The sequence below is a fragment of the Muscardinus avellanarius genome, assembly GCF_963383645.1.
Source record: "Muscardinus avellanarius genome assembly, chromosome: 2".
In the NCBI taxonomy this organism is placed as follows: Eukaryota; Metazoa; Chordata; class Mammalia; order Rodentia; family Gliridae; genus Muscardinus; species Muscardinus avellanarius.
In genome coordinates, this window is record NC_137787.1 from 61099917 (window position 1) to 61244095 (window position 144179).

Here is a 144179-nt window from a genome sequence, read left to right on the forward strand (position 1 = left end):
CTCTGAGATATACCCCCAGGTCTATTTTTTATTCTTATTTTGAAACAGGGTCTCACTAAGTTGCAGAAGGCCTCAATAAGCTGAGCTGGCCATGAACATGAAATCCTTCTGTCTAAGCCTCTCAAGTACTGGGATTATAAGCGTGCACTACCACACCTAGCTAAATGATAAAATTTTGTTCTTCTTTTTGGCTGAGTAAAATTTCATTGTGTACATATCCCATAGTTTTGTAATTTCATTCTTCTGTTAATGGACATCTTGGCTGGTTCCATAGTTTGGCAATGATGAATTGTGTGGCTGTCAACATAGCTATACATGCATTAGTTTGGTAGTTTGGTTTCCAGTCTTTTAGGTAGATACCCAGAAATTGTATTGCTGGATCATCTGGTAGATTCATTCCCATTCTTATGAGGATCTTCCATACTGTTTTCCAAAGTGGTTGCACTAATTTATAATCCCACCAACAATGTGTTATAGTCCCCACTTCTTCACATCTTTGCCAACATTTGTTGTTGTGTTTTGAATGATTGTCATTCTAGTTGGAGTTAGGTGAAATCTCAGTTTCACGAAGTAGATTGAGGAGAATTGAGATTAGCTCTTCTATAAAGGTTTTATACAATTCACTTGGGAAACCATCTGGTCCTGGGCTTTTGTTTGATGGTAGGCTCTTTATTACTGCTTCAATCTCTTTGATCAAGATTTCCCATTTTATTGGAGTATAGTTTTTCAAAGTAGCCTCTGGATTCCTACATTGTCAATGTTGATTTTATTTTGGTTAGGTTGGCTAGTGGTTTATCTATATTGTTATTTTTTTCAAGAAACCAGATTTTGGTTTTATTGATTTTCTGGTGTTTTTTTTTTTTAATTCTCTACTTCATTGACTTCTGCTCGCCCTCGCGCACACGCGCGTGCGCGTGCTCGCTCGCTCGCGCGCTCTCTCTCTCTCTCTCTCTCTTTTTTTTTTTTTTTGTCAGCACTGGGGATGGAACCCAGGGGCATTGTACCTCTGAGCTACACCCCAGCCCTATTTTTTCTTTTTTGTCTCACTGAGTTGTGAAGGGCTTTGCCAAGTACCTGAGGCTGTCCTCTGTGATCCTCCAGTTTCCCCTCCCGAATTCTGGGATTATAAATGTGCGCCACCATGCCTGGCCCTGCTCTGATTTTAATTTCTGTCTTCTATTGGCTTTGGGTTTAGAGTGTTACTGTTTTTCAAAGGTTTTGAGGTTTGTCATTAGGTTATTTATTTGGTGACTTTCTGTTCTTATGTGGGCACTGTTTTCAAAGTGTCCCAGAGTTTTGCAATGTTGTATCTCTATTTTTGTTTTTTTCTAGGAATTTATTTTCACCCATTACTTCTTTGATGACCCATTCCTCCTTCAGCAATGTGGTGGTCAGTCTCAACATGTTTATGTGGTTACTTTGGATCATCTTATAGTTGATTTCTAGTTTCATTCCATTGAGGTCTAAAAAGAAGCAAGGGAGTATGTCACATTTTTTGAATTTGCTAGTGCTCATTTTGTGGCCCAGGATGTGATCTATTTTGGAGAAGGTTTTGTGAGCAGCTGAGAAAAATGTGAATTCTACTATAGTTGGGTGGAATATTATGTAAATGTTGAATAGGTCCATTTGGTTTATGGTGTTCGTTAGGTCTAAGGCATCTTTACTGACATTTTGTCTAGAAAATAGGTCTAGTGGTATGAGAGGAATATTGAAGTATTATTGTATTGGTATCTATGTGTGACTTAATGTCACAAAGAGTTTATTTTATGAAAGTGGCTACACCTATGTTTGGAGCATAAATGTTGACTACTGTTATTTCCTCTTGCTGGATTGTTTACATTTTTTAGTAAAAAAATGACCTGCTTTGTCTCTTCTGATAAGCTTGTGCTTAAAATCTAATTTGTCTGATATCATAGTTGCTACTCCTGCTTGTCTTTGAGTTCTGTTGGCATAGATTATCTTACTCCAGTCCTTCACCTTTAGTTTGTGATTTTGTTTACTTGTAAGGTATGTTTCTTGCAGGCAGCATATAGATGGATTCTGGTTTTAATCCATTTTGCCACTTTATGTCTTATTTTTTTTCCCCCCAGTACTGGGGATAGAACCCAGGGGCATTCTACTTCCGAGGTACACCTTCAGCCCTATTTTTTATTCTTTATTTTGAAAAAGAGTCTCACTGAGTTGCAAAGGGCCTAAGTATCAGCTGAGTCTGTCTGCGAACCACAATCCTCCTGTTTCAACCTCCCAATGCAGGGATTATAAGCGTGGCCACCACACCCGGCTACCTTATGTCTTTTGAGTGGGGAGTTGAGGCCATTTATGTTCGGTATGATTATTGAGAGATGATTTTTAATTCCTAACATTAATTTTTTCAGCTTCTATTTGTCATGGATGATTTTTATTGCCCTGTCAAATTTGAAAGGTATTTTTGCTGGGTAGGAAATTTTTGGCTGCAAGTTGTTTTCTTTTAGAGTTTGGAATATGTCGCTCTAGGCCCTCCTGGTTTTCATGACTTAGTTTGGGAATTCTGGAGTGATTGTAATTGGTGTGCCTCTGATGGTCAGCTGGTCTTTTGCTTTTGTTACCTTTAAGATTATCTTGTTGGCTTCTACATTCATCAGTTTTACTATTATGTGTTGTGGTGAACCTTTCTCTAATCTTGTATAAAGGAGGTTCTATTAAATTTCCTGTACCTGCGTATCAACCTCTTTTTCAATGTTTGGAAATTTTTCTGATATTACTTCTTTGAAAAGATTATTGATCCCTTTGGTTTAACCTTCTATTTTATGCCTGTCATTTTTAGTTTAGCTCTTTTAAGATGGGCCCATATCTCTTTGATGTCCAATTCATGATGTCAAGGGTTTTTTCTAAATTATATTCTAGGCATTCATTTTTGGAGTGATCATCAGTGAGATTCTATTTTCTATGTGGTCTAATCTTTTGTTTATAGTTTGTATTGATGCCTTCACTTCAATGATTGTATCCTTCACTTCCGTCATAGCATCTTTCGGATTCCTGTTCAGGGTGTCAGATTCTATGTTTATTTTGTTTATTTATTTATTTCAGGCTCTCTCCAAATTCTTTTCAGAAATTCTGTATCATTTCTACTGTTAAATTTCTATCTTTGTTGTTTTTGGTAGCTTTCTTTTACTCTGTAGTTGTCAGATGGTATATACAAGAGCAGATTGTTTTGTATTCAGTGGTGAAGGTTGAGTGAGGAGGAAGGTGATGAAGTTATAAATGCAAAAATAGGGTAAAGTCATAGATAGGATCAAATAGAATGAGAGTATGAGTTTGGTAAGGTAATATATAGTAGAGATAGTGAATATATAGTAGGATTCTAGTAACCGGTGTAGGATATTTAGTATAGTGATATGAAATAGATTTAATACAAGACAAAGAAAAGGGATGAAGAGAAAAGAGTAGATATGCACAAAGGAAGAAGCTTGTGAAAGGGGTGGGAAAGAGAGCAAACAAGCAAGCACACATATACACAAAAAAAAAAATACTAACAATACAACCTAAGCCAGGCGTGGTGGCACACGCTTGTAATCCCTGCACTTGGGAGGCTGAAACAGGAGGATCCCAAGGGTTCAAAGCCAACCTCAGCTACTTATTGAGGCTCTTAGCAACTTAGTGAGACCCTGTTTCCAAATAAAGTATAAAGTAGGTCTGGAAGTGTAGCCCAGAGGTAGAAAGCCTCTGGGTTCCACCCCCAGTACCACAAAAAAACACAAAACAAAATAACAATACAACCCTACAAATATATGAATACCTAGCAGACTTGGCCTCTGCAGTCCTCCTGTGTCTTCGTGGATTCTTTCAGCTTTTTAAGGTTCACATTCTATAATTCTCAAGCATGTTCGAAGTACTCTCATAGTCTATGCAGGCAGCCAGTATCGTTGGGACTGGATCTAGGGTTAGGTTCAGGTCTCCAAACTTTCCACCAATGCTGAGCTCAAGTCTCTCCCTGCCTGAGTAGGCGGCAGATGTTCCTGGGAACCAGATCCAGTGTATACCTGGGAGTCCCCAGCATTTAGAATAGTGCCAAGCACAAAGGAGATACTCAAATTATTTTTTGATAGAAAAGGAGAAACTTTGATGCACTAGATGATGAGAGCAAGGAAGAAAAAAGATTGGTAGAAGGATAGTTAAGAGATAGATGAGAGAAACCAAAAAAGCTGACTTAAAAATGTTTTCTTAGAACCCTCCTGGGTATCTTCAGGACAGTGACATATTTTTTTTTAGAAGTGTAAGTCGTAGATGCTTGCCAGACTGGCAGTTTTCTATCTGCAGTCATGTACTTCTCAACAATTTATAGGATAATAAAGCCTCCTTTGCAGGCTTTTATTATTAGTGTATTCTTTTCTTTCTGTAAAAAGATAAGTCTGAATTTGGAGACTTGAGATTCAGTTATATTAACAAATGCCTCCTAGAGGAATTGTTACTATTTATTTCTCAAGGTACTTGAACAGGTAATATTTATAGTTACTTCAACTAATTATTAGAATTTGGTAGTAAGAAATTAGGAATTTCTATCAGTTGTCTAGAAAATGGCTGTGCAGGTAAGGAATTGGTTTTGTAAATGAGGGGAATAATTGTACTAGTGAGGGTAGAAAAGATTAGAAAGAAAGGTACTAAGGTTAACTAAGGAGCTTTTCTAGAACTACAAAATTGGCCCTTGCTCTACCTATACATTGTTGTAGTTGTTTTGACTTTGGTTTGTTTTGATTTGTCCCCTCCCTCCCACCCCTACCCCCACCCCCATTCTCTCTCTTTTTTTTTTTTTTTTTTAGGGATCTCACTGTGTTGCCCAGGTTGACCTTGAACTCTGGCTCTTGGGCTCGAGCCATCCTGCCTTGGCCTCCCAAATGCTGGGACTATGTGTATGCACCATTGCTTTATGCCGTCGTAATAGTTTTATTTTTCTAAATTCTTATTAGAGTAATTGAAATTGTACTTCTGTATTCCTCTTCCATCTGCTAGACTGAAAATTTCTCAAGTGCAGGGAAGTAACTTGGTTTTCATCTTTATGTCTTCATTTAGATGATGTTTAAAGATTCCTTGAACTTAATTCACTGAGACACTGATTTAGGTAGTTAACCCAAAGATAAGTTTCTTGCCCCCCCCCACCTCAGCACACATTATGCTGGTAATAAAAGAAGCATACTTACTATAGAGCTATAGATTTTCTTTGGTTTATTTTAGTGTTTTTTTCCTTCTCCTCACAGGCAGCATTGTTTAGCCAGATGTGAATGGAGAAATGGAACCCTACCAGATACAAGTTTTGCGTGGAGCAAAGGAAGAAACTTTCTTCTTCTTGTCTCCTGTACCAAGTTGACCTTTACTTCAGGCTCAAAATTATGGCTACTTGGACATTTCTGCACAGAAATTATTCAATTTTTCTGAGCAAGACTTTTTTATATTATTATACTAGAAATTAATTCCAAGAGTGCCCTAACATGAGTTTTCTCTCCAGCCCTTCTTAAAGAGTTTTTAGTTTGAGATAGGGTCTTGTGAAGTTGCCGAGGTTCAAAACAGGGTCTCACTAAGTAGCTGAGGCTGTCCATGAACGGCAATCCTCCAGTCTCTGCATGCTTGTAATCCCAGCATTTGGGAGGCAGAGATTGGAGGATTGTGGTTCATTGACAGCCTCAGCTACTTGGAGAGGCCCTTGCAACTCAGTGAGACCCTGTTTCAAAATAAAGAATAAAAAATAGGGCAGGGGGTGTAGCTCGGAGGTCAAATGCTCCTGGGTTCCATCCCAAGACCCGCAAATTTAAAATAAAAAAAAAAGGAAACTAAAAAAATAGGGCTGGGGGTGTAGATCTGAGGTACAATGTCCCTGAGTTCCATCCCCAGTGCTGAAAGAAAAAAAAAAAAAGAAAAGAAAAAGAAAGAAGTGTACGTCACCACGCCTGGCTCAAGCAAGGCATTCTTTAAACCATATTTATAAGCAAAATTGCAAAAAACATAATTTTCCTTTATTGCCCATTTGATAAGAATATGATATATGCTCTTTAATCCTTGATGGAGTTTCAGTACATATAAGATGAAATATTGGCAAAGTTTTAAAATGAGCTATTAGCTGGACATGGTAGCACATTCTTGTAATCCCTGTACTTGGGAGGCTGAGACAGGAGGAGCATAGGTTTGAGGACAGCCTTAGCAAGTAGTGAGACTATCATCAACCTAGCAAGACTCTGTTTCAAAATAAAAATAAAATAGGGCTGGGCGTGTAGCTTGGAGGTAGAATGCCTCTGGGCTCAATCCCCAGTAACAGGCACGTGTGTGCACACATAATCAGTCAATTTCTTGATGATAAATACCAGTTTATAGCCAGGCACAGTGTTGCACATAACCTCAGTGCTTCGGAATCTGAGACGGAAGGATTAAATGTTCAAAGCCAGACCCAGCACCTTAGTGAGGCTCTCAGCAACTTGATGAGACCCTGTTTCCAAATAAAAAATAAAATGAGCTAGGGATATAGCTAGAGGTGGAATGCATTGGGTCCAATCCCCAGCAACACACACACACACACACACACACACACACACACACACACACACACACAAATAGAAATAAATATCAGTTTATTTCAGTTCTATAGAGTCTATGGAATTCTTAATTCTAGCCCATTGATCTATTGTCTATTCTTATATCCTCATGGTAGCTTTGTAGTAAGTTTTAAAATTAGGAAATATGAGTTCTTCAAATTTTTTTCTTTTCTAAGATTGTTTTGGCAATTTTGAATCCCTTGAATTTTCATGTGAATATTATGATAAATTTTTCAAGTTCTGTAAAGAAGTGAGATGGGACTTACTTTGATAGCATCACATTAAATCTGTAGATGAAGTTTAAGAGTACTGCTATCTAGCCAGGTGTGGTGGCGCACGCTTGTAATCCCCGCGCTTGGGAGGCTGAGACAGGAGGATCGCACAGGTTCAAAGCCAGCCTCAGCTTCTTAGTGAGGCTCTCAGCAATTTAGTGAGACCCTGTTTCAAATAAAATATAAAATAGGTCTGGGAGTATAGCCCAGAGGAAGAAAAGCCCCTGGGTTCCCCTCCTCCTGGTACCACCAAAAAAAAAAAAAGGACTTTAATTTCAGATTATTCATTGCAAATGTATGGAAATGGAATCAATTTTTGTATATTGATCTGTCCTATAACCTTGCTAGACTTATTATATCTAGAGTTTTTTAAATCCTTCGAATTTTTTATTTAAAAAATTGTCATCTGCAGCCAGGCATGGTGGCGTATGCTTGTAATCCCAGCATTTGGGTGGATCGCAGTTTTCGGACAGCCTCAGCTACTTAGTGAGGCCCCCTGTAACTTAGTGAGACCCTGTTTCAAAAAATAAAGAATAAAAATAGGGCAGGGGCTGTAGCTCGGAGATTGAATGCTCCTGGGTTCCATCACCAAACCTGCAAAAAAATTGTCATCTGCAAAAGGGGTGGGGCTGTTGACCTTGTTGATTTCAATATGCTATACTTGCCTGTAAGCTAATATCAAATAAATTACAAAGTTATAAAAGAGGGTACTTACATAGATCAACTACATTCTGAAACAAATGCATTTTGATAAATTAGACAAGAACCTGACCACTATTAAGAACATTTTTAAAAAGTTAAAAGCTTTTTTTGAGTAGAAATTTTGAAATGCTATATCTTGTTTTTCTTGTCAGACTTGAAAAAGTAAAACCTTCTTATTCTTAATGGCAGCCTTCTAATCATAGCCCTCGGGGCTAAATTAAATGTTTCTTCTTTCTTTAACCCCTTTGGTAGAGATGGATATATTAATACCTATGGTTAAAACATTTATATGGCCGGGCATGGTGGCACACGCTTGGGAGGCAGAGACAGGAGGATCGCGCAGGTTCGAAGCCAGCCTTGTTGGCTTAAGAGACCCTGTTTCCAAAAAATATATATAAAATAGGTCTGGGAGTGTAGCCCAGAGGTAGAAGTGTTCCATCCCCATTACCACCAAAAAAAAAAAATAAATAAATTTATATGGGTGTTCATTTTTCAGGAATAGTACTCTATCACTATGAAGATTTTTAATAGTAATAGTGTTTTCAATAGTGTTACAGAGACTAATTTGAATGCTTTTATTTCCTACTGTATTTCAAAAAGTGTTTAATAGTGTAAAACACTTTGTTTTTTAGTATCCTTGCCATGAAAAAGAGGACGTGATAAGTTGTTCAACTTATGAAATTCAAGTTACATGTGAATTCTGCCAGGTATGTATGTACATACATAATATTTGGCATATTTAGCCACTTTTATATTTAAATTATCAAAATAAGAACATCAAAATAGTGCTGGGCGTGGTGGCACACACTTGTAATCCCAGCATTTGGGAGGCCGAAACAAGAGGATGTCAGTTCATGGACAGCCTCAGCTACTACTTAGGCCCTTGTAAGTCTGTGAGACCTTGTTTCAAAATAAAGAATTAAAAATAGGGCTGGTAGTGTAGCTCAGAGGTAGAATGCCCCTGAGTTCCATCCCAGTACTGAAAAAAAAAAAAACACATATATATTCATTATGACATAGACATGTTTTAGGATTTTGATTTCTTAAACAAATTTCAAATAATACTAGTTCCTTTTTATATTGTAAAGTTTTACACATAGATTTTTGTTTGGTTAGCAGAGAAACTTATAGTAGAAATAGCTCTTAGAACAGTATTTATTTTTAATACTACAGGATTTCTTTTTTTGTCTTTGAATATTTTTCTTTCTTTCTGGTACTGGGGATTGAACCCAGAGGCATTCTACCTCGAAGCTATACCCATAGCCCAATTTTTTATTTCTTATTTGTTTTTTATTTTTTAATTTACTTTTATTTTATTTATTTATTTTGATGGTACTGGGGGTAGAACCCAGGGGCTTTCTACCTCTGGGCTATACTCCCAGACCTATTTTATATTTTATTTGGAAACAGGGTCTCACTAAGTTACTGAGAGCCTCACATAGTAGCTGAGGCTGGCTTCGAACCCTTGGGATCCTCCTGTCTCAGCCTCCCAAGCGCAAGGATTACAAGCATGCGCCACCATGCCCGGCTATTTCTTATTTGGAACATGGTTGTGCTAGGTTGCCGAGAGGCTTGCTAAGTTGCCGAGGCTGGTTTTGAACCTTTCATTCTCCTGTCTCAGCTTCCCAAGTACTGGGATTTCAAGTCTGTACCACCACACCTGGCTTTTGTCTTTGATTTTCTTACACTCTGAATACGCTATACCTAGGTATTGATATTTTCATCAATTACCAATTTTTTGTTCTCATTGCTGTTACTTTTTCTCATTGTTCTCTTCATATTTCCATTATGCTTATTATACTTTTCACCATTGTCCCACAATTCTTGGATGCTCTGTTCTGAGCTCCCGCCCCCACTTTTTTCTTTGCATTTTGGTGTTTGAATGATTATGTTGACATACCTACAGACTCATTGATTTTTTTTCTCAGTTGCATCAAGTCTACAGATGCAACAACTAAGGGCATTTTTTGTTTTTGTTACTTTTTTGTTTCTAATATTTCACTTTGATTCTGAGATTCATTTCTTTACTTATATTATCCGTATGTTTTTGCATGCTGTCCACTTTTCCCAGTGGAGTCTTTAGTATATTATCCATACTTATTTTAAATTTCCAGTCCAATAACTTCAAAATCTCTGCTGTATCGGAGTCTAGTTTTGTAGTTTGCTTTGTCTCTTCAGTGTTGTGGTTTTTTTGTTTTTGTTTTTTTTCCTTTTTAGCATGCCTTGTAGTTTTTGTTGAAAGTTGGATAAAAAGAAAAAGGAATTGAGGTAAATATAAGCCTTTGTGTAAGGTTTGTGTTTATCTGGCTAGGAATTAAACTGGTTTTTTTATATAGATGTCCAAATCTAAAATATCCTCTGATATCCTTGCTTTTACTTCCCCTCTTGTCCTTTGGTTTTCTTAGAGACTCCTGCTAAAATAAGGTATGAGCTCTTGACTGTGTTACATCTTACAACACATAAGAGCCTGATTGATGTTGTGGTAAAGTGTGGGGAAAGGGGAAGCATTCTATAGTCCTATAATTGTCAGTTTGTTGTTGTTGTTTTTGCTTTCTTTGGTTTGATCTGGTACTAGGGATTGAACCCAGGGGTATTCTACCTCCAAGCTACATGCCCAGCCCTTCTTTGCTTGTTTGTTTTGAAACAAGGTTCTTTCTAAGTTTCTGAAACCTTGAAAAGGCAGTCTACTTCTTACAAGCATGTACTACAATGCTTGCCATAAGGCTTGCTCTCCAGGTGTGCACTGCTGTGCTTGCTACAGGCTTCCTTCCCCCACCCTCCTTTCTTTACATTCTGAAATCCTAGTGGGACTCCAGTAGGTAAAACTCAGAAAATTGTGGCCCTCACCTACTCTAGACTGGACTCCAGGAGTTTTACCAGTAGTCTACATTGAGCCTCTGGCAATTGGTCAATTACAGTTCATGTATTCTTATCAGTATGAGCTTCAGGAGCAGACTTCCACTCCTGGTAAACTGATTCTTTCTTTCTATCTGCTTCTGTCTCCACTTTAACTATTTAGCATCTCATTGTTGGGGGACAGAAGTAATGACTGCCAAGCTCTGCATGTTGAACCACAGATCTAAGCCATTGTTTCTTCATATGTCATTCTTGTACCTACCAGTGTACTATCAAGTTCTCTATATGCTATTTAATAGTTATAGTATATAAAGCAGTCAGGTTTTTTTTCACACATTTTACCAGTTTCATAGGAAATATTAATTATGACTACATGGAAACCCTAATAATTCTCAGTGATTATTGTATATATACTTAAAACACTAAACAGTGACTACTGGAAACTAAGATGAATATCCTAAAAGTAAAGAATATCAAATGTTTGGCAAAATTTTTGGTACATTAGGAAGAAACAACGTAAAGTACTAGCTAGAGCTTTGAATTTTGACTCATAATATTAGTTTTTTATCTCAGCCATACCACTAAACAAAGGGTTGGAAATTTAGTATTTAGAAAGAGATCATTTAGCAATAAATATTTTGTTAATGTTAATACAAGCAACCATCTATACCCTCTGATTCAGCCAACTAGGAACAAAAAATATTGAAGTAAATTATCTGTACATGGACAGACTTACTATTCTAATACTTTGTAACAACTATTCATATAGCATTTACATTGTATTGGATATAGTATATCCTCAAGGAGGATGTAGTTATATAGAGTATGTAAAGGACTTGAGCATTTGTGACTTAATATCTGCAAGTGGTTCAGCAGCAAATTCCTCATGGACTACACTAACTTATCTCCTTCACCTAGACAAAGATCTCCTGAGCCTGGGGGTTTTTGTTTGTCTCTTTGTGTCTATGTGTGTATGTGTTTCTTTCTGTGTGTCTGTGTCTGTGTGGTATTGGGGATTGAACTTAGAAGCATTCTATCACTGAGCTATACCCCACACTATTTTATTTTGAAACAGGGCCTGCCTCACTAAATTTCTGAGGCCCTCAGTGAGTTGCTGAGGCTAGCCTTGAACCTGTGATATTTCTTCTTGCAATTCCCAAGTACTGGGATTACAAGTATGTGCCACCATGTCTGGCTGTTTTTGTCTCCCTTTGAGCATCCTCCATACTGCTTTTCACAAATGAAAAAGAGTAACTTTAAGGGGGGATTTAAGAGTTTGTTTTTAGACAAATTGATGTTCTGGTGGGATGTCCAGATAGAAACATTTAACCAGTAGATAAAAATATTCTATGACAATTTAGGACAATAGAAATTCTTACCATATTATTTCCATAACTATGCAGTATGATTCTTGAAAGACTGTATAGTATTTGCTCATTTTTATTTTTGAATAGATAAAATTTGTTAATTTTACCCTAAGTACTTCTATACCATTGTGCAGGAAAGAGCCAAATAACAGTATTCTTAATCTTTTCTTTCTAGTGTAAATTCTGTATACTAATATATATTTGTATACTCTCATAATAAGAAAGTGAAAGTTAAGGTTAAAATGTCATAAAAATGTTTTATTTCACATTTAAATAGAAAAGTTAGCCTGGCGTGGTGGCATATGCTTGTAATCCCCGCGCTTGGGAGGGTGAGACCAGGAGGATCACACAGGTTCGAAGCCAGCTTTAGCTACTTAGTGAGGCTCTCAGCAACTTAGTGAGACCCTGTTTCCAAATAAAAATATAAAATAGGTTTGGGAGTATAGCCCAGAGGTAGAAAGCCCCTGGGTTCCACCCCCAGTACAACTAATAAATAAATAAATAAATAAATACGTTAATAAGCTTAGTAGAAGTCAGGTTCTGATATTTATATTTTTAATTATTCTTTATTAAATAATACATCAAATATTTAACCATTGTGCTTTATTATAGGCAATACAAGGACCTGTGGAATATGAGTGATGACAAACCCTTTCTATGCACTGCCCCTGGATGTGGCCAGGTAGTATATCAATTACTTTAAATCATTTTATATGTTCTCATTTATCAGAATAGTGATGAGAGAATGTGTTGCCATTAAAAGGATTTTCTTTTCTTTCTGCCTTCTTATGTCACAAGATTTTAGAGTTAGGGTGAAAACATCCCAGAACACTTATGGAAAGAAATTCTTCTTTTTTTTCAATAATATATCTGAGTTTTAGAATAATGGGGAGGGTATCTTGTAATAAAATGGTAGAAATCCTGGACAAAGTGTCAGGTCATTATTGATTAAAAATCATTGGTAAACTGCCTAATTGCAAATCAAATATACATTGTGTTATGTAAGAATTTTTTACTTATTGAACCTTATGAAATTGACTAATGTTTACCTCATATAGTATCACTAATATATTAATCATCTTCTTAAGTCTAACATCTTTAATTTCAAGCATATGGAAGGAGTTGAGATATTTCAGTTCTTAATAGGCCAACACATTATTAGTCTATTACTATTATAATTATACTAAACTTAAAATAATTATGGGTACCCAGAAAGAAAGAATATATTTAATATGTAGTGAAATTACAAGATACTTAAAATGGGCAAACTGTAAGTCATAACATTAAAGTACTTTATTGGTTCTTATTTTCTTTTATATCTTAAATTGACATAAAATTAATATATAATAAACTACTTACAGTGTATAATTTGATAAATTTAATGTATATACTCATAAAACCATTATCTCAAACAAGAAATTGAATATATGCATCTGTGAAAGATTTTTAATGTCCATTTATAATTCTTCTTACCCCTGTCAACCACAAATTTGCCTGTTGGCACCATAGATTTGTTTGCATTTTCCAGAATTTTATATAAATGGAATCATATAGTAACACATCTATTTGACTTTGTTTATACTATGTAATTTCCTTTTTTTTTTTTTGGTGGTACTGGGGTTCCTGGAAACCCTTCTACATCCGGGCTACACTCCCAGACCTACTTTTTATATATATATTTTTTTAATTTGGAAACAGGGTCTCTTAAGCCAGCATGGCTGGCTTCGAACCTGCGCTCGATCCTCCTGTCTCCGCCTCTCAAGCATGGGGATTACAAGCATGTGCCACCACGCCCGGCTAGTTGATGGGAATGTAAAGTGGTATATCTACCTTGTAAAGCAGTTTGTAGCTTTCTAAAAATTTAAACATTAGCCGGGCACGGTGGCGCACGCTTGCAATCCCTGTGCTTGGGAGGCGGAGACAGGAGGATTGCACAGGTTCAAAGCCAGCCTCACTGGCTTAAGAGACCCTGTTTCCAAATAAAAATATAAAAGTAGGTCTGGGAGTGTAGCCCAGAGGTAAAAGGGTTTCCAGGAACCCCAGTAGCACCTAAACAAACAAACAAACATTTATCTATCATATGATTTATCTATCATATGATCTAATTACATCATGAGAAGCCCAGCCTCATGATATCATCTAATCCTAATTACTTCCCAAAGGCCCCTTCTCTAAATACCATTAGCAAATGATTTGAGTATCCCCATGAATTCCTGGGGATACTCCCAAACCATATCATCATCATCATATGATGAATAATTAATTTCTTATCATTGAGGAATCATTTATTTGTGTTTTTGTTTGTTTGTTTGTTTTTGTTTTTTGTTTTTTTTGGCAGTACTGGGAATGGAACCCAGGAACATTTTACCTCCAAGCCACACCCCCAGCCCAATTTTTTATTCTATCTTAGCCTCCTGTATTGGGATTACATACTTGTGCCACCACACCTGTCTTTCTAATAATAATCTTTGATGAACAGATATTTCTAATTGTAATGAAGACTAATTTGTTTTTCTTTTATGTTTATTGTATTCTGGGACTTGCGGGAAAAACTTTTGCCTACCCTTACATCACAAAAATATTCTTTTTTGTTTTCCTCTAAAAGCTTTTTTAAATTTAGGCTTGTGTTTTTATCTTTCTTTTTTGTATATGTGGTTGAAGCTAACCTTATTTTTAACTAATAACAGTTTTTCATATACTCTAGCATCACTTGTTGAAACATTTTTCTTTCTCATTTAATTACTTTGGGTCCTACATTCTACCAGCCAGAGTTAATCTTTCTATTGAATTTATTTACCTTAAGATCTTAAATTTGGTGGCAAGTTAACTGGAGAAAGGGGTAGTATTATTCAAGTTGCCTGTTTTACTGCTTTGGACTGAACAAATACAACATGATTTTATAATCCCTAGATTACAACTGTGTTAATCATCTCTCTGTCACTGTAACAAACTACCTGAGATAATCAACTATAAGGAGAAAATGTTTATTTTGGATCACAGTTTTGGAGGTTGCAGTTCTTAATTGGTTAGTCTTGTTGCTCTGGGCCTGTGACAGGACAATATATCCTGGCAGGAATGTAAGGCAGAACCGAACTACTCACATTATTAGCTTAGAGTAAAGAGGAAGGGGTCTGAGTCCCACATTCCCCCTCAGGGCCACTCCCACAGTGACCCAATGACCTTCTACAAGGATCCAATGTTCTCAAAGTTTCTGCCAATGCCACCAGTCCCACCTGGGAACCAAGGTGGCTTTTGAGAGATAAGTAAGATCTAAACTACAGCAACAGCTAATATGTATGTTTAGAGCTATCTTTGAAGGGTGGCCAGTTTCCTCCTGTTAGAAATGCAGCCTCAAACAGCCTCAAACAAGCTGTTACCTTAATTTCTTGTCCTAATTCTCTTCTGATTAAAATAGAATGGTTTCTGTTGTGATTGACTTTTTACTAACACACATGCCATTTTTAATACAAAGCATTGTGTTTAAGTTTACTTAAACAGAAGACAAAGAAATATTAGAATATGTGTGTGTGTCTCAAAAGAAAATAAAGACTTCTCTAACATTAAAAATGTAGTATGTGAAAAACTTTAACAAATTAAAATTATTTTTTATTTCCTACTATGGAAGTAATTAACATTTATCCTTCCTACTTCCTCTTTTCCATCTGTTGATACTTATTAATTTTATATTTTTGAGGTTTATAAAACTTATATTTTTGTTTTATAATCTGTAATTTCTATATTTGCTTAGCTTTTACTTTTATATCAAAATAGTATAGCTAAAGAGAGAGAGTTGAACAAAGATTTTAGGAACTTCACTGTTTAAAAGTCAGAAAGAAGCTAGGTTGTGTTGGCACAAGCCTGTAATCTCAGACCTGGGATGCTAAAACAGGAGGATCATAGGTTCAGGGCTAGCTTTAGCAATTTAGTAAGACTCTGTTTCAGAATAAAAAATAAATAAATTATAAGGGCTAGGGATGTAGTTTGGAGGTAGAACACCCTGGGTTCAGTTCCTTGAACCAAAATAAATAAATAAATAGGTCAGAAAGAAGGGGAGGGAATCATCTAGTATAGGAGACTTAAGACTCAGTAGCCAATGAGAAAAATTGAGACCTGAAAGTCAAGTAGAAAGAAATGTTTCAAAGTTAGGGAGAAAATAATAGTCATTTTTGTTAAGATAAAATGAGAAATTAGTAGTGTCTATTGGATTTAGAAATTCGTGGGGCTGGAATGTAGCTCAGTGGCAAAATATTTGCCTAGCATGTACAAAGCCTTGAGTTTGGTTCCTAATATCACACAAAATCAAAGAGAGATAAGAATGTCTTAAAGACCTTGATAAATGGTCTTTGGGGGGGGGTAATTGGGGATTGAACCCAGGGGCATTCTACATCCAAGCTACACCCCCAGCCCTATTTTTTATTCTTTATTTTGAAACAGGGTCTCATGTTGTGGAGGGTCTCACTAAGTAGCTGAGGCTGGCCATGAACCTGAGATCCTCCTGTCTCAGCCTCCCAAGTACTAGGATTATTTTATTTTTAAATTTTTTCAGAGACAAAGACAAGTTTATTTAGGAAAGTGGGGATACATGTTAAGAGGGTAGGTAAGGGTTCATAGCAGGGGTAGAAGTGTGGACTTCCTCAGAATCCTCAGGTTCCCAACATTGACCAGTGGGTAGTGACTCCTGAGTTTGACCTTTCATATGAATCCTTTGTTTACTAAGCATCTCAGGAATCTCAGGTGGGGAAAAGGGCTTTTTTATGATTAAGGGTATAAGCCTAATGAGCATTTTTGCATAAGAAAGAGAAACAGCTTCTAGATTTTAAAACTATAAGTCTTCCTTTCCAGTTTGTCTCCTTTTTTACCTTATTATTTGTTATTTTTCCTATCCTTTGTCATTCTCCTCCCCTGCCAAGAGGTGGCTTCCTTAATCATAAGGGTTGATGAAGGGTGAAAGTCCATCTTCTGTAGGTTCTTCAATGCTGACAAAGGATGAAGGCTCTGCCTAGCCAGGGATCAAGTCTCATCCTAACTGACCTAAAGGTGACAGAGAGAAAGTGGTTTCAGTTATTGAATTGGGCTCTTTACAGTCAGGTCAGAAGCTAACATTGCTGTAGGACATAGCCCCAGGATGATAAGGATCAGTAGGTGCTTTTCACCTATGTGCCTGAGGTTTTGTTGTGCCCATTGTGCAAAGGCTGCCTCCACAGCTGCTGAGTCGACATTCATAAGCCTATTTATTTGATCAACAAAGCCATTCACCTGCTTTTCAATAGTATTGCAATTTTAGTGGGCACCTACATGAAAATTTGACATGTTAGTGCATTGTACAATAACCAAGATATATCTTTACCCTGGACTGATAGCATTTCAAACTGGAAGCCAGGTAGCCAACCTGTTTGGTTATATATGACTGTGAAAAGTCCTCCAGGCACACAGCCTAAAGCACAGTAGATAATAATGTGTTTCCTATAAAGATTATATGCTACTATCTATGTATCTTTTGTTTTTACATATTTGGCAGAGCCATCTATAAACCAAGCATCTTTTCCTTAGGTTTAAGGTTATTATATCCTTTTTCACAATTTATGGGAGATCCCATTAACTCTTAAGTATCTTTTTGTGTGTGTGTGTGGTACTGGGGATGGAACCCAGGAGCTTTCTGCCTCCGATCTACATCCCAGCCCAGTGTTTTTATTCTTTTTTTTTTTTTTAAACAGGGTCTCACTGAGTTGCAAAGAACCTCACTAAGTAGCTGAGGCTGGCCATGAACCATGACCCTTCCATCTCAGCCTCCCAAATGCTGGGATTACAAGCGTGTGCCACCATGCCCGGCTTCTACGTATCTTTAAAGTTCCTGATTTAACAAAGAAATTCTCATAATCAAAAGGAGAAAATTCCACAAGACTAGAAAGAACCAAGATTCTTGGTTTAAAGTACATGTGAGATCTTAAACAGGTTTTTAGTTTTTAATTTTTGTTTGTTTGTTTGTTTTATGTGTGGTACTGAGGATTGAACTCAGGGGCATTCTACCTTTAAGCTACACCCCCAGCCCTATTTTTTTATTTTTTATTTTGAAACAGGGTCTCACTAATTAGTGGAGGGCCTCACTAGCTGAGGCTATCTATGAACATTCGCTCCTCCTATCTCAGTGTCCCAAGTACTGGGATTACAAGTATGCACCACCACACCTGGCTTTAATTTTGTTTTTAATTTATACACAATTTATATTTTATTATTTTTTTAATTTTTTTGAGGGGTGGTACTGTGGTTCCTGGAAACCCTTCTACCTCCGGGCTACACTCCCAGACCTATTTTGTTACTTTTTTAAAATTTGGAAACAGGGTCTCTTCAGCCAGCACTGCTGGCTTAAAACCTGCGCCATCCTCCTGTCTCCATCTCCCAAGTGCGGGGATTACAAGTGTGCACCACCACGCCTGGCCTCACAGTTTAGATTTTTAAAGAATAAGAGATTTATAAAAGCTTACACCATTTGTATTTACCTAACTTAGCTATTTTAATAGCCATAGTTAGCACTCGTAAATATTTTATTTAAACAAAAGTTCTAAAAACAATGAATTTGGTTTTTTCCCCGTACTGGGTGTTGAACCTAGGAGCATTCTACCTTCTGAGCTACAATCCTGCCCTATTTTTTTATTCTTTATTTTGAAATGGGGTCTCACTAAGTTGCAGAGGGCTTCACTAGTAGCTGAGGCTGACCTCAAACCTGTGATTCTCCTGTCTCAACCTCCCAAGTGTTGGAATTACAAGCATGTACTATCATGACTAACTGAACATTGCATTTTAAACATCAAAGGAGCAGATGATACATTGCTAATTGAGTAACCTGGAAAAAATCTTTAATCAAAAAGTTTTTAATGACATCTTTTACTTTTATTTTACCAAACTTAAACTATTTGTTAAAGACTTAAATCACATGAACTAAAAGAAATTTGGATCCATGTTTCTTGTTATTTTCTTAATTATGAGCACTCTTTATAAAAGTCAATATTGGTACCATATAGACAGTATACTTATGGATTCAACATACATAAAATTAGCAAACACATAGCTTTGATTTACTAGTCATTCTATCTCCAAAGATAGGGGACAAAAGAGTTATAGACAATTACTAAACATAGAACCAGAAATAGAGCCCCCAAAATCCAAATATAATCTGTTACAGATGTCTACCATGTTACACAAACAGTAAATAGATTATGGAACATAGAATACCATACAGCAGGGAATTTCTGGGGCAGGATCTACCAATCATGGATGACAATGAAAAGAGTTTAGGTGACCACTTGTCACCATGAGACAGATCTGCATCAAACATCACCACATTATATTCCCTGGGGGGGAAATATTAGATCTCTGTTCATTTTTCTTTGTATTTACAGAACAGGCCTCCATTCTCTAATTTACACTAGGGGCCAAGCCAGGTGACAAAAACTAGCTTTCTCCTTCATTAACCCTATGTTTTTATTAGCCCCTATGTTTCACGGTGCTCTATTACTTCCAACTGGGTCCTACGAGGCATTTCGAGTCCTTAGACGAAAGAAAAGTTTCTTATGGGGGAAAAAAATCCCAAGTAATTTAGATGTACTGAAGAATTTACAATTTTTAATAACAATGATATAAAACTTCAGTGGAGAGTTTTAAGAAAGGATTCCTGGACATTCTTAGATAAAACAATGTTAGGTAGATAACAAAACACATCTTAAGTACAGTTGCTCCTCCAAAGCAAAACTTTAGTACAATTGCTGCTCTGCAAAAGTGGAACCATTTAAATAGTTTCATTAGGTATTTTATCTCAGTTAAGACAAAAGGCCAGTGAGGTTGTATATATCAAAAATAAGATTTGAACTCATTTTCCAAATATTAGGTACAAGTAGTAGAAAAATAATCATGTAAATCAACTTATTTTACTTAAGGCAAAATTCTAAGAATGCCCCCTAGTTGACATTAACTGCACGGACAGACTGGTCTTGCTAGAGCATAAAACATGAGACACTTCACATTTACCTTTACAAAATAGAGCAAAAAGATTAGCCTTTAAAATGTATCAGGTTGCTGGGCATGGTGGTGTTTGTAATCCCAGTATTTGTAATCCCATTATGTTTATAATCCCAGTATTTAGGAGGCTAAGATAGGAAGATCACAAGTTTGAAGCCAGCCTTGACAATTTAGCTAAGTCCTCTGCAGCTTAGTGAGATCCTGTATCCAAATAAAAACTAGGAAAAAAAAATGGGCTGGGGGTTTAGCTTAGAGGTAGAATGCCTTTGGTTCAATCCCCAGTGCCACCAAAAAAAAAAAAAAAAGGATATGTTCAGTTTAAATATATAGTGCTTAGTGAACATAGCTACCTTACCTATTACATTAAGGTCAGTTTCCTTCAACATGTGTTTTGGAAGAACCCCACAGTTGATGGACTGTGGGGGTGCTCAAAATGATGGATGACCAATATCTCATGTGCATTTTTCTGGACAAACAGTTTGGGGTATGTTAGCCTAAAAGTTGGGTCCTAACTTCAGGACTTTTAATAAACAAGCACTCATCTTCAAGGAGAAGTGGGCTTGGTAAAGAAAATGACAGTGAAAGAAAAATCTTCCCATAAGTCCCATAGCTAATGGTTGGTTTTACAAGCAACACTTTTTCCTCAGTCTTTAAAAGAGTCTGGGAAATGTTTCTTATTCTAAGCATAGTTTACACAATAAAATACCAACAGACAACGAAGAAGCAGCAGAGAAAGGAAGAAGAAAAGGGAAAAGGACCATTGAGCTACTGCCATATTTTTTTTTAATTTAATGACTCTCACCAAGTTTCTGAGAACAGCATGAGCTGCCACTCTTTTGCCATTTGAATCTGCAAAGCATGAGGAATTCCCCCTGCCACCTATGAATGGGGAGCCCCGGCAAATAGGGCAGACTGGGTTTATGCTCTTTTGGTCCATGAAAATGAAGAACAGGAGTTTTACACATGCACATAAATAAAACACTTAAAGACAGGGAAGAAAAAAACTTTTATTTATTTATTTATTTTTTTTTTTTGCAGTACTGAGGATTGAACAGGGACCTTCTACCTCTTATACCCCCATTCCTATATTATTCTTTATTTTGAAATAGGGTCTAAGTTGTGGAGGGCCTTACTAAGTAGCTGAGGCGAGCTGTGAACTTGAGATCCTCCTGTCTCAGCCTTCCAAGTACTTCCAAGACTATGCCTGTCTTCAGAACATTTTTGAAGACTTAAAGCCAATGTCTCTGAAAGCACCATGTTTGGGTGCCAGAAATATGTCAGGGCGAGAGGGTGATGAATTGATTCCTCATCTCAGGAACTCAGGATCAGTGAGGTCCTTGGTTTCTATGGCAGAAAAGAATTTCAGCATGTGCTACTCAGAGACAAAGATAGGTTTATTTAGGAAAGTGGGAAATGCATATTCAAGGGGAAATAGGGTCATTTCAGGAGGGAGAGCTTATTTTGCACTTTAAGGTGAAACTATCACAGCATATTATCCCTTTACTTCAGAGAGAAGGGATCATTGCAAAAATTAGGTCCTTAAGTAAGAGTTCATGGGATCCAGTTCTCATGTGGAGGGGCTACTGAAAGCGTAGAGGAGATGAAATGTGGAAGTTTGAATAGAGAAAATAATTCATTAAAACTTAGACACACACACATATATTTTCTTCAAGATAATCACCATAAAAACTACACTTCTGTTTATTCCATCAAACAGAAGATATTTCCTTTAGAGGCTATGACACATGGCAAACTTTTAAACCTTTTTATTGCTTAGGATATAGGTTAACACAAAGATTTAACCTAACTCCAGATATGTCCTTTATGTAATAGTCTAGAAGTAGGAATTCCAGGGTTGGCCAATTGACTCTGATCTTCTCAACATATGTGGCTTCCATTTTTATTTCCCAGACACTGTACCAGCTCCTGCCATCAATCCAAACTAAAAATAAGGCAAAGAGAAAGCAAGGCAGAGCATACAGTGCATTCCCACTTTAGGGTTGTTAGCTGGAAGTAATGAACATACATTTTCACTCAGACTTTTTGGCTAGAATTCAATCATATGGCCACCTAATTGCAAAGGAACCTAGAAAGTATAGTCTTTGTTTTGGGTGGCTAAATGCTCACCTAAAATTCAGAACTACTTTTATTGAAGTAAAAAGAGGAATAAATATTGGGGGACAGCTAATAGTCCTTGTTATAATTTTCAGAGATGATCTTAAACTTGGGGACATAGCAAAAAGTCATTTGGAGCCTGAGTCTAATTAAGCTAGTGTTTGGTTTTTTTTTTTTTTTTTTTTTTTTTTTTTTTTTTTTTTTTTTTTTTTTTTTTTTGTGTGTGTGTGTGTGTGTGGTACTGGGGGTAGAACCCAGGGGCTTTCTACCTCCAGGCTATGCTCCCAGACCTATTTTATACTTTGTTTGGAAACAGGGTCTCATTAAGTTGCTGAGAACCTCACTAAGTAGCTGGGGCTGGCTTCGAACCTGTGCAAGCCTCCTCAGCCTCCCAAATGCTGGGATTCCAAGCATGTGCCACCACTCCCAGCTAGCTAGTGGTATTTTTAAAGTTTAAAACAAAGTTACCTAAGTCTGGAATTTAGTTAATAGTAATTTATTAACATTGGATTCTTTGTTTTGACCAATGTACCACAGTAATGAATGAGGAAAACATTGGAGGAACCAAAACTACTTAGAGTGTGTAGGAATTCTATTATCTTTTCCACTATTCTGTGAATTTAATGGTTTATCAAAATGAAGTTTATTTAGAACAAAGTTAACAAACAGCAACTCCACCTGAGAAATACGCTCACATACATACACAAAAGTTGCCTATGAACCACAAAATGGGTTTTCAAATATTTATCAACTATTTATCATGTAAATTATTTACCCCAGCTTGTTTCAAAAAAGTTTTAAGGACTTAAAAGAGTCATATAATACGCATCGTAATAATGAAATATAATAATGGTATTTTAAATTTAGCCAGTTACTGATGCTAAGAACTTTATACAGATTATTGTCATGTAATATGTAATCCATGTAGTGGCCCTGGCCTCTCTTTTTTTTTTTTTTTTTGGCAGTACTGGAAATGAAACCCAGAAACATTCTACCTCTGAGCTACATCCCCAGACCCCTTTTTTTTTTTTTTTTTTTTTTTTTGGTGGTACTGGGGTTCCTAGAAACCCTCCTACCTCCGGGTTACCATCCCAGACACCAGACACCTATTTTTTACATTTTTATTTGGAAACAGAGTTTCTTAAGCCAACAAGGCTGGCTTCGAACCAGTACGATCCTCCTGTCTCTACCTCCCAAGTGCGGGGATTACAAGCATGTACCACCACACCCCGCTTATTATTTATTTTTAAACAAGGTCTCACTAAGTTCCAGAAGGCCTCACTAAGTAGCTGAGGCTGCTCACAAACCAGGATCCTCCTGTCTTATCTTCCCAAATATTGGAATTACAAGCTTGTGCCACCATGCCTGGCTGCTGGCCTCATTTTATAGGTGAGCAACCAAACTAGAGATAAATAGTTAAACTCAAAGTCACAGAATTAGTATTTGAGCTGGATTTGAACCTGGCCATATTTTTATGTTACATATGTAGTGAAGCATTCCTATTAGCATTCTCAGATGTCAGAAAATGCTTACTTGAATACAGTTCTTTGTGTATGTGTATTTTTTCATGACATTTAAACATTTTTATTTCTGCCTAATTAAAAAGTACCACAAAAAATGTTGACAAGTTAAAAAGAAACCAAAAATCAAAAGCAAAGCCAAGGGAACATGCCTATAATCCCAGATACACAGGAAGCTAAGGCAAGAAGATAAGAAATTGGAAGTCAGTCTGGGCAACAAAGTGAGGTGCTCTCAAAATAAAGCAAAGGCTGAGATTGCAGCTCAGTGGTAGAATACTTGCTTAGCATGTGTGAAGCCCTGGGTTCAGTGCCCAATGCCTAGTACTGCAGGAGAAGGAAAAAAAAGCATAAAGTAACATTTTAGATCACTTCCTCCCTAAATTCTCCTTGTTAGTTTTTAAAACAAAAGTAGGATTATACTTGTTTTTTATTTATGACATATTTGGATGATACTGTATGTATTAGGAGATTTTTATGTATTTGTCTCTAGAGCATGTCCCACAACACACACACACACACACACACACACACACACACACACACACACCCCTGTAAATCCAGTACTTTGGAGGCTAAGAGTCTCACGAAGTTGCTGAGGCTTGTTTTGAACTTGTCATCCTACTTGTCTCAGCCTCCCATGCACTGGGAGTATATACCACTGGGAGGTATATACCACCATGCCCAGCTGCCTACTTTCTTTTAATTGTTTATATGATTTGAAATATTTGTCTTCCTAGCCACTTCTTTTTAGATGGGATAGAGCTTGGTTCCATCATATGTTTGGTATAGAACACAGTGTTATATATTCTATAGATAGCTGCAAATTTGTGTATGCATTCCCTCGCATGCTTTCTCTCTCTCTCTCTTTAAAGTTTTGGGGCTGGGACTCAGGGCCTTGCACATGCTGGGCAAGTACCCTACCACTGAGCTACTTTCTGAGACTCTGAGCTACATCTCCAGCCCCATTTGCTCTTTAATTTAAATATTTGTGGTCAAACTAATCCAAGCAAAGGATACTTGGAGAATAAAATTCTTAGAATACTTTCCAAGTTCTTATTTGTTAATTTTGCCAACTTTGCAGTTTTAAAATCCGAGGTCTATACCAAAATGAATTCACTCACAAGTGTTTAATGATTGCCTTCAGTTGGGAAAGCCATATTTTGAGATTCTTTGGAACATAAAATGAATCTTGCTTTAATATACTTTTAATGTGGGATATAAAGCATACACATTTCAAATTTTAACACAAAGTATAAAAAGCCATAAAATAATGAGATATGTTCCTTTTCCAAGAGCTGTGATATTCAGGACTCTTTTGAAAAATCACCACTACTGGTGTATGAGTTAATCTGAAGTCTAATAATAAAATATAGCTGAAGTAAATTAAAACCCAATCCACTTTAATGAACAGTTTGTGATTTGTGGTGTTAGCTTTTATTTTTGTTTCTCTACCCCTTTTTCTGATCTTTAAGAGTCAACTTTTTATTATAAAAAGCTATTTTTTTCAATTAGCATTTATTAAATTCTTCCCAGTACATGATATATTTGGAAACCACAGAAGGAGCTTGGCCTGCCTAAAAAGACAGACCTGCAAATATCAGTACAGTATTGTGATAGGTAGTATACCTTAATGTTGCAGAGCTTCATGGATACAAACGAGAGGGAGCGTTTAAGTTCTACAGGCCAAGTGTTAATAGGCTGGACTAGTAACAGTACAGGTACTGTGTCATGCTTTAAAAAAATTTTAGAATAAGATCTCAGTGGGGTGGCACACTTGTAATCCCAGTAGTTAGAAGGCTGAAACAGGAGGATGGCAGGTTCAAAGTCAGCCTCAGCTTAGTGAGGCTCTTGACAATTTAGCAAGACCCTGTTTCCAAATATAAAAAATAAAATAGGGTTGGGAGTATAGCCTGGAGGTAGGAGGCCCCTGAGTTCCACTTCAGTACCACACACACATTAAAAAAAAAAAAAGTTTGAATAAAATGTATAATAATGCTGGGCATGGATTGCACACACTTGTAATCCTGGCATTAGGGAGACTGAGATGGGAGGATTACGCAGGCTTGAAGCCAGACTCAGCTGCTTAGTAAGGCCCTTTGCAACTCAGTGAGACCCTGTTTCAAAATAAAGAATTAAAAAAAAAAAATAGGCTGGCGGTGTCACTCAGAGGTAGAATGCCCCTTAGTTCCATCCCCAGTACCACAAAAAAAAGATGTATAATAAGAAAAAATATTTTATTCTTTTACATTGTTTTAGGGTTAGCATAAAGATACTATTACTAGTTGCATGAAAAGATCTAGTGGATTGGATAGGGAGAGATCAGAAGAGAAGGAATCTATTATGATGGTTTGGGAAAAGCAAGTTTAAATATAATTTTAACATCCTTATTTGTAAAGTTACAGATTCAAAATGAGGAAGTTTAAATCTGTCAATTTGACATTTTAAAATTCATATTCTGAATCAGGAAGTGAGCAAAAAAATATTGCTCTGAAATAACAAGAAGCAAATGCGTCTGGTTTTCAGTTATAAATGTTGCTCAATAAGGAGCATCTTCATAAAAGGTGATTTCCAACACAGGAACACAGAAGTTATTTAAACAGTGCATTTCTAATGTTGTACTCATAAATGCCGTGCTTAATTTGTAGAACTTATTCAACTTAAGTGTAGGAAAATGTGATAGGTAGCTCTAAAAATAATTTTAACATTTTTCTTCAATATCAGATGTGTGATTTTAAAAATGACTTTGACTACTTTAGGTTAAATGTTAATTTTATTTTATTTTTATTTTTTGTGGTACTGGAGCTGGGGGCATTCTACCTCTGAGCTACACCCCCCAGCCCTATTTTTTATTCTTTATTTTGAAACAAGGTCTCACTGAGTTGCAAATAACCTCACTAAGTTGCTGAGGCTAGCCACTAACCACCATCCTCCTGTCTAAGCCTCCTGAGTGCTGGGATTACAAGCATGTGCCACCACACCTGGCAAATACTTTATTTTAAAATGAACTGACTTCCGTTCATATATGTACATATATGACAATACCAGTGTCAGTCTCACTATCCTGCATGGGGAAGGGAGGGAATGAGGAAGGAGCCAGGGAAAGCCTTCAAAGTGCAATGTACGTGGATGTCACTATCACCTGAGCTATATTATGATGTGAGACTACAGTGTACTAATAAAAGTATTTAAAAAATGAGCTAATTTGTTTTATTTGTTGTTGTTTCTTTGTTGGATTATAACAAAGGCGTACTTTTTAAAAATATAACATTAAGCCTGATTTATTTCTTAAATTTGTCCAGGAGTAAATATTTTTAAAGAAAATTCTTTAAAGAAATTCTTTAAAAATTTTAGAAAGTGGTTAAGTAACCTTGATCTAGATATCTTACTTTCTTCAAAAGTCACTGTACCACTGAGTATATATTTCTACTCTGATATGACAAAAAAGTAACAATGATTCATTTTTAATATCCAAATGAAATTTATATAAAGTTCTTTGCTTCAGATTATATTTTCAAATGCTCTCAGGTGAGTTATGTAATTTAGTAATATGTTATTATTACTCATGATTGGGTAATGGATTTTTCTATGAATATTCAAATCTAGTATGCTTATCTATACTAACAGTAGATTCTTTTAGAGTTTACAAACTGCTGTTTCACTGTTAATGGTGGTTTTACATGTTGTGAAAATGAATTTCCTTATCCTTTTACTTATTTGATTAAATTTAAAATCTTAACTGTATTTTAAAACTTTTTGCCACAGCGTTTTACCAACGAAGATCATTTGGCTGTCCATAAACATAAACATGAGATGACACTGAAATTTGGTCCAGCACGTAATGACAGTGTCATTGTGGCTGGTTAGTATATGCTTTTATTAATAGCTTATATACATATTTCACCTGGAATGTGCACATTTTTGTGTATTCTCTGTAAATATTATAATCTGGTGATAGTCCAATGACTCCATTTACAGTAAATGTTGGCAACATGTATTTTACCCATTACATTTCTGTTTCCTTCTGACCATTCATTTCATTTTTTTTGTCTAGTTATCAAATATAGAGTTCAATGTCAATGTATGGAAGTAAATTAGAACTCTGAAAACATTCATACCATTTACAAATTTTACATATAATTTTGTAATCAAACTAATATGGTATATAATCAATGTTTCTTTTAGCTGTCCTACACCTGATCTAAAAAGCTGTGTGAAGATAGAAAATGATTAAGCTCTTTCAGAGAAAGAGCAATAGCAGACTTGTTCATTAGGATTGTATTAATATTTTTTTCAGACCTAACATTTATATTAGTGAAATACTCTCAGTAAAGGAGGCCTAAATATAGTTGATGCCATTTTGTATGTATTGAAACTACGACCAAACAGTATCACCTAAAAAAATAGTTAATTTTCATGTGAAAGGAGAAAACTAATTTATACCTTGATTTATTGTCATTCCATGCTGTATTCATTGCATTTCTTGGTATTTAAAAATGTATAAACACACATCTATGTATATATACACATATATACTGTGTATAATTTCAGAACATTTGTACAGTTTCTAAAGTATTTTGATAAGTTTTATAGCAAACTATAAATTGTAGGCATTTTTCTTTCATAATCACATATTTAAATATCATAAATATTCAAATTTAGATTCTTTTTTCTCTTCTGAAGCTTAGGCTATACTATTTGCAATTCTGGAATTATACTTGAATATTTAAATATATCAGTATTTTAAAATTTATTACTCAACATAGAGATCAAATTGTCATATGTAGTGCTTTGGAAAGATAATAAAACAATATTAGATGGTTCTTTCTGTATCTTTAGTATCAGGGAAGTTTACTGCCTAAGACATGAAAGTCTTTGTTTTCCTGAAACTTACTACCTTAGAGTGTTTCTCTTTCTCTCTCTCTCTCTCCCTCTCTCCCTCTCGCTCCCCCCCCCTCTCTCTCTCTCTCTCTCTCTCTCTCTCCCTCCCCTCCCCTCCCCTCCCCTCCCCTCCTCTTTTCTCTCTCTCTTTCTCTCTCCTCTCCTCTCTTCTCTCTCTCTTTCCCCCTCCTCTTCTCTCTTCCCTCCCCTCCCCTCTCCTCTTCTCTCTCTCTCTCTCTCTCTCTGTCTGTCTCATTTACTAAGTGTTTTTAGTAGTGGTGATTGAACCCAGGAACACTCTACCTTCAGCTACACTCCTTCCCCTTTTTACTTTCTACTCTTGAAACAGGGTCTTGCGAAGTTGCTGAGGATCTTACTCAGTTGCTGAGGCTGGTCTCTAACTGGTTATTCTTTCAGCTTCCCAAGTACTGGGATTATAGATGTGATTCACCACGCCCAGCTTTTAAAAAAATTCTTTTGAAGTTCCTTCTAGAAATTGTTTTTCTATCCAGTTACATTTAATACAGTATAGGACACATTAAAACATAGCACTTGAACATTTCTTATTAACATGTGTTGCAATGATTAGTTAATATTACTGTGTAAATAAAAATACACCATGTTTGTGGTATATATTTAACAATCAATAGCCACATGCAGTCTGTATGTTAAATGATTGTGCCTGTGGGACTGTTATCAATTTTGACAGCTCCATTAATGATCAACAAAAGTGACATATGCTTGTGCACCTTACTTTTTTAATTTTTGTGTGGTACTAAGGACTTAACTCAGGGGCATTCCAACTCTGAAATTACAACCCCAGCCCTATTTTTTTTTTTTTTATGCTTTATTTTGAAACAGGATCTCAGTAAGTTGCAGAGGACCTCACCAAGGCTGGTCATGAACCTGAGATTCTTCTGTCTCAGCCTCCCAAGTACTGGGATTACAAGTATGTGCCACCACACCCAACTATATATTTAGTTTTTAAGACTTTGCCTTCCCTTTAATGCCTTATAATGAGCTTAGATAAATCTTTTGGACATGAACAGAAGAGTCAAATTTATATTTGACTTGCTAATTCAGTCATGATGGACTTAAGCTGATACATATACTCAAGGCATTTACTATAATATGATTTTGTAGGACTTTGTGGGGAATGGAATACGGTATAGGTTAAAGATTAACTGTAGGTAAAATTATGACATAATAATACCTGCAGTAATTCTGTTATTACTAATAGTGTTTGAGACAGGTCCACATTATATCTAATATGTATAACAAGTGGATCATTTTAGTGTTAAATATATTATACACAGTCTATTATTAAGGCATACCATTGGGAGCAAAGATAAAATAGTAATGCCCATTTTGGAAACACAGTAGTTAATAAATATGTGAATTTAAAGTTTACAAAAGATTTTATAAATATTTTATCTTAAACTAGGAGTTGTCCTTAATAGAGCACTTTTATTTAGTTTAGACTAGATTTCTAATATAAACTATAAAATTGATACCCTAGCCAGTTGTGGTAGAGCATTCTTGTAATCCCAGTACTTGGGAAGCTGAGACAGGAGGATTGTGCAGGTTCGAAGCCAGCCTCAACTACTTAGTGAGGCTCTCAACAACTTGGTGAGTCCCTGTTTCCAAATAAAATATAAAATAGATCTGAGGTAAAAGGCCCCTGGTTCCATCCTCAGTACCACACACACCAAAAAACTACCCTAAAATATATAAAATGTGAATAAAATTAAAATGTGTTACCATCTCTTAATTAATGTTAATAAATAGCTTTGAAAATAATAAGACTACATGGAAAATTTTATAAATTTGCTATTTTTCATAGTATGGCCCTTAACTAGCATTTGTTCTGTATATGAACACTTACTACATATGTTAATGGATATGAGTACATATTCAAGTATAGCTGAAATAGTTCAAGTTGTAAGAAGTTAAATAGAACTTTTTTGGACATGTGACTGTTACATATCATCATACCTAACTTAGTTTCCCCCAGATTGCATGTATTTAAGCAATTATGATTTTAATGTAAATTTAAAATTCATATTAGAGCCATAGGGCTCTGTGGCTTAGTTGGCTAAAGCGCCTGTCTCATAAAATTCATATTTATTGTGGTGGTATACACAGTACTCTTAGTACTTAGGTGGCTAAGACAGAAGGATCACAGGTTCACAGCTAGCCTCAGCAACTTATGAGACCCTGTTTCAAAATAAAATAGAGCTGAGAATATAGCTCAGAAATGCTATTTCTGGTACCATAAAAATTAAAAGTTCTTATCATTGTGTTAGATTATGATAATAGTTTATCTCTGGAGTAGAATGTGGTTTTGCCACTCAGAATGAAAGGACTAAGGAGCAAAAAGGATTTCTTTCATACTTTTTATGTTTTATGAGATTGGAAGAAATGTCTTGAGGTACAAAAAAAAATCCTAACTAAATTTTGTTTGCTTTAAAGGGAGAGATTCCAAAAAGAGAATTAACAACAGACTGAACCAGTCCTGCTAATTTTTAATTACTAGTTATATTTTAGAATCTTCATGTTATTACTTCTTGACATTTATTTCAGATCAGACCCCAACACCAACAAGATTCTTGAAAAACTGTGAAGAAGTGGGTTTGTTTAATGAGTTGGCAAGTCCATTTGAGAATGAATTTAAGAAGGCTTCAGAAGATGACATCAAAAAAGTATGTTGTTACCTATGAAATTAAGAAAATGCTTTAGCAGGGCATGGGGGGTTCATGCCTATAATCCCAGTACTTGGGAGGCAGAGACAGGAGAATCACAGATTCGTGGCCAGCTTCAGAAACTTAACAAAGACCCTCTGCAACTTAACTCTGTTTCAAATAAAAGATAAAATGGAGTTGAGGGCACAGCTCAGAGGTAGAATGCCCCTGGGTTCAATTCTAAGTTGTCACACAAAAAAGAAAAAATGAAAAAAGAGTGAATGCATTTGTTAGAAAAATAATGATAATATGCGAATTTCTATACTATTTTAATTTAAACATACTGATTGACTGTTTTTGAACTTCTAACATTTTTTTTGTTGTTTACATTAGATGCCTCTAGATTTGTCTCCTCTTGCAACACCCATCATCAGAAGCAAAATTGAGGAACCTTCTGTTGTAGAAACAACTCACCAGGATAGTCCCTTACCTCACCCAGAGTCTACTACCAGTGATGAAAAGGTTAGAAATATATTTTGTGGTAGAAATACAAACCAAGGGTAAAAACTGCTACTCCTAGTAAAGTTGAATTATTTAGTCTCTACAAAATGACAGTGTATTAAATTTTATACAATTCAGTGTTATCTTAAAATAGTTGTATATGGAGCTGGGCATGATGGTACACACGTAATCCCAGTACTTGGGAGGCTAAGACAGGAGGATCACAAGTTTGGAGCCCGCCTCAGCAACTTTGTGAGGCTCTCTGCAACTGTGACCCTGTTTCAAAATAAAGAATAAAATAGGGCGAGTGGGCTCAGAGGTAGAATCCCCCTGAGTTGAATCCTTAGTACCAAAAAAAGAAAAAAAAGAAAATAAAGTGTTGCATATGTAAAAGCCTGTGAATACTCAAATATTTCAGGAAAAGACAACTTAGGTACCAGCAGCCAAGATGGTGATGATGCGATCTTGATTACCCTGTATCCTAGGACTGCCTGGTCTGTACTTACGTGTTAACTAGCATTTTTATTGATACTTTTTTTATCATGTTTTCATTCATAAGCACGTAGAATGAACACATTTATTTGGGAACATTGTGTGGGACATAATGAAGAGACAGTGGGACACTTAAAAGGTACTGACAGTGTTCTTTTACAGATTTTATTCTAAAACCGTAACAATTTAGTGGACTTCTGCTCTGGCAGAGGAGCTAAAAACAAGGAAATGTGGTTATGTATCACTTAATGACTGACAGACATATAATCTGAAAGATGCATCAGTAGACTTCATTATTGTGCAAACATTGTAGTGTACTTACACAAACCTAGGTGATATAGACGACTGCATGTAGGCTGTAAACCTGGACAGGTCACGGTATTAAATGCTTCTGGCAGCTGTAAGACAATGGTAAGTAGTTATGTGTCTAAGCATAGTAGAGGTACATCTAAAAATACAGTATAAATAATAAAAAATGTTAAAATATTATGCATGTATACGACCCTTACCATAATAGAACTTACAGAACTGAAAGTTGTTCGCAGTTGAGTTATTGAGTGCTAGTGGTAAGTAAATGTGAAAGTACAAGACATTACTGTACACTACTATAGACTTTATAACCACGCTACACTTAGGCTATACTGAATTTATTTTAAAAATTCTTTCTTCAGTAATAAATTAGCCTTACTGTAATTTTCTTACTTCATAAACTTGATTTTTTAACTTTTAATTCTTTTGTAGTAACATTAACTTAAAATACAAATATGTATAGCTGTACAAATTTTTATATCCTTATTCTGTCATCTTTTTTCTATTAAAATTTTATTCCTTTTAAAATTTTGTTAAAAACTAAAACACCATCTGGACATTATGGAGCACACTTGTAACCCCAGTACTTGATTCAGAGCCAGCCTCAGCAATTTGGTGAGACCTCTTCACAACTTCCTGAGACCCTGTTTCAAAATAAAATAATAAAATAGGACTGAGGGTATAGCTCAGAGGTAGAACGTCCCTGGGTTTCATCCCCAGTACCACACACACACACAAAAAAAAAAAAAAAAAAAAAAAAAAAAAACCAAGACATCAACACATTAGCCCAGGCCTACGCAGGATCAGAATCATCTATATCACTGTCCCCCTAGAGGATTTTCTTAGGTACTACACATGTGGAACTGTTATCTCCTATGCTACCAGTGCTTTCTGGAATCCCTTCTGAAGGACTTGCCAGAAGCTCTTCATGAAGAAGTGTCACTCTTCAGAAATATGTCCATGATAGTTTACTTGTTTTATTTTTTTATCATAGATTACTGGTAAGCAAACTATGTACCACTCTTAATGAAAATCTTGTGGTGTTGATGATTCTTTCAACCTTTTGAGGCATTTATTGATGTCTACAAAAGATTCTGCTGAATTATTCACTGTGAATTTTCTTGGGGTTTCTTTTTCTCTATTTCTTTTTCTCTTTTCTCTTTTTTTGGATTCTGGGGAGTGAGCCCTGGATCATTCTACCTTTGAGCTACACCCCAGCCCTATTTATTTTTTATTTTAAACAGGGTCTTACAAAGTTGCCAAGGGCCTCACTAAGTTGCTAAGGCTGGATTTGAACTGCAATCCTCCTGTCTCAGCCTCCCAAGTACTTGATTCCAGGGCTTCCACCATGTCCAACTTCTCTTTTCTTTATATGTATCTTTGCCTCTTCCTTAGCTGTCTCTTCAATAGGGTGTAGGAATTTTTCAGATTCACTTTAGTCTTATGAGACTATGATAATGTTACGCAGTCTATCAGTGTCCAAAATGTCATTATGTAATGACTTCAGAAAAAGTAACTTTTTCCTAGAATAAATGTTTTGATTTTAAGTGACTTTAAGATTTTTTTTTTTTTTTTTTTTTTTTTTTTTTTTTTTTTGCGGGTCTGGGGATGGAACCCAGGGGCATTTGACCTCCGAGCTATATCCCCTGCCCTATTTTTTATTCTTTATTTGAAACAGGGTCTCACTTAGTTGCAGAGAGCCTCACTAAGTAGCTGAGGCTGTCCGTGAACTGTGATCCTCCAGTCTCAGCCTCCTGAATGCTGGGATTACAAGCGTGCACCACCACGCCCGGCTTCTTTTTTTTTTTTTTTTTAATTCTTTATTTTGAAACCGGCTCTCACTAAGTTACAAAGGGCCTCACTAAGTAGCTGAAGCTGTCCACAAAATGTAATCCTTCTGTCTCAGCCTCCCAAACGCTGGGATTACAAGTGTGTGCCACCATGCCCAGCTAAATTTTTATTTCTTGATTTTAAAATTACATTCTCAAGCCAGGCATGGTGGCACACGCTTGTAATCCCAGTAGTTGGGAGGCCGAGACAGGAGGATCTCTGATTCGAGGCCAGCCTCCTATACTTAGTGAGGCCCTACGCAACTTAGTGAGATCCTGTTTCAAAATAAAGAATAAAAAATAGGGCCAGGGTTGTAGCTTGGAGGTAAAATGCCCCTGGGTTCAATCCCCAGTACCAAAAAAAAAGTACATTCTCTTTATGAAAATGTTAAGCACACAAAAAAATGCAAAAACAACTGAACTCAACTATTAGCCTGTAATTGAATAACAACTCATATTTTAAAGCATTTTTATAGATATATACAAATATTTATATAGAACAATATTTTTGAAAGATCCTATCGTTTCTGTCATGCTTTTTCTTTTTCTGACATTCTTTTCTCTTTTTCTTTTCTCCTTTCCTCCCTCTCTCCTCTCTTTCCTAAAATGAGGATTGAGCCCAGGGGTGCTCTTATCACTGAGCCACATCCCCAGGCCTGTTTTCCTTATTTCTTTGGGTTGTTTGTTTTTTTTTTGTTGTGTGTGTGTGTGTGTGTGTGTGTGTGTGTGTGTGTGTGTGTGTGCGTGGTACTGAGGGTTGAACCCAGGGACAGTCTACCTCTGAGCTACACCCCAGCCACATTTTATTTTTTACTTTGAAAAAGAGTCTCAATAAGTTGAGGAGAGCCTCACTAAGTTGCTGAGGCTGGCCACAAACCTGTGATCCTCCTGTTTTAGCCTCCCAAGAACTGGGATTATAAGCATGCACTACCACGCCTGCTTCCAGCCCCCCCCTTTTTTTTTTTTAATTTGAGAGAGGATCCTTGCTAAGTTGTGAAAGCTGGCTTCAAACTTGAAGTCTTCTTGCCTTAGCCTCCTGAGTAGCTGAGATTGATTATAGGTGTGCACCACTGTTTGTGGCTTTATATTGTGCTTTCTGTGCTCTGTACTAATAAATGCTTTCCCTTGTCATTAGAGAGGTCTCAGAATCATGATTTTTAATGGTTGTGCTTTGTTTTAGCGTTATCTTGGTGTATTTAAGTATCCTGTTCTTTTTGTTCAAAGGTCATTTCTATATCATCACAGTCATTAGAAATGCTAAGTCCTTGAGATACATTTTTTTTCCTACAGAGCTTCCTAGTCCTTTTATGCTTATTAGTTTTCATTGTTCCTGGTTTATCATGAACATGCTTTATCATATTTTAAGAGTATCCTTTTCTGCATTCTTATGCCATTAATTAGCTCCTCTTAGGTAGGGCATAGTTGTGTCAAGTTGTAAAGAAATAAAATCAATTGTAGAACTCCTCTAGCTTGAATTTTTTTTTAGGTGATTTCATCCAGATCCATAATTTTAAAAAAAACATAACTCTCAAATTTATATAAACTGAGGTATCTTTTCAGATTGCCATATTCATGTTGAGCTCCATTTTGACATTTTCTTAAACTTAGTATGTCTAAGCCAGGTGTGGTGGCGCACACTTGTGATCCCAGCATTTGGGAGGCTGAGACCTGAGGATCGTGGTTCATGGACAGCCTCAGCTACTTAGTGAGGCCCTCTGCAACTCAGTGAGACCCTGTTTCAAAATAAAGAATAAAAATAGGGCTGGGGATGTAGCTCAGAGGTAGAGTGCCCCTGGGTTCCATCCCTAGTACCACACACAAAAAAAAAACTTAGTATGTTTAAATATGAGTCTTTAATTCTTCCCACATTTTTCTCATCTCAATAAATTTTCATCTAATTTTTCAAACCAAGAACATAGGGAACATTTTTAATTTCTCTTTGTTTCACATAGAAACTAATAGCAAATCTTCTCATACGTATTTTCAGACTCTCCTCTCCTACCATTTCAGGACAAGACATCATTTTTTTACTTGAGTTGGTTGAGGTCCTGGGCTTTGAACCCAGAGGCACTCTACTACTGAGCTACAGCCCCAGCCCTTTTTTACTTTAATTTTGATGCAGGGTCTTGCTAACTTGCCCAGGCTGGGCCTTGAACTTTTAATCCTCCTATCTCAGCCTCCTCAGTCACTGTGATTACAGGCATGTTCCACCATGCCCTGCTATTACTTGAAGTATTAACAGTTTCTTGTATGTGTGTGTGGTGCTGAGGATCAAAACCAAAGCCTCAAGCATGCACCCTACCACTGGCACACCTCTAAACCCCTTATTTTTCTTACAGGAGAAAGGGCCTTGCTATGTTGCTTAGGCTGTCCTCAGACTTGAGGTCGTCTTGCCTCAGCCTCTCAAGTTGCCGAAATACAGGCACATGCCGCCACCACCACCATGCCTGACTGATAGTTCTTTCTTAATAGACTTCCTATTTCCGTCTCTAATCTATTTTCCATAGTTTGGGGTTTTTAAAATACATTAAATTGAGCTACTTCCCCACTTAAAATCCTTCAATGGTCTGCCATTGCATTTAAGATAATACACATTCTTTAGCATAAGCCCTCTTTGATCTGAACTTGTCTACCTACTCATCCTATGCCACTCTGTTGTTCATCAGATACTCCCAGGGTTTTTTCTGCCCCAAGACATTACATAGGATAGGATATCTCTTCCTTCTTCCTAGCATGCTGTCCTACTTTTTCTTTTAGTATCATTTCAGATGCCATTTTGCAAGGCAATTTGCCTTCCTTCACTATTCTATCTAATGTAACCAGCTCTACTTTATGCTCAGTTATCTCTTCCACCATTAATTACATTAAATTTATTATTTCATAATACTTAACATTTATTACAATCTTCATTTTTCTTGTTTTAGTTGTTTATTGTCTCTCTTTTCCCATTTGTCCCTGATAACATGTTACAATTTCTCAAACTTGTTGAGTCAGTGAAGTTACAATGGTACTAGTTTATCCTTTTCTGGGTAACTTAATACGATTTCAACACTTAAGTGGAAGTATAAAGGCCAGTTTGAAGAATATACTAAACCATATTTTTATGCCAGCAAGTTAAGGAGTTTTCAGAAAGGCCTTCTTTGTTTCTAATCTGTAAAACTGGGGGAAGTTTCTTTAAGGTCTTGGCTGACTCATAAATTCTATTTTCATTTAAGATGGAATGTTCTTACTCTAGTAATTATTTGCATTGAAGATATCATATTTGGCCTTTTGATATTGATAGATTACTTGCAAAAGAAGTATAGTTATATGAGATTAGCAAACATTTTACTGCTTTAAAATATTTTTAAAGCCAGGCATGGTGGTACATGCTTGTAATCCCGATACTTGGGAGTCTGAGACAGGAGGCTCACAAGATTCGAAGCCAGTCTCAGCCACTTAGTAAGACTGAGCTCAGAGGTAGAATGTCCCAAGGTCCGATCCCCAGCACCACAAAAAAAAGGAAAGAAAAATTCAATAACTTTTGAGAGGTAAAGTATTATCTTGTGGATGCTTTAGAAATGTGTTACATTCAGCTCACTAATGTTCAGGAATTTATTTGCATTTTTAAATGCCACCCTTTCTTTTTTATCTCATTATCAAATAGGAAGTATCATTGGCACAAACAGCACAGCCCACATCAGCTATTGTTCGTCCAGCATCATTACAAGTTCCCAATGTACTGCTCACAAGTTCTGACTCAAGTGTAATTATTCAGCAGGCAGTACCTTCACCAACCTCTAGTACTGTAATCACGCAGGCACCATCCTCCAACAGGCCAATTGTGTAAGTGATTTAAGCCATTCATTGACTCTTTGTGAATTGTCAGGTTATTCTTCACATGATTTTTTTCTAAGATATTTATTTATTCAAACTGTAACCTTAGTTATGCATAAGTATGTGTTATTTGCTCATCTGCATGTTTTGATTTGGGAAAAACTTGAATATCTTTTTATATAAACATCTAATAGATTGGAAAAATAATTATCTAAAACTTATCTAAAAACAGAAGAACATATAGAATATTAAAGTGAGCCCTTATTTTCATGCTGTTCATAAAGCATTAAAATTACTTTATCACCAGATGACTTTGTATGTGTATATGTGTGGTACTGGGAATTGAACCCAGTGGCATTCTACCTCTGAGCTAAACCCCCAGCCCAATTTTATTTTATTTTTTTTTTTGAAACAGAGTCTCACTGGTTGCTGAGGCTGTCCTCTAACCTGTCATCCTCCTATCTCAGCTCCCCAAGTACTGGGATTACAGGCATGCACCACCACACCTAGCAACATTTTTTTTAGTTCTTACAAATAACCCTCTAGAGTTTTCTAGTGAGAATTTTTCTCATTTTTTACACTGTTACATAGATTGTACACTTAAGATACAACTGAAAATAATTAACTGCAGTTTGTTTTGCAGTGGTTAGAAAAAAATTTTAATTATGTAATAGGAATAAAAATAGTTTATCTTCAAGAGATGATTAGTATGGATCTTTTAAAATTCCCTTGTTTTGTTTTTCTTAGCCCTGTACCAGGCCCATTTCCTCTTCTGTTACATCTTCCTAATGGACAAACCATGCCTGTTGCTATTCCTGCATCAATTACAAGTTCTAATGTGCATGTTCCAGCTGCAGTCCCAGTAAGTTGGAAATTTAGACTAATTGAATCTTTATAGCAAAACTAGTCTTGATAATCAGAAAATATAGTTGAAGCAGCTTGATTGGCTCATGAAACTGAATTTAACGAAACACTAGTGGTAGGTAATAGTTATTCATTGATATTCTGGGTAATAGAATATACTATTCTAGGAAAACATAATTGGATAGAAAATATTTTTTCTGCCTCAAATCTTTTTTGCTTATTGTTTTTTGTGGTACTGGGAATGGAACCCAGGGGCATTCTACCTCCTAGCCTATTTTTGATTCTTTATTTTGAAACAGGGTCTCACTAAGTTGCAAAGGGCCTCACTGAGACTGTCCATGAACCTGGATCCTCCTGTCTCAGCTTCTCAAATGCTGGGATTACAAGCATGTGCCACTATACCTAGCTCCTCTTATTGGTTTTATACTAAGAACTTCATCTATTGTTCAACTCAGTTTGACTAAATTTGTAGAATTCACATATTCCATATTTCTAATTTTAAAAACTATAAAATACCTTCAAGTATTATAAAAATTCTTTATTAAAAACATATTATATGATTCTTTGCTTTCAAATTAGGATTACAGAATTCCTTTGATGGCCCAGGCATGTTAATATTCTAAAGTAGTAGTCTCCCACTTTGTGATGAGATGATCCCAAAGAAAAGTTTTTCTGATAGGCATGTTAAATGCATGAATTTTGGAAGACATAGATGAAATAATTAACTACTTATGTTTAATAACTTAGTGACCATATGGGAGGGCTTATGGTGTTTTGTTTGCTTTTGGTACTGAGATTTGAAACCAAGGGCATTCTACCTCTGAGCTACATATACCCTCAACTCTATTTTGTTTTTTTATTTTGAAACGGGTTCTTGATAAGTTGTTGAGTGCCTCACATAGTTGCTAAGGTTGGCCTCCAACCTGAGATCCTCCTTTCTCAGCCTCTCAAGTACTGGGACTACAGGCATGCAGTTTGCTTTGAATTGTTAGAAAAAACATTTTTGGTGGGGTTTTTTTTGGGGGGGGGTGATACTGGGGGTGGAACCCAGGGGCTTTTCTACCTCTGGGATATATTCCCAGACCTATTTTATACTTTATTTGGAAACAGGGTCTCACTAAGTTGCTGAGAGCCTTACTAAGTAGCTGAGGCTGGCTTCGAAACCGTGCGATCCTCCTGTCACAGCCTCCCAAGTGCAGGTATTATAAGCATGCACCACCACACCCGGCTAGAAAAAACTTTTAAAATTATGTAATAGTAATAAAGATAGTTTGTCCAGCTTAGTGAACTTTAAAAAACACATTGTTTGAAATGGTGTTAAGTTAGAAATAATGCAGAAATAAGTTAATTTAGGACTCAGGGTATAGCTCTAAGGTAGAATGACCCTGGGATCAATTCCCCCAATTTTTTTTCCTACTCATATTTTATAAGACAGTTTTGATTGTTTCCAAGTGTGTCTTCAGCATATCATGCTTCATCCTGAGAACCACCATTTTAAATATCTAGCAAAGTTTTCCTGAATACCTTGTTTTCAATAATAAAGTTTTTTTCTTTGACTATGTACATATATATTACTGATCCATATAATGTAATCATTTACTATATAGCTTTTTTAAGTTATTTTTGAAAACCTACTTATTGAAACATTCTTTGGTATGATTATACCCCCAGGAATATTACTAAGATTAATATGAAGTATTTACTTTTTAAAAATACGTAGTTAATACTTTAATTCTTTCAAGTGATTTAAGTGTCCAAAGTTAGCACTGATTGAGGTAGTTTCCTGATAATGTGCCTTTATTTTTTATTGGTGCATTGTAGTCATACATCTTACTGGGGTACAAATGGTGGAGGCATACATGCATGCATCACTCATTTAGTCCTTACCCAATTCCCACCCCTTTCCCTTCCCCTCCCTCCTTCTCATGTTGGCTTAGTGACTGACTTTGCTGTATTTGTGAATATAGGTCATGTACACTGGGGGATTTCCCTCTTCTCCCATCCCCCTTAGTTAGATCACCTTGTTTACTCCTCTGTGGTTTCTCCTTCTTCCTCTAGAATTCCTTCTATGACCCTTTTTCTCTTTAGCTTCCGCATATTTGGGAGAGCATCTGATTTTTTACTTTTTGTAACTGACTAATCTCATTTAGCATAATGTCCTTCAGTTCCATCCACTTTCCCGCAAATGATGTAATTTTGTTCTTCTTTATGGCTGAGTAAAATTCCATCGTGTACAAATCCCATAGTTTTGTAATCTATTCATCTGTTGATGAACATCTTAGCTGCTTTCATAGTTTGGCAATTGTAAATTGTTCATCTTTGAACATAGATACACATGGAAACCAAAATACTGAACTAATATGCTTTTTAAAACAGACTTTTGCTCAAAATGCATTTATCTGAGAAATTTTGTGAAGACTCAGTTATAAGGTCTTCGTGTGTGTGTGTGTGTGTGTGTGTGTGTGTGTGTGTGTGTGTGTGTGTGGGAAAGTACTAGGGATTGGACCAAGGTGCATTTTTCCTTAGAACTCCAACCCCAAGCCCTATTTCTTTTTTACTTTGAAACAGGGTCTCACTAAGTTGCTGAGGCTGGCCTTGAACCTGCTATCTTCCTGTCTCAGCCTCCCAAGTACTGAAATTACAGGCATTGCTCCACCATAACCTGCTAGGGCTTTCCTTTTTCTAGGGATGTTTTTGAGGGGGAAACATTCTTGTCTTGTGTTTGAGATGATAGAGTTATTATGTAGTTAAATGTTCCTATGAGGAAAGCAACTTGAAAATGAAAGAAGTGATATACCTTATTTTTAAAATAACAGTTAAAGGCAAAAACCATAGTAGCAAAATCTATTCGGAGTTATTATTTGAGAAATTGTCAAAGGTTTTCAGTTTTGTCACTATGCACTATATTTACCACATCAAAAGATCCATTTTAGAAAATGTATAGACGTAGTTTGGAAAAGCAAAGTTCACTGTTAAAAGTATTTTCATGCCTATTGTCACAAGTTTTGATATTCGTCTCTTTCAAGTGCAAAACGAGAATGTGACAAATCTGTGAGTAGATTTATACTCATCACTCTACTATTAGTTTCTATAAGAAGGAACCATTAGAAAGATATTATGAATATTGAAGATTAGGGAAGCATATGTCTCAGAGAAATTGATAATTTTTGAAGGATAAATTAAGATGTAGGGCCAATAATGACTTGGCATAGAGATATAATCAGCTGAAAATAAATTTATAACTTTCTGACTTTAAAGCTTCAATTATTATGATAGCCACTGTATAAATAAAAATACAAATCTCATTTTGAAAATATTCTATAGAACTTATTTTTCAATATCGTTTGCATAGCTCGTTCGACCAGTCACCATGGTGCCTAGTGTTCCAGGAATCCCAGGTCCTTCCTCTCCTCAGCCAGTACAGTCAGAAGCAAAAATGGTAAGCAAGAGTTCATTTATTCTGTACATTTCTTGAATTTGCATTGAATTAGGTTTTATAGTTTGGATCACCACTTATTAAATTTCATACTGTATTACACTATAGAAGAATCAGAAAATTTGGAAAAGGAAAGCTTCCATTTTTATAGAGATTGATTGATGGTACTTGAAAGTACATGGATGAATTGGGAATAAAGTTCTAGTTCTTGTCACTTGTAATTTGTGTGGTTTGGCTTTTGTCTTAAACAAACTCCTCCTGGTGGAAGCTGGAAGTATTACAGCTGAAACTAGCAATCATCTGAAAGACCTGCTGAGTAAGTTGTTTAAACAGTATAAAAGGAATTCTAAATTAGTTCACAAGTTAGCAAGCATTGCACAAAATATATAAAAGAAATTTTATATTTTATATTGTGCTCTATATATTAATTAGTGTTGCTTAACGGGATGAGCTGTAGATAAGGTATTAGGAGATATATAATTTTTATCCTAATTCTATTCACATCTTTTAATCATGCTATTTTAACTCTTCCAAAATTCAATTTTCTTCTTATTTGTAAAATAAAATGGTTAAGTCTTGGTGTATATAGTTACTCGTAGCTCAAATTCTCCATATACTTTCTAATTTTCTTGGTAGAAACCATGAGGTTTCTCTTATTTTTTAAAATCATAATTCTCTGTCCTATAATCTAATACAAATTAGGGCTAATTCTTAATAATTAATTCTTATGAAGTCAGTAGATAAGTAGTTGATACACACCTTTTATTTGATTCAGTTCTTTGTGGGGCACTATACTAATGATATAAATTTATAGACTAAAACATTACATATTGCAAGACTTAAAATGTTTTGCTGATATTCTCCATTAATGCAAATAATCAACCTGAAGTTTACACTAGATAACCTTTTGAACAGTAAAACCTATATACCATCTAAATGGACAGTTGGTTGAAGAGTGTAAAATCTAGGTGGTTATCGATCATGGTCCAAAGAACAAAAACTTGAGGGGAAATTTTTCACATCATAGTGTGTTTGGGTCAGAGCTTTGGAAATACTAAGGTGAATCTTCACGAGCTTCAATGGGGATGTATTTTATACTTGCTATTTAAATATGCTGTATTAATGAAATCTTCCATTTAATTTCCCATTCTGAGAAGAGAGTGGAAATAGGAATCAGAAAGATCCTATTGTACACTGCATCTAAAAATGTTTTTACATATTCATTTGTCTTTTTTTCCTATAAATTGATTCAAAAGGAACAAACCCAATTTAAAGAAATTCTTTTGGCTATAAGAATAAACCATATTTCTAACAGCTATTAAATTTAACACTAGCTCAAATAACTTTTTCTTTTTAGATCACTAGGAAATTTAATTAAAAATAATAAAACTGTTTTGAACACTTGTATGTGTTAAAAATACTAAAGCTATAACTTTCATAGTTTTATATGAAAAACAATCATTGTTTAAAGACCCAAAATAGCATGAGGAGTTACAGATGGCTCCACTTAAATTTAATAATCCAATTAAATTTCTTATTAGAATTTTGCTAATGTAAAGTAGTCATATTTTCATGATTGCCTATTTTAATTGAGATAGTAAATAAGATTATCCTTTTTTATTAAATATAAAGACAGATTATTCTATTTTCTTTTTACTTTTTGTTATGAAAATTTTTCAAACATATATCAAGTAAACAGGATAATATAATGAACTTCAATGTACCCATCACCTAGCTTCAGTTATTACTAGTATACCATTCTTCTTTTATCTGTACCTCAGTCTACTCCCTACTTCCATTCAGTTATTTTTATGTACTTTTCAACTGCAAAATTCATATACAATCAAATGAACCAATTTTAACTGTAAATTTTAGATATTAAGGACATTCACATAATCTACACTCCTACTAAAACAGAGAACATTGACATCTAACCAGGTGTTTCTATTTTCTTCCAATTAGTCCTTCTCCCTAATTCTATTTGTCACCATAGGTTCATTCCAAAATTTCATATAAATGAAAAGAGTGAGTATTGTGTCCAGCTCAGCATATGTCTCTGAGATTTATGCATGTTGTTGAGTGTATCATAGTTTGCTTCTTTTTATTGCAGAGTAGTATTCCATTGTGTGAATATGCCACAATTTCTTTGCCCATTCTCCTATTGATGGACATTTGGTTTCCAGTGTTTAGCTATTGTGAGTAAAGCTTCTATGCACATTCATTTTCGGTTTTTCTTTTCTTTTTTTTTTTTTCTTTTTCTTTTTTTTTTTGGTTTGTTTGTTTGTTCTGTTTTTGCAGTGCTGGGGATTAAACCTAGGGCCTCGAGCATGCCAGGCAAGAGCTCCATCACTGAGCTATACCCTCATCCCCTACTACCTTGCATCCTTCGTGGGCATAAATTTTATTTTCTTAGAAAAATACCTAAAGAGTTGAATCGCTGAATCACAGCATAGGTATACATTTAACTGTTTAAGACATTGTCAGATCTTTTTCCAAGAGTTTATACTCCCTTCAGCAGTATATGGGAATTCATATTTCCACATGCTTGTCAACATTTCATCTTTTTAATTATAGATAACCTAGGAGTGTGTAGAAATTAATTTGTATTCCTTTTTGGCCTTTGCCCATTTTTAAAATTGCATATCTTTCTTTTTATTATTATTATGATAGTGTTGTAGATACAAGTTTTTGTATTTTGGATACAAGTTTTTTGTTATATACATATATAGCAAAATACCACCAATTTTTTTTTTTTTTTTTTTTTTTTGGTGGTACTGGGGTTCCTGGAAGCCCTTCTACCTCCGGGCTACACTCCCAGACCTATTTTTACATTTTTCTTTGGAAACAGGGTCTCCTAAGCCAGCGCGCGCGGCTGGCTTCGAACCTGCGCGATCCTCCTGTCTCCGCCTCCCAAGCGCGGGGATTACAAGCGTGCACCACCACGTCCGGCATACCACCAATTTTTTTAGCCTATAGTTTTCCTTTATTCTTCTTAAGAGAGTGTATTTCTACTCTTATTGGCAGCTAACTTTACTTTCAATATTTTATTTTTTCTATGTAACTAAGTTTGTTTATCTTTTAACTTCATAAAGTAGAAGCTTGGTTTATTATATTTTTTGTTGGTGGTAGTTTTTTGTTGTTGTTGTTTGCTTTCTTAGATAAACATCAAAGTTATAAATTTCATTTCTGATTCCCAGAAAATCATTGCTATTTATTTTGGCTCATTTGTGAAAACAATAGATATTGCTATACTATTTAAGTAACATGAATTGGTAGTGATTTTAAAACAACAATGCCTGGAATACTAATGGATTTGTGATGAGTTGAAATTTTTGTTGTGTAAAACATATATTATTTTTCATATATATTTTTTTATTTTACAGTGCTAGGGATTGAACTTATTAGCAAGTGCTATACCACTGAACTTTTTATATTTTTGTCTATTATTATTAGTTTCTTTTCCCTGTCTTAGTAAACAATATTTATTATACTTATTATCCAATTCAAGAATTTTTAGTACTTATCATCAACGTCAACTATGTTTAATATAGTGTTACATATATAAAATTAAGCCTTAGAGAAAAACCCAGAAACACTTGGGGGGTTTTAGTTTTTTAGTTCATACTCATATATTTAACTATGTCATTTAACCACTATTTATACCAATTGTTACTTAACAAACATTTCTCAAGTACTAAGAAATCTTTCTTGCATATTTTCAGTGATCAGCAGGAGAGCTTTAAAAACAGTACTATTATTTAGAATACCATTATTGATATTTTTCAGTATGTATAGCAGAATTATATCATATTGATGAAGCTATTGGGGTTTTGGGGGGGGGTTATGCTACTGATGGTGACTTTTATGAATGATTATTTGGGGACTACTTTTACAAAACAGTATTACATTTATTAAAGTTACAAATTTGAAGCCAGGCATGGTGGCACATGCTTGTAATCCCATTACTTGGGAGGCCAAGACAGGAGGATCACAGGTTCACAGCCAGCCTCAGGTACTTAATGAGGCCCACTGCAACTTGGTGACCTTGTTTCAAAATAAAGGATAAAAAATAGGGCTGGGAATGGAACTTGGAGGTAGAATGCCCCTGGGTTCCATAAATTAATTAATTAATTAATTTGAAAACTTGGTTTTTCTCTAAGTTCTCAAAGCAGTTTAAAAATACAATATAAAGCTGGGCTTGGTGGCGCATGCTTGTAATCCCAGCATTTGGGAGCTGAGACCAGAGAATCGTGGTTCACGGACAACCTCAGCTACTTAGTGAGGCCCTCTGCAACTCAGTTGAACCCTGTTTCAAAATAAAGAATAAAAAATAGGGCTGGGAGTGTAGCTCAGAGGTAAGCTGCCCCTGGGTTCCATTACCGGTACCGCAAAAACAAACAAACAAAAAAAAAACCATATAATAATGACTGCTTTTAAAGGCCTTTAAATATAATTCATCTTAAACATGCTTTGCTACCACCTGGACATGGTGATTTCTTCTTATAATTTCAGTACTTTGAAGGCTGAGACAGGATGATCAGAGATTGGGGCCAGCTGCAGCAATTTACCAAGACCCTCGGCAACTTAGTGAGACCCTGTTTCAAAATAAAAATGGCTGGAGATGTAGCTCAGAGGTAGATTGCCCCTGATATCCAACCCTCAGTAACAAAGTGCAACCACAGAAACATGCTGAGCTACATTTGTAAACTTCATATATCTTCATAATTACTTCCATTGTCTAACAAATTTTTCCAAGTGCTTTAATAACTCTTAAACTTATAGATGTAGTGATGCTTTGTTTTTATAAATATCCCCATATCATATAGAAACTTAGCTAAGATTATCTTAGTGTTTATAACTAAGTCACAGGTCTGAATCAATCTCTAGATTAAACATTTTAAATTGAACTCTAAGGGTAACCTGTTATTCAGTGTAACACATTATTTTAAACTCATTTACAACATAAAATACCAAATAGGCATTACTTATTTTTAGGTTTGAAATTAAAATGTCAATATCCTCAATTTATTAAGCTTCAAGGAATTAAAAAGACTTATGCAAAATAAATTTTTCATTCCAACTGAAGATAATTAAAGTTGAGTTCATATGACATTGCTCAGAGGTTTCTTACTAACAAAATAAATGATAAGATTTGACTTTTTTCTTGCACTAAAGATAGAACTGTACATCTATGCTCTCTAAATAGGTGATTCCCAGTTCATACCCCCTACATTTATGTAACACATTAAATAATCCTGACTGTCCACCTATTCCCCCCCCCCCGGCACCCACAACTTTTCTTTCACTGCTTGAGTTGGATTTTGCTTTTGGGGGATAGCAGTTTTCAACTCCTTGAAAATATTTAAACTTCTCTATTTCTTTTGAGGTACTGGGAATTAAATACAAGGGCATTCTATCATTGAGCTACATCTCTTGCTTTTTTATTATTTATTTATTTATTTTATTTTGGTGGTGCTGAGGATGGAACTCAGGGGCTTTCTACCTCTGACCTATACTCCCAGACTTATTTTATACTTTATTTGGAAACAGTGTCTAACTAAGTTGCTGAGAGCCTCACTTAAGTAGCTGAGGCTGGCTTCAAACTTGTGCGATCCTCCTGTCTCAGCCTCCCAAGTGCTGGGATTACAAGCACTGGTATTACCATGCCCAGCTAGCTTTTTTTTTAAATTTTTGAGACAGGTTCTCATCAAATTGCCAATACTATCTTTGAATTTGCAATCCTCCAGCTTCAGGTTTTCAAGTAGCTGGGATTACAGGCATGCACCACCATGCCCAGCTAAATCTCTTTCTTTCTGGGTTCCACATTTCTCTCAAGAACTTAATTGACTTTGTGGTCACAGTCTGTTAATGACATGCTATATAGTTTAATAGTGGTAGTTCTGCTGAATTTGACCTGTGGTTAAAAAAGTAATTTAAGAGAAATGGCAGGATTCAAACACATAGAAATGTAGTATACTACAATCAAAGAGACATTTAACTTTGCGTCCTAAGAGCTAATGATGCTTTTATAATAGCCTGATTTCAGATGATCAGTACTTTCAGGAAATATTATATATGCATTTTGTTTTCTATAAATACTGAAATAAGATCTTTCTTTTCTACTAAAAGTCTTCAGTGTACACTTCCCCCCCCCCCCGAAACTAGAGATTAAAGCCAAGGCCATGGTATCTCCAAGCTACACTCCCAGCTCAATTTTCTTATTTGTTTTGAAATACAGTCTTAAGTTATAGCGCAACTCACTAAGAACCTACAATCCTCCTGCTTCAAACTCCCAAGTACTGGAATTACAAACATGTGTCACCACACCCAGCTTCCAGTGTACACTTCAAAAGAAAAAAAAAATTAACAACATTTAAATCTTTGGAAAAGTGAGGAGATATATATATATATATATATATATATATATATATATATATATATATTTCTCTTTTTTTTTTTTTTTTTTTTTTTTTTGGTGGTGGTACTGGAGTTCCTGGAAACCCTTCTACCTCTGGGCTACACTCCCAGATGCCTATTTTTTATATTTTTATTTGGAAACAGGGTCTCATAAGCCAGCGAGGCTGGTTTTGAACCAGGGTGATCCTCCTGTCTCCGCCTCCCAAGCGCGGGGATTACAAGCGTGAGCCACCACACCCAGCAAGGATATGATTTTTTAAATGGGGGTGGAGCCCCCAAATACAATATTATCTAGTACTTTTAACACTACAGTAAAATTCCCAGGATTTGCTATTTTCTATAAAACTATACTAGATATCGTCAAATATAGATATAGAAGTTTTATTTGTCATTATGCACATAAACCTTAGATATTTGCTATCTGCATTACTCTTCTTAATAACCCAACTTTCTTAGGTAACATTTGTGATTAAAAAAAAAAAAGTAACTCTTCTGAATAAGATGCTAAGTATCTGGAAGCTTTATTTAAAATGGTTTAGTCAAGTATTTAAATAGTATCCTCCAGAATCATTCCTTTAAGACTTGTGTGACAAACTGAGAAATATCTTTGCACACAGTGGGTAGCCAGTAGGCTTTCTGCAGGGGGTTTCTATTGAGAGCTGACAGAGGGCATGTTGGCAAATGTTCAGAAACCTACATTAACGTGGTTGGGCCCTGCATGGAACCTCATGTTCAGCAGAATTCTTCTGACCTGCCTCTGCATGCCAAGCTAATCAGCAAACACCTAATGAGCCCACACCAAAGAAACAGACCCTCTCCCAACCTCCTTCATTTTCATGTGTTCTCTAGGGGTGGGGAGACAAGCCTTCATGAGGACTGATGATGCTGCAAAGACCACAATAATGATAATTAACTTGCTGAATTTAGAAGATTATGCTGTTAATTAGTTGCAAAATAAAGATAAGTAATAGAGCAGCAGATGGTAAGATAACACCCAGGAGAAGCAGGGTTATTACTCTGATGAGCTTTTGTGGCACATATGAAATATGGATCTGACTTTTTCGTAAATTGTTTCTATAGAACATTATCTTTTTCTTCAAACTATGATAGTTTGTTCCTATCAAGTTCTGACATATGTGATAAAATGTATTTTCAAGAATGCAACATGAATATAGAACATAAAACTTGAGTAAAAAATTATTTTTATCAGATCATCACCTCTGAAAATGAATGTATCAGATTGGTCAGCACAACAGGCTATTCACTCCAATTGGCACAGTCTGTGTCTCTAAGGGAAAAAAAGTCAATATAGGTGAACTTTAATATCACTCAAAATTAACTTTAAACATTTAAAATACTTGTCTACTTCTTAGAAACATAATAATAAAGACCTGTTAGTTTTATTTCAGTGTATACTTTTACCTTAAAATTAAGATTATGCCTAGGTTTTGTTGAACATGTTGGAGATTATAAATCTTTAATCTTAATTTCTCTGAGTATTTGGTTTTTATTTACTGACTACTTCATTACTTATGTTCAGTTTCTCTTTTGAGATATTTTGATATTAGTAACAATTGACCAATCTGTGATATTCAAATGATCAATAATGTACTCAGAATACTTAATGTAGGGCAAAGTTATATTTTGGCAAAGCTTTTACATGAAATATGTCCACTGAGCTGGGAGTCAACAGGCTCAGTGGACATATTTCATACTTTTATTTTTACTCTTTTTTTTTTTACCTCTACTACTAACTAACTATAATTTTGATAAGTAGCTTCACTCTGGGAATTTTCTTTGTCCTTAAGATGGTGACTGGACTAACTGACTTCCACTGGCTCTGCTAACTCCAAAATTACACTGTAAAATTAATGCCCACATATTTGTTTTCATTATTTTTTTTAAACCAAGGTATTTGGCCTTTTTTAAAAATGCTCCTAACAAGGTTAACAATATACTCCCGTAAGAGTAGATTATAGGTATCCTTATATTAATTGTAAGGTATTTTATTTGGATTTATTTTTGTTTTGTTTTGGTGCTGGGGATTGAACGCAGAAGCTTTCTACCTTTGAGCTATATCCCCAGCCCTTTTCTTTTTTTTTTTTTTTTTTTTTTTTTTTTTTTTTTTTTTTTTTTGAAACAGCATCTCACTAACTTGCTGAGGCTGGTCTCAAACCTGTCATCCTCCTGTCTTAGCCTCCCAAGTACTATGATTAGACAGGTGTGTGACACCACAAACTATTTATTAATTGTAACACTTACATGAATGATATTTAATGACAGCTTTCTTCACCTTCTTTAGCACTTTTTTGTTGTAGGATTTATTATTATTATTATTATTAAATCAGCAGTGCAAAGCAGTGTTAATTAACCCTTAATATCTCTTTCTTACATTTTATACCCAGTGGCACAGTTTCCAAGTTAGACCCATTGTAATCAGTGTAACAGCATGGAGCAAACATTAGCGCTTCCTCACTGGATGAATACTGTACACCCTAGGGCAGTCAAGGGAGGATAATGAATGAACACTGATGTTGCTTTTAAGTGCTTTATAAGTAACTTGCCCTACTAAAGATTATTCAAGAGAGTGATGTTTATGTACTTCAGACTCCCCTATGTGCAGTTACTATATTTCATTAATTCTAAGAGTTAAGGTTTTCACTATAAAACTTTAAGTGCTCTTCAATTCTATAATGTTTTCTACCTAAGGACTTAAAAATGTCTTACCAACAAACACATAGCTTACCCAGTCTTACAGCTCTACCTCTAGTTATATTTATACATATTTTATACCCAAAGTGAAAGTTCCAATTTAGTACTGTCAACAGGGTACACATTGTTGTACTTTCAGGTCTTAACATTCTATTCATAAAAGCTATGAATATGCAGATCAGCCACCTCCTAGACTCTACCCCTTTGTTCTATTTATATGGCCTCTGCTTTTTCCAACTTTTATCCTTCTACGTCTGTTTTTTCTTGATCATTTTCTTAAGTATTCCTTTCTGATTCCAGTCAGTTATTGGCTTGGTCTCTAGTCTGATTTGTTTTAATTTCCTTCAACATTATCCTATCAGTTATTAAGTGTCCTAGTTTCCTGTGTCCTTGCTATTAATATAATTATTTCTTGTTGCTTAAAAAAGAAGAAAAAAGGAATTGAGAATCGTGTTTATATTCTGAAAAAATATGGTATATGATTCCTTTTTGGTTTTGTTTTTGGGGGAGTACTGGGGATTGACTCCAGGGTCTCACACATGCTAAGTAAGTGCTCTGCCCCTGAGCTACTTCCTCGGCTCTTTTTAAAAATTATTTTATTTTGAGACAGTGTCTCACTAAGTTGCCCAGGCTGATCTTGAGCTTGTGATCATCTTGCCTCATTGCAGGCATATTCCACTGCACCCAGCTAATGATACAGTCTTGAGCATATTTTACATATAAGATATGAGGCCAAATCAGTGCTTAAAAATTAAGACAGTGTAGCGCCAGGTGTGGTGGCACACGCTTGTAATAACGCGCTTGGGAGGCGGAGACAGGAGGATCGTGCAGTTCGAAGCCAGCCATGCTGGCTTAAGAGACCCTGTTTCCACATAAAAAAATATAAAAATAGGTACTGGGAGTGTAGCCCAGAGGTAGAAGGGTTTCTAGGAACCCCAGTACCACCAAAAAAATAATAATAATAATAATAAGACAATGTAGAAACTCTCCTGTTTCTTTAGTATCACTCTATGCCCATGCTAAGAAAAAAGTTCTTGGTAACTACTAGTACTAGGACTATAGGCATGCACTACCACATCCAGATATTCTTTTGTGTGGGGGATGGGGGTACTGGGAATTGAACCCAGGGGTATTCTACCTCCTAGATACACCCATAGCCCTTTTTATGTTTTATTTTGAAACAGGGTCTCACTAGGTTTCTAAGGCTGATCTTGAACCCATTATCCTCCTGTCTCATCATCCCAAGTACTGGGATTATAGGTATGTGCCACCATACCTGGCTGGTAACTACTAAGGAAGCTGACATTTGAGAAATATTTTTATGAGTCAGATGGTTTTTCATGTGATATTTAATTTTTACTTCAGCCCCTGAGAGGGGATTATTCATTGTTCCCAGTTTGGTAGAAAATGGAAACTAAGATGCAGAGATTACTGGTTTGTTCAGAGATATAGATTGTTTGAGGTAGAGGTCTTCTCTTGTGCATAAGACTTCATAATATATTTGTATGCTAATCAACAAAGACACTAGGACTTTACCAAGACTTTATTTTGATTTTTATAATCCATGAAGAAAGTCTGTCAGAAAAGCAACAAAACATTCCTATTCCTGGGTGGCATGCCTTAGCAGTTGCAGTATCAGTCTTGACAATCACAATTCTTACTGGTTGTCTTTTGAATGATTAAGCCATATAGTATCATGTTATCTTTCTTTTTCTTTTCCTGTGCTTTCTGAAAAATAATGATACTATAGAAAAATTTTTCACTTTGAAATTGAAGAGGTTGGGGTTCGAATTCAGGGTTTGAACTAGCTTAATACCTGTGTGGTCTTGAACAAATAATAATAGATTCCTAATCTATAAAATGGGAACACTATCCATTTAAATACACATTGAAAAACTACTGATAAAATAACCTAGATGAATCTCAAAGGCAGTTTACTAAGGGAAATAAACCAGGTTCAAAAGGCTGTACACTGTGTGTTTCCATTTATATGATATTCTGGATAAAACAAAACTTGGGATCACAAAACAGAATAGTGTTTTCTAGGGACCATACTTGGGAGGAGAGTACAACAGGAAGGCATGAGGGCATTTGAGGGATATAACTGTTCTGTATCCTGATTGTGGAGGAAGTTGTGCAAGCGTATGTGCTTGTCAAGACTCAGAACTGTATGCTAAATGGAGGGCATTTACTGTATGTAACTTACACCTCAATAAAACTTATTTTTTTCTGAGGAACTGGGGGTGGAACTCAGAGGCATTCTCCCTCCAAGCTACACCCCAAGCCCTACTTCTTATTATTTATTTTGAAATAGGGTCTCACTAAGTTGCGGGGGACCTCACTTAAATAGCTGAGGCTGGCCGAGAACCTGCGATCTTCCTGTGTCAGCCTCCTAAGTACCAGAATTAAAAGTATAATTATTGCTTCAGGTGAATTCTACTGATCTTTTCAGATATGCTTCAGTTTTTAAGGGATCTCAGGCATATCTCATATGCCTTGATGAAAACTTATACTCATTTTAAGTAGCTATAAAATTTTCTAGATTATTCTCAGTTGAAATAAAGCAATAGTTGACTAAAGTCATTTGAAGGCATATTTTAAAACTATTTTTAGCTGGGCGTGGTGGTGGTGGTGGTGCACACTTGTAATCCCAGCACTTGGGAGGCTGAGACAGGAGGATCACACAGGTTTGACGCCAGCCTCAGCTACTTAGTGAGACCCTGTTTTCAAATAAAGTATAAAATAGGTCTGGGAGTATAGCCCAGAGGTAGAAAGCCTCTGGGTTTCACCCTCAGTACCACACACACACAAAAAAAAACCTATTTTCTCACACACATCCTTTTCTTCTCAGAAAAGGAAGAAAGACTGCTAAAAATATGTGTTTTTAAGATAACATCCGTTATTTACTTCAAGGAAATTTTAGGAAGCAATGGACAGACTGCAATACAATACATATGTCTATATATATGTATAGCAGCATATATGTGTGTATATTTTTATGTCTTCTCTTCCTACAGATATGTGCATGCATACCCACACACACCTGAGTATAGATTTTAAGAAAATGTAATGTATGTGTCTCTGACTCAGATATTTCTAATAAAACTTATTTTAGGTTCAAAGATTGCATCTCATCAGCAGTAGTAATCTCAGGTCTCTTAGATTCTTGGTATCCCTTTCATCACTGAGATACCACAATATAATCAGCATGTGCTAATTGTTGCATATTTACAGATCATAATGAAACTCTTAAAAATCACATGTGCCCATTTTTACCAAAGAAACCAAGATAATCTCTGTTCTCAAAAAACTTATCTGGTTGGTAGGTAAGATAGTAACATCTGATAATTTTTTGCTTTTAGATAAGCTTCATTCAAATTATATCTTCATAAACAAGTGTAGCCATAAATACCAAAAGCTTCTTTCCAACAGCAGATCTGTCCAGTTCAGTTCAGTGACAGAATAGAAGAAAAAATAGATCTGTCCTCTCAAGACAGAGAAGGACCTATAGAAGGTAAACCCACCTATAGGCTCTTCGGAAGTTCATTCGGACAGGAAACATAGTGGCCTAAAAATGTGACACCAGGTCATTATCAGAGTAAGCACTGCATTAAACCTGCAACAGAGATCAAGTGAACCCAAATCTGGGAAAGAAGAGCTGTTCGGTCTTCAAATTTAGGAAGAGTCTGACATGAGATGTGGGGTAGAGGAGCGAGGTAGAAGAGAATAGATGAACGTGTACATAACAGTTGACTGTTTTGTATACTTTAATTAACGCTAGTTATTTTTAGTATTTTTTTAAACTCTTCTCAGAATTGATTAGGAACAGCAAAGTATAGAACCCTCTGGTAGTACTACACAAATCCTCAGAAGCTTTCCAGTGATACTATTGTTTGTCTTATTAATCTTTATAATGAAGTATAATAAATGAAAACTAATTTATAGCCAAAGTGTTTGTGTGTTCCTTAACAAGTAATGTAATTTTGGCTGAAGGGATGTGTGGAAAATTATGTTTGGGAGTAAAGCAGAGAACTATTTTAAAAAATGGTATTTGCATTTCAGAGATTAAAAGCTGCTTTGACCCAGCAACATCCTCCAGTTACCAACGGTGATACTGTCAAAGGTCATGGTAGTGGGTTGGCTAGGACTCAATCAGAAGAATCCCGCCCACAGTCATTACAACAGCCAGCCACATCTACTACAGAAACTCCGGTATGTGTATTGTCTTCATTATTCATCACTCTTATCATCTCTAAAAAAACAAATACAGTGTAACTTATAGGACTTCTTTATATATTTTGAGAGGGAAAAAATCTGGTCATGTTGTTATCCCAAAATTGTATCAAAAGCTTTAAGAAAAGGTAGGTGAGTATGTAAGTTTTGATTCAAAAATAAAAATAATATATCAATTGTTACTGTTCAGGACATTGTAAATAATTCTGTGTTTGTGTATATTGATCTGATATGGCACATTTTGTTTAATTTTTTATATTAGGGATTAAACCTAGGAAGTCTGTAGATCCCTAGTCCTTTTAATTTTTCATTTGGGGACAGGTTTTGCCTAAGTTACCCAGGCTAGCCTCGAGTTTGGGATCCTTCTGCCTCAGCCTTCTGGGTGGCTAGGATTATCTCTGTACACTGCTGTACCCAGTGGCACAGTAGTTTGCAGCTGGTATCAATATTACTGAGCGTATAGCTAAATTGCTTGAGGCTATCCTTAAGCTTATGATCCTACTAAGTCCTAAACCTGCAGATAGTAACAACTTCTTTGATATTGTTGGGATGCAGTATTCTTCAGAAATGTACATAACTTCTTTTTTCAAGTAGCAAGATTAAGATCTCTAAGGTATCTTTCTGAATCTCTTGTTTAAAATTATTGTTTTTTTCTTTTTCCTAGGATGCCATATGTTCATAATTAAAATGCATAGCATATTATGGTTTTGTGAATGGTCTCTGTAGCCATTAACCTACTGTTCCAAATATCCCAGAAAGCCAAACATCTTTCCTTTAGTAATTCTTGTTTCTGCTTTTAATATTTTCTCACTCATTGAGCATTACTCCTTTGTATTTATTTATATACGTACTCTTACCTTAATTTCTAGGTAGTGAAAAATATTTTAGAGAAATATATATTCATTCACACACATATGTATGTATGTATATAGGTATATTATTCATAGGATCATTATATTACATTTTCAATTTTTTCTTATTTCTACTTAAATACTATATGTACTTTAAAGAAGATATTTACTATGACATTAGTGAGAGTTTTTATAGCATGGCTCATTTATTTCAAAGTGGAGAAAAAACTCAAGCTTTTCATGTTACTACAAATTTTTAATGTGCTCCACAAGACTTAAAAAGCCAGTGGCTCTTGCTTTTGACACCCTTTACCGCTTATGCCAACTCATTCACTAGATACAAGTATAACAAATTTCCATTTGTCTTTACTATAGGCTTCTCCAGCTCATACAACTCCTCAAACTCAAAATACAAGTGGCCGTCGAAGAAGAGCCGCGAATGAAGATCCTGATGAAAAAAGGAGAAAATTTCTAGAGCGAAATAGAGCAGCAGCTTCAAGATGTAGACAAAAAAGGAAAGTCTGGGTTCAGTCCTTAGAGAAGAAAGCAGAAGATTTGAGTTCATTAAATGGCCAATTGCAGGTATGGTGCATAAAAATGTGGATTTTGTTTTACTTAATTTTAATAATTACAGACATAGCTTTTCTGTTTTTTATCTAGTTGGCCAACTAGATATTTTAAGATGTAATATTGATGTAGGTAAAATCTATCATAACTCATAGTTTTGTAAACCTATTTGCTGAGATGAAGTAATAAATTTTTCAATACTGACACATAAATATAAAAAATAACTGTTTACCTATTTAGTACAACAGCACCTTAACTCTCTAGCTTGAACTTTATAAAAATTGTGGTATAAAGTTCAAACAGTTCTAAATTTTAAAAATATCTCTGGTATTTCACTTGTTTTGCTTATCTCTTGGTTTATTCCATAACCATTCAGCCACATTTTTTATTTTTAAATCCTTTTTCATTTTAAATTACAAATTTTATTTTTTGTTTTGTATTGTTTTTTAAATGAATATAGTTTCCAAGAAAGGTACCAGATTGACAGCTTTGGAAACTGAAGAACTTTAATCATTCACAGAACAGATGGCTAGTGGCAATATAAATAATTTAATACTGCCGAGCGTGGTGGCGCATGCCTGTAATCCCCGCACTTGGGAGGCAGAGACAGGAGGATCGCGCAGGTTCGAAGCCAGCCGTGCTGGCTTAAGAGACCCTGTTTCCAAATAAAAATATAAAATAGGTCTGGGAGTGTAACCTGGAGGTAGAAGGGTTTCCAGGAACCCCAGTACCACCAAAAAAAATAATAATAATAAATAATAATAATAATAATAATAATAATAATAATAATTTCATACTGCCCCACCAAAGTACATGAAGTCCATTTATTAGACTCAAAAAACATATATACACACACACACACACACACACACACACACACACACACATATATACATGTTTATATATATATGTGTATGTATTGTGTGTGTGTGTATCTGGTGCTGGGGATGGGAACCCAGGGGCCTTCTACTTCTGGGCTACACTCCCAGACCTATTTTATATTTTTATTTGAAAACAGGTTCTCACTAAGTTGCTGAGAGCCTCACTAAGTAGCTGAGGCTGGCTTTGAACCTGCGAGATCCTCCTATCACAGCTTCCCAAGCATAGGGGTTACAAGCATGAGCCACCACGCAGGTTTTCAGGAAATTATAAAGGTTTGTTTGTTTGTTTGTTTTTGCCATACTGGGGATGGAACACAGGGGCATTCTACCCTGAAGCTACATCCTTAGCCCTAGTTTCTAATCTTTATTTTTAAACAATGTCTCAAAAGTAGCTGAGAGCCAGGCGTGGTGGCGCATGCTTGTAATCCCCAAGCTTGGGAGGCAGAGACAGGAGGATCTCGCAGGTTCGAAGCCAGCCGCGCACGCCGGCTTAGGAGACCCTGTTTCCAAATAAAAATGTAAAAATAGGTCTGGGAGTGTAGCCCGGAGGTAGAAGGGCTTCCAGGAACCCCAGTACCACCAAAAAAAAAAAGTAGCTGAGGCTATTGCAAATCCCCTTCCTCAGTCTCAGCCTCCCAAGTACTGGGATGTGCTGCCATCATGCACAGCTATGAAGTTAAAGAGGTTTTAAGTCTCCCTTCCTGCCTGCTTAGTCCACTAAGATTTTCAGTGATAGCCAGACATGGTGGCACACACTTGTAATCCCAATACTTGGGAGGCTGAGACGGGAGAATAGCAGCCTCAGCTACTTAGTGAGTCCCTCTTCAGCTTAGTGAGAACCTGTTTCAAAATGAAGAATAAAAAAGTAGGGCTGGGGCTTTAGGTCTGAGGTAGAATGCCCCTGGGTTCAGTACCCAGTACAAAAATTTTCAATGATGAAACAAAGCAGCACCAAATGTGTTTCTTTCTTTTTGTTCTTTTTTCCTTCGTTTTGTTTTTAAAATTGTTAATATTTCCCCATAAATTATGCGTGTGCATGCGTGCGTGCGTGTGTGTTTGTGTTGCTGAGGATTGAACCCAGTGGCATTCTACCTCTGAACCACACTCCTAGCCCAATTTTATTTATTATTTTGAAACAAGGTCTTACTAAGTTACTTGTGGATCTTGCTAAATTGCTGAGACTGACCTCAAGCCTGCAATCCTCCTGTCTCTACCTCCCAAGTACTAGGATTACAGTCATAAAATCTTTTTGACCAATGAACATCAACTAGAAATCATTAAGTCAATCTTAAAAATAAATCTTCCTAGCCGGGCATGGTGATGCACGCTCATAATCCCAGCATTCGGGAGGCTGAGACAGAAGGATCATGGTTCATGGCCAGCCTCAGCTACTTAGCAAGGCCCTCCGCAACTTAGACCCTGTTTCAGAAAAAAAGAATAAAAAATAGGGAAGGGGGTGTAGCTTGGAGGTCAAATACCCCTGGGTTCCATCCCCAGACCCGGAAAAAAAAATCTTCCTGTGCTAACCTCAATTGTCTAAGCAAAATGGAATAATAATACTAGTCTTGTTTTTGTTACAGCACTATTAACTGCTTTTTTTTTTTTTTTTTTTTTTTTTTGGTGGTACTGGGGTTCCTGGAAGCCCTTCTACCTCCGGGCTACACTCCCAGACCCATTTTTACATTTTTTTTTTTTTTTTGGAAACAGGGTCTCCTAAGCCAGCGCACGCGGCTGGCTTCGAACCTGCGCGATCCTCCTGTCTCTGCCTCCCAAGTGCGGGGATTACAAGTGTGCGCCACCACACCCGGCTATTAACTGCTTTTTTTTTTTTTTTTTTTTTTTTTTTTGGTGGTACTGGGGTTCCTGGAAGCCCTTCTACCTCTGGCTACACTCCCAGACCTATTTTATATTTTTGAAACAGGGTCTCTTACGCCAGCACGGCTTTCTTCGAACCTGCGTGATCCTCCTGTCTCTGCCTCCCAAGTGCGGGGATTACAAGCATGCGCCACCACGCCCGGCTATTAACTGCTTTTAATGAAATACTTCTGTTTCCGTAATTATGCTGCAGCACTGATCTGCACTTATTAATAGCAGCATCTTACTATTTCAGGAAACCTTATGAAATTCAATATTCAAAGTAAATTAATAATATTCAAAGTAAATATTCATAGTCTCGCTAAGTTGCTCAGAGCCTCACTAAGTAGCTGAGGCTGGTTTGAACCTGCATGATCCTCCTATGTCAGCCTCCCAAGAACTGAGATTACAAGAGTGGGTCACCATTCCCGGCTTATTCTTTATTTTTTGAAACAGGGTCTCACTAAGTTGTGGAGGGCCTTACTAAGTAGCTGAGGCTGGGTACAAACCTGTGATCCTCCTGTCCCAGCCTCCCAAGTACTGGGATTACAGCAGGCATGCACCACCACACCCAGCTTTAAATGTCATTTTAAAATGGCTACCTTTGTGCCGGGCGTGGTGGCGCACGCTTGTAATCCCAGCATTCAGGGACCTGGAGGATCGCGGTTTGCGGACAGCCTCAGCTACTTAGTGAGGCCCTCTGCAACTCAGTGAGACCCGGATTCAAAATAAAGAATAAAAAATAGGGCCGGAGGTGTAGCTTGGAGGTGGAATGCCCCTGGGTTCCATCCCCAGACCCGCAAAATAAATAAATAAATAAATAAATAAATAAATAAATAAATAAATAAATAAGGCTACCTTTATGTACTATGAATTTTACCTCAAATTATTCTAAAAACTGCATATTAAAAAGTATAGCATACTCCTTTTTATACTAACAAAAGGTTTATAGATATATAGATAGTTGTATAGGTATAGGAATGGATATAGGAAATGACTTATATACATAAAAATTTTAGGAAATATGTACCAACCAACATGTAAACAATGGTGGGGGGGGGATTGAGAAGCATGGGTGTTTTGGAAGAAAGGCGCTTCAGTTAGGACTTTCCATTATTGTTTCAGGTCAGTATATATTTTTACATTTAGTTATTTTCTTAGATATTTTGCCAAATAAAATAACAGTTTTTTAAAAGTGACAGATTTTGCTTTGCAGAGTATGAAGTGTTAACACATTTATAGTAGATTGAGGGAGCAAAAATTTCAAGCTGCCAACAGCAAAACTGTTAACTGTGAAAAACAGAATGACTGAGCCTGCGGTGGTGGTTAGCTTGGCCAGCCTCAGCTACTTAGTGAGGCCTCTGCAACTTAGTGACGCGCTGTTTCAAAATAAAGAACACAGAATAGGGCTAGAGATACAGCTTGGAGGTAGAATGTCCCTGGCTTCAACCCCCAGTACTGCAAAATATATGTCTGTACACACACATACAGATGTTAATGGTAATTTAGACCAGAAATTGAATACTGTTAGGTATCATTGTATTTTTCAAATAATATCTATTGCTTTTATCTTTTATTTGAAATGGTTTTTGCCTGTTTATAGCTTTGTCTTTCTGTTATACCCATTACAGAGATTAGTTTTCACAGTTTTAGCATGCTTCATTGGCAAATCAAAAGGGCAGGCTCTTCTTTTTGCTAACAATATTTCTTTAGCATTTATTAAGATTTTTTGTTGTGAATTTTACTTTTAAAACTTAGGTGTTATAAAGTAGAAGCTCAATAAATTATGCATACTTTTAAAGCTGAATACATGAAGATTTTTAACTCAGAAGCTAATGATATGGAAAAGGTTTTGTTTATAGGTCCGTTGGCTAAATAGGCAAAGCTTTCAAATCTTTTATTCCTGTTACCTAAACAGTATTTTATTTCAGCATTTACTACTTGAAATAGGAAAGAATAGCAACAGTTGAAAGATACTATACAATGCTCATTTGGTTTAATTGCTAGAGAAAGTTATTATTCTATGATATAACTATTCTCTTCTTTTTTCCTGAGTTTTTAAGTAAATTCTAGGAGTAATGATTATGGTAATACTACCTGTATCTTGTGTGTTTTATTATGTGTTTGTGACCTACTATTTACTTTTATTATTTAGTTTTACTAAAAATCTTTCTGAGCCTTGGCCAGGCATGGTGGTTACATGCAGGAGGACTGCAGGTTGGTGGCCAGCTTCAGCTACTCAGTGAGGCCCTCCACCACTTAGTGAGACTCTTTAAATATCTGGAGGGCTGGAGGGTTAGCTCGGAGATAGAATGCCTGTGGGTTCAATCCCCAGAACTGCAAAAAATTTTTTAAAAATCTTTCTCAGACTTTACTTCTTGTCGAATTTTTAGAATTAGTAAATAATATAATAATTATATTATTATAAATTATAATTATGTAACAAATATTATAAAGAATAAATGAAACAGGGTATAAAAGTATGTTCTAACTATACTGTGCAAATGTTAGATATTTATTATTCATTCTGTCATATATCTATTGTGTAGCAAGACATCTTATGAGACACAGGGGATGTAACTGAAAAAGATTTGTCTTACCACATACACAATTTGTCATCTAGCAGACAGATACAAAACAAGTAATTAAATGTCAAGATTGAAGAGGGGTCATTCCCACTCATTTTGTAAGGTATTTCCAAAGTATATAGCTCCAACGAGAACCCTAACATCTTATTTTTTCTATTAGATAAAGAATTAATTTGTTGTCAGGTATTATACTTTTGTATACAAAATGACCCTTGTAACTGTATGGGGTGGGAATCTTGATATTTAATAACTGACTTTTGTGAAAACTAATGTTTTTTTAAAAATATCTATTTTAAAGAGAAATTTCCCCCAAAGAAATAACTTTACAGTATTGTTTCTTCAATTTTTGAGATAGTGGCTAACCTCCTTAAAAGTCAAAAGATCATAAATTTATGGAATTATCTGAGCATCAAACTGGCCAGATATCAATAAAAAGTTTTGATTAATCAGTCAACCATCCTGTCATGATTTCATCAGGCTGATATGCTTTCAGTAAACAATATAGAAAAATATTTATTCACTAGTATGTAATTAACGTTTGAGTAGCCATATTATAGTGAAGCAGTGGTACAAAGAATGTCAGAATAATTTAGATTCGAATTAAGACCAGATTTTTTTTCAGCACCTTTTCTTTCTCCCCAAATCTTATTTACTTTGACAAAATAATAATTGTTCATATTTTAATGGAACTTTTACATTTTCAAAGTTCTTTTATGTCCCTTATTTCCAAAATGACTAAGGATGATAATTAACATTCTAAAAGTACTAACTCACAATTAATAGATAGTATAGCCAGTAAGGCGTGGGAAACTGAATCCAATCAAAGTCTAGTCTAAAATATTTTACATAGTAAATGGTAGATGTGTAAATAATTTCTTTTTGAATTTAATATTAAATCTGTTTATAGCTAACATCCCTTCATATTTAATTTGGCTTAAGCAAACTTTATGTGTGGGTAACCTCTTCATTTTTTTACTTTCTAAGGTCTCTGTGTATAGAAGTCTTAACATTGAGCTGGTAGTGATGGTACACACCTATAATCCCAATATTGTGAGAGGCTGAGATAGGAGGATCTTAGGTTCTAGGCCAGCCTCAGCAACTTACACTCTCAGCAACCTAGCAAGACCTTGTTTAAAAATTTAAGATAAAATAGGGCTGGGCATATAGATCAGAAGTAGAATGCCCCTGAATTCAACCTCCAGCACCAAAAAAAAAAAAAGAAAAGAAAGGAAAAAGAAGTTCTTAACATTAAATTTGTTATATAGCAGCCTACTCTGTTTCTACCTGTCTTCTGATCTTTCTTTATAGAATTTTTTTTTTTTTTTTTTTTTTTTTGGTGGTACTGGGGTTCCTGGAAGCCCTTCTACCTCTGGGCTACACTCCCAGACCTATTTTTACATTTTTATTTGGAAACAGGGTCTCCTAAGCCAGCGTGCGCGGCTGGCTTCGAACCTGCACGATCCTCCTGTCTCTGCCTCCCAAGCGCGGGGATTACAAGCGTGCGCCACCACGCCCGGCCTCTTTATAGAATATTTTTTAAATTAAAATTTTTGCAACAACCACTTTATCCAAATGCTAATATAGTCACATCTAGAAATAAACTAAGAATAAATATATCCTTTAAAACTTATTTATGTGAGACTACAGTTTTAGGGGTTTTGTTTTGTTTTTGTTAATGAGGATTGAACCCAGGGGCATTCTATTTCTGAGCTACACACCCAGCCCTATTTTATTTTGAAACAGGATCTTGCTATGTTGCTGATAGTCTAACTACCCTTAATAGGATTACACATGTACACCACCATGCCCAACTGTTAGACTACAGTTCTTGAATGCTTAGATTAATTTATTGAATTTTACTATATGTTTATCATAAATGACTTAGAAACCATTAGATTTTAGCCTCTTCTGCCTTGTTCTATTACACAACCTTTACTTTCATGATCCTTCTTTTTCAACCTACTTTGTTGGGCTTGACCATTATCATATGCTCATACTTAAGAGATGTACCACTAAACCAAATCTCCATCCTTTGGTGCATGGCCCTTCTCATGCCTGGCCTGTACCCCATTCCTGTCCTCCCTGCATTATTTCCTTCAGTCCTGATTCCTTGCCAGTAACTATGTCACATTTTCTGTTTTCAGTCTAGTGCTGAAATCAGCCTTTAAAAAAATCAACTATTAGGATACACTAATAACAAACTATACTTAATTTGTAATATCTCATCCAGAATCATCATTAGGAAAATCTGGTATGATTGTAAAACATTTTAGATTGGGATAATGTAAAAGATTGGACCAAGTTTGCCCTTTTTCTCATGTAAAAGGTATAGGGGGAAAATTAGCATATTTAGATAGTATAGCTTTTTATATATGTGTATATGGGCAAAAATTCTGGTTTTAATTTTCCCTTCTCAGTTTTTTTCCAGTATTTTCTCTAAGTGTAACTCCAATTAAAATTCAGTGAACACAAATACAAGTTGTAATAAGAATCCAATGCCGTACCTCGCCGGTCTGTAATGTTCATTACCCATTGTTAGCTAGTGGCATCTTCACATTCATTTATTTGTTAATGGACCAGGTAACCTAATTAGATCAACAGTCATGCTACCAACTGTTAAGCCAAAATATAGAAATTGATGTTCCATTCATCAGTTTCAAATGAATAAGGTGAGAATTTGTATATATTTAATTTTATTTACATGCATAAGAATATTTTGAATTTTAATTGACATAGACTTATTATTTTATACTGATTAATCAATTTAAAACAGGTTTTAGCAGTTTTATCACATATAACATTTTGTTTCATAAAATAGTTTGTGATAAATATTTATGTAGTATTTAAGAGAAGACAGTTGTGGTTTTTCGAATTTTATCATTGAGGTGATTCTGTAAAATATGCCAATTTTCCTTTTATAATTGAAAATGAATAGTGTAGCTATGTTGGTGGTGTTGTTGGTATAAATACTGTGGTTAAGAGTTGAGAGCAGTATAATTCCAGTACATGGGTGGCTAAGATAGGAAGAGCACAAGTTCTAGACTAACATCAGCAATTTAGACCGTGTTTCAAAATAAAGAATAAAATAGGACTAGAAGTGTAACTCAGAGGTAGAATGCCCCTGGGTTCCATCCCCAGTACTACAATAAAAGAAAAAGAAATAAGGCCTCCTACTAACTTTATTTCAGTTATTTTATTTCACCTTCTTTAAAGGTTTTTGTTTTGTTGGTCTGGACATAAAATTACTGTAGTCCTCACCAAAATTTAATTATCTATTCCCCCATTCCAGGCCATGTACCATGATCTGGGGTTATGTAGAAAAAGACAACCTCTGCCTTGGAGAAATTCTCAATCTGGTAGAGATAGTAAAAAGTATAACAAAAATTATAATTCAGAGTGCTATGAAAGATACCTGTATCTGAATATACACATGTTTATATGGCTTTGGAAGTACAGAAATTGGAAACTTGGCTTCTTGTGTTGTTGATGTTGTTGTTACAAGCCTATTGTACTGAGTTCACACTTAAAGATAATCATCCAGGCAAAGACGAGGAAAGGCTTTCCAGATAGAGATAGTAGTATATAGTAGCCATTCTTGATTGCCCTTTTTATTAGATCTAGATAATTATATACTGGTTTTCTCATCTGGTTCACACTAATGTGAAAGCAAGGATATGACAGACTTGATCTTTCTTTAGTAGTGTTTTGTTATGGTTAAAGAATATTACTTAGTATTTTGGAAGAGCAGTGACAGTTGAAAATCAGTAGAGTCACAGTTACCATACTGTAAAAGAACACATATATTATTTTTTATATTGACATATATATTCTTTTATTGTATAAATTATTTGTTTTTATTTAATTATATTATAAAAAATTAATGAGAGAAACTTGTAGACATCAGTGTCAAAGTCAAGATGACAAGGCCAGGAGTGGGGGACCTGGGTAATTGGATTTTTCATAATATGCTTTCTAGGCAGAGTTAAGTTATATAACATGCTTTCTTATCAGTACCATTAATAATGAGCTATAATTAGCAGTGTTGATACCAGGAGTTGCAATATTCCATAGCTATGAGTTCTGTTAAATAATAGCCTATCTTTTCTGGGATTGTCTGTCTGCTTTGGTACTGAGGATTGAACCCAGAGATATTGTACCTCCAAGCTACACCCCCAGCCCCTATTATTTTTTATTTTGAAACAGAGTCTCACAAAGTTGTTTAGTTTGGCCTTGAACCTCTAATCAATCTGTCAGCTTCCCAAGTACTGGGATTCAGAGCCATGTACCACTACTCTCACCTACAGTTTACCTTTCTAAAATAAAACTCTTTTTTAAGTTTTACCTTTTGTAGTTTGCTCACTGTTTACCCATTTGTCTTTTTTTTTTTTTTTTTTTTTTTTTTTTTGGTGGTACTAGGGGTGGAACCCAGAGGCTTTCTATCTCCAGGCTATGCTTCCAGACCTATTTTATATTTTATTTGGAAACAGGGTCTCACTAAGTAGCCGAGGCTGGCTTCAAACCTGTGTGATCCTCAGCCTCCCAAGCGCAGGGATTACAAGCGTGTGTCATCACGCCCGGCTTACCCATTTTTCTTAAATACATTCTAAATATAATGGTATCCTTTTATTAATGGCTTAGGGTTATTATAAGCATCAAGTTTTGTTGTTGTTGCTTTTATTGTTATTGTTAAAGTTGTTTTGCAGTACTGGGGATGGAACCCAGGGCCTTCTACCTCTGAGCTATACCTCCAGCCCTATTTTTTATTCTTTATTTTGAAACAGGGTCTCACTGAGTTGCAAAGGACCTCAGTAAGTAGCTGAGGCTGTCTGTGAACCTGCAATCCTACTTCAGCCTCTCAAAAGCTGGGATTACAAGCATGTGCCACCATGCCTGGTTTATGAGCATCAGTTTGATTCTGGGCTTTACTGTAGTATTGCAGTTAGTTATTTTTGGTTTGTGAGAAACCAGTTGATGAACAGACTTGCGTTTAGATTGCTTAACTCTTATTATTTTGATTATTGTATTTTGGCACTGGTCACTAAAGGCGCCCTAAGGAGCCTAACAGGCTAAATTATTTTACATTGAGCTTTTCTGATTAAGAGGATAAAAAATTACATTCCTGAGCTATTCTGTACACCTGTTTGCTATATATCATTTACTTCAGGATGAATTCTAAATAGTTAAAATTAATGGAAGTCTAAATGAGTAGAGATATTTGTAAAGTAAGAATTGTTAATGATACCAATATATTCTCTTTTCTTTTTTTTTTTTTTTTTTTTTTTTTTGGTGGTACTGGGGTTTCTGGAAACCCTCTACCTCCGGGCTAAACTCCCAGACCTATTTTATATTTCTATTTGGAAACAGGGTCTCTTAAGCCAGCAAGGCTGGCTTCAAACCTGCGTGATCCTGTGTATGTATGTATGTATGTATAGTGTGTGTGTGTGTGTGTGTGTGTGTGTGTGTGTGTGTGTGTGTGTGTTTTACTGGGGTTCCTGGAACCCTTCTGCCTCCAAGCTACACTCCCAGACCTATTTTATACTTTTTATTTGGAAACAGGATCTCTTTAGCCAATGCGACTGGCTTCAAACCTGCGTGATCCTCCTGTCTTTGCCTCCCAAGCACGGGGATTATAAACTTGTGCCACCATGCCCGGCTAATGATACCAACTTTTAAAATTAATATTATTTCTGTATTTTTTGTTCTGTTCCACTGGTCTGTATGCCTGTTGTTGTGCCTGTTTTTACTACTATTGCTGATCATATATATATATATATGTATGTATGTATAGTGTGTGTGTGTGTGTGTGTGTGTGTGTGTGTGTGTGTGTGTGTTAGTTACTGGGGTTCCTGGAAACCCTTCTGCCTCCGAGCTACACTCCCAGACCTATTTTATACTTTTTATTTGGAAACAGGATCTCTTCAGCCAACGCGACTAGCTTCAAACCTGTGCGATCCTCCTGTCTCCGCCTCTGAAGCGCGGGGATTACAAGCGTGCGCCACCACGCCTGGCGCTATAGTATAATTTGAAGTCAGAGAATGTAATGACTCCTGCATGGTTCTTATTGCTGAGGATTGCTTTGGCTATTCTGGTTCTTTTCATAAAATCAGTCATAAAATTATGACTGATTTTTCTAGGTCTATGGAGAATGTCATTGGTATTTTGATAGGAATTGCATTGAATCTGTAGATCATTTTTGGCACAGTGGCCATTTGGATTATATTTATTTTGCCTGTACATGACCAAGGGAGCTCTTTAATCTTCTAAGGTCTTCAATTTCTTTAATGTTTTATAGTTTTCATTGTAGAGGTCTTTTATGTCTTTGGTTTGGTTTATTCCTAGGTATTTTATTGGTTTTAAGATTATAGTGAATGGAATTGTTTTCTTTATTTCTTTCATTGTGGATTAATTGTTAGCATATAAAACAGCAACTGATTTTTTTAGATTGATTTTGTATCCTGAAACTTTGCTGAATTGGTTAATCAGCTCCAGTAGTCTTTTGTTTGAGTTCTTTGGAAACTCTAGATAATGGATCATGTCATCTGCAAATAAGGATAATTTTAATTCCTCTCTTCCTATTTGAATTCCTTTGATTTCCTTCTCTTTTCTTATTGCTGTGGCAAGAGTCTTGAGAAGAGCCAGGCATGGTGGTGCACACTTGTAATCCCAGCATTCCGGAGACTGAGACCAGAGGATCGTGGTTCACGGACAGCTTCAGCTACTTAGTGAGGCCCTCCGCAATTTAGTGAGACCATCTTTCAAATTAAAGAATAAAAACTAGGGCAGAGGGTGTAGCTCGATAGTCAAATGTCCCTGGGTTCTATTTTTTAAAAAAAAAAAAAAGAGTCTCGAGGATTATATTGAAAAGGAGTGGTGATAGTGGGCATCCTTGTCTTGTTCCTGATTTTAGAGGAAATTCTTGCCATTTTTCCCCATTCATTATGATGTTGGCTTTGGGTTTATTGCATATTGCTTTAATGATATTGAAATACGTTCCTTCTTTTCCAATTTTCTGCAGTGTTTTTAACATGAATGGGTATTGGATTTTGTCAAATGCTTTTTCAGCATCAGAAACAAACCCACACACCTATAGTCAATTAATCTTTGACAAAAGAGCCAAACTTATATGCAGAGAAAAGATAACCTCTTCAACAAATGGTGCTGGAAGAACTGGCTATCCATTTGTAGAAGGATGAAACTAAATTCTTACGTCTCACCATGCACAGGCATCAACTCGAGATGGATCAATGACTTAGAAGTTAGACCAGAAACTCTGAAGTTATTAGAGGAGGGCATAGGCTCAACACTCCAACATATAGGCATAGGAAGTAACTTTCTAAACAAGACCTTTAAAGCACAGGGAATTAAGCAAGAATTAATAAGTGGGATGGCATCAAACTAAAAAGTTTCTTTTCATCAAAGGAATCCGTCAAGAACTAAAGAGAAAGCCTACAGAATGGGAAAAGATCTTTACCAGCCACCACTTGGATAGAGAACTAATATCTAGAGTATACAAAGAGCTCAAAACACTCTACACGAGCAAAACAAACAACTTAAAGAAATGGGCAACTGAACTGAATAGACACTTCACAAAAGAAGAGATACAAATGGCCAATAGATACATGAAAAGATGTTCAACATCATTAGCCATCAGGGAGATGCAAATCAAAACTATGTTGAGATTCCATCTAACCCCAGTAAGAATAGCAAGCATAAATCAAATAACAAATGCTGGCAAGGATGTGGGGGAAGAGGAAGAACTCATTTACACTGTTGGTGGGAGTGCAAACTAGTTCAGCCACTATGGAGATGTGTTGGAGATTCCTTAGAAAACTGGGAATGGATCCACCATATGATCTGGCTATACCTGGGTATCTATCCAAAGGGGTTGAAATCAGAGAACTACAGTAACATATGCATACCTATGTTCATAGCTGCACAATTCATAATAGCCAAAACATGGAACCAACCCAGGTCCCCATCAACAGATGAATGGATTGCAAAATTATGGGAAATACACACAATGGAATTCTATTCAGCTATAAAGAACAAAATCATGTCATTCACAAGAAGATGGAAAGATCTGGAGAACATTATGTCAAGTGAGATGAGCCAAGCACAGAAAGAGAAGGGACATATGTTTTCTCTAATAGGCCCAAACTAGGGACTATTAGGAATACCAGAGGGACTCCAGATAATGGAGGAGAAACCTCAGCAAAGCTGAAATGGAAGGGTCAGAGATGGAGAAGGCTGAGGTTGATTAATGGAGTAGCTACGTCTGAATATGTGTAAAAGTATGAACGAAGGGGGGGACGGAAGTTGGGGGTGGGAGAGGGCACCAAGAACAGTCGGAATGTATGCCATTTTCAGTATGATCCACATAAAAATTTAAAACATAAATAATAAAATATTAAATAAAAATTAAAAAATTCACACTACTTCTAACCCTTATATATTGGTAATAAAAACTGATTTATGTTTTTAATACTGGGGTGATCCAAAGTAATTAGTTGGTCATTCTCAATTTGGAGAATTGAGAATTTTACATAAAATTTACAGATTAATGCTGCTGAAACACTCATTATGTTGTAAGGAGTTAAACAAATTACCACAAACTTTTCATATTTAAATTTAGATCTGTACAAATTGCCTGGGTCAAAAGCAACTAAACTCTTTCCAAAAGCAACTAAACCCTACTTTTCAAAGTTATGATGCCCAACACAAAGTTTGCAGTGAATTTTAGGTACCTATGATTTTTTAATGTAATATCTCCTATGAAACACGCGCGCGCGCGCGTGTGTGTGTGTGTGTGTGTGTGTAACACAACCCAGGCCTATATATATATTTTTTCTTCAGTGCTGGGAGTTGAACCCAATGTCATTCTATGACTAAATTACACCCTAGCCCTATTTTTTATTTCTTAATTTCTTAGTGATCTCACTAAGTTGCACAGGGCCTCACTAAGTACCTGAGGCTGGCCGCAAACTAACCATCCTCCTGTCTCTCTGCCTCCCAAGTACTGGGATTAAAATCCTGTGCCACCACATCTGGCTATTTTTAATTTTTGAAACAGGGTCTCACTAGGTTGCTGAGGGCCTTACTAAGCTGCTAAGGCTGTCCTAGTAGCTGGGACCATCCTGTTCAGTGTACAACATGCCCAGCTGGAGCCCTTCTTAGTTTATCAGAAACTGTAAACTCATTTTCAGAATGGATTTTTTATTTTCAAAATAATGGAATATAAAAATTCATCCTGCCAGGAGTGGTGGTGCACACTTGTAATCCCAGCATTCGGGAGGCAGAGACCAGAGGATCGCTGTTCGCAGGCAGCCAAGGCCCTATGATTCTCAGTGAGACTCTGTTTCAAAAATTCAAAAGACTAAAAAATAGAGCTGGGGGTATAGCTTGGAGGTAGAATACCCCTGGGTCCCAAACCTGGTACTGCAAAAAGAAATAATAATAATAATAATAATAATAATAATAATAATAATAATAATGTAAATAAAAAATAAAAATTAGCCAGGCATGGTGGCGTATGCTTGTAAATCCCCGCACTTGGGAGGCGGAGACAGGAGGATCGCATAGGTTCAAAGCCAGCCTCGCTGGCTTAAGAGACCCTGTTTCCAAGTAAAAATATAGAAATAGGTCTGGGAGTGTAGCCCGGAGGTAGAAGGGTTTCCAGGAGCCTCAGTACCACCAAAAAAATGAAAAAAATAAAAATTCACTGGGTATGGTAGTGCATACTTGTAATTCCAGCATTCAGAAGGTTGAGACTGGAGGATAGAGGTTCGTGATCAGCCTTAGCTACTTATTGAGGCCCTCCGCAACTTAGTTAGACCTGTTTCAATAATAAAGAATAAAAAATAAAGCTGGGGGTGTAGCTCGAAGGTAGAATGCCCCTGGGTTCTATCCCCAGACCCGCAAAAAAATAAATAATTAAATAAAAATTCATCCTGACTCTCTTGACGTGTGTATGTGTGTTGTACTGAAGATTAAACCCCAGGGCATTCTACCATTGAACTATACCCTGGCTCTTTTTAAAAAATATTTTGTTTATAAATAATCCCACTACATTTCTTAGAGTCTTGCTTTTTGCTGAGGCTGTCCTCAAACCTGCCATCTTCCTTTCTCAGCCTCCCAAGTACTGGGATTATGGGTGTGTACTATCACACTCAGTTGAAACTTCCAGGTTTTTGTTTTTGTTTTTGTTTTTGTTTTGTCTAGTCTGGGGATGGAACCCAGGGGCATTCGACCTCTGAGCTATACCCCCTGCCCTATTGGTTATTCTTTATTTTGAAACAGGGTCTCACTATGTTGTGGAAGGCCTCACTAAGTAGCCGAGGCTGTCCAGGAACCGCGATCCTCCGGTCTCAGCCTCCCAAATGCTGCAATTACAAGCATGTGCCACCACGCCCAGCTCTCCAGGTGGTTTTTTTTTTTTTTTTTTTAACCAAAAGAACATGTAACATGCAAAATAAAAATACTTGAGTAGGTAACCTATAATATATAAGGAGTTCCAAGGCAAATGGTAACATTAAAACTTTGGAATGTGCAAGTCGCAGTTTTCGCATAAATGCTAAAATAAAAAATTGATGTGCACTGATTAGATATATTTAAGCAGCATATTTTCTTTATTCCTTAATGTTCTGTCAAAGATGTCAAATTTTCCCATCTTAATCCTCACTTGTTTTAAACAAAAAAATGTTTTGTCTAATGCTGGTAAGGTATGTAAGTTGTTTCTTCCGCAGAGCGAAGTCACCCTGCTGAGAAATGAAGTGGCACAGCTGAAACAGCTTCTTCTGGCTCATAAAGATTGCCCTGTAACCGCCATGCAGAAGAAATCTGGCTATCACAGTGAGTAATGTTCCATTACCTACAGCCTTAGGCTACATCAGTGAAACACTGCCGGAGCGAGCAGAGCTAACATTTAAAAAATAAAGACTGCAGTCTAATATTAAAGATTAAGGATCAGAATGTCTGCAAAGTTATTATACAATACAGTGGGGGTATAGTTTTTAGAATCTAGACAGTTTTTGAGTTTTCCTATTTCTGTTTTCTTTTTTATGGGCATTACTTGTAGATCAATACAATAGAGTGGGGTATCATTTTTAGAATCTAGAGAGTGTTTGTTTGTTTGTTTGTTTTGTGGGTCTGGGGATGGAACCCAGGGGCATTTGACCTCCAAGCTACATCCCCTGTGCTATTTTTTATTCTTATTTTGAAACAGGGTCTCACTAAGTTGCTCTAGAGAGCCTCACTAAGTAGCTGAGGCTGTCTGCGAACCACGATCCTCCAGTCTCAGCCTCCCTAATGCTGGGATTACAAGCATGCGCCACCACACCCAGCTTTCTAGAGAGTTTTTGAGTTTTCCTATTTCTGTCTTTTTTCTTGATATTACCTGTAGATCAACAAAATGGGTTAAATTTTTAATTATACTTTCAAATACCAATAATATTTTATCTTCACAGGATAATACTGTCTTAGATTGATAGTATAAAACACTCTTTCCAATCCCCTATTCAGTAATGATGAGATTTAGTTTATTATCAGCTGTTTTCACTTAATATATAATAGCCATATATAATATCAGATCCTATTATTCTTAAATAATGTCAGCATTGTACAATGCTTTTACTGTTGTGAACCTTCATATGAAGCCATCTTGTTAGTCATAAGAATACTAAAACTGAACAGTAAGTCATCTGATTGTAAATATACTTGTTTTCCCCAAAAACTAGATTCTTCTGTTTTCAGCATTTTAGAGGTTAATTGTGCTCTTTCCTTTCTGTACTGACCTCTTTTTTCATAAGATGTACAATGTTGGAACCAGCTGTTACTCTTCAGAAAATGGCCAATTCTGTCCATTGCACACAAATTTGTAACAAATAACAGAGTTGGAAATGCATTAGGCAACATTCGTAATATATAACCCACAGCTTTCATTTTTATGATTTAGAGATATTTCTGGATATTTGTAAATGTGAAGATTGTTTCAACCATATGTATCCACTTCATTTTAATTTGCCAGTGTCAGTAATTCAAAAGAACAAAACATTTTGTATTGAGTGCAAACAGTTCCTCAGGTGCTCACAATAAAACTTAATGGCTACCATCTTTACTTGTAGTCATTGTAAGCAGTTTCATCAGAATAGGCAATATTTTTTAATTTAAAAGATTCAGTAGATTTAGCAACTCTCAATTGCCATATATATTTAGAACACTGATTTTTGTCAGTTTTGAGCATATAAATCTCAGTTATTTGATATCTAGTCATTTTGACAGGATGGTGAAACACATTGTTGAGTAAATTGGAACCATATAGAAATATGTTTGGGTTTATATTAACAATGATTGCTGCAGGGATGAGACCATTATGGTTCCCATCTGACTTAACAACATAATTTCTTATATAAGTTACTGAGTTCAGCATTATGCATACATGATTTTAAACAAGAATGCTCTCTTGAATTTTGTTAGTTTACATGGAAATATACAAATGATCCTATAAAATTAGAAGGAAATTAATTCTTGTCTCAAATTGCATTTAATTCCAAATTGCCTACATTTTTTAATCTTTGGCAATTTATTGGATGATTCCAACAAATGCAAGTCAGTTACTCATTTTAGTAATTTATAAAGATATTTCAAGCATATAGATAATGTGGATTTATCTACAACTAAATAAAACAACAAAATCTAGATTAATAAATTTTTAGTGAATTTTTTGTACTAGATTGTGAGACTGAAAGAAATGAATAAGACATTGTCATTGTCACTGGAAATATTCCTACCTTTGTTCCTATCTAGTCATTTAGGTCATTTACTTAATTAAAGTTAAGGATAGGTCTATCATGAAATTAATTCTCTTCAGCTCTTGGGAAATAAATGGAATTTTTAGAAATGTTAAAGTAATTTCTATTTTCAAATTTAAAATCTTAGCTGAGTGGTAGCACAGGCTTGTAATCCCAGTAGTTGAAAGGCTGAGATAAAAGGATTGCAGGTTCAAAGCCAGTCTCAGCAGTTTAGCAAGGCTCTAAGCAAACTAATGAGACCCTCTTTCCAAATAAGGAATAAAATTGGGCTGGGGTGAAGTTCAGAGGTAGGTCCCAGAACCAAAAAAATAAAACAATTGAAATCTTCAAAATAAATCTGACTTCTGTTGATTAATAGTTACATCTTGGGAGAAATTGCAGATTTCAACTCTGTCATGTTCTACCACTGTGGTTATTAAAGGCAGTAGCTGAAATACTAGCTAAACCTTTTCAAAACATTTGTGAAAGAAAAATAAGCTTTCATAGAAATTAAGTAATATAAAATCTTGCGGATAGAGGTGACAGTGCTAAGTCACAGTTATGTCTGAGTTTTAATGCTGTCCTACCCATTTAAACACGGAAGTCAGATTCTCCTACATCCTGGAAAACCCTTCAGTCACGAGAAAACAACGAAATGTGTTACCCTGATAATTCAGTACATAAAAACTGAATGAGAATAATAATAATGTTTGTGTGTGTGTGTGGTACTGGGGATGGAACCCAGAGGCATTCTACCTCCAAGCTATACCCTTAGCCCTATTTTATTCCTTTTTCTTGAATCAGCGTCTCACTAAGTTTTAGAGGGCCTAAGTTGCTGAGGCTGGCTGTGAATCTGTAATACTCCTTTCTCAGCTTCCCAAGCACTGGTATTCTAAGCATGCATCACCACACTGGTATAATAATACATTTTTAATATTTGGTCTTATGAATGATAAAACACAAAAGTGATCTTATTGTCATGAATTCATATTCTCTAGATTTGGACATATATAATTAGAATTGTATTGTCTCTATAGTAATAAATGGGAAGGAAAATATCTTAAGCCCTAATTGAGTATTAGTAATTTCTTTCATATATAAACATAGGTAGAGAACTTTATATAGAATTGAATTGTCAAACATTTTATTCCTTTTAGCTTAAGTAGAGCTGAAAATGGCTCTTTTCACCCCTCATGATTTCTTGTATCTTTCTAGTGCTTGTGATTATACTGGTAATTTTCTCCCCTCACCTTCTAGAACTGGACATAGGTACAGATATATCACATTGCAAAGGTATTTTATATATACATTTTATAATTGCATAATTTGTAAGTGACTACTGATTCTTTATACTGCCTAAAGACTTGTTTTACCTAGTTCTGAAAGTCTGTAGATAAGCACTTCTTCGTTATAATTTGTTTCCTTTTGAGTTATTGCCTCCAGTATATATTTACATTTCCTTACACCACTCAACACCAGTCAGTCTCTTTCTTTTTGAAAACTGCTGTATCCCTAGAACTTAACATTCAGAGAAAGGTCAGCTTGTTGTTTTGTTGAAGAATAGTGGCGAAATAAACAAAAAGGGCTTTTTTGTATTTTCCCCAGTTCAGCTATCACTGCCAGTATTTCTTTTCTTTGAACATGTAACAGTTGACTTCTTAAATAACTAAATTATAAATATTTTGTAACATTTGTTCTTGCTTAATCAGAAAAATATTCTTTAGCTTTATGTAATTTTTAAAAGATTACTAATTGTAATTTTATTATATTTAGAGATCAAGTTTGATACAAGGTATAGTCATATTTATAACACATTATGAAATTAGATTTTATCTCATTAATAAATTTTAAAATCAGCTTTCCAAAAATGTATGGATTTGAGGCTGATTTGTCAGAGTTCTGCAAGAAAAAGTGAGTTTTATTTAAGTTTAAATTGTGCTTGCCAAATATCCTCCCCATCGTCTTCTGTATTATAAATCATGAGATAAGTCTTGCGTTATAAGGTCCACAGTCTTTTTACTAATTGACTTTCAGAATGGATATCCAGGCCATTGGTGAGCTAGCCAGTCTACATTCTCAGATATAACAGAAAGTACATATATTGTCACCTTTACACACTAAATAAAAATTATTTTGATTCCAGCTGGAAAAAGTCATTTACAAAAGAGTAGTTCTAGTGTGATACTGCTTATATAGTATTTAAAAATAAAGTGTTACCAGGCGTGGTGGCACACGCTTATAATCCTCGCACTTGGGAGGCAGAGACAGGAGGATCGCACAGGTTCAAAGCCAGCTGTGCTGGCTTAGGAGACCCTGTTTCCAAATAAAAATATAAAATAGGTCTGGGAGTGTAGCCCAGCGGTAGAAGGGCTTCCAGGAACCCCAGTACCACCTAAATAAAGAAACAAACAAACAGTTATATCATTTAGGCGTACATACCAATATAGTAAATCTACAAAGAAAACAAGGGACTGGTTGAAATGTCTGAATGGTGATTATCCGTGGCAAAGAGAAACGCATTCAAGAAGCAGCAGTGTCATTGGCAGTGTTCCGTCTCAACTTGAGGGTTGGGTTCACAAGTGTTCATATCATTGTTATGATTTATAATTTATAATTTTACTAAATGAAACTACTGGATATTTTTCAGCTAAAATAAGAAATATATAAGAGATTTGTTGAGGCCTAAATATTGGTAGATTTATTTTGATAAATATTTAGAATGCCCTTTCCTCGGTATCTTTTCAATTGCAGTATAACAGCTGGTGGCATTTAGACTCCTAAATATTGCTTCTCCTCATGTGTATGCATTATTAGAATCAGGTGTTATCATCCATGGCTTTAGATGGAATGTCATCTAGAATATAGTTCTGGAAAATGCAGAGGGAAGCATTTGAAAATAGAATTTGTGTGCAAGATTCATTTTGTCCGTGCATGTGGTTATACTGTTTTGTTTTTTTTTATCTTCTAGTAAGAATAGCATGTAGGCAGACTGGTTTTGTTAAGTATATTGCTTGATAAGTGTTTTATTATATGTACAAGAGGCTATCTCCCAAACTCCTACCTCATTTTCTTTAACACTATGTAGCAAATCCTCCTTCAGCTCTATTCTATGAGGCAAGGGGCACCCAGATATTCCCATATGCATGGTTGTTCCTTCGTTTGGCCTGTTGCAGGTAAAATTGCCTACTTCATGACTTATAGCCACCTTTTCAGTTACTCATTTTGTCATACGTGTCTAAATCAGTTTTGTAAAATACCTTCTGACTTTTTACTCTGTATATTGACTTCTGTATAATCAATTACTTTAAGAAAAAATGATTAATTTTTCTTTTTTCCACTCAGCTGCTGATAAAGATGATAGTTCAGAAGATCTTTCGGTGCCAAGTAGTCCACATACAGAAGCTATACAGCATAGTTCTGTCAGCACATCCAATGGAGTCAGTTCAACCTCAAAGGCCGAAGCTGTAGCCACTTCAGTCCTCACCCAGATGGCGGACCAGAGTACGGAGCCTGCGCTTTCACAGATTGTCATGGCTCCTTCCTCCCAGTCACAGCCCTCAGGAAGTTGATTAAAACCTGCAGTACAGCAATTTTAGATACGAATTAGTGACTTCAAAGGGAAATCAAGGAAAGACTAGTTTCCATTTATGCGAAATCTGTGGTTGTAAATTTTTTTTTTTTTTACTTGAAATTAAATTTGGCTCTAAAGTTGGTATAGCAGCAGTTGATGATCAGACTGAACAACAGTTTTTAGTCTCTGGAAAAGACTGATTTTGCTTTTTTTATAAATATTGTTAGATTTATTAATTTTTCTGTGCTTAATGTGTAAATTGTATTATAATTCATTGTGGTTTATTTCACTTTTAATTTGGTGGTGTTTTAATAAATGGGGGTGTTACTGAATCTTTCTTCCCACTTCCATTTCTTTTGCCCATCCCTTAACCCTCAACTGCGATGGTAGTCTTATCATTTATACCAAAGTTCTGCATAGTCACTATTGACTTTGTAATGTGAACAAAGTCGTAAAGCACTAAGCAAGAGAAAGGTAGAAATTTGCTTTTAATCTTTTTGCCTTTTATTTTGCACATTATGCAAAAGGAGGGATATTAGAGAACACTTTTTTTTAAGTGAGTGAAAACATGGTAAAAGTCATACAGTGCTTTTATGCACATTCTTAAACTAAATCAAGGTCATTAATACTGTATTTTCATTTTTAAGATTTTAAGTAAACAATAACTTTGGAATCTTCAGCATTTCAAAAATGACTTTATTTTTTAAGTCTTAAATTCAGTATTTTAAACCTATGTTTTGAGGCTGAAAATAGAAAATTATATAATATACAATACAGGGTTATCACATATCTAGTAATTTTTTAAATTAGCTCTGGTTGTTTTGGGGTTTTATTTGTTTTTTAGATTTCAGGTTAAAAACTGAGAAGTTTTTGCATAATTAAGTATGGTATGGTTGCCAGAAAAGCCTAAAATTACTACTTAGAAAATTTAAGACTGTTTACCCCCTTTGTCTTGTACTTGCGCGCTAACTTGTACTTACTCTTGTGAAAGCACTGTCATCTTTTAGTAGCAAATTTTGATAACGTTTCTCGTGGAAAAAAATCAGTATCTATCTTTAGAACAATGTAATTATAATGTGGGAAATATGAGTGAGTGAGAGTGTGTGTGTGTGTGTGTGTGTGTGTGTGTGTGTGTTTCAATAGTTTATGCCAGCAATCTTTGCTTGAATGTTTAACGATGCCTTCAGTGTGATGCTGGCCAATAGATGATTACAGTTTAAAATGTCATTACTGTGCAGGCTTGGATAACTAACATTCCATGATGTAGCTTGTTTCTGATGAGATGATTGTAGGTACACTTTTCTCATTATCCAATCATCTGTGGGATACTGAGTTTTCTAATGTGCCATTATCTTTTTATTCTTCAGTTATGTTCAAAATACAGTACAATATTTTAAATAGATTCAATTGTTAAACAACAAAAATAAAAAGTAGTAGTTATGCGTAAGAAAACTTTGTAAAATAGTTATGAGTCCTACCCAGTAGTAACTTCTGGCATTCAAGCAGGATTCCATTATGTAAATATCTGTAATGCATTTATAATAGTTGTGTAGTTTGTTCTGCATCCATACTACACTATTTATTGAAGTCTCTGTGCCATCTCCTAATGAGACTGACATTTTAAAAGCCTGTATGGAATATCCTCAATAATTCAAGGGAATATCCCACCTGCCTAAGTTCCAAACTGGGAAACATGCAAATTACACAAATGACATTTCAGGACTTTTAAGTATGAAGATAATAGGAATTTTATTGTTTGGCTTATTAAAAATGAGAGCATTTTTAGTTGGTAATTCTACTTCTAAAATTTCTTATTTTAATTGATTTCATAATTATAAAGTAATCAATTTCTAATCATGATTTTACCATCATTATGTTAAAGAGTTGATCTCAAAGGCACAAAATAATAAATTCTACAAGAAGGCTATTTTTTATTGTAGTTTGGATGGGTTAGGAAAAGCCTCAATTTTTCACTTTCCTAAATCTTTTTAGTGCATTTTTCTTTCACCTTATTTATGCAAGTTAAAAGTTCTTTGGTGACAGAATTTTTGCAACTGTAAAATAAAACTACATAGATGTAAGAAGTCATGTAAACGGTTAATGAGCTTACCAAGGTTAGCAAAACTTTCATTGTAAATCAATCTGTATTCAGCAAATAAAAATCATTATTAGTTGTATAAACACAAATTCCATTTGACTTCCAGGATGTCACACTACTTCTGTACCTAGCATTTTGAGTCCTTATATTTGCAATGTTACACAAACTGTACTATTTTCTTTTATGTGCAGTTTGCATGAGTAAACCATCAGAGAATAAATTCTATCTTTAAATTATGTTCATAATTTGCTTGTTTTTACCTGTCTTTCACAAAATACCATCACCTAATAATGATTTTTTTTCCCTTTAGGGCATTTATTACCAGAGAAGAACCTGAGATCCTTTCTAGTTTAATGATAAAATTTATTCTCTCAGCCAGGCGTAGGCAGTCTCAGCCAGGTTTGAAGGCAGTCTCAGCAATTTAGACCCTATTTCAAAATAAAATGGGCTAGGCTGTAGCTCAGGTAAAATGCCCCTGGGTCAATCCCCAGAACCACAAATAATAATTTCCTCTTAAAGACCTTTAATTTTATTTTTAGTTTTTATGTTAAAATAGGGTCTCACTAGGTTGCTGAGGTTGGTTTCCAACCTGCAATCCTCCTATCTCGGCCTCCCAAATACCAGGATTACAGGTGTGCACTCCCACACCTGACTATTAAAGAACTTTTAACTGCTGGGAGCTCGGACATTTTCTTTTCTGCATTCACCGTAAGCTCCATTCACTTACAGTGACTCTTTATGTCCCCAGCCTGAAACACTCCCTAAACTTCACATCCACCTGCCCACCACTTAAAGAGACCATGTGTAACACTGAATTAACTGCCCTCCCTCTACCCTCAGATGTACTCCCACAGTCTTTTGCTTAGACCAGAACAACCTTATCATCCTTTTCCTCTCACACTCCACAGCCAACCCATCAGGAAATGTTTACCTTCAAATTAATCCACAATGCAAGCACATCTGTATTTACACTGTTCTCACCCTGATCTGTGCCCTTGCCATTCTTCAGCTACCTTATAAGTCTTCATTTCTAACCTGCCTACTGTAACTTGTCCCCAGTACAGCAGCTAGAATGATGCTTTTAAAACCCAAGTTAGGCTATAGCACTTCTCTGCTCAGAAATCTGAAGTGATTCTCCATTTCACTCAGCTCAAGTCCTCAGAATGGCCAATAGGACCCTAGACTGTGGGTTTCCCTATCACACCCATTATATCCCTGACTCATCACCATATTGCTTTACTCAGTATTTTACTGCTCAAAGGTGCCAGATGGTGTTCTGGGCATTTAAGTGCCCAATAGTCAAAACCCAAAATCCCTGCCTTCGTGGGGCGTGCATTCTAAAGAGGGCATGGGACGGTGGTTGGGAAGCACAATAACAAGTCACTTGTATATTGCAAGGGGTAAGTTCTAAGTGGAGAAACGGCCCTATGCCATTTTTTCTGACACGCATGTGGAGTGATGCTTTGTCACATCTGACTGAACCAATCAGAAGATGCAAAGAATTGCGTAGCTATTTTTAACATACCCATTATATTAGTGTACTTAAGGTAGATTGTGTGATACTAGTTAAAAAGTTTCATGAAGACATCAATATACAAACATACCTCATTCTATTGTACTTTGCAGATACTGCTTTTTTTTTAATTGAAGGTTTGTGGCAACCCGGTTTCAGCCAAGTATTATCAGCATCATTTTCCAACAGCATGTTCTTAAAGGCTCAGATTATCATTAATATTTTTAACAATAAAGCATTTTAAATTTTCTTAGAAATAATGCTGTCACTTGATAGACTACAGTATAGTGTAAACATAACTTGTATATGCACTGGAAACCAAACAATTTATGTAACTCACTTTATTGCCATACTCTAGAAGCAAACCGATGATATCTCAGGTTTGCTTGTTATTTCCGTAACAAATTAGGTTTAACAAATGAGTGACATATTAAAAGATCAAACTCATGCTTGACTTATTCTAGAGAACACAAAAGATAATCTTTTGTCTGCATGTAGTTTTGTTAATTCTACATCTATGAAATAGAGTTTGATGCCTGTTTGTGAGACTATAGGAAAATCCTTTTTACTCATTGGCCCTCATCTTAGACACTCTTTACATGAACAAACACACCCACAAAATACCTAGATAATATAGTTATCAAAAATAGTTTTAAAATAAAGATATTTAGAATAATTTTTTGCATGTGTGTGCTACTACGGATTGAACTCAAGACCATTCTACCTCTTAGCTACATCCCCAGCTCTTTTTTTTCTTTTTTCTCTTGAAACAGAGTCTTGCTAAATTGCTGAGGGTGTCTTAGACCAGTGATCCTCCTACTTTAGTACTCTTAAATCCTGGGATTACAGGCATGCACTACCACACCTGGCTCTAGAATATATTTTTAAATCTGACATTTCTAAATTAACTTGATCACATAGTTGTCAATTTTGAGTCAAAGTTTTACCATTATTTGTGTTTGATATCATGAAAAACATGTTCTTAAACTTTTTATAAATATAAATGAACTTTTTCTGTAGATTTCTCATTTTTTTAATAGTGCAGGTCTTTCCAATTAGTACCATCGATTAAAACTTAGATGTTCATAGAGACAAAGTATTAAGATCCTTCTACATAGAGGGGGGAAACCCTCAAAGTATAGAATAAAGGCCTTTCTAAAGAAATATTTCAACCATTTAAGTAAATGTCTTAATAAGCAAATCACATATATTGCCATAAGGGATCTTGACATAACAAAGAACATGTGATATTGGTACCTACACCAAAAGGAAATGCATGCATAGTTTTCTCTTATAGTAATCTAAAGCAGCAAATCATATGTTAATTGTAAAATAAATATCAAACATGGCACAGCAATCAATCTAGAAGGGTTCTGACATTCAATAATGGACCAATCAATGGCTTTCATCATTTTTCTCACAATGGCTTCAAGAAGAGAATATATTATTCTCATCGCCACCACAGTGTCATGATCCTGATGCCTTTCCTTGCCTCTATTATGTTAGATTTTACACTTAGGACAACATTCCTCGAGACAGAATGTTGTGAACAAAATAACTGCCATCATTTTTTCATGTCTTCACCTCAGTTATTTGGGAAGATATTTCTTGCTCTAAATCTCATTCTTAATTATATCAAATAAGAATTGGTTTAATTTTTTCACTTAATTTGCAGTAGATTTTGCTTTCTGTGAAAGTACATGAGTGTCCCCAATTAGCTCCTTTTAAAGTTATTTTTGCTAATTTTTAAAGCATGTAAATTAAGAAGAAATGTTGTTTTTCAAAGCCTGACAGAATTAAGCAAAAGTTAGTGTGGTTTAATTAGCAGAATTTAAGATGACAGCATTGTCTATTATGAGTTTCTCATAACAGGAAATATGCATTATGTAACGTTTATGAGGAAATGAGAAAATTTGTCAATGCCATTATTTGAAAATAAACCCTTTGCATTATCCACTATTACTGTATTTATCTTTTTTTTTGGGGGGGTACTGGAAATTGAACCCAGAGACATTCTACCTCCAAGACATACCCCCAAACCAATTTATTTCTTATTTGATAAAAGTCTCACTGGTTGATGTCTTACAACTTGCTGAGGCTGTCCTCGAACCTGCAATCCTCCTGCCTCACCCTTCCAAGTACTGTGATTACAAGCATGCACCACCACTCCTGGCTATGATTTTAAGTCTCTAAACAATGTGGCTAAATTTTGGGGAGGTGTGCTTTTGTGCTTTTTAAAATTCATTGTCCTAGGATCTAATTAAATAACACCAAATAGAATAAGTTATGTAATAAAACTTACCAGCATAATCAATTGAGCATTTAAAAAATATTCAACATAATTGTTGACTTCCTCCAATGTCTAAATCCCTAAGAAAGAGCCAGGCATGGTAGCCCGTAATCCCAGTACTTGGGAGGCTGAGACAGGAGCATAGGATCGAGTACAGCCTCAGCAAGTAGTGAGACCCTCATCAACCTAAAAAGACCCTCTTTCAAAATAAAAATAAATAGGGCTGGGGGTGTAATGTGGAGGTGGGATGCTCCTGGGTTCAATCCCCAGCACCAGATAGATAAATTCTTAGGAAAAATTCCTCCTTTTGTTACCTCGTAATTCAGTCAACCTCAGCGAGTGATTTTCAGCACGGTGAGGCAATCTGCTCATCATGCCATCATGTCAGTAACCTCAGTAACATACCACAGGCAAAGCACTTCACACTTGTCTCATGACATTAAAGTGCAATTCAAATAAAACGGGCTGCAATTCCCTATGAACTAAAACATGTCTTTGGCAAGGTAGCATTAGATAACATTTCAAAAATAAGATAGGTTCCCGTTGTCATTTTCATTACTAAGTGTCCTATTTATAGGCAGAAGCTTTATAAGTTCATCAAAAGTAGTAAGCTATGTTTGAAAATGACATTGATCAATAATTTAAGAACTTGTATAAAATAGATTGTTATTCCTGCTATACCTAGAAGTACATGGGCATATATAATTAGAAATCACTTATAGTTCACAATTTTTAGGCTCTTAAAATTTTCTCCCAATAAATTTTTTACCAGAATTTTTACATATAAAAAATAAGATGAGCCGGGCTTGATGGTGTACACTTGTAATCTGAGTACTCGGGAGGCTGAAACAAAAGGGTCACAGGTTCATGGCCAGTCTCAGTTACTTAGTGGGGGCCCTCTGCAACTTAAGTGAAACCCTGTTTCAAAATAATTAAAGATAGGGCTGAGGGTGTAGCTTGGAGGTAGAATGCCCCTGGGTTTAATCCCCAATACAGCAAAATAGAATAAAAAATAAATTTAGATTTCTCTCTCTCTCTTATTTATTTTATTTTGCACTGAGGATTGAATTCAGGGCCATTATATCTTTGAGCTACATTCTCAGCCTTTTTTTTTTTATTACCAAGGTCTCCCTAAATTGTTGTTGGCCTCGAATTTATTAAACACCCCCCAACACTTCTTCAGCCTCCCTAGTCACTGGGATTACAGGCATATGCCTCCATGCCCAGCTGAAATTTGACTTTCTTTGTGGACTCTGGTCACCTTTCTGATGGCCTTCCATGTCCCTCTCCCTCCTCTGCTACATCTACGATGCTGTTACACTTAATGGGGCCCTCAAGGTGCTGTCTCACCACAAACTAAAAGCAACGGGCCAACTGACTGTGGTCTGAAACCTCTGAACCAGGAGCCAAAATATACTTTTCCTTCTTATTAAGTTGATTCTCTTGATTACTTTGTCACAATGACAGAAAGCTGACACAACTGTTTCTTATTCTTTTGAGTTTAGTAGCAGATGGCTTTTCCAACCCTGCCACTCACTCTAGCTGTCCCCAGTCCCTGTGTCACAGAAGATGTGGTGCTCAGCACTTGCAGAGCAGAACCCATATGCCTCTAGTCGGCACTAATAACTTACACCACTCCAGGCCCCAGGATAACACGTCCCTACATCTGTTGAACATGCCATTCAAAGAAAAAGCGACTGTGTTGGAGATGACACGAAGTTCTGTAGGCTGTCATTGCTGATGTCAGAGATGAAAGTTTGTAGCCGGGCATGGTGGCGCACACTTGTAATCCCAGTACTTGGGAGGCTGAGACAGGAGGATAGCACAGGTTCGAAGCCAGCCTCAGCTACTTAGTGAGGCTCTCAGCAACTTAGTGAGACCCTGTTTCCAAATAAAATATAAAATAGATCTGGGAGTATAGCACAGAGGTAGAAAGCCTCTGGGTTCCACCCCCAGTACCACCAAAATATATATATATATTTTTTTGAGTTTTGCATTTTATTTATTTAGTTATTTATTTTTATTTTTATGGTACTAGAGATGGAACCAAGGACATTGTACCTCCAAGCTACACCCCCAGCTCTACTTATTTAGTCTTTTTATTTTTGAAACAGGGGCTCGCTAAATTGCCAAGGGTCTTGCTAGGTAGCTGAGGCTGTCCATGAACCGCATGAACCTCATGAAGCATGACCCTCCCGTCCCCGCTTCTAGAATGCTGGGGTTACAGGTATGCGCCACCACGCTGGGCTTTTGCATTTATTTAAATTTACATTTTGACAAAAATATATTTCACTTTGTATACTTTGAGCAGCTACTTTATTTTGTGTGTGTGTGTGTGTGTGTGTGTGTGTGTGTGTGTGTGTGTTACTGGAGATTGAACCCAAGGGCATTCTACCCTGGAGATACATCCCAACCCTATTTTTTCTTTTTTTGAAACAGGATCTCACCAAGTTGCCGAGGGTCTTGCTAAATTGTTGAGGTTGGCCTCAAATCTACCGCCCTCCTCTCCTCCTGTCTCAGCCTCCCCAGTGCTGGGATTACAGGAATGCCAATACATCCTGCCTGCTTTAACTCTTTACATCATTACTATGAAGAGAACAGAAGTTAAGCATGCTTGTAATCCTGTACTTGGGAGGCTAAGATGAGGATCTCAGGTTCCTTAAGGCCCTTTGCAACTCAGTAAGACCCTGTTTCAAAATAAAGAATAAAAAATAGGGCTAGGGGTGTAGCTTGGAGGTAAAATGCCCCTGGGTTCCATCCCCAGTACCAAAAACAAAAAACAAAAAAAATTAAGGCAAGCTTCCCTACAAGGCCTCCGATTTCTTAGCATCCCTGCTAGGCTTCCCTCCTTCACATTTCCCTCTAGTGCCCCCTAGTGGTGTAATTTATGACAAAGCCACTGTAAAGGAGAAATGTTTGTAGAGTCCCAATCCTAGCATCAGAAATAGTGCAAACAAGGCGGAAATGCATCTGAGAGGCACGAGCTTAATAATGGCACAACTACATTCCCCAACCTCCCTGTTGCAGGGGGCTAAATTCTGGCTCATTGAATGATTCGATTACATGTGAAATTCTCGGGCACTGGGGACTGAACCCAGGGGTGCTCTACCACTGAGCTATACCTCCAGCTGCCCCCCCCCTTTGCTTAAGACAAGGTCTTGCTAAATTGCCCATGCTGGCCTCCCTCTTGTGATCCTTCTGACTCCGCCTTCAGAGTTTCTGGGATTACAGGTGTGCACCGCCGTACCTGGCTCTCTTGAAAGAATAGTCAAACCATATTCCCTGTATAAGAAAGTAGAAATAGACTACAGAGCGCCTGCAGTCTGGGGTGGAGCTCTTGCCAGCAGTAAATTGAAAAGATGTCCTTGTACGATGACCTGGGAGTGGAAACCAGTGACTCAAAAACAGAAGGCTGGTCCAAAAACTTCAAGAAGGCAGCTCTCACGCAGACCAAGAGCCAGAGGACGACGCGGAGTACAGTCCTGGCCCTGTCACTGACCTCCAGAGAGCGGCAGGTCGAGGCGCCGCCGGCCAGATCCCGGATCCGCGAGGATGCAGTGAGCCAGAGAGGAAAAGACGCGCGTGAGGAGCCGGCCGCCTCCCTTGCAGAGAAAGACACACGGACCCCGAGAGTTTCCTTATGCAGAGGGCTCAAGACCTCGGTCACCGTCTTCCAAAGTCGCCATTCCTCCCGCGTGGCTGAGGAGCAGAGAGGCCGAGATCGCCAACCGGGCGCTGCAACTCCTCCTTGCCAATGTGGGCGCCACCGTGGCGCACAAGACAGTGCAGAAGTGCGGCTTCGGGGGAGGCCAGGGGCCGGCCCAGCAGGGCTGTCGTGGGCGGGCGCAGGATGGTGGTGGGCGACCCACGGAGAAGGCGAGGCCCGGGAGAGGTGGACAAAGACTTGGAAATAGAAATCGAGGAAGAGTGTGAAAAAAGATGGCAAAGTCGGGAAAATGTGTGATATTCGAGATCCCTGGTGCCCCTGATGATGAAGCAGTGCGAATATTTTTAGAATTTGAGAGTTGAATCAGCAATTAGAGCTGTTGTTGATATGAACAGGAGGTATTTTGGTGGACGGGTGATAAAAGCATGTTCCTACAATTTGAATAAATTCAGGGTCTTGAATTTGGCGGAACAAGTTTGATTTTAAGAGCTAGCCGGGTGTGGTGGGGCACGCTTGTAATCCCAGCATTCGGGAGGCTGAGACCGGAGGATCGTGGTTCGTGGACAGCCTCAGCTACTTAGTGAGGCCCTTTGCAACTTAGTGGGACCCGGCTTCAAAATAAAGAATAAAAAATAGGACAGGGAGTGTGGCTCGGAGGTCAAATGCCCCTGGGTTCTATCACTACACCCGCAAAACAACACAAAACAAAAAACTGGACTCATCTCTGCTGATCCTTAAGTGAGCTGCAGACTGGGCAAGCAGAAAAGGCAACAACGTCCATGGCTGTTGGACACCGGGACTCTTGGAAGGATGTCTAAGATATATGTTGACCTATTCCTTTTTTATTTTGTGGTTTTTTAATATGGTGTAAAAATCCTTTTAAATTTAAAAAAAAGGGCCAGGAGGGGTGGTGCATGCTTGTAATCCCCGTGCTTGGGAGGCAGAGACAGGAGGATCACAGGTTTGAAGCCAGCAGCGCTGGTTTAAGAGACCCTGTTTCCAAATAAAAATATATAATAGGTCTGGGAGTGTAGCCCGAAAGTAGAAGGGCTTCCAGGAACCTCAGTACCACCAATAAATAAATAAATATTTAAAAAAGAAAGAAATAGATGGAAAATTTATCCTAGGAAAATGTTAATAAAATTGGGTTAAGCAATACTAATATCAGGAAAATCGAATTTGAAGGCTGAAGTAGTAAATGAGACAAATGTTTATATTTAAATGGTAAAATCTAGAAGGCCCTGGGCCCCGGGCGGGGGTCAGGCGGGGCACACCGAACCCCAGAAAAGCTGGGGCCCGGGTCACAGGACTCTGGGCCCCGGGCGGGATCATGCAGAGCACGCCAGACCCCTGGAGAAATCAGGGCCCGATTGCAAGGCCCTGGGCCCCGGGAAGAGGTCAGGCGGGGCTCGCCGGACCCCCGGAAGAGCTGGGGCCCAGGTCTCTGGACTCTGGGCCCCAGACAGAGTCATGCGGAGCATGCTGGACCCCTGGGGAAACTGGCCCGGGTCACAGTGCTACTGAGTGCCTGATCCCACAACTTCCTTAAACCACACATACTGTCTTCTCTTATTAAAAAAAAAAAAAAGTAAAGAAAAAGAAAAAGAAAAAAATATATTGGAGAGGGGTCAAGAAGGCCATGGCAGATGCCAGGATACTGGAGATGCAGACAAAACTTATCCAAATGAACTGGAACTTTTGGAAAAATTCCCCGTGAAGGAGGACTGCTATTTGTCTACATTCTTAAGAATCTTGGACATCACCTATAAGGAGAGAGTTTAGCGGAGACCTAGAAGGAAGGTGGTGTTGGAAGTGGTCTCCGCAATGGCGGTGGAGACTTGTATTCAGGAGAGGAAGAAATCTGATCCTACCAACCTTATTTTTTGGAGAAATTACGCCAAACGTCAAATGCTACCGTCGCGCATGCTTAGGAACACTGGACAACATTCAGAGTGGAAAAAGAGCTTGGGAAAGATTTGAAATGGTGAAGGCAGTGGCAATGGCAGTGGCCAGTACTCAGGGGAGGCAGAGATCTGATGCATTACACCTGGAACTTTTGAAGTAATAACCCCAGAGGCAGAATGCTACCACCACGCACCCTCGAGAAAGTGGGACAAATGGCTGGACGAAGAGGGTGTTCGGATTGGAGCCTGCCGAGGGGTGAGGCTGGCGACGGAGACAGCAAAGCTGAGATTGGAGCCTGCCGTGAAGCAAGGCCAGTGCTGGAGCCTCTGAAGCCGGGATCGGAGCCTGCCAAGGGGTTAGGCCGGTGCTGGGGCCTCTGAGGCCAAGATCGGAGCCTGCCGAGGGGTTAGGCCGGTGCCGGGGCCAGCAAGGCCGGGATCAGAGCCTGCCGTGAGGCAAGGCCAGTACTGGGGCCTCCGAGGCCAGGATCAGAGCCTGCAGAGGGGTTAGGCCGGTGCCGAGGCCAGTAGCCAGTATTGGAGACTTCCGTGAAGCAAGGTCGCTACTGAGGCCTCCGAGGCCAGGATCGGAGCCTGCTGAGGAGTTAGGCCGGGGCCAGGGCCAGGGCCAGCAAGGCTGGGATCAGAGCCTGCCAAGGGGTTAGGCCAGTGCCTGGGCCAGCGAGGCCGGATTGGAGCCTGCCGTGAGGCACGGCCAGTGCTGGGGACTCCGAGGCCTGGATCGGAGCCTGCCGAGGGGTTAGGCCGGTGCTGGGGCCAGTGAGGCCAAGATCGGAGCCTGCCGTGAGGCAAGGTTGGTGCTGGGGCCTCCAAGACAGTGATCGGAGCCTGCCAAGGGGTTAGGCCGGTGCCGGGGCCAGCGGCCGGAATTGGAGAGCCTTCTGTGAGGCAAGGCCGCTACTAATGCCTCCGAGACCGGGATCGGAGCCTGCCGAGGGGTTAGGCTGGTGCCGGGGCCAGCAAGTCCGGAAGCAGAGGCTGCTGTGAGGCAAGGCTGGTGCTGGGGCCTCTGAGGCCGGGATCAGAACCTGCCAAGGGGTAGGCCGGTGACAGGGCCAGCGGCTGGCATCGGAACCTGCCGTGAGGTAAGGCCGGTGCTGGGGCCTCCGAAGCCAGGATAGGAGTCTGTCGAGGGGTTAGGCCGGTGCCAGGGTCAGCGAGGCTGGGGCGGAGCCTGCCTTGAGGCTAGGCCATTGCTGGGGCCACCGAGGCCGGGATCGGAGCCAGCCGAGGGGTTAGGCTGGTGTCGGGGCCAGTGAGACCAGAATCGGGGCTTCCCACCAGGCAAGGCCGCTGCTTGAGCCAATGAGGTCAGTCCACTGGATAGCCAGGCCACTACTGGGGCCGTCAAGAGTGGGATCAGTACTTGCAACACAGCATGTACAGAGAAATATCGCAGAAAATAAAAACCAGATGCTTCCCCTAATCAGCAATAACTAGGAGGAAAGGGGCAACAGGAAGAGGTCGAGTTATAGAAAGAGCCCTATAGTGAAGCAATTAAGGTGACCAATCAGAGAGTATGGAATAGGAGAGGATGGAGCCTCTTTAAAACTCAGGAGGTACATAAACAAATGTATCAAAATTAATAACCAAACAAGCATGGGATCGAGGGAGGGGGAGGGAATGGGATGGGGAGTGGATGAGGGCTAATTGGATGATGTGTGCTTGTATCCTCTCAAGTCTTGTATTCCAATGTGATATATGATTACAATGCACCAATAAAAATAAATTAAAAAAGAAACTAAACCTAATGTTAAAAAATAAAATAAAATAAATGATAAAATCTAGCAAAAATATGTCTTTTATCTGGGTGTGGTGGCATACGCTTATAATCCAGCATTTGGGAGACAGGAGAATTGCAGTTTGTGAATAACCTCTGTTACTTAGTGAGACTTGTGCAACTTTTAGCAAGACCTTGTTTCAAAAATAAAATAGGACTAGGGATATAGCTCTGAGGTAGAATGCCCCTGAGTTCAATCCCCAGTACCAAAAATAAAAATAAAGTAAAATATAGACAAACTAGATTCCAAGACTTCCAAATTCTTAAAGAGAAACTGAAAATTAGACTTAATTTAACACACAGCACAATTTCAATTTAGCTGTGTGTGTGTGTGTGTGTGTGTGTGTGTGTGTGTGTGTGTTACTAGTGGGTACTAGAACCCAGGGGCTTTCTACCTCCAGGCTATACTCCCAGACCTATTTTATATTTTATTTGGAAACAGGGTCTCACTAAGTTACTGAGAGCCTCACTAAGTAGCTGAGGCTAGCTTCGAACCTGTGTGATCCTCCTATTTCAGCCTCCCAAGTGCGGGGATTACAAGCGTGCACCACCATGCCCGCTCAATTTAGCTTTTTATGTTCCAAATATCCTCTTATTAGAGGAACCTAGATTTTGAGACATGTATTAATTTCCTTGCCAGGTGGATGGCTTTTCCCTTGAACGAGTGCCTAGTCCCACTGCTAGTTGTCCTGAACAGTTCAGGCCCCACACAAGGCTTTGGGCTTTGGCTCGTGTTGGATGCGCTAGGCTGGGCTTCAAGGTGTGAAGACACCTGGGAGGGAGCTCCGCCTGGCTCCGGTGGGCACAGCAGGAAGGGCCACCAGCCTGGAGTCTGAGCCTCTATGAAGGTAAGGCTTTTCTGGTTGTTGGCTTTAATGGTTGTTGTTAAGGAATTGCTTAGCCAGGATATAAACTGTTCTTATTAGGGTTTTTTTATATTTATTCCTTTTTTTCCTGTCTCCCACACTGTGTGGCTGGGTCTGCAGTCTCTCAGGTCATCTGACAAAAGAGGCTCCAGGTGCAGACCTGGAAGCCTCTGGGTCTGACCCACAGCTGACCAAAGAAGATCTAGGCTCAGAAGCCACAGCTCACCATCTACTCCAAGAAGGGGCAGGAGGTCAAGTGCCCTCAGCTCCTAGGCTGTGCTCCTTCTGAGCCCAAATCTTGTTCTTTGCTTATCTTTTTAGAGGTGGTATTAGCACTGGTACTTTTTTTTTTTTTTTGGTACTGAAAATGGAACTCAGGGGCATTCTACCCCTGAGCTACACTCCCAGACCTATTGTTTTTATTTTATTTGGAAACAGGGTATCTTAAGCCAGCTGAGGCTGGCTTCAAACCTGCGCGGTCCTCCTGTCTCAGCCTCCCAAGCACGGGGATTACAAGCATGAGCCACCACGCCCGGCTGGCACTGGTACTTAATCATTCATCATTTACTTATTTTTGTGGTACTGGGGATGGAACCCAGGGGCCTTCTACCACCAGACTACACACCCAGACCTATTTTATTTTTAATTTGGAAACAGGGTCTCCATAAGGTGCTGAGAGCCTCATTGAGTTGGTGAGGCTGGCCGCAAACCTCTGGTCCTCTTGTCTCAGCCTCCCAAGTACTGGGATTGGAAGTGTGGGCCACCACGTCCAGCCTTAATCATTCACTTAGAAGGGCTCTGTATGAAAGTGGCTGTGGGGTACACAGGAGGAAAAGCCTCCCCCAAGCCCAAGTCTCATCCAGGAAGCCCTGGGGGTGGATGTGCTGAGTCCTTGGGGTTGTTTCTTGCCATCTGCTCCCATAGTGCCCACTCCTCCGGCTTATATGGGTGCAATCAGTGGAATTAGGTAAGGCTCATCACTAGGCATGTGGAGCATACTAGGTGATTTTATAGCTTTGCTGATTCTGCTAGTTTTTTTCAAGGGTCATATGATGAGACAGTTCTGTCTCATAGAATTCCAGGAGAAAGGACCAGGGAGCCTAGGCTGAGCTGTCATGGTTGCTCCAGCCAGCAACAGTGGGAACTGGGGAGTTGGGGCGTTAGATGACATGAAATGACAGAGAATGGAGGCTCCGTTGGCAGGGGACAATGCCTTGGGAAGCAATAAAGATGGCTGTAAGCTGGATGGGATGTTATGGGGACCCCGCCCTGAGTCACCCCACATGCTGGCTGAGTTACAGGGCATCACAAAATGTAGAATGTGTTCAGGAATCGTAGGACAGAGGAGAAGGGATGGCTCTTTGCACCTGGTTATGATCTGCAGCTGGCCCAAGAAGATGTCGAAGGAGACAGGAGAGTGTAGTGGGTGGAAGTAGTGAGAAGGCTTTTGAACTCACCTAGGTCCTGACATGTATTCTTCAGGCCAAATTTCGCCAAGCCCTGAGTCGTGACCAGCTGTATTTCTTGTGCTGACCGGCCAATCAGCTTCACGCCAGGTCATGTGACCCAGCAGGAAAAAAAAACGACTGCAGCCTTAACAAACCCAGCCTCCGCTTTTGCATCTCTCGCATGTGCTGCTTCCCTTCTGCTTTCACAGGAGTTGAAGCAGTGCAAGGCCATCACCAGGAGCAGCCACCAGATTTGGGCTCCTAGTCTCCAGAATCAGGAGCTAAAACAAATCTCTTCCCTTTGTTCAAATTACCCAGTCAACCAACAATGGACTAAGACAGGGCAGAGTTGAGGTTCAAGTCCATGCTGAACATAGAGGGAAAGGAAGGCTTTGGGTTAACACATAAAATCCTGTTTTTTATCTGGGTGTGATGGTGCACACCTATAATCCCAGCTACTCCAAGACTGAGGTAGGAGGATCATGAGTTCAAGGCTAGCCTGGGCACCGTAGCAAGACCCTGTCTCAAAGGGAAAAAAATTGGAGAAAGGACTGTGCTCTCCTGAATCATTGAAGGCCCTGAGTTCAATACCCAGTACTAATGGGGGGAAAAATCTTGTTTTGCATCTATAATGAAATAAAGCATATTTACTCTATTTAAATACTTATTGGATTAACTGAGGGTGCTTTCTTAAGTGAACCACAATTAGGTAATTTGTGTGTGTATATATATATTGGTGGTACTGGGATGCCTGGAAACCCTTCTACCTCCGAGTTACACTCCCAGACCTATTTTATATTTTTATTTGGAAACAGGGTCTCTTAAGCTAGCGAGGCTGGCTTTGAACCTGCGCGACCCTCCTGTCTCTGTCTCCCAAGCGCAGGGATTACAAGTGTGAGCCACCACGCCTGGCTGGCTATTTGTATTTTAAGGAAGAGTTTTCAGTAATGAAACTGTAAAAGAGTACATTTATCATAGGAGTGGTAGAAGCTATTAAGTAAAAATATAAAAAGGTTAGTATCTTTAAAGTCTTTAAAACATGGAATTTAAATTGGGCATGGTGGCTCATGCCTGTAATCCCAGTACTTTTGAGGCTGAGACAGGAGGATCCCAGGTTTGAGGACAACAAGACAATGCAGAGTCTTAGCAATGTGAAGAGCCTCTCAGCACTCACACCCTGTTTCAGGAAAAAATAAAATAAATAGGGATTTGAATGTAGATTAGAGGTAGAATGTCCCTGAGTTCCATTTTCCAGTACTGCAAAAAGACAGAGAGAGAGAGAGAGAGAGAGAGAGAGAGAGAGAGAAGAAGAAGAAGAAGAAGAAGAAGAAGAAGAAGGAGGAGGAGGAGGAGGAGGAGGAGGAGGAGGAGGAAGAGGAGGAGGAGGAGGAGGAGGAGGAGGAGGAGGAGAAAGAAATTTTTATTTTGTATATGAAAAGAATTATAACTTCGAGATGATTTCTCAGACAGGAAAACATTCATACTTCTTTCATATATAAATCATCTCCTGTCTTCCCATTCCCCTGGTCTTTTGAAAGGGAAAAAACTTATTTGGGGGGAGGCATCACTGTTTTAATGGGTTTATTTTTTTAATATATTTTTATTGGTGCATTGTAGTAAAACATCTCAATGGCATACAAGACTTGTGAGGATATACAAGCACACATCATCCAATTAGCCTTTATCCAATCCCCATCCCATTCCCTCCCCCTCCCTCGATCCCATGCTTGATTTAGTGATTGACTTTGATATATTTGTTTAAGTACATCATGTGCTTTAAAGAGATTCCATCTTCCCCTATCCTATCCCCTGATAGGTCACCTTAATTGCTCCTCCATAGGGCCCTTTCTTCAACTAGATTTCCTCTTATTACCTATTTCTTCCTAGTTTTTACATATTAGGGAAAACATCTGATTTTTTATTTTCTGTGATGTTTCTCTGTGGATGCTGTATTGCAGGCTCCGATCCCACTCTCAAAGGCCGTGGCACTGGCCTCACCGCTCTGTAGGCTCCGATTCCGGCCTTGGTGGCCCCAGCACCGGCTTTGCCTCATGGCAGGCTCTGATCCCGGCCTCACTGGCCCTGGCACCGGCCTCACCACATGGCAGGCTCCATCTGATCCCAGCCTCGGAGGCCCCAGCACCAGCCTTCCCTCACAGCAGGCTCCAACCCCGGCCTCGCTGGCCCCAGCACCAGCCTCACCCCTCGGCAGGCTCCGATCCCGGCCTCGCTGACCCCAGCACCGGCCTCACCGCATGGCAGGCTCTGATCCCTGCCTCGGAGGCCCGAGCACAGGCCTTGCCTCATGACAGGCTCTGATCCCAGCCTCGCTAGCCCCAGCACCAGCCTCACCCCTCAGTAGGCACTGATCCCAGCCTCAGAGGCCCCAACACCAGCCTTGCCTCATGGCAGGCTCCAATCCCAGCCATGCTGGCTCTGCCACCGGCCTTAAAGCAGGCTCCTATTCCGGCCTTGCTGGCCCCAGCACTGGGCTTGCCTCATGGCAGGCTCCAGTCCCAACCTCGCTGGCACCAGCACAGGCCTTGCCTTAAGGTAGACTCCTATCCCGGCCTCCCTGGGCCCAGCACCGGCCTTGCCTCATGGCAGGCTCCGATCCCAACCTCACTTGCCCCAGCACTGGCCTCACCACCCAGCAGGCTCCTATCCAGGCCACAGAGGCCCCAGCACCAGCCTTGCTGTGCAGCAGGCTCTGGTCTCTGTCTCTGTGAGCAGGTCTTCTATAGATGTACCCTCTTTTCTTCCTTTTTTTTTTTTTTTTTTTTTTTTTTGGTGGTACTTGAGTTCCTGGAAACCCTTCTGCCTCCAAGTTACACTCTCAGAGACCTATTTTTTATATATTTTTATTTGGAAACAGGATCTCTTAAGCCAGAGAGGCTGGCTTTGAACCTGCATGATCCTCCTGTCTCTGCCTCCCAAGCACAGGGATTTCAAGCATGCACCACCACACCCAGCATTCTTCCATTTTTTTTTAATATGAAAAATGAGTACATGTCTTAATATGAGAAATAAGTACATGTCTTTTGCAAAAGCTGGGACTCCAAATACCTAATGAATTTTGTCTCCCCTCCAAAGGCAGAGGTCCACAGCTTCACTTCAGAGAGCAGGCTCTGCTGCTTCACTTGACCCTGGCCTCCAGCACTGTGCAGAGGAGTGCGGTGGCCATGAGGACTGATGTCTCCCAGAACACGCAGCGTGGCATCCCAACCTGGCTATGCAGGGCTCCCTCTGATATACCCCCAAACCCTTTTACCACTTAGCATGTTGTCCAGAATTCCCAGGCATGTGTGGCAGGAGCAGACCACTTTTGGGGAGATTTCCTCAAAAGTTCAAGGTGGATTGTACTGGATCTCTCTGCCCCTCCAAATACTTGTCACCACTGCCACCGCTACCACCACCGCTATCTTGGTTCTCTCCTGAACACCTTTCCCGCACAACATGTTTTCCAGAATTCCCAAGCATGTGTAGCAGTAGCAGTCTACCTTTGGGGAGATTTCTTTAAAATTTTAAGGTGGATTGGATTGGATCTCTGCCTCTCCCAAATACTGGCTGCTGCCACTGCCACTACCACCACCATCTCAGTTCTCTTCCAAACACTTTTCCCACACAGCATTTTGTCCAGAATTCCTGAGCATGTGCAGTGGTAGCATTCTACCTTTGGGGAGATTTCTTGAAAAGATCAAGGTGGATTGGATCAGATCTCTGTCTCTCCAAAATACTGGCCTCTGCCACCGCAGCTGCCACCTCTGCCGCTGCCACTACCACCATCTCAGTTCTCTCCCAAACACTTTTCACACACAGCAAGTTGTCCAGAATTCCTGAGCATGTGCAGCTATAGCAGCCTACCTTTGGGATGATTTCTTCGAAAGTTCAAGGTGGATTGGATCGGATCTCTGCCTCTCCCAAATACTGACTGCTGCTGCCCCTGCTGCCACCGCCTTCCTCCTGGTTCTCCACTAAGCACCTTCCTTACATGATATGATGTCCAGAATTCCTAAGCATGTGCAGCAGGAGCAGTTCCTCTTCTCAGGGATTTTTTTTTTCCCAAAAGTTCGAGGTGAATTGGATAGGATTTGTCTGCATCTCCTGAATCCTGGCTGCCACCACCAGGCCCCTCTCTGATATTTTGGCCCCTCTCTGATATTTTTTAATAAGAGAAGACAGTATGTGTGTTTTGAAGAGGTGAGATCGAGCACTCAGCAACAATGAATTTTATCTCCCCTCCAAGAGCGGAGGCCCACTGCCTCACCACATAGAGCAGGATCTGCTGTTCCAAGCGCACCATGGCCCTCAGTGCAGCATAGAGGACTGCGGCGGCCAGGCACACTGAGTTCCCCAGGAGGTGCGGCTGGGCTTCCGCCTGGCACTGCTGGTCTCCCACCACCACGCCCGGATCATTTTTCTTACAAGGTATGTTGTTAAGAGTTCCCCAGCATGTGCGGCTGAAGCGGTCTTTTCTCTAATCCCTTCTGGGATGTTCTTCCAAAAATCACTTTTCTCGTGTGGTATGCACCTCCTTGTCATCTTGCTTCTAATTTCGCCATTGTCTACTCTCTCTCTCCTGTATTCTAGATAGGAAGTCATGGCTAGAAATGTCTCCTTAAATTGTCCCAATCAGATATTAAACCAAAATCTGGTGTCCAGGGCTTCTCCGAGGAATGCATGTCCTTTTCAGCAGCCACGATTGCCATTGTGACTGTGGCCGCCACCATCTTGCCCCACCTTTAAATTTATTTTTTAAAACACATTCAAAAAACTTATTTCTGTTTCAAATATAGAGAAATAAAAAAGGGTGTAACACTTGAAAAAATAGTGAAATTTTCACTTATACTGCAGCTGGTCTAGAAGATTGTAACTAGCCAAAAAAAAAATCTTATGACTGAATGAAACTGGTAGCATATTTGCTTTCCACTAAATTTCAATTTCTGCATTAGGAATCAAAAGAAAAAAATCCACTCTGAATTAACTGAACAAAACGCCACCTAGTGGTCGTGGAAAATTCTTTAAATATGAAGAGCATAGCCGGGCATGGTGGCGCACACTTGTAATCCCCACCCCCCAACTTGGGAAGCAGAGACAGGAGGATCGAGCAGGTTAGAAGCCAGCCACAGCTGGCTTAAGAGACCCTGTTTCCAAATAAAAATATAAAATAGGTCTGGGAGTGTAGCCAGGAGTTAGAAGGATTTCCAGGAACCCCAGTAACATATATATATATATATATATATATATATATATATATATATATATATATATATATATGTGTGTGTGTGTGTGTGTGTGTGTGTGTGTGTGTGTGTGTGTGTGTGTGTGTGTGTGTGAGCGAGAGAGAGAGAGAGAGAGAGAGAGAGCGAGCACGTTAGTTTCTTCCAGAAATTTTGAAATTGTATCACCTGAGTTTACTTTACCAGGTCGCTGCACTTTCACCTCTGAACACTAGAGGGCCCCCTTAGCAGGGATGCTTTGGTTGGGTGTTTTGGCTCTGTCACTAGCTGAGCAGACGAAATCCTGGAGCAGCACAGAGCACTGCACACGCGTTTCTTCACGCATGTGTTCTTATGCAGTATACAGGGCCAGTGGGATACACATAGGCTCTGTTTTGAAGCCCCCCAAAAAAATTCTTCCCAAATTTCAATTTTTTAATTGTCAGAACCAGAATGTAACGATGATTTGTTTTATTAAGTGTATCATGAGCTCGCAGACCCCTTTCCTCTGTAGTTGCCTTTGCCCTTCTCAACCCTATATTCCTGTCCCCGTTTCCTAAAGGAAATGGCTGTGCCTATTACTTCCCAGAGAAGAGAGAAGCCATCAGATGAGATCTCACTCCACTTCCTCCTCTGGAAGCTGCACACTGGCTCACATCTGGACCCATCTCTTCTCCACTTGGGTGAGCATGGAAAAGGTTTCCTCTTCTGTGAAAGCTGGAGCCCCAGGCCTCCATCTGATTGGGGCATCTATCTGTCCATCATCCACAAGCCTCCATCTGATTGGGGCATCTATCTGTCCATCATCCACAGGCCTCCTCAGGATGCTCTGCAATCTACCTCCTCTCTTTTCCTTCATGGCCTATTTCTAACTTGGTGAAAATGGCCTGTATCTCCCACGCTAGAAGCAGATGAGCTCTATTATTATTTTCATAGCCAAGCTTCTTGAAAAAGGGTATCTGCACTTGCAGACCCCAATTCTTTATCTGCCAGTTGTTCCTTAACTCAGTGGACTCTGCACTCTCAAGGACTCTGCAGCATTTACCTCATACTGGTGGTTTGTAGCTGGGCGTGGTGGTGCGCACCTGTATCCCTCTCCCCGAGTACTTGGGAGGCTGAAACAGAAGACTGAAGTTCTAAGACCAGCCTCAGTAAATTACTTAGCAAGTATGAGACGAGCCTCAGGAAATTACTTAGTGAGGCTCCCAGCAACCTAGCAAGACCGTGTTTCAAAATAAAAAAAAAAATAAAATATGGCTTGGGGGCAAAGTTTAGACATAGAATACTCCTGGGTTCAATCCCTGGTCATACACACACACACACACACACACACACACACACACAGTCAGCTGTTCTTCTTTTTCTTGGTCCTAGGAGGTACTTGGTACTCAGTACTTGATACCAAGTTATACCCCAACCCTTTTTATTTTTTATTTTGGAATGTCTCACTAGTTGCTGAGGCTAGCCTTGAACCTGTGCTCCTCCTATCTCAGACTCCCCAGTCCTGAGATTATAGGCATGTGCCACCCTTTTGTTCCATTACTGAAGTGATTCTGTCTCTTGGCTTCTGTAGACCATATTATTCTGGATTCCCCTAACACTTTCACCTCGTTTGAAGTTTCCCTTTTCTCTGCTTGCCCTTTAAGTGTTGGTATGCTTTGGAAATGGCCTTGCACACTGGCACATTCTTCCTGGACATTTAATCAGCTCCAGGGATTCATTAACTGGGTGGTCTGAGAGAGATTCCAGAAGCTAAGCTGTTAGTGTCTGCCACATCTTCACCCCATTCTTGTTCAAAAATATTTAGTTCTTTCTTCTGATGTCTCAGTTATACTCTAACTTGTTGTAAATGGGATTGGGGTATGGCGGTGTTTCTTGAAAACTAAGAACCAAGAGCTCTGTGTTACACGGAATACATCACATGGATGATCTCATTTAACTCTTGTGAGGAACTTGCAAAGAAGGTTCTACTTATTTTTCCATTTTGTAAGTGAAGACGGTGAGTTTCTAAGCAAATGGCTTAATCCTCTGAAGGGCTCACAGTTAAAAGTACAGAGCTGCAATGGGGTAATGTTTTAATACTCACTTAAGCAATTTCCATTTCCTTACTCTCTCGCCCAACCATCAAGCGGGAACCGTTTACTTGGTGCATGACCTACCAAGGAATGTTGGAAACTGTCTAGAACAAAGAGGTTATTGCTCGACTTTGACTTTCAAAACAGATATTATAAAGCCCACAGAGCTCGGGGTGGAAAAAGTAGTAATGAGAAACTGTCTGTTAGTGTGAAAGCAGCCTTGGGGTGAAACCAGAGTTGGTGGGAGGACCTTGTTTTGTTTTGTTTTGCTTTTGGTACTGAGGATTTAACCCAGGGGCTTTTTACCTCTGAGCTATACTCCCAGCCATATTTTTTATTCTGTGTGTGTGTGTGTGTGTGTGTGTGTGTGTGTGTGTGTGTAGTATTGGGAATGGAACCCAGGGGCTTTCTATCTCCGGGCTACACTCCCAGACCTATTTTATATTTTATTTGGAAACAAGGTGTCACTAAGTTGCTGAGAGCCTCACTAAGTAGCTGAGGCTGGCTTCAAACCTGTGTGATCCTCTTGTCTCCGCCAAATACTGGAATTACAAGCATGCACCACCACACCCGGCTTATTCTTCATTATTTTAGAATTAGGTCTCACTAGGTTGTGGAGAGCCTCCCTAAATAGCTCAGGCTGGGTGCAAACCTGTCTCAGCCTCTCAAGTACTGAGATTACAGGCATGTACCACCATACCCAGCTAAGACTTTTTTGTTTTGTTTTGTCTTTTTGTTTTACTCTGCCTACAAACACTGAGAAACTAAAAAATTAATTATAGAGTGCACCATGAACCACCAAGAGAAACTGTTAAATGTGACACATCAGCCATGTTTCCTGGTTGGGGGAGCTTGCAGAGATTTGGAGAAATGAGCACTGGATACATATAAGGGCCTGTACCTCAGAGCACTCTTGGGCCCACCATTACCATTATCATTATTATTATCATTATTATTTGGTACTGGGAATTGAACCCAGGGGCATTCTACTCCTAAGCTATACTCTCACCTTTTTATTTTTTATTTTATTTTATTTTTTTTATTTTTGTTGGTGCTGGGGTTGGAACCTAGGGGCCTTCTACCTCCAGGCTATACTCCCAGACCTATATTATATTTTATTTGGAAAAGGGTCTCACTAAATTCCTGAGCACCTAAGTAGCTGAGGCTGGCTTCAAACCTGTGCGATCCTCCTGTCTCAGCCTCCCATGTGAGAGGATTACAAATGTGAGCCACCACGCCTGGCTCACCTTTTTTATTTTTATTTATCTTGGTACTGGGGATAGAAACTAGGCTCTTTCTACCTTGGAGCTATAACCCCAGCCCTTTTCAAATTTTTTTCTAGGAGCCGGGTGTGGTGGCGCATGTTTGTAATCCCAGCATTTGGGAGGCTGAGACAGAAGGATCTCAGTTCGTGGGCAGCCTTAGCTACTTAGTGAGTGAGGCCTTTTGCAACTCAGTGAGACCCTGTTTCAAAATAAAGAATGAAAAATAGGGCTGGGAGTATAGCTCAGAGGTAGAATGCCCCTGGGTTCCATCCCCAGTACAGAAAAAAATTTTTTTTCTAATTTTTATATATACTTTTATGGATGCATTATAGTCTCACATCATCATTTAGTTCAAAGTGATAGTGACATACATGCACACAAAAATTTTTTTATTTTGAAATAGGGTTTCACTAAGTTATTGAGGGTCTCACTAACTTGCTGAGGCTGTCCTTGAACCAGTAGGCATGTTTAGAGAAACAAAGAAATGGGCTATTTTCCTGTTTTCCAGTGTATGGGGAGCGGGGTTGCAAACCTCCTGTGTGTAGAATGGTATCAAAACAACATGTCCTCAGGAGGTAGCTCAGCAGTGGATGAGAGACCTGAGGAGATTTGTAGGTTCAGAACAGCTTCACTGAAGCCAAGATCCTGAAAGAGGCAGGGAGCACAGATAAGAGGTCCTACAAGCCACAGGTGGGACAGAAAAGTGCTGAGAGGCTTACCCTGCAAGACTCAGGCTCAGAACACTGGGGCCTCAAGGAACCTTGAGCTCCAACAGCAGTACAGAAGCCCATGTACAAGTGATCAGAAACCAGGTGGCTGAGTTCCACAAGATGGAAGACCTCAGGAGAGTCCAGTAAGGACAAGATGATAGCTCAGGGACTGGGCCATTCTCCCCCATTGCTATTATGTTATTTGAGGTCCCTCTGCGCTCTACTGTCACATGGGAAGAAGAGCAGAATGGTAGTATAGCAAATCCCCTGAATGACAGAATGCTCGTGACAAACAGAGTGGACTTGGCAGACCGGCTTAGGAGGTAAGAGCCGCAGACAGAATGAGCTAAGAATGCAAGCACAGAGCTCACAGGTCATATGGAAAAGTCCCCATGCCACATGTCTTCTAGAGCTGTCTTGTGTTTCTGCTTTATCCCTAGGAGTGACCAGTCACTGTGGCCTGGTAGCCAACTGTCTTGAACACATTTAGAATAGGACTCTTACCGCTAATGTTCATACTATGTTTGTTTCTTCTTAATCTTACTCTTTGGAAGATTGACTATTAGGCTTGGATATAGAATGACCCCTGGAAGAGCTCATATGTTATTGCAGAAATGTAAAGAGAGGAAATGATTGCATCATGAGAATCTTATAAATAAACTCATTGACCGAGTAATGGATTTATTGGGTGGTAAGACAGGCAGGTAGGGTGTGGCTGGCCCTGACTCTCTTTCTCTTTCTGCTTCCTGCCGCTATTTTCTGATCTCTACAGACCTGTGACCCAGCCTAACAGGCAACAAAACCTCCAGAACCATGAGCAAATAAATCTTTCTTCCTCTAAGTTATGGTCATCAAATATTTGGGGTCACAGCAGTAAGAGGGCCTCACTAAGTAGCTGAGGATGTCCGCAAACCGTGATCCTCCGGTCTCAGCCTCCCAAATGCTGGGATTACAAGCGTGCACCACCACGTCCGGCTTTTATTCTAATTTAAATTTTTATGTTGAAACAGGGTCAAAGTTGCCAAGGGCCTTGCTGAATTGCTGCGGCTGGCCTCAAGCCTGTGATCCTCATGTCAGCTGTCCAAGTATTAGGATTACAGATGTGTACCACCATGCCTGGCTTTCATTTTTCATTTTGAAACAGAGCCTTTATAAGTTGCTGACTATCTTGCTAAATTGCTGAGGCTGGCCTCAAACCTGTGATCTCAGCCTACCTAGCATTGGAATTACAGGCACGCACCACCATGCCAGGCTTTAAAATTTCTTAAGCAACCAAAAAGGTGACCTTCTGGTCAGAATAACTTTTCTAAAATTCACCTCTTGCATTTTCTGGAAAAGCTCCTCCTCTGAGTTCTATTCACTAATTAATTGATTCTTAGTTTTTTTCCACTCTGCAGGCAGCTGGGGTTGTACAGAATATACTTCATAGGCTTCTGTCAAATGCTGACCACGACTTGGGTCTGCCAAAGCTAATGGAGTGCTGAAGTAGGGCAGGGGCTCATCTTGTTCTTCTTTAAGGGATGTTGAATGAGAAAGATCCATTTAAAAAAAAACTTTCTTCCCTGGGACAAGTGGATAGTTACTCAATGGGGAAGGATGAGGAGGAAAAAATATTGGGATGATTTTACTTTGTAATCTTTCCAAAGATTTCAATAAATGATAAATCAAAATAATTATGTTGATGTCAGGCATGGTGGTATATACCTGTAATCCCAATACGTGAGAGGCTGAGACAAGAGGACTGCAGGTTTTAGGCCAGCCTAGGCAACTTAGGAAGACTTTCTTTCAAAAAAAATTTTTAGAGGGTTATCGTGAAGCCGGGTGTGGTGATGCACACTTATAACCCCAGTACTGGGGAGGCTGAGGCTGAGAGAGTAGGATTGCAGGTTTGTGGTGAGCCTTAGTTATTTAGTAAAGCCCTACACAACTTAGTGAGACCCTGTTTCAAAATAAAGAATAAAGCTGGACGTGGTGACGCATGCATGTAATCCCAGTACTTGAGAGGCTGAGACACGAGGGTAACAGGTTTGCAACAGATCTCAGCTACTTAGTCAGGCCCTCTGCAACTTAGTGAGATTCTGTTTCAATATAAAGAATAAAAAATAGGCCAGGCATGGTGGTGCATGCTTGTAATCCCCGTGCTTGGGAGGCTGAGATAGGAGGATCGCGCAGGTTTGAAGCCAGCCTCAGCTACTTAGTGAGGCTCTCAACAACTTAGTGAGACCCTGTTTCCAAATAAAATATAAAATGGGTCTGGGAGTATAGCCTGGAAGTAGAAAGCCTCTTGGGTTCCACCCCCAGTACCACCAAAAAAAAAAAAAAAAAAAAAAAAAAGAATAAAAAATAGGGCTGGAGGTGTAGCTCAGAGGTAGAATGCTCCTGGGTTCCATCCTCAGTACCACAAAAATAAATAAAAATAAATAAAAATAAAGAATAAAATAGGGCTGGGGGTATACTTTGGAGGTAGAATATCCCTGGGTTCAATCCCCAGTACCACAAAAAAGGGGCTGTGCTGTGGTAGCTCAGAGGTAGAATGGCCCTGAGTACCCTAGTAACACACACACACACACACACACACACACACACACACACGAAATATGTTGAAAATGAAAATATATAAATAGTGCTAATACTATTCTCATAAGTCATAATGTTTACCTTTATAGCTATGGGTGTCTTGATGTGGGTCAGCATTCTATTATTTCAGAATTAAATTTAGAATAGCTATCTGCTAGATAGGTCAGAAAGGTAAAGTCAGGAAGAATATAGCAAGATAATCATGAAGTAAACTGCTGTAGGAAAATCATGAAGTACCAATATAAGATTTGAATTATGAATTTTGTGGACTATAAATGGGGGAGATAAGTGTCTATAATGGGAAATTGCTTTCAGGATAATGAGTTAAGGTGACAAACTTGCTCCTAGCAGGTGGCAGCTATACATTAGTTGAATGCCTGTTATGTGTTAAAGACTTACTCAAAATAGATTACTCTAGAGGAAGCAATGAGCTGCTTTTTCTAAGTAACCTTTTTTTTTTAGATTCTGTAAGTTGCACTGACCTCTGTATTTTAAAAATTATTATATATTCAGTTCTTTTCCACTCAGAATACTAAAAGAAAGTTTCTATATTTTAAAGTTTTTCTTCCTACTTTGGGTTAATTACAAATGATCACATTTCTTTACCTCAGTTAGTCAGTGGTTTAAAAATAAAAGACTTGGGCTAGAGATGTAATGCAGTGGTTGTGTGCTTGACTACTATTCATGAAGCCCTGGGTATGAGTCCCTAGTACCACAAAAAGTAAATTAATTTAAAATAAATCATAGTTGACTTCATATGGTGGCATACTTCTATAATCCTAGTACTTAGGAAGCTGAGATGGAGGATTGCAGGTTCGAGTTTAATCTCAGCCACTTAAATCCTCAGCAACTAGTAAGACCATTTCAAGACAAAAAATAAAATAGGGCTGGGGGTATACTTTGGAGGTAGAATGCCCCCTGGGTTCAACCCCCGTTCTAAAATTTATTAGCTAATTAACTAATTAATAACTTAAGCTATTTTAAGCAAGTCTAGCAATTTAAATTGTGAGCATTATCTAAAAGAAAGGTGCCTTCCCACCTGAAAGGGCCTGGGAACTGAAGGGCAACTTCACCCATTCTGATAGAAAAGCTTTCAAACTTGTTTATGTTTCACCTGGGAAGAGCAGGCCTGAGAAATATTCAGCATGGGGTATACTTAAAGAAAAGCGACCACATTTGCGTAATGGAGGAGGGCCAGGGAGAGCAGAACGGCCCGCAGGGCCCAGGCACCGCTGGGAGGAGCTGGCTGCTGTGCCCAGAAGCATGGCATAGTTTGGACTCTGGGTCCACCTGCTGGTGCAGTTTTTCTTCAACTTCTGTTTCTCTGAGCAAGGCTCTCATTTCCCAGCAGCAGGGCAATTAGCAAAAAGGTCCAGCTGCAAAGCCTCAGTGGATTCTCTGAAAGAAAGCAGAAGAGAGGTGATGAGTCAAGAAGGCATTTCTTGCCAGGCATGGTGGTACACACTTGTAATCCCAGTATTTGGGAGGTTGAGACAGGAGAATTGCAGGGGCAAAGCCAGCTTCTGCAACCTAGCGAGACCTTATTTCAAAATATAAAATAAAAAGGACTGGGGGTCGAGCTCAGAGGTAAAATGCTGCTGAGTTCCATCCCCAGTACCATAAAAAAAAAAAAAAAATGAAGGCATTTCTTGGTAGGTCAGGTTGAGAGCCTGGATGCTCAGTGAGTGCTTTTTCGTTGTGTGCATATGTGGCCAGGGGTGTGCTGCAGGACCTCGTAGTTGCTAGGCAAGCACCCCACCACTGAACTCCACCCGCAGCCCCCTGTGAGTGTTTTCACTTCCTTCGGGTACATGAGACCTTCAATGCTGAAGTAGAGAACCTCTGGTTCTGAGACTGGGTGCACAAATGACACCACATTCATCAGGGGTCTTCACTTCAGCCTCATGGCAAAGGCAGTGGCCAGATGCCTGTGGGAGCTGCCTCCCTGCAGGGCCATTGGGCCCATGTGTTCTTGCTCTCTCGTCCTCCTCCATGGACTGTGCAGAGGAGAGGCTGCTGAGCAGGTCTGCTCTTACTTGTTGTGTCTCTCGTGGCCTTTAGCTCAGCTTTTCTCTTGCCCAGTATTTGTCTGTGCTGTCCAGTCAGCTGAGTTTAATCTGCTTCTGAAGTTTCTCATGCTTTTCTTCTTTAGCCTAAAGGGCCAATACCTCCTCCTAACTGCCCCTTTTGGTGTCAGGTCGGGGCTTCCTGCAGCTGTGCCCGCAGCTTAGAGACATCCTCAGGATGATGACAAACAAGGCTGTTGCTTGGGATTCACTCACCACCAACCGGCATCAATAAGTCCCTTTGGGGTTTTTGCAGACAGGTCTCCTCAGCCATCAGTACCATGGAACAGCCCATTATAGTAGGTTAGAAATGATGGGTCAGAGCACACTGCTGCTGTGCCCAAGGAAGGCCCCCTTGGTCTGGCCACCTTCATTCAAAGGGAAGAAGGAGCCCAACCTCAGAAATACAGTTTGGCTGTGATTTAAAAAAAAAAAATCTAGGTTTAATTAAGTCCAGGAAAGTGCAAAGATCTTAGGTGTGGAGCTCAGAGGGCTTTCAGGGACGTGGACAGCTGTATCCCCACACCTGGCTCCAGACCCACTGCGTGTAGCTGGTTCAAGTGAGTCCATTAGAGCTGATCCCCACAATCAGGAAGAACGTGTAGGCAGCCAGCCTCAAATCAAGTGTGTGTCACAATCACCTGGAGGGCTTGTTAAAACAGATTGCTCTTCCCCCGGTGGTGTTGATGCTGCTCTTTAGGGACCACCTTTAAAGCAACACAAGGATCAAGTCTGCCAGGGAGCGTGAGTTAAGCTGCCTCATACGTCTAATCATAAAAAGCAGGCATAGTTGCACAAATTTGTAGTCTCAGCTCTCTGGACGCTATGGCAGGAAGATCACTTGAGCCCAGGAGTTTAAGACCAGTCTTGGCAACATAGTGAGAACCCTTCTCACAATAAATAAGTTAGTAAGTAAATACATGAAATCATACAAGAAAGCCCATTAGGAGAACAATTTTAATTAAAATGAATCTGCAACAATACTTGACTAAAGATCTTTTAAGTTCTGGTCTCCTAGTATCTGACCCATAATCTGCTAGCCTAGTTTCTATTGCTGGCAGGATGATCAATAAAGTGACAAGCATAGGTTGGAACAGTACATTGCCTGTTTGAGACTTCTTCCCAGTGAACGTTCAGTGCTGAAGATCCAGAGAACTTGAAAGGATCCACATGCTTTTAGGGGCTGGAAGATTCCTTTGACAGCTGGGCAAGGAGTATTGTCAAACTGCTGATATCCTCAGAGGGAGACTAACTGGCCAGTGCTTTGCATTAGAGCATTTAAAATTCTTTTTTTTTTTTGCACTGTGTATTGAACTGGGCATTCCACCTTCAAGCTACAACCCCAGCTCCCAATTTTTTTTTTTTTTTTTTTTGAAGCAGGGTCTTCAAGTTGCTGAGAGTTTAGAATGGCTTCTCTAGTCCTTCTGTCTCAGCTTCCCAAGTACTGTGATTACAGGTGTGGGCCACTACACCCAGCTCATTAAAAATAATTTTTATTGGTATATATATATATATATATATATATAGAGAGAGAGAGAGAGAGAGAGAGAAAGAGAGAGATATATCTTTTATATATATTATATAATTTCGAGTGTGTGTACAGCACTGGGGATTGGACCCAGGGGCATTCTATCTTTAAGCTATACCTCCCAGCTCTATTTTATTTTTTATTTTGAAACAGGATCCCACTAAGTTGTGGAGGGCCTCACTAAATTGCTGCGGCTGGCTATGAATCTGCAATCCTCCTGTCTCTTATCTCAGACTCCCAAGTACTGGGATTACAAACATGTGGCACCACACCTGGCCCACCTTCTTTTTTAAAAGCAGCATGGATATGGGGCAGCATTTGAGAACACAGCTTTTTTTTTTTTTTTTTTTTTTTTAAGAAAAAGTAGTTGCTGGAAATATAGCTCAGTGGTAGAGTGCTTTCCTAGCGTGAGGGAGGCCTTGGGTTTCATCCCTAGCAAAGCAAAGAAGAAAAAAATAAACTCTCACTGGGGAGTAAATCAACAGAGGAATTCTGGTTCCCTGCTTTGTTTTGATTCCTTTGTGTCTACCTAGTGTGGGCTCATCTAGCCAGTAGTTGTTCTCGCGGACATCTATGACATTTATCTCCCTGCAGGGCGGAGGAGAATGACCAAATGAAAACCAAACCACTGGGTGTCACCAGGCCTCATCTCAACATCACAGGCCAGTGCTTCTCCCGCCCTTCAGTGGCTGTAGCCAGGAATATCAGCCGTCTTGACAGCAGAGCCACCTGTAATCTCATAGACACAATCCTGAAGATGGGAGGGCTGGGGACAAGCTGTACTGGAAGGCAGCCATGGCTCTCTCTGTTCCCATTGGGGCCTTTAGGGCAAAAGGCAGCTTCTACTTTAAAAGCTGCAAACCATTGGTCTAGTGTTTGGATAGCTTTCTTTAAATCCAAACAAAATTTTCCAAAAAAGCCTGGGGTCATGTATTTTTAGAATGTGAAATGTAACAGAGCATCCTGTCTGATCTGCCTGTTTCCATTTAGGAGTCCTTGTTTTATGTCCCTGTGCTGAGGTTCCCCCTGCCTCTGCCTGCATGCTGGGCTGCAGCTCTGACAGCAGCGCCCTCCTCACACAGCTGTTCTGGGAAAGGGCTGGTGCTCCCCAAGCTGGACCTGCACCAGGCTTCCCACGCAGGCCGTGGAACAGGGTGGAGGAAGTCCCTTCCCTCTTTCACCTCCAGGGGCTTCTAGTATCTGGAGACTGACACTTCATCTGCTCTCCACCTCCTGTGACTCAGAATAGCACTGAGGCTTGTAATCCCAGCATTCGGGAGGCTGAGACAGGAGGATCATGGTTTGAGGACAGCCTAAGCTACGTAGTGAGGCCCTTTGCAACCCAGTGAGACCCTGTCTCAAAATAAAGAATAAAAAATAGGGCTGGGGGTGTAACTCGGAGGCAGAATCCCCTGTTTCAGTACTGGGTTCCATCCCCAGTACTGAAAAAAAAAAAAAAGAATAGAGTTCCCAAGGCTCTCACTGTTCCTCAGATTACACGGCTGCAGTGCCCCTCACTTTTCTTCTCACCCACTCCCTGAGCCCCTCAGCCTGTCAAAGTGCTTAAGTATGTACTGAACAAGTATTCTACTTGAAAGAATTGTAATCTTCCTTGAGTCAGGTTACGAGCTGGGCACTGGGAGGCTGACAAAGGAGAAGTACAGGCTCAAGGACAGTCTAAGCAGCTTAGATGCTTTTTCAAAATAGAAAGGACGAGGGGTATAGCTCAGAGGTAGAATGCCTCTCGACACACACATACATGCACACACCCCTTCTGACAATGCAGTCTAATTTTTTAAAGTTTTATGATAGCCCTACTAACTCAAAATGAATTTACATGGGCAGGTAACCCGTACCATACTCAAACTCAGGGTCTTTACCACACAAACTCCTGTTAAGCCACCTTAAGTCATTATTTGAGCTGGAATAAAGAACTTTGTATTTGGTTAAATAGTAAAAACACTGATTGTCTGGGGCTTTAGCACAGTATTTCATGACAGCATATCCAGGTTTTTTTTTTTTTTTTTACAATGTCAACTCTATCATCCAAAAAATTATTAGTTTGAAACCAATGTAAAAGTCAAAAAAACTTACATGTATCGGGCATTGTGTGTAGAGGGGACTGGGACTTGAACTCAGAGGGGTTCTACGTCCCAGCTACACCCCATGCCATTTTTTTCCTTTAAAAAATTTTTTTTTGATTATGTGGTACTGGGGATTGAACACAGAAGCATTCTACCTTCAAGCTATATATACCCCAGCCCAATTTTATTTCCTTTTTGGAAATAGGGTCTCCCTAGGTTGATAAGAGTCTCACTACTTGCTGAGACTGTCTTTGAATTTGCAATCCTCCTGTCTCAGCCTCCCAAGTACATAGATTATTGGGGTGCACCACCATGCTTGCTAAAATATTTTGTTTTGAAAGAGGGTCTCCCTAGGTTGCTGAATGTCTTGCTGCATTGCTGTGGCTGGCTGCAAACCAGTGATCATCATGTCCTAGCCTCCTAAGTACTAGGATTACAGGCATGTGCCACCAGGTCTGGCTATGTTAGACATTGTTTAAGAGCTTTCTATAAATCAACTCATTTAATTCTCATAACTATATAAGGTAGGTTCTATTACCATCAACATTGTAAGTTAGAAGAAACCAAGGCACTAAGAAGTTAACAAAATGTCCAAGGCCACACACTTGATAGATGCTGAGAATCCAGAAGACCTGTGCTCAGCCCCTCTGCCTCTCCCTGCATTCTTTTCAGTTTTCTGTTATCTGCTTATTTGATTTTAAAAAGTGTTTTTGTTTTTTTTACAACTAAGGATTAAATCTAGGGGCTTTCTACTTCTGAGCTACAGCCCCATTTTTCCTTCTTTATTTTGAAACAAGGTCTCACTAAGTTGGGGAGAGCCTCACTATGTAGTTGAAGCTGGCTGCGAACCTGCGATCCTCTTGTCTAACCCTCCCAAATGCTGGGATTATAAGCATGCGCCACCACACCCGGCTCCTGTTTTTTATTTTTGAAACAGGGTATGGCTAGGTTGTTGGAAATCTCAATACTTGCTGAGACTGTCCTTGAACCTGCAATCTTCCTGTATCAGCTTCCATGCCTGGCTAAAGTATTTTAAATAATTTAATAAAATATCTAGTTCATTTGGATTAAATTTGGACACAAGTTCAATTTTTTTCCATCCAATTCTTGGGACCACTGACAACTCTTCTGTAATATAAAATAAAGTGAGAGTTCTGAGGCATACCTTTCACAAAAATTTATTTCAGATGTATGGAAAATCTAAAAGCCTAAAAGTAGTAGAATAAAATATAATTTATTAGTGAGGCCCTCCAGAACTTAGCGAGACCTCCTTTCAAAATAAAAATAATAGAAGATTGGGGAAGATGGCGGCCGCCGAAAAGGACACCAGATTTTGGTTTAATATCTGATTGGGACAACTTAAAGAGACATTTCCAGCCATGACTTCCTATCTAGAATACAGAAGAGAGAGTGGATAATGGTGGAATTAGAAGATGACAAGGAAGCGCATGCCACACAAGAAAAGTGATTTTTGGAAGAACATCCCAGAAGAGATTAGAGAAAAGACCGCTTCAGCTGTGCATGCTAGAGACTCTTAACAGAATACCTTGTAAGAAAAATGATCCGAACATGGTGGAGGGAGCCCAGCAGTGCCGGGTGGGAAGCTGAGCCACGCATCGCGGGGAGCTCAACCTGCCTGGCTGCCACGCTCCTCTATGCTGCGCTGGAGTTTGTGTAGCACTCTGAACAGCAGATCCTGCTCTACGCGATGAGGCTGTGGCCTCCACTCTTGGAGGGGAGATAAAATTCATTGCTGCTGAGTGCTCGATCTCACAACCTCTTCAAAACACACATACTGTCTTCTCTTATTAAAAAAAAAATATTGGAGAGGGGCCAAGATGGTGGTGGCAGTAGCCAGGATTCAGGAGATGCAGACAAATTCTATCCAATTCACCTGGAACTTTTGGGAAAAAAATCCCCGTGAAGGGTGACTGCTCCTGCCACACATGCTTAAGAATTGTGACATCATATCATGTAAGGAAGGAGCTCAGCAGAGAACCAAGAGGAAGACAGTGGCGGTGGCGGCAGCGGCGGCAATGGTGGTGGTGGTGGAGGCTAGTATTTGGGAGAGGCAGAGATCTGATACAACCAACCCTAATTTTCTGAAGAAATTGCCCCAAAGGTTGAATGCTACCACTGTGCATGCTCAGGAATTCAGGACAACATGCAGTGTGGGAAAAGTGGGAGAGAATTGAGATGGTAGAGGCAGCAGCAATGGCAGCAGCCAGTTTTCAGGAGAGGCAGAGATCTGATTCAATCCACCTTGGTCTTTTTTTTTTTTTTTTCTTGTTTTTTTTTGTTTTGGTGGTACTGGGGTTCCTGGAAACCCTTCTACTTCCGGGCTACACTCCCAGACCTATTTTTGTACTTTTTAAATTTGGAAACAGGGTCTCTTAAGCCAGTGCAGGTTCGAACCTGCGCGATCCTCCTGTCTCTGCCTCCCAAGCACAGGGATTACAAGCTTGCGCTACCACGCCCAGCTCCACCTTGATCTTTTGAAGAAATCACCCCAAAGGTAGAATGCTACCACTGCACATGCTCGGGAATTTGGGACAACATGCTGTGTGAATAAGGTGCTCAGGAGAGAACTACGATGGCTGTGGCAGCGGCAACGGTGTTCAGTATTTGGTAGAGGCAGAGATTCAATCCAATCCACCTCATAATTTTAAAGAAATGTCCTCAAGGGTATACCGCTACTGCCACACATGCTCGGGAATTCTGGAAAACATACTGTGTGGGAAAAGTGTTCAGGAGAGAACTGAGATGGCAGTGGCGGGAGCAGCGGTGGTGGTGACCAGAATTTGGAGGGGCAGACAGATCCAGTCCAGTCCACCTTGAACTTTTGAGGAAATCTCCCCAAAAGTAGACTGCTCCTGCTACACATGCTCAGGAATTCCGGACAACATGCTAAGTGGTAAAATGGTTTGGGGGGTTTCAGAGGGAGCTCCGCATAGCCAGGTTGGGCGGCCATGCTGCGTGTTCTAGGAGACATCAGCCATCATCGCCACCGCACTCTGTGCAGAGTGGGAGGCTAGGGTGCATGTGGAGCAGCAGAGCCTGCTCTTCGAAGTGAGGCTGTGGACCTCTGCCTTTGGAGGAAAGACTCTGCACAAACTTTCAGTTCCTACCTCCTGTATCTCAGGTGGCCTGCTTAAATCTTCATTTGAGTTCAGTTTAAACCCTCCATGTCTTAGAATAAATTTCTCTTTGATTAAACTATTTTTTATTGCTTACAAATAAAACAGCCTAGACTAGAACAATCATCTTGGCAAAACACTTTGTATGAAACCGGGCATGGTGGTGCATGCTTGTGATCCCCACGCTTGGAAGGCTGAGACAGAAGAATTGCACAGGTTCGAAGCCAGCCTCAGCTACTTAGTGAGGCTCTCAGCAACTTAGTGAGACCCTGTTTCCAAGTAAAGTATAAAATAGGTCTGGGAGTATAGCCTGGAGGTAGAAAGCCCCTGGGTTCCACCCCCAGTACCAACCCCCCCAAAAAAAAACTTTGTATGATAATACAATTAGAATTTCTAAAGGGAGTTTTTTTTTTAATCTGCCTTCATAAAAAGTAAAAATTTCTCTATCCCAAAATTTATAAACAGCATTAAAAGAATAAGCCAGGCATGGTACCACACAGTTGTAATCCCAGTACTTGGTAGGTCAAGACAGAAAGATTGCAGGTTAGAGGCTAGCCTCAGCAATTTAGCAAGAACCTGTATAAAAAAAAAAAAAATTAAATAGAGTTGGTGGTAGATCTTAAAGGTAAAATGCCCCTGAGTTCAACTCCCAGTACTGCAAGAAAGAAAGAAAGAAAGAAAGAAAGAAAGAAAGAAAGAAAGAAAAACTCAGAGCTGGGTGTGAGGGTGCACACCTATAACCCAGCTAAGAGGAAGGCTGAGGCAGGCGGATCACAAGTTTGAGGCCAGTCCTGTCTCAAAACAAAAGGTAATACAAAGAACTGGGGATGTAGCTCAGTGGTAGAGTACTCCTCGGGTTAATTCCTAGATCCCCAGAAGTAAAAAAGAGAAAAAAAAAAAAAAAAAAACTTGGAGTATAGAACTACGTATATATGACAAAGAGCTACATTTTATTTTTTTATTTTTTTATGTAAGAACCATCCAATGTAAATCCTCTTGATTTATTTATTTTTTAAATTTATTTTTATTGGTGCATTGCAATCATATATCATGTTGGAATACAAGACCTGAGAGGATATACAAGCACACATCATCCAATTGGCCCTCATCCACTCCCCATCCCATTCCCTCCCCCTCCCTCGATCCCATGCTTGTTTGGTGATTAACTTTGATACATTTGTTTATGTACCTCCTGCGTTTTAAAGAGGCTCCATCCTCCCCTATTCCATACCCTCTGATTGGTCACCTTAATTGCTTCACTATAGGGCCCTTTCTATAGCTCGACCTCTTCCTGTTGCCCCTTTCCTCCTAGTTATTGCTGATTAGAGGAAGCATCTGGTTTTTATTTTCTGTGATATTTCTCTGTGCATGCTGTGTTGCAAGTACTGATCCCACTCTTGACGGCCCCAGTAGTGGCCTGGCTACCTGGTGGACTGATCCAGACCTCGCTGGCTCAAGCAGCAGCCTTGCCTCATGGGAGGCCCCGATACTGGCCTCGCTGGCCCCCACACTGGCCTAACCCCTCAGCTGGCTCCGATCCCAGCCTCGGTGGCCCCAGCACCGGCCTAGCCTCAAGGCAGGCTCCGTCCCAGCCTCGCTGACCCTGGCACTGGCCTAACCCCTCGACAGACTCCTCTCCTGGCCTTGGAGGTCCCAGCACCGGCCTTGCCTCACGGCAGGAAAGATCTACATTTTAATATCTGAAAATCCATGAGGAAAGGTAAATATTCTAATATACAAGTCAGCAAAGATCTTAAGTAGGCCATTTCCAATACAAGAAATACAGATGACATATATATAATGTTCCAGTGCAAAATAAACAATGAAATGCTATTTTTGTTCCAACGAATAGTCAATAATCAATAAGTAAATAATATAAAAAATCTATGACCTCTCCCACTTCCAGTTTTACTTTCACTATAGTCTGCTTAACACAGCAGTCAGGGGGCACATTGGAAATGACACCTGGGAATAGGTCACTCTACTAGAATCCCTCCAGCGGCTCTGCATCTCATGTAGAGAAAGCCACGGTCCTCAGGACCTCACTCCCTGACCTCCCACCCTCCTGCCTGGCTTGCCTGCCTTGTTGCTGTCGTTGAACGCACCAGGCACATTCCAGCCCTTGCAGGCTCCTGCGCCCCAAGTCTCTTCCTCCAGATACTCCCATGCTGTGCTCCTTTGCCTACTTCTAGTCTGGGCTAAAACGCCTTCTCAGTGAGGCCTACTGACCCATGGGCGGCCTCGGCGCCTGTACCACCTGCTGCTCTCCCAAGGCATCTACCTTCTGTGCTTTTACCACCCTTTGCTATACTACTATACAACTCTCTCACTGCTCCGGTTTGGATGTTGAATGTCCCCCAAAGGCCCATGTGCTAAAGGCCAGTCCCCAGTGGGGTTGGAAGCCCTCAAGATCCAGTCACCCCAAAGGTCACACCTCTGAACACTGCTGCACTGGGTACCAAGCCTCCAGCACGTGAGCTTAAAAAACAGAACCCTGCCCCTGGAAAGGGTGGATACCTTTGGTCTAAGCAGCTTCCTTGATCCAAGAGCAAGCCTTGGGAAATGATTCTGGGAGCCATTAGCAACAGACACTAGGCAGCTGGAGGATTGAATGCCTGGGTCCTTCCTGATGTGGGGGGAGGTCAGCACCTTGTAGCATCCATTCTACCTACAGAATGAACACTGACTTCCTCCAGGCCTTGGAATGATTGCAGCCAGTACTTGGATGTTGTCAAGACTCTCCTTCTCATCTGTTTCTTTTTGTGCATCTCTCTCACTGTGAACTGTTTTTAGTTTCTTATTCCACAAGGTTGAAGATTGTTTCCAGCTGCCTCTAATTTAAACCTTGTAATTCATTATCATAAAGAGGATAACTGAATAGTCCAGCTTGGGTCACCATCCATCCATTAACCTACCAACTATGGCAGAAGGTACAGCTACACAGTACAAACAAGGGGCACCTGTTGCAATCATTTGGGTTCAAGGAGAGAGAGAGAGAGACAGGCATATCTGTGTGTGCATGTACCCTAAAGGTACAAAAGTGCCTTAAAGAACATAAACTAAAAATGTTAGCAGTGGTCGTTTTTGGGTAATAGAATTGACAACGGTTTCTCTTCCCTCCTTTTCATATATATATTTGTAATTATATATAGAATATTGTAGCAATTGCAAGTATTTTGTTTGTGGTACTGGGGGTTTGAATTCAGGGACATTCTACCTCTGAGCTATACCCCAGCCCTATTTTATATCTTATTTTTGAAACAGGGTTTCACTAAGTTGCAGAAGGCCTCAATAAGTTGATGAGGCTGGACTCAAATCTGTGCTACTCCTGTCTAGCCTCCCAAGTACCTGGAATGTGCCATCAGGTCTGCCTACAAGTAGTTTTTAAAAAGAAAAAGCAGGTACTATTTCTGGCCTTCTGTGTAAAAAGGCTACTAGTTATAGGTTATAGAAAGACCATTCATATTAAGTAATATTTTTTGGAAACTAATGAGAAAAAAAATCTGACTTTACTTTGCAGAGATTATGCTACCGAACTGCAAACAAACAAAACCAGGAAAAAGCAAATACTCAGTGGTTACAATTAACCTCCTTACATCCCGGTGCACCTCGGCCCTCTATCATGCAACCATGCAGTAAGATAAACCTTAAACAGAACACTCCCATTTTGCTGTTGCCATAAATGTAGGTCAAAATAGGGCAGTGCAAGCCATCAAGCAGATGATGTGCCAGTATTCAGCATGCCTCCCACAGGAAGTCCAGCCCCTTGAAGGCCCATTCAAAATCACTGTTAGCTTTTTTCTTTTTTTTGGTGTTACTCAGGACTAAACTCAGAGGCATTCTACCTCTGAGCTACACATTAGGCCCTTTAAAATTTTTTATCTTGAAATAGGATCTTTTTTTTTGAAGATTTAAAGAAGTTTATTAAAAAGATAGAAATACAGAAGATAGGTACAGCCCCATGCCAGACTGGCATGGAGGGGTGACTCGAATGAATACACCCTTGAAATAGGATCTTACTTGAGAGTCTCATTAAGGCTGAGTCTACTAAATTACTGAGGCTGGCTTTGAATCTCCTGTCTCAGCCTCCCAAGTACTGGAATGCCAGGTGCACACACCACACCTCACACTGCATTAGCTTTTATGCTTATATTAATGTATCTACCAAGTCATTCAACTGATATTTTCTGTGTACCTATGGGCTGGTAAATATCAAGAGAACCACAACAGAACCCTGATCTTAATGAGCTAAGTAAGGACGCAGGAGGTAGAAAGGGAGACGTAGAGATGTAGTGAGAGACAGAGCCAGAGCGAGAGAAATGGGGTAGGGGGAATAGAATATATATTTGCATATATACTTAAATGATTAGATTCAAAATATAAAATGCATTGAGGCCCTTACTTGGAGAATACTCTGGGAGTTAAGAGAAGAATGAGCTACTTCTGGTTGGAGTGGCTTCCTAGAGAATTTCATTTTAAATGGGTATTCATTTAAATGGATATTTTAAAATCTCAGCTGCAGAGTGGCTATCTATGTATCTAGATGTTTTGTTTTATTTGAACTGAGCATCTGCATTAACACTATACTGAATCTCCTATACTGTCATGGGCTGCACAGGCTTGGAAGTTGATAAGTTGGGTCCCTCCCCCCACATGATCTCAGCAGCAGGAACAGGAAGCAGAACCCCAGAAGCCAGAAGTGGAGATATCGCGAGACTCCAGGTGCCTCGAGACTCCAAACATCATGAGACTTCAGATGTCGTGAGAGAGTCAGCATGCCCATAAAACATCGGTGCCTCTGATTCACCACATGACTCAGCTGGCCATTCAGGACTACGCGCAACTCTCCAGACACGTGGCCCATCATTCCCTTCCCCTGTGGCCGGCTGACTCTGGAGGGACCAGGTCCAAATACAAAAGCGGTCTCTGATAACCCAGTTGGTGTTTTTACCTCCCTCCTAATTCTATTTTCAACTTAAAATGCTGGTGCTGACCCTGGAAGGTGTTTTGGGGTTCTTCCCTTTTTTATTTTACTCTTTTTGAGCCCTGGACTCTCCGACCCACCAGCAGCTTGACCGCGAGGTCCTGCTCTGGTGCTCAGCTTGCAGGTGTGGCTCCATCCACCGCCGCTGCCGCTGCCGCTGCCACTGCCGCCGTAGTGTGCAGGTTCCGTGTGGCCACTGCAGGCTCCGCCAGCCACCAGGCCACCAGTTCCACCTGCCCTGAGCCATGCTCCTTGGGAGGTGCTGGCGCCTGCTCAGCCTGCCAACCAACTGCGCGGGCCAGGACCTCCACCCGCCGCTTGGACCTTCCACAACCACCGTTCTGGCTTGGCTCTGGTCACTGCTGGAACCTCTGGTGCACAGCCCAGCCTCGGCGTCCGCTACAGTCACCTGCACCAGGCTTGACTTGCAGGTGTAGCTCCACTTGCTGCCACTGCTCCGTTATGCCCATCACGAGCCAGGCTCACAGGTGGTGCTTCCCGTGGCCCAGCCTCAGTGTCTGCCGCGTGCCTGGAAGCCATTTTGTTTCCACGCCACGGGCCCACCAAGCCATGCCGCCCGTACACCACCATTCGATTCAACCCGCACCAGCCTCCAGTGCCACCCACACCAGGCACAGGCACTGTGTGCCCTGGCTCCCCTGTGCTCCCAGCAGCTTCTCAGCACTTCAGCTGCAGCTGCAGCTGGCTGGCAACACTTCACTCCAGTGAGCTCCCACCCCTTCCCTTGGTTAGCAGGTTCCAGACTTGGGTCTTCCGGTCCACTGGGACCCCCAAATCCAAGCGTTTGGTGACCCACTGTCCCATGGTCCACTGGGACTACCCTCCAGATGACCAGATCATCCTCTGTTTTTTTTTTTTTTTTTTGGTGGTATTGGGGGTGGAACCCAGAGGCTTTCTACCTCCGGGCTATACTCTCAGACCTTTTTAATATTTTATTTGGAAACAGGTTCTCACTAAGTTGCTGAAAGCCTCACTAAGTAGTTGAGGCTGGCTTTGAACCTGCATGATCCTCCTGTCTCAGGCTCCCAAGTGTGGGGATTACAAGCGTGCGCCACCACACCCAGCCATCTTCTGGTTTTTGAGAAGGGATGGAGACGTCTTTCCTGATCTCTTAACCCCTGTTTCCAAAAGATTGATCAGGAAAATGGGGACGCCTGTTTCCTGTTCTTCCTTTTCACCTGATAACTAATTATGGGAAGTTGAACCTTTAAACTAGCAGAGGACTTATGCCCTGAGCGCCTGTCTGGCCTTGATACGAGTTGGGTAATGGGTTGTGGTGGCCCAAGAACAGTTAGCAACTTTTGTAAGCGGTCTGGTAAATGGTTTGAAGTCTTTATGTCCAGGCTTTTTCCCCCTGCATTCCTGTCCCTCCAAATGCTCTCCCTTATCAGGCTGCCATTTTCCCACCAGCCACCATTTTGTGATGGCACGTAGTCGCTGCCTGGTGATGTCACAGTCACCATCTTGGTCGCGACCTTGTGACGTTACAAAGCCACTATCTTGGCCTGCACCAGCCTGCAGTTTTGCTGAGTCACAGGTACAGTACACATCTATGGTGACACGTGAATGCCACCATCTGACCTGGCTGGCTTGTAGGCGTCACTTTCTGCAGACACTGATTTACAGGTTCTCTCCTCACCGCCCCGTCACCTTCCTATCCCCAGACTGCCTCCCGCTCTAACCTGCTCGGTTTCCCCTGCCATCCTCCCTTAAGGAACCAACTCAGGAGGCTTTTCAAAAAAATTAAGAAAGGCTGAAGACAGTCCTCAAATCCTTATCTGAGATTTGGTTAACATGGCATTTAAAGTTTTTAATTCCAGAGAAGAACAGGTGGAGGTAGAGTGTATACTCCGACTTCACCAAAAGGCAGATCCCTGGTAGCTGCCCTGTGGCTGGTGGTGGTGGCTCAGCCCTCTGGAGCGCCACCTAGGGGTGGAGGACTGCAACAATGACTACCTCCAGGAGCATGTCTCAAGTGCAGCAAGGCCACGCACACCGATCAGACCGTGCCCGGCGTGTGGCCAGGAGGACCACTGGAACAGTGCTCTTGAAAAAGCGGTGAGCCCCAGGTGCCTCAACATGGGGGGACCACCTTTCCAGACCAGGACCCACCACTGGCCTTGCTCAGCCTGGCCAGAGACTGATGGCTCCTAGATCCTTCAAACTCCATCCTCCTTGTCAGCCAAGGGTAATTCTCCAGGTAGCGGATCTTCTTTTGGTTGCCTGCTCAGTCCTTCCATCCTTTCAGGTTCTAGGTTTTACTTTTCTGATCTTGGTACAAGGGATTGATGTCAAGTTTCCTGCCCACACACTACGCACTCTGTCTCTTACAGGGCAGAATTGCTCTGCCAGAAGCTCAGGTCAAGTCTAAAAAGGGCTCCGCTACAACAGTCTCATGACAAATTCTCTTGTACAGTGTTGGGGCCCACTAAGCTTTGTTTTTTTCTTGGCATAATTCTCTTTAATGTTTTTATTTTAGCAGGTCTATTCATTAACATAGTATGATGCTCTCCCTCTTTGGATGCTAGACAGCCATAAGTATTAAACTCTCTAAAATTTGTTATTGAGGCTCCTGACCCAATAGCATGTTTTCTCAGGAAAAATACTGCTATCATATTAAAAAATCTAGTGACTATCTACCTCATATCTTGAAGGGTTCCAAGGTCCAGCAGCTGCTAGGCTCCTTCCCTTCCAGGCAAGGGCCAGTAGCTGGTGGGCTCCTGCCCAACCTGGGACCTGCTCTCACGACTTGCCTTTTCTTTAAAAGCTCCTCGGCTGTTATGGTCTCCTCAAACGCACATCACCAAGCTGTCCAGGGCAACCTTTGACTCCTGCTGCAGCCATGCTCTCACCTGCCCACTTCCAGATGACCCAACCTCTCCCAGCCAAGGGCCCCCCCATGGTGCCCCTTGACAGCAGGAAGTAGTTTAAGATTCAAATTGTGCCCATTATCACCAAAGGGCCGGTATAAAAAGTCGGCCTCCCCCAACATAATCTCAGCAGCAGGAACAGGAAGCAGAACCCCAGAAGCCAGAAGTAGAGATATTGCGAGACTCTAGGTGCCTTGAGACTCCAAACATCACGAGACTACAGATGTCACGAGAGAATCGGCATGCCTATAAAATATCAGTGCCTCTGATCCACCACGTGACTCAGCCGTCTATTCAGGACTATGTGCAACTCACCAGATGCATGGCCCGTCTGTCCCTTCCCCCATGGCTGACTGACTCTCCAGAGGGCCGGGTCAAAATAAAGCAGTGGTCTCTGCTAACCCGGTTGATGTTTTTACCTCCCTTCTAACTCCCTATTTTCAACCTAATAGAAGTGAAACAAGGGCTCTAAAGAACCAGCACTTGGGAGGCGGAGACAGGAGGATCACACGGGTTCGAAGCCAGCCTCAGCTACTTACTGAGGCTCTCAGCAACATAGTGAGACCCTTTTTCCAAATAAAATATAAAATAGGTCTGGGAGTATAGCCCGGAGGTAGAAAAGCCCCTGGGTTCCACACTCAGTACCACAAAAATAAATAAATAAATAAATAAATAAATAAATAAATAAATAAAATGCTTTCACTTAAAAAATAAAAACTCTCACAGTTGGGCATGATGGCACACACTTTTAATTCTAGTTCTGAGGAGGCTGAGTGAAGATCTCAGGTTCACAGCCAGTCTTAGCAACTTAGGCCATCTGCAACTTACTGAGACTTGTTTCAAAATTTTAAAAATAACTAAAAAACATAGGACTGAGGGTGTAGTTCAGAGGTAAAATGCCTCTGGGTTTAATCCCAGTACCACACACACCACCACCTCTCACAGTTTAGGGGAGGAAAGATAAAGTATTAGGTCCTGAGGGCCTTGAGACTGGAAGGGATGCTGGCTAGGTCTGATCCTGGTTGCTGTAAGACACACACCAGCTCTTCCCTAAAGGTATTGCACAAAAAGATAACCTGGAGACATGATTAGCCGATTTATTAAGTAATGGGTAAAATGAATGTCTAATCGTAGGCGGCCTAATGTTTCCCATCACAGTTGGGGTGGGGGAGGCTTTTAGATTGAAGAAGCCTCGGCTTCAGTGCGGACAGACAAACTTAAAGTAATGCATCCTGGACAGGAAAGGGATGGGGGACTCTGAGACTGGCCATGCTGGGCGGAGGCTGGCCATGAGGAGCTTTTTCTCTCTGGAGATGTTTTCCTCTTTGGGTTGGGAGGAGCACATGGTGTCACCCTGTCTCTGGAGGCCATCATTCTCTAATTGTCATTGTTCCCAGAGGAAGCACAGGAAACACAAAGTGTTTCCCTTCCTGCTAAAGAGGTACCAGACCCTTAGGCATGCTGAAAGTCTAGGAATCAGAAGCCCACGCTCAGGAAGAAAGGAGTGTGAATGGAGTTGCTCCTGAGGACAATGAGACCTTAACTGGAACTTGCTTCTTCTGCCTCAGAGTAGAATTTTAAAATATTACTTCTCAGTACAACAAATTGCATCCTATCACGTGTCAGCTAAAAAACTCATTATCTTTGACTTCTTGTGGTTCCTGGGCACGTGATGGCTGGGCATTGGGGTGGCACTGATAGTCCAGTGACAGGCAGACCTGAACGACCCTTTTTATCCTTCTTCCCCGATCTCCACTGCTTGGCCACCGGCCTCCCACCAGTCACCATTCTCTAGAGAGAACTGAGGGCAACTGCTGCAAGTTGACCTTCTGCCTGGTGGGGGGGGGGCTGTTAACTTAACCCTACTCAATTATATGTTTCTTTAATTGATCAACCCTAAATTTTTCTATCATGCCAGACATGGTATAATACCAATACTTGGGAGGCTGAAGCAGGAGGGTCGCAAATTTGAGGTCAGCCTCAAACCCTTCTCTTTCCCCTAGTTCCCTGGTTTTTCTGCAAGGAATTCACCATAGCCACAATTTTTGAGAGTATTAATTTTTCTGGGTAATTCAGGTGTGGTGGTGCATGCTTGTAATCTCAGTATTTGTGAGACTGAGACAGGAGGATCACAGGTTTGAGGCCATCCTCAGCAACTTAGCAAAATCCTTAGTAACTAATTACACCCTGTTTAAAAAAATAAAAAAGAACTGGGGGTGTAGCTCAGAGGTAAAATGCCCCTCGATGCAATCTCCAATATATTAATAATAATAATAATAATAATAATAGTAATAGCAATAAAATACAGGGTAACCTGTGACTGGCTTATGCATATCCTCCAACTCTGGCCACCGTGATGATTCTTGGATTGGCACATAACCAAATTGAGGCCAACAAGAAAGATTCCAGGCCCTGTGTAAGTCTCTCTTTTCCTCTTGGATGGAGAGGCAGGCTATGGAGGTCTAGAAGCTTTGAAGCCATTTTGTTCTGAAGGGTAGAGTTTGGCCTGCCATGAGCTGTGGTGTAGGTAGACAGTGACTTGAGAAATGGAGGAACTAGGTCCTCTGGGGACATTCTTTGCACTGCTGGGTCAGCCTTCCCTGAGACTCACCCAAACCCTAGGCATTTTTCTTTACAGAGAAAACAAAATCCCTCTGTTTGGTTAAACCACTTTGAGTCTCCTATCAATTGCAACCAAAAGGTTGCAAAGTCATTCACAGGGGCGGGAGAGGAGTAGCTTCATTTTATTGAGCGTAAAACTGAAGTCTAAGGAGATTCAAATCTGCCCCAGGTCACAGAGATGGTGAGAAGTAAAGCCAACAAGGATCGGGTATTTCTGATCAGTGCTTCCTCAGGATTTGCTGTGGCATGCCAGAGGTCCTCAGGAGGAGGTGGCAATGATGAACTTCACCTTGAGGGTACATTGTGCCTTAAGTTGTGTGTAAATTCAAAAATTTGTTACTGGAGTGACTCAGGGTGTCGCTCCACTAGAGTGGTAGAGTGCTTGCACAAGGCCTCAGGTTTGATCAACACCATGATACACACACATACAAACAAAGCTATTGCTAAGTAGGGCAATGAAAAAAATTGAGTTGGGTGTTGTGGCACACTCCTGTAATCTCAGTACTTGGGAGGCTGATACAAAAGGATTACAGAGCCGGGCGTGGTGGTGCGTGCTTGTAATCCCAGCATTTGGGAGGCTGAGACCGGAGGATCGCGGTTCGCGGACAGCCTCAGCTACTTAGTGAGGCCCTCTGCAACTCAGTGAGACCCTGTTTCAAAATAAAGAATAAAAAATAGGGCAGGAGGTGTAGCTCGGAGGTCAAATCCCCTTGGCTTCCACCCTCAGACCCGCAAAAAAAAAAAAACCCAAAAAGCAAACAAACAAAAAAAAAGGATTACAGGTTCAAAGACAGCCTCAGCAATTTAGCAGGCCCTTAGCAACTTAGTGAGACCCTGTTTAATAAAATAGGGTTGAGGGTATAGCACAAAGGTAAAATGCCCCTGGATTCAATCCCCAGTAACACACACACACACACACACACACACACACACACACACACACACTTGATCCAAGTGCTGTGGTGCATGACTGTAAAGCCTATAATCCCTGTACTTAGGAGGCTGAGACAGGAGAATTGCAGGTTCCAGGTTAGCTTCAGCAATTTTGGGAGATCCTGTTTTGAAATAAAAAGGCTGGGGGTGGGGTGTATGTCAGAGGTAGAATGCCTCTGGTTCAATCCCTAGTCGGGGGTGGGGGGGGGACAAAAAAAAAAGAAGGAAAAAAATTTGACATGAGTTTTTCTGTAATGAATCCAAATTCTTAGTTGCCTGGAGTGCTTGAATAAAGTAAACTGTTCTTCTCCACCTGTCCTAGCCTACCTCTCTAACCTCTCACTACTCATTCTCACCAATGTTTTGCTATAGTCAAGCTGACTTGCCAGCAACCAACTTTCTTTCTTTCTTTCTCTCTTTCTCTCTTTCTTTCTTTCTTTCTCTTTCTTTCTTTCTTTCTTTCTTTCTTTCTTTCTTTCTTTCTTTCTTTCTTTCTTTCTTTCTTTCTTTCATCTTTCTATTTGTTGCGGTAGTAGGGATAGAACCCAGGGGCATTCTACCTCCGTGCTACACCCCAGCCCTATTTTTTATTCTTTATTTTGAAACAGGGTCTCACTGAGTTGCAGAGGGCCTCACTAAGTAGCTGAGGCTGTCCTCAAACCATGCTCTTCCTGTCTCAGCCTCCCAAATGCTGGGATTACAAGTGTGCGCCACCACACTCAGCTGCCAGCAATGTTTCATGGTTTCCACCTCCATTCTGTTCTCCACCCTCCAAACTTCACCTCTCCCTTTCTCCTTTGTTTGCCTTATTCCTGCTCATACTTCAAAGCAGTTTCATCATTCATGAAGACTTTGCTTCATCACCTGGAAATGATCTTTTTTTTTTTTTTTCTGAACTCCAATAATATCTAAGGAGTATGAATCTTGTGGCCCTAGCCATTGTCCCATCTGCAAGTCTCATTACCCCCAGAGACTGCAAATTTTAAATTTTTTTTTTTTTTTTTTGTGGTACTGGGGATGGAACCCAAAGGCTTTTCTACCTCCAGGCTACACTCCCAGACCTATTTTATATTTTATTTGGAAACAGGGTCTCAGTTGCTGAGAGCCTCACTAAGTAGCTGAGGCTGGCTTCGAACCTGTGTTATCCTCCTGTCTCAGCCTCCCAAGTGTGGGGATTACAAGCGTGTGCCACCATGCCCGGCCATAATTTTGAATTCTAAATACATGTTTGGTTCATCTTTGGCTCCTTTACCACAATCTAACATGATGCCTTGTATATCAAAGGTACCCAGTATTTGTTGACTGAATGATGATGGATAGGTGAATACAAATTTGTGCATTGTCTCAAATGTGTGATACAAGTCTTAGTTTACAATAGGATACAATGGAGCTTTTGAAGACTTCACTTTAGAAGTAGACACGTTTTGAGCCCAGATTGTGATTTTAATTATGGAAAGTCACCTCTCTCTTTTTCAGTTGTTTGTTGTTTAGTTAGATATGTACTTCTCACCCAGAGTTTGTAGCTACATACAATTTGTAGCTACTTTGCTGATTTATATAGCTCCAGAGGTAATAAGCTTGAATAAGTCATCTTTTTTGTGGACACCCACATAAACCAGAAAAACCATGGCCATGTTAGGGAGATTTGATTTGTAGCCAAATCCCTTTATATCCTCTTGAAAAAAATCTGGCAGAAATCCAACTGCTCAAGTTAAATAGACATTTAGCCACACTGTGCATTAGATATGCCTGGCAACCTCAGAAAAATACACTTGAATAGAAATCATAGCTTAAAGTTCTATAATATGATTGTAGTACAGAACAAAAACTTTTACTGGAGAACAGCCATAAGCATTCCACTTTTATGTAATGCATATTTGAAAATGAATTTGATTTTAAGCCTACAAATAATTCCGAAAGATCTGCTATACTATTTTATCTGGAAATAAGTAGGCTTTTAAAATGTATTCAAAGTAAATTAAAAGCGGACCCCTTTTTACCTCCTTCCTCTCTCCCTTTTTATCCCCAGGTGGCACTTCAAAACAATGGCCATTTTGACATTACATCAAAATAATTTGAATCAGAAATTCAAAAAGTAGGGCCTTTTATGGCTTTTAGAATATTTAACCTAGAGGCCGGGCGTGGTGGCGCACGCTTGTAATCCCCTCGCTTGGGAGGCAGAGACAGGAGGATCGCGCAGGTTCGAAGCCAGCCACATGTACTGGCTTAGGAGACCCTGTTTCCAAATAAAAATGTAAAAATAGGTCTGGGAGTGTAGCCCGGAGGTAGAAGGGCTTCCAGGAACTCCAGTACCACCAAAAAAAAAAAAAGAATATTTAACCTAGAGACTATAACAACACTTGTAGTTTTATTTCCTATTGAACTAAAATTTCCTCTTTGTGTTGAAGGATTAACATCCTGGGTCAAGGACAGAAAATATTCTTTCATTCCAATTTTTCCTCCCTTCACTGGCAGGCACACACACACACACACACACACACACACACACACACAGAGCTTCTTCAGAGTTTCTTTCCACTTTGGAAGTGATATACTAAAAACTAGCAGGGTTTCCTTAGTATCATGCAATTCTAAGACAATTTGTAACCAGACAATAGCCACCTCCCATTTAGCATAATTTTGGTGGGATTATCCTCTGCTACTCTAGCAAACATTAGGTAGGGGACCTGAGAGAGTTTTTAATTCTTAAGGTTTCTTATGGATTTTTCAAAATCAGTTTTATTTCTAAGGCCAAATTTACTCCAATGGATACAATTTAGACACCCTCTGGTGGTCAATAGAACACAACTGATTCTTTTAAGTTTATAAAAAACAAACTTGATATTTTTCAGACATACAAAGATGTGTCAGATAAATTCCTGGATAATCCTAAAATCTTTTCAAGCAGAAGCCATGCACAAAATTCTGTGCTGAAATTGCATTAAACTTACCACGTTATCAACTAGCACTTCAAAAAATGAACTGTCAGCCGGCGTGGTGGCGCGCGCTTGTAATCCCCGTGCTTGGGAGGAGGAGACAGGAGGATTGCGCAGGTTCGAAGAGACCCTGTTCAAAAATATAAAATAGGTCTGGGAGTGTAGCCCGGAGATAGAAGGGCTTCCAGGAACCCCAGTACCAAAAAAAAAAAAAAAAAAAAAAAAAAAGAACTGTCAAGTGAGTTCCCCCCCAAAAATTGTTTTGTTTTGTTTTGGTGCTGGGGATTGAACCCAGGGGCATTCTACCTCTGAGCTACACCCTCAGCCTGATTTTTATTTTATTCTTTATTTTGAAACAGGATCTCACTAAGTTGCAGAGGCCCTAAGTAGCTGAGGCTGGCTGCGAACCCGGATCATCCTGTTTCAGCCTAAGTACTGGGATTACAAATGTGCACCACCATCCCAACTCATAATTGATTCTTTTAAACATTAATTTATCTAAACTTAATTGCCAATTTTAAGTTTATGACATATTTTTTTTTCCTTTTTTTCCTAAATAGCTTTATGATCTAAATCCGTATATTCAAGGCACCTGATGCTTTAGTCACCAGTATGCCTGTGGTTTTGTATTTTAAAGGTGCTATTTACAACAGAATAATAGAATGCCATATAAATATCAGGTAAGTGTTAATTCAAAGAGGCTGAGATAAAAACTCATCTGGATTAAGTGTTTAAGGAAAACATCAAAAATAGCACAAACTCACTTTAAACAAGTTCACACAGTGGAAACAAATACTTCAACTGATAATATAAACAGAGGATGGAAAGAATGTCACATATTGTTACTATGTAAATAAATAATTTTAACCTTCTTAATTGGTGTAACTGAGGAATAGAAAATATTTCTATCACATTAGCAGAAATACCAAGTGCAATTTTTTCTTCAACAATAAACTTGTGCACTATTTTGGGAACTGTGCTAATAGCACTGGTATTCCTAGTGTTTAAAGCTGTGTTGACATGATAAAGTGCTATAATTTTAACTTGTTATTGTGAGGCAGAAACTGCCTCATTAATTTCTCCTTCATTCAAAACCGAGGAACAAATCAATGTTTACCAATGGGAATGAAGCTAAGTGAATAGCAAGAAGAAAACCTAAAACATTTGTGATAAGTCATTAGTTTACGATGTAGAAAAACAGTTTTAAAGGGTTGTCCAAGTTCTGTTTAGTCAACAAAAATTAAATAAAAATGAGAAATTGTTTTAGTAAATTTAAAATGGATTGTTCACTGCACATATTTAATTTTAATCCTGTTAAATCTGAAAAAGGTTGATCTCTATACACTAAATGCAACATTACTAGTGTAACATACTACAGATGAAATAGCAATACAATGCATTAATAAACTATGACTTCTTTATTCCTTGGGTATTTATAAACTCTAGATATACCAGCACTTTAAATATGTTGAAGATTCAAATAAAAATATCTTCTGTTTTGTCCATAATCCAGTTATTTTAAAGATTTCAAAATATCACAAACTGGCTGATAAACCAAAAAGGGATATTAGGAATAACTTAATCTCATCATTTTCTTTTATGAGTGAGGAAGATAAGAACTTCTAAGAGTAAAATATTTGTTTAAAATACTGAGTAACTAGTAATAGAGTAAACAAATCTGGCCCTTCTACTTTCCTAAAAGTACAAAATTAAGTCTGAGGGAAAACACAATATTTTTGAAAAGTCAGTGCTTCAGCCCTTTTATATATATAAACAACTGAAGTCTCCACTTATAATAATCACCTCTAAGTAGTCAACGCCCTTCCTCACATTGAAACTGAAGCTGAAAGGCTGTGGCTTAATTTCCAGCTAAGTGAGTAAAGAAGCACTTTCTATTCCTCAGTGCAATATTATTATAAAAGAAATGTAGAGCATCAAATCATTTGGAAGTCAATGGAAAGGCACCACTTATGAGAAGCTAGTTGTTTTGAAAAGAATGCAACATTCACATTGCATTGTTCCTAATAGCACCTTAAAAACAGCTGTGTGTGTCTGTACACCAAGGACTTGTATAGGCAAGAGGAAGAGTCGGGTCTATCACTAGGATTCAGCTTTGTTTGGCCACATCTAAGGGAAAAAAAAAAAAATGCAAAGCTGGTCTAAATGGCCCCAAAACCTCAAAGTCTGGCTGTGCAATGGGAGGGTGAGTCTGAGCACAGGACACCCTCGTCCCTTAGGACAACTCCCCAATGGACAAAGAGAACTCCTAGTACTCATACCTTGATGTTCTGCCCCCTCTCTAACAGAGTTGAACACAGAGAAGAGAAAAAGCACTTTTCCTTTATTGGTCCTGCTGGACATACAGTTCTGAGTAGAAGTCTTTTTGGGACAAGATGCAACTTCCTAAGCTCCAAGAAGACCCTAACACACAAAATGGAGGACAAAGTACCCCTCTTTGCTACTGTTTCTGATACTAAACAGATTTTTCCTTTTAATCAAACTAAGCAATCTTTACATTGGCAGAGGATGGAGGATAAGCCTCAGATTTTCCCATTAGTTCGGCCACTAAATAGGTGCACTTATTTGGGGAAATCTTTCAACCTCTTAATGCTCAGGTTTTTTGTTTTATCTGTAAAACAAGGGAGTTTGGTCCCTTTATATTCAAGATTCCACGGTTCTCTATGAAAAAGAATTGTTTTTTTAAATTGTAAAGGCACAAACTTTCTGAGAGTACAAAGAACAGCCAGGGCTAACCTAGGGCCCTTGAATAATCCTCTTGAAATTGTGCAAAAATTTTCTGGTGTGTATATTTACATGAACACTTTTCTAATAAGATGTGTATTTCCATTAGAGCCTCAAAGAGAAATTTAGGTCTTCAAGGTTGAAGACCACCGAATGAGATAGCAAATGGAATCTTCAGTTTCTGATTTATCTGGTTGCAGAGCAAATCACAGCAATCTTTACAAGGTTATAAAATGTGTCCCACAAGCCTTCTTTGGTTTTCATTTATCTTCATGAGCTGTGTGTAATTTTTCATGAGCAAAAAGGTTGTTTGTAATTAAGAGTCCTTTTTCATTAAAAATTTAAAATTCTGGGGATTTAAAAATATATTTTTATATTGGTGGCTCAAGGAGACATTTTACATCAGAAAATTTCAAGCATGTAGCATCTTAAACATTTGCCCATTGATGCTGAATTATTTTAACATTTCATTCTCTTTGAATTAACTGACCTGAAACAAAAGGCTTGTCCCCTCCTTTCAACCCTCTTTTCTTTTTCTTCTCAAGCCTGAGTCTGCTGTGTAATAATGATGATGAATTAACTGTGGCTCTATTTGAAATAGTAATTATCATTTTTATAAAGATTTGATCCCTAAGAATATTAACTTGAAGATATTTATATAATATTCTTAAAAGATTCAGTTCACATTAGAGAAAAGAGGAAAATGACTCTAGGGAACCCGAGGAACTAAAAGAGGAAAGATGAATGTAGAAGAAATGAGACCTACAGAGAAAACCTACACGATTAGAAATCAAAGTAACATCAGGCCCCCAAGCAGAGAAATGAGGAAAAAAAAAAAAAAAGAACTTTAAAAACAGGGAGCAAATACAGAAACTAGAGAATATTGACTTTTTGAATATATTAAATAAAAACGACGAAAAAACCTAACAGCTTTTCAAGAACATCTTTTGGCTGATAATCTCAAGGCGTTGTATGGCTCCTCATTAAATAAGGCAAAGGGGGGCGAGGAGAAAACATCACAGAAAGAAAGATGCTGCCAGTGATCATCAGATAAATACCAACAGCTCAGGGGAACGATCTTTTGTGGCAGAGAAGTGCCAATCAGGGAGGAAGGCTAATTTTTCCTTAGACAGTATCAAAGAGAAGAGGCAAAGAGAAGAAAATTAGGTCTAAGCGCCTGCCTTTAAAACAGATTATTTTAGGTAATCCCAGACGCTTTTTAAGACTCCTGTTTCCCGGTGTATGACAATGTGATCGGGGCTGTTCCCGCGGCTCCACGCAGCGCTGCCCGCACGCCGGCTCCTTCCCACCCCGCCGCCAGGGTCGCAGCCCCGAGGACCCCGAGGGTCCGGAGACAGACAGGCATGCTGGGACCAGCCGGGTCCTCGGACGCCGCCGCCGGGCGCTCGGATTCCCCGAGCATCCTCCGCGCCTCTTCTGCTATCGAGTAACAGCTCAGCTTTTCTGGGCGCCCCCTCTAATCCCATTCAAGAACAAGCCTGGGGCGTGAGCCCCGCGCCCCGCCCCGCGCCCCGCGCCTGCGCGCCCCCGCGCCGCGCGCGCCCGTTGCCATGGGAACGCGGCGGGGCCGGAGGGGGCGCGGCGCCGCGAGCGCGGGAGTCGCTATCGCAAGATGGCGTCGGCGAGGCCGCGGGATGCGGAGTGAGGAGTGAGCGCGCCCCGCCGGGGGCTCGGCCGCCCGCCCGCCCGCCCGCCCGCCTCCCGCCGCAGGTGCCGCCGCCCCCCGCGCGAGCGCAGGGCAGCGACCAGCGCCGGCTCGCGCGGCCGGGGCTCGGGCCGCGGGCGCCCACCGTCACGCGGGCGCAACTTTTTGCTCGCGGCCGCCCCGGCGCCCGGGCCCGCGGCCGGCCCGCCACGCCCCTCGGGCACCGCGGCGGCGAGGTGCGAGCCCGGCGGCCATCGCGGCCCGCCCGCCCCAGCGCGCCGAGCGGGCGGCGGGCGCCCGACCATGGCCCTGACCCTGTTCGGTAAGTGCCCCCTCCCCGCCCTGCCGCCCGCGCCGCCGCAGGTGGCCGGCCCGCCGCGCCGCACCCCGCCGCCGCCCGCGCGCCGGCGCCCCTCGCGCCTCTCCATTGTTTCCTCTCCAGGCAGGGCCGATGGGCGTGTGCTCCCCGCGCCCGCTCTGGGCGGGGAGGCTCTGGGGTCCTGGGGGTGCTGCCGACGCACGAGGATTCCCCCAGACGCCAACTTGGGAACGAAGTTGACTAGTTGACTAGTTGTTTCCAAACCTGTCTTTCGCAAGCCGGTCCATAAAGATCCTGGAAAGTTTATTTTGAATAAGATGTCTGAGCATCCCCAACCTTCCCCAGAATTACAAAATATATGTGTTGTTTCCCCTTTAGATTGTTGGGGGTTTTCTTTTTGGGACTCGCTATATTCCATTGGGAAGAAGAATAATTTGTGAATTTAATATTGGTTAAAATTGGAAATGTCTCTTAACGAGTGAGAGCAGATAAACGAAAGTTGGTTACTTGAAGGTACCTGTAACCAAGAGGATGTTTTTCAGCATTCAGTTGGAAAGAATGTTTTTTTGTGATGTAATTAATGCAACGCTATTGTTTCTGTGGCTAAGACTTCTAGGTGGTTCCCCCTACCCCCTTAGTCTGCAATGACAATGGGTTGCAAAGAAGAACTGTAAAGATACTTATTTTATTTTTTACAAAAGTACTTCAGGAAGACTCAGTATGCGAAAAATTTACTAGCTCAAAGTATTCAGCTTTCCAAAGAAGCAAGGTACAGTGATGTGTATTGATAGTCCCAGGACGGTCTTAGTAAGTTATTCACACTATCAAGTTTACAGTTAAGTTTTAATTATGTCACCTGATCATGCACTTTAAAAGTGTCACAGACCTTAAATGCTTTTTTGATGTAAATACCTCAAAGTGAATTAAGCTGCTGGAATAAGAGTTACTTTTATTTCCTTTCTCTGAGAAATGAAATCTCACTGTTTTTCAATACCTTGTACCTAATCTGCATTACTTAGTAGAATCATTTTTCTTAGATGTAAGTAAGCTTTTTTTGTACTGAAGAATGTTGACTACTCATAGCTGATGTTTTCTTTAGAAGTTGTTGTAGCTCATTTGCAACTGTTGGACCTAATACATAGCTCTAACATTTCTAGAAGTAAATTTCTCTTTAAAACTACTTCTAACTTATTTTTCTTTCTCAAGGGATTTTCTGTACTTTTAAGGTTTATTTTCTTCTTCTTCTTTTTTTTTTTTTTTTGGTGGTACTGGGATTCCTGGAAGCCCTTCTACCTCCGGGCTACACTCCCAGACCTATTTTTACATTTTCATTTTTGGAAACAGGGTCTCCTAAGCCAGCGCGCGCGGCCGTCTTCGAACCTGCGCGATCCTCCTGTCTCCGCCTCCCAAGCGCGGGGATTACAAGCGTGCCACCACGCCGGGCTTAAGGTTTATTTTCAAAAGTAAGGTTTACAGACCAGTCACTTTTAGAGTATTGACATGCCTGAGGAATAAAACAGATAAATTGGGGAGATAATGCCCTTTTAAGAGGGTTCCTAAATTGTAGGTCTTCAGTTGCCCAGGTGGAGATGAGGAATGGAAGCACATGGAATTCCATCTCTAGAAGAAAGTATAAGTACCGGCTCCCTCTTTTTAAAGAAGCTGAGAAAGAGCAAGACCTTGTTTCAAAATTAAAAAAAAAATGAGCTGGGGGTATAGCCCTCCCCTACCCCGCCCCACCTGGGGTTCTGTCCCCATTATCACACACATACAGAGAAAACTGTACCAGTATTGGGCAAAAACTATCATTAAGATTCTAAAACCCACTTGCAGGGAAAATAGAAATTACAAAACATTTTTGTTTTTCGTATGAACATTTCTGTGTTATAAAGCAAAAAGTACAGCTGTGAACAGTTGTTTTCTATTTAGTGATAGAGCTGCATTTGTTTTAAGTGTAGTTTTGTAGACCACTCATCAGTCATCTGGATGTCTGTTAAAAATGTAGATTCCTTTGCCCAGAGACTTGGGGAAGGAGATCTTTAAACTCAGGTTTCAGAGTCATTGAATTAAAGGTAAATGCTAGAATGTTTGATTAGACTTGCCAGTTCAGTGTGTGTGTGTGTGTGTGTGTGTGTGTGTGTGTGTAGAGACATACCCAAGGGTTGGAAGAAATGGCTTTTATTTCAGGTTTTGCTACCACCTACCAACTTGGTCTTAGAAGCATCTCATGCTTCCTTTTTTCCCCATGGTGTTGGACCTTTATATTGGCTCTTAATGGCCAACCTAGAGTGGAGGAGCAATGAGGTAAGTTTCTGTGTGATGGTGACAGGCTAGATTCGATGAATGTGCAATGTCAGCCATCAAGGCAGAGTTCTGCTTCCACCTGTGGCCTCCCACAGTTACCTTGCTGGGTCACTGTATCTTGCTTGTGTTAGGAAGCTTGGGGCTGCAGTAGACTAAGTTCTTTGTTTTGTGTTTTACATTTCCATTTGGGCCTTTCAGAATGTAAGGAATGTCTTTTTTATAGGAAGTTTGTGAAAGATTACTTAGTTTTAAAAAATGAGCGCCTCACTGGGCATGGTGGCTTATGCTTGTAATCCCAGTACTTGGGAGGCTGAGACAGGAAGATCAAAGGTTCGTGGCCAGCCTCAGCTACTTAGTGAGGCCCTCTGCAACTCAGACCCTGTTTCAAAATAAATAAAAAATAGGACTCTGGGTATAGCTTGCAGGTAGAATGCCCCTGGGTTCAACCCCCAGTACCACAAACAAACAAACAAACAAACAAAACAAAATGAGTGCCTCTAAAATTGCCTACTTTCATGTACATTTGACTGTTTTAAAGTATAAGTACTCGCCGGGCATGGTGGCGCATGCTTGTAATCCCCGCGCTTGGGAGGCAGAGACAGGAGGATCACGCAGGTTCGAAGCCAGCCGCGCGCGTTGGCTTAGGAGACCCTGTTTCCAAATAAAAATGTAAAAATAGGTCTGGGAGCGTAGCCCGGAGGTAGAAGGGCTTCCAGGAACCCCAGTACCACCAAAAAAAAAAAAAAAAAAAAAAAAAAAAAAAAAGTATAAGTACTCAATTAAATCTTACCTTTGATTTTTTCTTTAATCATCTTTACTGGATAATATTTTCAATACAAATATGTTTTATTCTATGTTGGAAGAATCAGACCTGAATCTTCCACAGTTTTATAGTCTCATTTGGCATTGAAAATGTGTATCTTTGAAAGTTCATGGATTTACAACCACTCTTCACCTTTCAAATAAATCCATATCACTCAGTATCAATCTTGATGTAAGCCATCTTTATTATTTATTTATGGTATGGGGCATTGAACCCAGAGGCATTCATCTCCAAGCTACAACTCCAGTGCTTTTTAAATTTTGTTTTGAAACAGAGTCTTTCTAGGTTGCTGAGAGTCTTGCTAAGTTGGTGAAGCTGGTCTTGAACCTGTGATCCTCCTGTTCAGCCTCCCAAGTATTGGGATTACAGATGTGTGCCACTGTGCTTGGCTGCAAATAGATTTTTTTTTTTTTTTTCGGGCACTGGGGATGGAACCCAGGGGCATTCTACCTCTGAGCTACACCACATCCCTATTTTTTATTCTTTATTTTGAAACAGGGTCTCACTAAGTTGCACAGGGCCTCACTAAGTAGCTGAGGCTGGCCACGAACCTGCAATTCTCCTGTCTCAGCCTCCCAAGTACTGGGATTACAAGTGTGTGTCACCATGCCCGGCTGTAAATAGTTTTTAAACCCCCATGTCTTAAAAATTATTCAGGTGTAGTTCAGATTCCACTTACTTTGCAGGAGAGACGCTCCCTGTTCAGTACTTAGATACTGGTGGTAATCCATAGTTTTTTCCAGAATGAAGATAAATGCACCCAGTTCATTATCTTATTCCATTACTTATGATACTTAGCTACCAAATTCCATGGAGGCTTTCTTGAAATTTCCCCTACCTAGCCCCAGGTAGGCTTTGTTGAAACCTCACTGGTAGGGACTCACCTCTTCCCTAATAGTTCCTGGGGCAGTAAATAAGTCTGTCATGATTGTTTAATTTAGGACTTTAGTTGGTTCACCTGGCAGAAGGTCCTGATGGCCATGCCAGTAGAACAATAGCAAGCAGAGCTGGGTGTGCACAGTGGCCAGGTCATCCCATGGATTTCTTGGGCCATGGATTATTCTGTGTTGGAAGAATCAGACCTGAATCTTCCACAGTTTTATAGTCTCATTTGGCATTGAAAATGTGCATCTTTGAAAGTTCATGGATTTACAACCACTCTTCACCTTTCAAATAAATCCATATCACTCATTATCAGGATTTCTTGGGCCAGATTGGCTCATGAGTGTGGGGACTCAGTATGATCCCAGGCTGGCTGAACCTTGAATAATGCTCTCCTTTTTCTGGGTGGAGTTAGCTTTGGCATTGCCCTCTCCATCTTCCTCCCCTTCCTAATACCATTTAGTGACTGTCAGAACTACCTTGTTACTGCCTTCTTACTTTAATTCTCAGGATTTCAACGTATTGTCTTCCCATCTTTCCTCAGACCCTTCTGCTGCTAAAACCTTTTTGTTGTCTTACTTTATTTAGCTTTTGTAGCTACCCTGATGCATCTACCTATAGACATCTTTTTTTTTTTTTTTTTTTTTGTGGTACTGAGGGTGGAACCTGTTACGGTGAAATATGTTGTGGTGTGTGTGAGGGGAGAAATAATTCCCCCAACAAAACCACACAAAGATAAAAAGCTCAGGTTCTTGTCCTGAACTAAGGATAAGTATACCATAGCTCAGACTCTTGCTGAAGATTAAAGAAGTTTATTAAAAAGATAGAAATACAGAAGACAATCATGCTGAGTGTTCTTATCTCCACCAAGTCTGTGGCAGGTCCTTTGATATGTAGATATGCTGCCCTAGCCCAGGTATCCACTCTGAGGCAGGGAGGGCAGCTTTGTCTCCAGCACAGATCCCACACCTTTTGTTATACTTCCAAAATGTGTTAAGTTGCTTATCGGGATCTGGGATTTCCTCTTTAGAGATGTAAAGAGGCCCTTTTTCCTGACACTCCTGGCTTTCTTTACTACCAAAGATATATTTTTAAAATTGGAAATCTTTCCCAATACTGGTACATTAATACATTTTGAAACCTTTTCCTAATACTGGTACAGAACCCAGGGGCTTTTCTACCTCCAGGCTATACTCCAAGACCTGTTTTATACTTTACTTGGAAACAGGGTCTCACTAAATTGCTGAAAACCTCACCAAGTAGCTGAGGCTGACTTCGAACCTGCACGATCCTCCTGTCTCAGCCTCCCAAGCGCGGGGATTACAAGCGTGTGTCACCACGCCTGGATTTTTTATAGACATCTTTATAGAGATCCTTTGGAGCCATTAAATGGCAATGGTGTATTTTTTGAGATCTCTGATCTCTCATGTGACTATACTAAAATTTAAATTTAAGAAAGACAAATCAGCTAAACATTTTCAGTATGATTTAATTGACCCAAAGCTAATATGACTGAACTGCTCTCTGCTAACATTTTTTTTTCAGTTGTTACAAAGAATATGAAAAGATGAGCTGTGTGTACTTGGGAGGCTGAGATAGGAGGATGGTGGTTTGCGGATAGCCTCAGCTACTTAGTGAGGTCCTCTACAACACAGACTTTGTTTCAAAATAAAGAATAAAAAAATAGAGCTGTGGGTTTATTTTGGAGATAGCTGCCCATTGGTTTCATCCCCAGATCCCCAGGACTCCCCCCCGCCCCCCACAAAATATGAGAAGATGGCCCAATGGTGAGAGCCTATCTACTTTCTTGAGACTGTTTTATTTTTTCCTCTGTAATCAAATTCACCATCCTTATTTAAATATTTGTCAGCATTCCTTCTCTTATTGCTGTCAAAAATTTACTATTTGAGCTTTAAAATTTGTCGTATGGGTAGATATTAGTATCATGTAAGAGTGATAAATAAAATAATAGAATTATAACTCTCATAGTCACCATCTATGTACAACATGTAAAGGCATATTGGTGATACAGTGTTATGAGTCCTTTCTATCCCTGAAGATTTATCATCATATAAAGTAGCCTAGTTTTTGAAGATAGAAAATAGTGATATACATAATTATAAAAGTTTGACATGAGCTGGACATGGTAGTGTACACTTGTAATCATAGTAATTGGGAGGCAGAGACAGGAGGATTGGAGGTTCAATGTCAGCCTCAGCAATTTATGAGGCCCTGTTTCAAAATAAAGAATAAAAACATAGGGCTGTGGGGGTATAGCTTGAAGGTAGAATGCCCCTGAGTTCCATCCCCAGTTCTGCCAAAAAAAAAAAAAAAAAAATAGTTTGACATGTTTGTTAAGTTTTAGTTTTTTACCTTTTGTCTACATTTCTTTTCTCTTTAAAATTTTTTACTTTTTGTGGCACTGGGGATTGAACCCAGGGGAATTTTACCTCAAACTACATCCCCAGCCCTGTTTTTTATTCTTTATTTTGAAATAGAGTCTCACTAAGTTGCAGAGGGCCTCACTAAGTAGCTGAGGGTGGCCACAAACACATGATCTTCCTGTCACGGCCTCCTAAGTACTGGAATTACAAGCCTGTGCCACCATGCCCAGCCTTTTAGACTAAATTAAAGCAATAATTAAAGAATAATTAAAGATAATTGGGTCATGCCTTCTTTATTTTGTAGTGGTATTGAGTATTGAACCTAGGGGCATTCTCTCTCTGACCTACATCCCAACCTTTTTCTTTTCTTTTCTCTTCTCTTTTCTTCTTTTCTTTTTGAAATAGTCTTGCTAGATTACAGAGAATCTCTTTATCTTTCTGAGGCTGTTCTTGAGCCTGCAACCTTCCTGTCTCAGCCTTCTAGTACTGGAATTACAGGCATGGCCCACTATACCCAGATGGCCATGCTTTATATAGAATAAATAACAGTTTTTTTTTCATTTCTGACATAATAACAGTTCTAATGGAATGACATTTGTGAAATGTTATGCTTTTTAAATTTTAATTTAATTTTTTGGGGGATCTGGGGATGGAACCAGAGGCATTTGAACTCTGAGCTACACCCCCTGCCCAATTTTTATTCTGTTTGTTTGTTTGTTTGTTTATTTATTTGTGGTACTGGGGTTCCTGGAAGCCCTTCTAACTTCGGGCTATGCTCCCAGACCTATTTTCTATATTTTTATTTGGAAACAGGGTCTCTTAAACCAGCGTGGTTGGCTTTGAACCTGCGTGATCCTCTTGTCTCCGCCTCCCAAGCGCAGGGATTACAAGCGTATGCCACCATGCCCAGCTTTTATTCTTTATTTTTAAAAATGGTCTCACTGAGTTGTGGAGGGCCTCACTAAGTAGCAGAGGCTGTCTGCAAAGTGCGATCCTCCTGTCTCAGCCTCCCAAATGCTGAGATTACAAGCATGCGCCACCACGCCCGACTCTTTTTAAATTTTTAAATCAGTTTAATTTAACCTAGGAATTACTGTCATCTGGAGAGCAGCCATAATGAAGAGGACCTTGCTGGACCTGAGGAAGGTGTGGTTTTTCTCAGAGTCCTTTTAATAATATTCTTCGATATGAATTGTCGGGAATCCTGCCCGACAGCTGACGGGGCTTGACGAGATGATGAGTACCGACGACTCGAACACAAACCCACGAGCCGGGAGTCATGTCAAGCAAGATCTCATTTATTTCTCTCCAAGCAGTCCTATATATAGCACCAAGCCACGAGGGGAATTTCCATGAGGAATAGCCTAGCCTATCTGGGATAAAGATCACTAGCACGTAGCTCACAGCCAATCCCAGGCCAGTACATGAGCCATTCATGTGTGCGGAAAGCTCCTTTAAAGGTAGAAAGGGAAAAACCGCTCAGTCTCCCCACCCATAATGAATGGGGAACCACGCCTTCCTAGCTTCCTCCAGGCGCCATCTTTGCCCCTTTTTTGCTGAATCACTGGCCGCTCAGGCCAGGTGCTGTATAGACACACCCCATCAATGAATAATGGATGTTTTCTTAATCTTTATAAAGTATCAATAACAGCACCTTTAGACAACTGTATCTGCACTATGTTAACTAAATAAAATCCCTGAACTTATTGTCAAACCTAACTCAAGCCCTTAAGTCTGGCCTTCTAATCAAATTATCAGCCATAGTCATTCTTACATATATAATTTATGTAAACTTTTACATCTTTTGACTAATAGTCTTACTATTCTTAAAATAAAGTTAGGAAGAAGCTAAGAAAACAGAGTGAATATATTACATTAGAAGGTTATGTTGAGGAAAAAGTCAGATCTGACAGTTATACATTTACATTGCTAACTAGTTTCTTATTTTTATAAAAATAAATACTTAGTGAATAATACTAAAAACCATTGCAGAGCTATAGTTATATCTCAGAGGTAGAGCGCTTGCTTAGCATATGCAAGGCCCTGAGTCTAATCCCCAGTACTATGTAACAACAACAACAACAACAACAACAACAACAACAACAACAACAACAACAACAAAAAGCCACTGCATTGTACATTTTAAAAGGATGAATTTTATAGTATGTGAATTATATCTTAAACTATAATTAGTAAAAAGCCCTGGTTAAGTGGAAAACTAACCTCTCTTAAACTGTAAAAATTAGAAAATCTTAGTTTTGAAAGAACGCTTTTGCAGAGCATGGTGGCGTGCACGTCTGTGACCCCAGTACTTGGTAGGCTGAGACAAGAAAATGGCAGATTCAAGACCAGCCTTATCAATGGAGTGAGACTCTGTTTCAAAATAAAAAATAAAGGCTGGGGGATATAACTGGAAGATAGAATGCCCCACCTCCCCAACCCCACTCCATCCCTGAAAAAAAAAAAAAGCTTGAAGAGCTTTTTAGGCTTTTACAAAATAGTTCTTTTTTTTCCCCTCCAAGAACAAAACTGATTGGTAAAACAAAATTGATAGGTAAAAGGCCCTCTCTGTTATTATTATTATTATTTTTTGGTGGTACTGGGGGTGGAACCTAGAGGCGTTTTACCTCCAAGCTACACCCCCAGCCCTATTTTTTATTCTTTATTTTGAAACAGAGTCTAAGTTGCGGAGGGCCTCACTTAGTAGCTGAGGCTGTCTGTGAATTGCAATCCTCTAGTCTCAGCCTCCCGAATGCTGGGATTACAACGTGCGTCACCACGCCCTGCTCCCTCTTGTATTATTTTACAGTATTCTTGCTTATTGTATTAAAGTCCACAATTGGATGCTTAATCAATATATTTGGTTAAAAAATTCACTTCCCTATTTAAATTCCTCTGGTGGTTCCCCATTACCATTAAGTCCAAACTCCCTGCTTTGCATCCACCTTTCTGGCTTATTCTGCCCGTTAAAGGCTATGCTTCATTCTTGGAGAATTACTTGAAGCTTCTAGAAGAAACCTGCTCAGTGTGCTTTTGGCACCATCATCTCTAGCTCTTCTTTGCCCTCACTCGCTTCTACACATCTTGCCTTCCAAAACTCATTTTGAATCGTCATCTCTTCTAAGTAGCCCTCCTTTGTGAATTATCCTTTTTCTCCATCCACAGTTCCTTATGTACATCTGTGCCTTAGCACTGGTCATGTGATGATATGATGGTTAATTTATTGTCTCCTGAGTTAGGTGAAATTCCCTTATGAGAAATCTGTTGATTTTTTTCTTTGTCCTAACTACCAGCGTCTAAAGATACCGGCTACTCAGTAAATGTTTGAGTAAATATGGGAAATTAGGGAATCTGATATAGCTCTTAAACTTGGGAGTTCATTTTAGGGCCCGAGTTCATGTCCTATTTTTTTCCTGTTATAATTTTTTGCTCTTTTTTTTAATTCACGGATGTGCCATTCTAACATCCCTTGGTTTCAAACTTTACTGTGGATTCCTCAGCTGCAAGCTCAAAGGCTTGAATAGGATGGAAATCTCTCTGGGAGCATATTCTTGGAGGTTTAACTATAGTATTACTAACAAGCAGCAGGTGTTTCTAAATTATTTGGCATAATTAGATAACAAATTCCACTTCATTAAAGTATTGTTCATTTTCATTTCAGCAGTATAAAGCATTTGCACATACATTAGCTGGGTTTGTTCATATTTTACCTTCACAGTAGGGAACATAATCAGTTTGAATGGGAATTCAGTATGAAAATGGCTAACTTAACCTTTTA

At 39.3% G+C, this 144179-nt stretch overlaps 1 protein-coding gene across 3 annotated transcripts; it reads left to right on the forward strand.

The window, feature by feature from the left end:
- Positions 1-8206: 8206 nt before the first annotated feature.
- On the forward strand, positions 8207-78688 carry ATF2 (activating transcription factor 2; the record flags this gene model as incomplete). Of its 3 annotated transcripts, XM_080720074.1 has the most annotated exons (13): positions 8207-8238; positions 12367-12436; positions 27165-27261; positions 30864-30982; positions 31355-31483; positions 37739-37917; positions 38656-38770; positions 42125-42211; positions 55400-55549; positions 56797-57003; positions 73054-73159; positions 76354-76389; positions 78439-78688. In XM_080720074.1, the coding sequence occupies 13 exons, from the start codon at positions 8207-8209 to the stop codon at positions 78663-78665; spliced, it is 1554 nt and encodes a 517-aa protein (XP_080576200.1). In that variant the 3' UTR covers positions 78666-78688. The 3 variants fall into 3 exon arrangements, with proteins under 3 accessions (XP_080576200.1, XP_080576201.1, XP_080576202.1); XM_080720075.1 differs by lacking the exon at positions 76354-76389; XM_080720076.1 differs by lacking the exons at positions 8207-8238; positions 37739-37917; positions 38656-38770; positions 76354-76389 and having other exon boundaries at positions 12389-12436.
- Positions 78689-144179: the final 65491 nt, after the last annotated feature.